The 144,179-nt window shown below is 31.5% G+C and overlaps 4 protein-coding genes across 11 annotated transcripts; 2 read left to right on the forward strand and 2 right to left on the reverse strand.

The window, feature by feature from the left end:
• Positions 1–3,248: 3,248 nt before the first annotated feature.
• On the reverse strand, positions 3,249–29,390 carry LOC142321479 (non-homologous end-joining factor 1-like). Of its 2 annotated transcripts, none has more exons than XM_075359585.1 (6): positions 29,125–29,390; positions 27,263–27,457; positions 24,881–25,019; positions 7,562–7,715; positions 5,225–5,354; positions 3,249–3,726 (listed from the first exon to the last, which is right to left on the reverse strand). In XM_075359585.1, the coding sequence occupies exons 1-6, from the start codon at positions 29,251–29,253 to the stop codon at positions 3,670–3,672; spliced, it is 804 nt and encodes a 267-aa protein (XP_075215700.1). In that variant the 5' UTR covers positions 29,254–29,390; the 3' UTR covers positions 3,249–3,669. The 2 variants fall into 2 exon arrangements, with proteins under 2 accessions (XP_075215700.1, XP_075215699.1); XM_075359584.1 differs by having other exon boundaries at positions 3,251–3,730.
• On the forward strand, positions 29,378–32,785 carry LOC142321480 (abl interactor 2-like). Of its 2 annotated transcripts, none has more exons than XM_075359586.1 (3): positions 29,378–29,466; positions 31,676–31,842; positions 32,506–32,785. In XM_075359586.1, the coding sequence occupies exons 1-3, from the start codon at positions 29,442–29,444 to the stop codon at positions 32,554–32,556; spliced, it is 243 nt and encodes an 80-aa protein (XP_075215701.1). In that variant the 5' UTR covers positions 29,378–29,441; the 3' UTR covers positions 32,557–32,785. The 2 variants fall into 2 exon arrangements, with proteins under 2 accessions (XP_075215701.1, XP_075215702.1); XM_075359587.1 differs by lacking the exon at positions 29,378–29,466 and adding an exon at positions 30,086–30,221.
• Positions 32,786–44,172: 11,387 nt separating this feature from the next.
• Positions 44,173–75,300, forward strand: LOC142320829 (abl interactor 2-like). The gene is made up of 8 exons (XM_075358805.1): positions 44,173–44,389; positions 48,463–48,662; positions 54,935–55,082; positions 55,600–55,651; positions 58,260–58,465; positions 62,928–63,263; positions 65,031–65,250; positions 67,973–75,300. Exons 1-7 carry the CDS (start codon positions 44,173–44,175, stop codon positions 65,192–65,194), a joined length of 1,323 nt encoding a protein of 440 aa, XP_075214920.1. The 3' UTR covers positions 65,195–65,250; positions 67,973–75,300.
• Positions 75,301–116,132: 40,832 nt separating this feature from the next.
• On the reverse strand, positions 116,133–138,957 carry LOC142321484 (nucleolar protein 8-like). Of its 6 annotated transcripts, none has more exons than XM_075359597.1 (7): positions 138,805–138,957; positions 134,571–134,776; positions 133,026–133,183; positions 129,935–130,014; positions 121,977–122,095; positions 119,983–120,096; positions 116,133–116,372 (listed from the first exon to the last, which is right to left on the reverse strand). In XM_075359597.1, the coding sequence occupies exons 2-4, from the start codon at positions 134,764–134,766 to the stop codon at positions 130,003–130,005; spliced, it is 366 nt and encodes a 121-aa protein (XP_075215712.1). In that variant the 5' UTR covers positions 134,767–134,776; positions 138,805–138,957; the 3' UTR covers positions 116,133–116,372; positions 119,983–120,096; positions 121,977–122,095; positions 129,935–130,002. The 6 variants fall into 6 exon arrangements, with proteins under 6 accessions (XP_075215712.1, XP_075215710.1, XP_075215711.1 ...); XM_075359595.1 differs by having other exon boundaries at positions 138,771–138,843; XM_075359596.1 differs by having other exon boundaries at positions 138,767–138,840.
• Positions 138,958–144,179: the final 5,222 nt, after the last annotated feature.

Here is a 144,179-nt window from a genome sequence, read left to right on the forward strand (position 1 = left end):
TATTTTTGTGATCAAGGTTTTTCTACGGTTTCTCTTGAACCAGCCAAATGATGGGAAAGTTTCTTTTTTTATGCGTGAAGTAGCCTACCCATTTCTGAAGTGATCATAATAAAAGAAACCTCTAAAATTTGAAATTGGATCCATTCACCTTGAAAACAGTCTACAATTCAAAATAAAACTGAACTTAAATAACTAGGATAATTCAAAATTATTGTGAAAGTAATAATTGATTATACATAAAAAGCACAAGACCTAAAAGGAAACGTAAAATAATCTTACTCGGTGACAATTGTGTCACACGTAAAAGTAAAATGTATGTGTAAAAAATAGGCTACACCAAATTTTCCACTCGTGTACCAGGAAACAAGAAATTCAAAATAATATACAGAAAAAATAAATAATAAGAAAAATTATTTCTCACTTCTTTGAAGACAGGGAAAACTCAATATTATATATTAAATTGAAGACTGTGCAAACGGTTGACAAGGAACGGACAAATATTATTCCGATATCTACGGTAATTGGTTTTCAAATTATAAGATTATAAAAAAAAATTAAAGAGAAAGCATAGAAAATTGATAACAAAGTGATTGATTGAAGATGACATCGATAAGTAATAATATATTTAGAAAAATTACAAAAGTGATAATATACATTTCAAAGTTTTGTTCAATTTGATGATGAGATTCCCGCTTCTGGATCGATGAAAGGACAGAAGATGGCATAATTAATAACAAAAACACGGAAGACATAAAAAAGTAAAATGCTAAGGAAGGAAAATCAGCAACTCCGACAAAGAAAATCAAAAACTACGTTAAAATGCTACAGACGTTCTAGAAATCCAATGATTGATATTTCTTTCTCTTCATATGTAGAACAAACACAAAACTGGCAAGATTTCGAAAAAAAATTATGACAGTTTTTTAAAACAAGTTTCTCTTCAAAAAAGAAAAACATAAATTTGAGCCAAACAAAATTTATTTTGAGCCACACTAATCTGAAATTTATTTCTTGACTTCGTAATTATAAAAAAAAACTCAAATAAAAATCTCCACGACTGTAAGGAATTTTCTCTTACTTTCAGATTTGAATTAACGAGATTCGACAGGTTATTAAAAAATATATATATAACATGTAATACATTCAATTTTTTGGATAATTAATTAGTTTTCTTAATTTAATTTATAAAATTTTCCCAAGTACTTGTAATTTTGGGACAAAAACTTAATTTTATATAATTCAATAAAAAAGTATTTGTTTATTTAAATATTGAAATGTTAATTTTAATTAGAATAATAATAGAATACAAATTAAAAAGGTACATAAAAATTATATGCGTAATTAAAAAATCAAGATAAAAATAATTTGGATAAACAAAACTATGTAATATAGTTATAATAATAAAGCAGTAAATAGGTCTAATCTATTTCAGCAGAATAACCATAAAAAACAGAATAAACAATATTCAGATCGCTAACTTATTTGGCAGAGGTAATGGATTTGTTATAGGATAAAAGAACAGTTAGTTACTAATAAAAAAAACCAACGAGCCCTTATAATTTATTACGAATGAAAAAATTAAAATTTTCACTAAGAATCTAGATTCTGTAAAAGGGGAGAGGAACGAATGAAATAGATAACAAATTTATTAAAGTATAAAATACACATTGTTGTCAATATTCCTGTACCCGCCAATATTATAATTGGCGGGAAGGCGATTGCCACGAACTGGTCACTTGTTCGGATCTTATCTCCCAACAGGGGGAAAGATCCAGCCTCGCACCAAATAGCTGAGCCAGTAACGCTAAATGTATTGGAGATTCTGGAGCACCGGAACTAAGCTGGTTCCCATGTACTAAGCTGCATTGTAGAATGGACATACTCATTTTAGTTTATGATAAAATTATCTATAATAAATCAATTCTGCATTAGATATTTCAAAATAATAGTCACGTAAAAGCAATAACGAAGCATTAATTAGAAAGTAAGTTCATATGCTGGATAAATTTTCCACATAATAAACATGACAATATTTATGAAAAAATTATTAAAAAAAGTATTTTTAATAATACTGTATTAATTAATTTTTTTAATACAAATAAAACTAATTATTAACTATTACTTAATATTATAAATTCTACTACATAAAAATTCATATTAGGTTATAAACCATTTCATTCTTTACCTTTAACAGTAATTTCAAATTTAAACAAAGGTACAAAAAAATAATGACAGTTCGACAAATAATAGTTTGAACAAAACATAGTAGTCGTCTGTGCAACAGGTAGGGGTTACTTAACCTACTTTGAGACAACGTTTGGAATTCCAATGTATTCCAGACATCCTATTGTCACTGAAATATATAATACAATCGCTGAATTAAATCATCACAACACACAGATGAATTTCTACTGGAAGCCACGTGTGAATCCTGGGTAAAAAAATAAAAATAAATATTACTTCAGACACCGTATTTAGAACTACTGTGGATCTATATATTTATGCTTTATAAACTTTAATGTGTAATAGTTTTAATAATTATGCAATTTTAAGTCAATTTTGAATTTTTACTACTTACATTTTTATTAGTTATTAAACCATATGTTTTATTATATAAAACTTATGTCCACTTATCATAAATATAAATCATTATTTGTGTATACTATATAGTAATATATTTCTGTTTACTAATATCAGGAATGAAATGGTTTTAGGTCATTGAAATACAAGTTTGTTTTCTTTAAAATATCTGTAAATTCTAGGACACTGTTTTAATTTTAGCTTACTTGTTAAATCAATGAATAATAGTGAATACAATGAATGATTTTTAATTGGTGCTGGAAATTGATCATTTTATAAATTAATAACACAAATTAAATTTTTTAACTCCAATTTTATTAAAAAAACTAATAAAAATTACTTTTTTTTAATATATATATAAAAAAAAACAGTGGTTCTAACCAATATCATTAACTGTCATCTCTCATATTCTGTAACAGTAGAAAGTTACTGAATAATAGTTCATTTTTTATCAGTCTTTTAGTGATGCTACATTATGTCGTGCATGGGTTGATAAAGGTTATTCATTTAATTTTATTAAATTAACAAAATTATGTTTTACTTGGATAACTTTTTTTTATTTTACAAGGAAGTTGGTAGTTCTTTTATGTATTGCCGAATAATGAAATTAATAATAACAGTATTGTACTTGTGACTGTGGGCATATTTTTCTTTTAAGTTTAAAATAACGAACAATTCTTGTATGTTTTTCAAATTATAATTTATTGTAATTTCATTTGATAGATTAACAAAAAAATTAAATAAAATTATAGATAAAGGTTAAACCTATTTTTTTATTATATGGAAAAATGTACATAGCAAGCAGTTGTTCCAATCCCATAGTGCATTAATTAATGATATAACTCATTGGCACAATGAGAAAAATTAAACATAACTCATTGGCACAATGAGAAAAATTAAACATAGTACATACTGGTTTTGCTTATGATTAAATTTGTCATGCAATAATATAAATTTATATACTAGCATAATTACAATTAATTTTCCATAATGCTAATAGTATAAAAATTAAATTTATATATATATATATTTAAAGATTTTTTAAACGTCTTTTCTTTTTGAAAGCAAGAGATTTTTTCTCCTCAGTTTTTATAACTGGTTTGACTTCAGTTTTACCAATTGGAAAATAAGTTTCATCATCGCTTTCTTCCTGAAACAAAAGTATTTATTTAAAAGAAATAATAAGACATATTTAGAAAACTATGTAATAAATTATGAGAGCTATTCAGAAATTGAGTTCTAATTGCTTGTTTATAATAAATATATATAATATTTGTAATTCAACAAGGATATTGAGATAGTGCATGAAAGAATTTCTTATAAATACAGTTTATTACTCTTAAATAATAGATACAAAATAGCAATTCAAATTAATCACAAAGTTAATTTAGTAATAATTAAATTATTAATATTATAATACAATTCCAATTTACTAAAAACTTTACATTAAATAATAGAAACTAATATTGAATTAACAGTAAGATAACTATAAAAAAAAATCAACAATTCACTCAATCCAAGAATAATTCATTTTTACTGTTTATAAAACAACTACTGTACACTTTATAAATTAATAGAATACTCACAGATAACTCATCAGTTGTTTTCAACTACTGCCCAAAATGGAATACTTGTAATGCACTCATTCTTACCATTAACAAGGTTCAATTGTCAATGGATTTTGTAGCCATTAGGTACTAAACGTGTGAAAAATAAATCTTGTCATGTGCCTTACTCTTGGTAGAAATGACAGTAATATTCTATTTTACCAGTCTTTGCTTCAACAGCACAAAATAGAATGACAGTAGATAAGCATGTAGAAATTACTGGTGGTTATGCACTGTGTTGTTAGCTACAGATTTATTTCTAACAGTTAATTGGAAGTTCATTTTTGGAATAGTTCTGTAAAGAGAGCTTATGAAAAAATTCAATAATTTATTTGAAAAGTATAAAAAAAATTCTACACTTTTTGACTAACATATTAACGTGTCAGATTTTATAATCAGATGTGATGGCTTTGAAACTGACTGCTGTTTAAAAAATACTGTGATAATAGGATTGGAAGGCTCTAAATGTTGATAATAACAACCTTTCAGTTTTATGATTATCAATGTAGAGGCTACTGAAAATGTCACAGCCCCTCTCAAGAATATTAAACAATCTGTATCAGATGCCCACTAAAGTAAAATTAGGAGTTAAGTGGTTTCATGTTCCCTTTTCTGAGACAAATATACTATTACACATTAGTATTCCAAGTCTATATAAATGCTAGTGATGATGTAAAATTTTACAAGTAAAAACTTTCTCAGTACAGTACATCACAGTTACTGGTTGACTGTATGTGACCATTATTACTCACAGAGAAAGTGACTCCAGTCGGTACCTCTTTTGACATAATCTGACCTCAGTTCAAATAAATATATTACCTTAAATCATTATTCCCTACATATTCACATATGTCGGGTTATGTTATGGTGAATTAATAATCTGTTAAAAATATATACTACTGTCTGTTTTCAATTAACAAATTATGCACGCTGTTTCTAGTAGGTGTAACACAATACATTTTAATCAGTTAAGAGGTTAGAATAGGTGTCTTGATATGTTGTATCAAATATTGAATCCTATTGTAAAAATTACTTACCTCTTCATCATAAATAATTTCATTTGCTTTCTTTGATTTACTTGTATCTGGTTTTACTGTAGTCTTTACATCAGTTAGTTTTTCTTCTTTCATTACCTTCTTTTTTGGTGTTAATGCTTCTTCAAACACTCTTAAACAACAATAAATCAAGTAATATATTATGAATGAAAAAATTTTTTTTGTCTACTTTAAATAATAAAATTCTATTCTTTCAAGTGGTTACCTTACTAGCACTTTGTTTATTATCAATAAATACAAATCAAAGAACATTACAAGTAATGAATCATAATATCCATCTTCAGTTATAGTAGTAAACATATTACTTATACTGTAATAGTAATTACTAATTACATATATATATATATTTTTTATATTAATCTGATCAAAATAACAGAATTAATAAAATAAAATAAGATGACATCTACCTTATTCCATAATCCAAGCAAGAGAGCTTTCACGAGTACCTTGTGTCATCAGTTGCTCTATAATTCTTCAAATCTTTCCTTGATTTTAATTTTTTATTAATGACTTCATATTTTGTATAAATGCAATTTTTAATTTTAATTAACAATTTAAAATTTTGAATATAAAAAAAAAAGTGTAGTTTTATTTCTGTCTTGATTTAATTGGAACAAGATCGTTTAACAATTTTAAATCTCAATTTGAATTTTAATGTGTAATTTGCAACAAAAGATTTGAAAAATTATAAAGCAACTGATGATGCGAGATACTCGCGAAAGCGCTCCTGCTTGGATTATGGAATAAGGTAAGTGTCATCCTATTTTATTTTATTTTATTAATACTCTGTACTTGGGTTGATCGGATTAATATAATTTGTATAGTGCAGAGGAATATGATTCCCTAAAGGATCAATTTTAGAAAAAGAAAAATATATCTAATGTTTAATATAGATTAAATATTTTTTCCTAATAAATTAATAAAAAATAATTAATCTTATATGTAAGTACACAAGTAATGAATTACATAAAAAAAATTATTCTACTTTTAAGTACAATTCTGATTTAGACATTCTGATATATAGGACTGTACCTCTCTACCGCCTTGACCGGTTGTAACCAAAGTTAAGTCACAACAGTGACCCATATTCAGAAGTCATTGTACAAAATTTCATTATAGTTAGTCAGTAGTTATCAAACAAAACAATAACTGATGAAAAAAAGAAAAAAAAAGTATTATCCCCACCCCTGAATGAAAACTCCCCTACTACATAGCTAAAGTGACATACTAATGTAGTAGAATCATCTAATTAGTATAAGAATCTAAGTTTGAGTTCGGAAACTATAAAAAAGGAAAAGTTGTTAACCCCCCACCCAATTTATTGCCCTTTATTGGGCTTTGAATAAGACCAAAAACTATCAAAAAATATCTTGGCTACTTAAGGAACATTAAATTATGTAAAAAAATACATCTATCCTTTGAGCAATATTTTGAAATATGAATCTCCCTGCTCCCTTGATCGATTGTGACCATAATGAATTGGCATCAATGCTCCATATACAGAAATAATCATGCCAAATTTCATTCAAATTTGTTCATGAAGGATGAAGATGTCAAGCAAAAACAGACCAATATACATACTTTTATTCTTCTGGAGTTTTTCAATTGTAAAATTGTTTACTTTTTTCTTAAAGGGGTCATGAAATTTCAAGATTTACGTGTTCCTTCATTAAACTTTTAGCATACTTTACTTTATATAGTATACTGTACACCTGCACAGTATAACTTTATAACTGTGAAAGTTAATATATATTTTTTGAAAAATTAAAATTTTTTTAGTGTAATTTAATGCTTCTATTACAATTTAAGTTTTATTACCTTGCCTTCAACAGCAAAACTGTCATTTGGGTGATGGTCTTATAAAATTATCTGCTAACTACTGCAGACAGTGCTGATAACTGAATCCTAATGAACAAAATCGTACACACTGTTATTACAACCTCACAGTATTATTTCTTCTTTTTTATTTTCTACACACCGGTTTGAAATTTTTCTTTTGGATATTTTCTTTTTCTGAATAGAATTTATTTTTGTTAAAATGCTAAGATGGTTTTTTTGTTCAGAAAAAGGGCCCATTTTCCAGATTGTTCACCTATTAAAACTGAAAGATAAAATAAAATTTAGTTTCCTCTTGAATGGGGAACTTTGTACATAATGGGATTTAATTACCTATAACCACAGCAGATGCTACTGATATAATTTACAAAACAAATCCGATAATATCCTTGAGCTTTTGCAGTGAATAATCTTCTAAAATTAAAAAAAAAAGTAGTAATAATAAATTAACCAATTTAATGATTTAATACATTTAAAACGTACTTTTTTCTTTTGGCACATTCTTCATAAAGTTCTGCACATGACTCTTCAAAATATAAAAATGGAAACTGTAAATTTTTTAATGATCTGCTTTCTCCATTAGTAGAACAATTTTCTAAGAATTTCTGTTCATTGAACGGTTCAGTAATGACACTTTCTGAAAATTAAAGCAATCTTTAGGAAAATTTTAGTTTATTTGCTTATTATTATACAATGAAATAGTGTTAAATCTTTATTTTGATCACATGAATACATTATGAATGGATTGATTATGGTAGACCACTGCTCCAGTAATTTCCTGGGCAGCATCACAAAATATATAATTAATTATAAAATAAAAATTGTTGCGATTCATATATGAAATTAAATTAAATTATGCAGTAATTTACATACTTGTACATGAAGGTAATAAATATAAAAAATAATACAAAATTATTAACAATTTATTTTGTAAAGTATAATGAAAAATATTTGAGTACATATTGTATATATACTTTGAACAGAAGTATAGAAAATTCCGAGCGTCTTTAATTAGCATAATTTTAAAAATTCTTAGAGAAAAAAAACTTTTTATGTATTTTAAATAAACTGAAGAAACATTTTTTAAATACTGTAGTTCGATAATAAATTGATAAAAAATGGCAATGGCAGCATAATAAGGCCTTTTCTCATAAGTGATGTGTTATATTGAGTTATATGAAAACAGCTCTGTTGTGTGATTTGATAGAAGTGGATATTGTTTGTTATTTCTTAATAAGTGGTTATTCTTTTTAGCAAAAATAACACATTCAGTTGTTATTACATGAGTAATTTTTTTTACATAAAGAATCATTAAACAAAACTGTTTTGAATTTGGGTGAGATTCAAAAGCTGTATACATAGTCTAAGTTAGTAAAGTTTCTAAAGAACTCTAACATAAAGCATAACTTTTTCACATTAATATTTTATAATGGATTATAAAAATAATATTCTGCCAAACAGTTTACATAAAATGGCTAATCATTTAGTAATTTTAAATATATTTAAACAAATTTTATTAACAAATATTGATAATAATAATAATTGCCATAATGTGAGAGGCAAAATAATTTAATAGTTGAAAAAAATATGGCCCATTTGTTCGAAAATATGCTATACAGTAATTCAATAAAAGCCACTTAAAATTGATTTATGTGGATTTTTTGCAAGAAAAAAGCATATTACAATATTGTTAGTTCTTAGATTAGGTTTTATTAGGAATAAGAGGCTTAGCTTTAACAACTGAGCAAATTGGCTTTTAGTTAAGACTTTGTACAATCCTCAATAACAAACAAAAGTACTTGGAGTTCAATAGACAGAGTCACTATCCCACTACACCCAAGAAAGCAGTGGAAAGTGGCTACCCTATCAGCTATTAGAATGTAATGTTATTGATGGAATGAAGATGGTAGCTGACCTGATTCCCATTGAAGGGATAAAGGATAAGTAAAGGAGATGGAATATGAAGAGATGAACAACCCACAGAGGAGTGCATTAGACTTGTAGATTAGAGAAGTAGGAGTAATTGGAGGAAACATTGTAGTTATGATAATATTACACATACACATTAATTATAATCAGGAACATAACCAGTTCAAAACGGAAGGGGCAGCTTTCTGAATGTAATCTCCTTCATTGGGTAAGGGTAGTCCATGAGGAGGGGGGTTACTATGCAATAATATATAATAACAAAAGGAAGAATAAAATATTTATTTTAAAAATCTAATTTTGTAACAATAGTTTGCAAGGATTCGATGCAAATTGACTGACTACAGCTTCAACTAATTGCTCCTCATTAGTGAAAACCCATTGTTGGAAAATGCTTAACATAGCTAATCCATTTAACCTGTTTTCACCAGCGGTGCTTCTTAGCCGTGTTTTAATATGATGAAGGGAACTAATTGAAGCTTGATAGTACTTAATGTGCAGGACTGTGAAAGTAATATCAGCACAGCCTTTCTAACAGTCATATAAAACGATTTGCTCTTTTATAACCTCAATTATGTCTGTCACTTCCTGTTGCATCTGAGAAGCAGCAGTGGTATGTTGCTATGAAGTCCAGTGAGTTGACTTTGGATAAAGTTCGAGAAATTGAATAACATGCCAATGTCTTGTGGCAAGTTAGATGGGATGAGACAGAGTGTGGGTATTACATGCATGATCTCTTTCCAAATGTTGTTGGTTTGCGGACGCCTCTTGGGTACACTCTAATAAATATGTGACGCAATTTCTTTCTGGTCATGGTACTTTTAGGAACAGACTGCAGAAATTCGGCCTGGTAGATTCTGAGATGTGTTCTCAGTGTGGACAATTGGATGACACCTACCATGTTTTTTATGAATGTTAGAAGTACGAGTTAATGCGCATGGAGACCATCTGTCAGCTTGATATTATCGGCTCGATGTTGGATCTGCGTGTAAACTGGAGGAGCCAGGCCAAATGGGGCAATAGTGGAGAGTTTTATAGTATACTTAGCAAAAGAAAGGATCACTGAGGAGATGTAGAGCCGTGGTTGGATTTCTCTTGTATTATGTTTTGTTTTATAAATTGTTTTTGTTTTGTTTGTTTTTTGTTTTGTTTCAGTGTTACTGTGATGTTATTGTTCCATGTAGTATTTTTATGTTTCGTGTTGTGTGTTGAACTCACTTTTACCTTTTACGGATAGGTAGTTTAGTTCCTTTGTTTAGTTAAGTTCTTTCAGTCACTTAAGACTCTGTAAAATGTGTTTTGTTTTGAGTTCATTAAATAGTAGTACATCGATGTAAATGTCACTCGTCGCATCGGTGGGATCCTGGCAGAGACGGACTGAAATATGTCAAAAGCCGAGGTTTTGGAGATGACCTCTGGTAAAGCCATAAGGGCTAGGAATGTAGGGGGTGGTGGAGAATGTCTTTCCCCTATGGGGGGTCAGCATGTACCTCATTCCACATTTTGAACCACAATTCCTTTCTCCTTCAACTTCTAAATTGTAGAAAGTTACACAAGATGACTTCATCTTGTGTAATGAATGGAGTGAAAGTACTTACTTTCACTCCATTCATCCAATGAAACACGTCTGATGTTAATTGGATAGAAATTTATCAGTGGAAATGCAGTTAATTTTTCTGCAGAAAATCTTACTTTTAAAGATGATATGGAATCTTTTCTAAAATTTGGATGGATTTTTGGCTGAACGATTGCTTCTATGCTTCTGTTGGTCAGCAATGGGGGTGCTGGTTATATCAACATTCAAATACATTGCAATGTCGCCTGTTTGTTTAAAATGGTAGTTGTGGTGTTCTCCACATTTTCCCGATTAACTCCTAGCATGACAAGAATAGTTTGAATGTGCTAGTTGGCTTTGACTGTGTCAAAAACACAAAGACAAATGTTCTTCAATTGAAGGGCATTTGCTATGGGTTTCATTATAGCGGAATACTTAGCAATTAATGCTAGTGACACAATAAATGAAAATCTGCACACTGCTGCATCTATTTGATAAGCATTTTTTCTTAATGCTGCATTTCCCTCTTCAGCTAAGGTCTCTAATGCATTTACAATACCAACGAAGTGATCCTTAAAAACACAGATGCTCTTGTTTTTCTCTGATCACCTAGTCACAGAATCTAGAAATGCTAACAATAAGCTTGTGTCCTAAACGGACTTGTGCAAAACTGTTATATCTCTTTGATAGTTCTAATGCATTTTCAAATTTCTGGAAATGTTTAAGTCACTCATAACAAGGTTAAGTGTGAGTAGGGCTATGGAATTAGAAGTTTTTTTTGTACTTTTGTCTCAAGATCGCCTGCACACCTTCTTTTCCAGACATGGTGGAACATCTGTTGAAGCCTAACCCCACACGCTTATCACGGTCTAGGTTTAAGTTTGTCACAAAATCTTCAATGGTTTTGGCAGCACTCTTGGTGTTAAGTACAAGCTCTACAAAGTCTAAAAATTCTTCTTTGATTTTGTTGGCCTTTTCATTGAAGAAATGTAATCCAGCTGTTATTTGCCAGGATTATACTTGGTTTTGTCAGCCAAAATGCTATAAACATTTTTTCTTTTTTGTCTTCAGTCATTTGACTGGTTTGATGCAGCTCTCCAAGATTCCCTATCTAGTGCTAGTCGTTTCATTTCAGTATACCCTCTACATCCTACATCCCTAACAATTTGTTTTACATATTCCAAACGTGGCCTGCCTACACAATTTTTTCCTTCTACCTGTCCTTCCAATATTAAAGCGACTATTCCAGGATGCCTTAGTATGTGGCCTATAAGTCTGTCTCTTCTTTTAACTATATTTTTCCAAATGCTTCTTTCTTCATCTATTTGTCGCAATACCTCTTCATTTGTCACTTTATCCACCCATCTGATTTTTAACATTCTCCTATAGCACCACATTTCAAAAGCTTCTAATCTTTTCTTCTCAGATACTCCGATCGTCCAAGTTTCACTTCCATATAAAGCGACACTCCAAACATATGCTCTCAAAAATTTTTTCCTGACATTTAAATTAATTTTTGATGTAAACAAATTATATTTCTTACTGAAGGCTCATTTCACTTGTGCTATTCAGCATTTTATATCGCTCCTGCCTCGTCCATCTTTAGTAATTCTACTTCCCAAATAACAAAATTCTTCTACCTCCATAATCTTTTCTCCTCCTATTTTCACATTCAGTGGTCCATCTTTGTTATTTCTACTACATTTCATTACTTTTGTTTTCTTCTTGTTTATTTTCATGCGACAGTTCTTGAGTAGGACTTCATCTATGTCGTTCATTGTTTCTTCTAAATCCTTTTTATTCTCGGCTAGAATTACTATATCATCAGCAAATCGTAGCATCTTTATCTTTTCACCTTGTACTGTTACTCCGAATCTAAATTGTTCTTTAACATCATTAACTGCTAGTTCCATGTAAAGATTAAAATGTAACGGGGATTAGAAACATCCTTGTCGGACTCCCTTTCTTATTACAGCTTGTTGTTTGGTTCCTGTAAATGTTAGCAATTGTCTTCTATCTCTGTGTTTGAACCCTAATTTTTTTAAAATGCCGAACATTTTATTCCAGTCTACGTTATCGAATGCCTTTTCTAGATCTATAAACGCAAAGTATGTCGGTTTGTTTTACTTTAATCTTCCTTCCACTATTAATCTGAGGCCTAAAATTGCTTCTCTTGTCCATATACTTTTACTTTTTCTGAAACCAAATTGGTCTTCTCCTAACACTTCCTCCACTCTCCTCTCAATTCTTCTGTATAGAATTCTAGTTAAGATTTTTGATGCGTGACTAGTTAAACTAATTGTTCTGTATTCTTCACATTTATCTGCCCCTGCTTTCTTTGGTATCATGACTATAACACTTTTTTTGAAGTCTGACGGAAATTCCCCTTTTTCATAAATATTACACACCAGTTTGTATAATTTATCAATCGTTTCCTCACCTGCACTGCGCAGTAATTATACAGGTATTCCGTCTATTCCAGGAGCCTTTCTGCCATTTAAATCTTTTAATGCTCTCTTAAATTCAGATCTCAGTATTGTTTCTCCCATTTCATCCTCCTCAACTTCCTCTTCTTCCTCTATAACACCATTTTCTAATTCATTTCCTCCGTATAACTCTTCAATATATTCCACCCATCTATCGACTTTACCTTTCGTATTATATATCGGTGTACCATCTTTGTTTAACACATTATTAGATTTTAATTTATGTACCCCAAAATTTTCCTTAACTTTCCTGTATGCTCCGTCTATTTTACCAATGTTCATTTCTCTTTCCACTTCTGAACAGTTTTATTTAATCTACTCTTCATTTGCTAGTTTGCACTTCCTGTTTATAGCATTTCTTAATTGTTGATAGTTCCTTTTACTTTCTTCATCACTAGCATTCTTATATTTTCTACGTTCATCCATCAGCTGCAATATATAGTCTGAAACCCAAGGTTTTCTACTAGTTCTCTTTACTCCGCCTAAGTTTGCTTCTGCTGATTTAAGAATTTCCTTTTTAACATTCTCCCATTCTTCTTCTACATTTTCTACCTTATCTTTTTTACTCAGACCTCTTGCGATGTCCTCCTCAAAAATCTTCTTTACCTCCTCTTCCTCAAGCTTCTCTAAATTCCACCAATTCATCTGACACCTTTTCTTCAGGTTTTTAAACCCCAATCTACATTTCATTATCACCAAATTATGGTCGCTATCAATGTCTGCTCCAGGGTAAGTTTTGCAGTCAACGAGTTGATTTCTAAATCTTTGCTTAACCATGATATAATCTATCTGATACCTTGCAGTATCGCCTGGCTTTTTCCAAGTGTATATTCTTCTATTATGATTTTTAAATTGGGTGTTGTCAATTACTAAATTATACTTCGTGCAAAACTCCATTTTTCGGTCCCCTCTTTCATTCCTTTTGCCCAGCCCGTATTCACCCACTATATTTCCTTCCTTGCCTTTTCCAATGCTTGCATTCCAATCTCCAATTATTATTAAATTTTCATCTCCTTTTACGTGTTTAATTGCTTCATCAATCTCTTCGTATACACACTCTACCTCATCATCATCATGGGCGCTTGTAGGCATATAGACGTTAACAATCGTTGTCGGTTTAGGTTTTAGGCTATAAACATAAGCTTTTTTAACCCTTGTAATGATGTGATCCCTGATTATAGTGTCACATAGATCAGTTATTTAATTTTGGATGATAGGCAATTGGTATGATGTGTTTTTCAGCTCATGCTCAAAATGGTCTTTTAGTTGTGATTCACCTGCTTTAATAAGAAAATTGCATAATTTGATAAGTACGTCTTCACCCAGATTTTTGCCTCTAGGAGGAAATTATGTATGATGGAAAAAATGATGCAGCAAACAGTTGAGAACAGTACTTTTTTTGTGTTTTCTATTTATTTTTGTGAAGACTGGTGAAGTTGGATGTTCACTGGTTCCCGTGAATGCCTCCGTGAATGATTTTGCAGATTCCATTGCTGTCTGATGTCCCTGGGACTGTACATGTGCTTTGTAATAATCATGCATGTCCTTAATGAAAGGTCTGATGAAAAAAGAACCCAAACCACCTCTCATTGTTCTGACTGATAGTGAAAACAACACATAATATTTACAGAAAGCACCTTTGAGTTGCCTTGAGTAAGCTAGCGATGGTGAAAGTGCATCCAGCCATTGGTGACTGAATTTCCTCTTGGGTTGTTTAGCATCTGTCACAAAATTGTAGCTCTTCAAAGGTCCAAGAGATTTTCCAAATGTACCGGCATAGTGCTTGCCAGGCCGAAGAATTTTCCACTGTCATCTTTATGACAACCTTGACTGCAATTTCACTTTCACTATGTTGCACATTGGTTTGAATCATAGAAGAAGGCCCTGTAATCAAAGTGTTTGAACCAAAGGGTGGTTGTACTTACTTGTTCTCATCTGCATTGCTGCTGCTGGTATTTTATTTTGTTTTAAATTCATCGCAAAAAAATAAATAAATTTCATTTGCCCCCACGTGATATGCTGATGATTATAATAGTAGTGCAATCTTTGAATTTCAGCCAATGCTACTCTGTCGTACCAGCCCCACCATATCAGAACATGTTCTTTGATGTATGAATGATTTTCATTCTCTAGAGAAAGGTACCTCCAAGCACTTCTATTAAATTATGGAAACTGTAGCTGCCCAGATCTAAAATGAGGATTATTACAGTTGTGAATTAAACCAAGTGATAATAACAAAAAAAGACCTTGACTTAGACATGAACTTCAAGAGGTAGCATCTGGAAATTTATTAAAAACTTAATTAGTTCAGTAAGATCCAGATGTATCAGCATTTATGGTAAGAGAAATATAATGGTGCTGATTCAAGGAATAAGAAAAAAGAGACAATATTTACTGATCTTAAAACTATTTGAACTTATTAATACAATATTATTGATCATGCACCACAGCAACCCCATCACAAGCTTTTGTCAGCCATCAAGATAGACCTAAAATGGGCTGAAGAGCAGAGCATGTTTATTTATTATACCATATCAGAAGTATTATTTTAAACTAAATTTTAATTAAATCAAAAAAAATTCATTGGAAGGTTTAAATCCAACAGAATGAAGCTGAAAAAATTTACATTAAGGATTAAAACTGTAAGAACATGAAAACAGGTATAATACACAGGTATAATTCACAGTTCACAGGCACTTAAAAAATAGTGTACTAAAAATTAGCGACATCAAGTGCATTTTTAGTTGTCTCAAGCAGTTCCTTCTGTGTACATTTGGCTGGGCAAAGATGCCCTATAATTACATCCAATTACAGGGCATGACTCATTGTAATATGAAAAAAATGCCAGAAACCTTTTTTAATTTTTTTTTTATCAAATATTTCACACACAAAAATATTTTTTTGATGAATTTTGCAGCAACAAAATTAGATCTTATTATAAACCATTGTAGCAATTAATTTAATTAAAAAATCTCAGTTGCTGTCTACCAATAGGTTTATATTCTTTCTTGAATTATCTTTTGCTGGGTATTGACACCCAGGAGTCTGATATTTTTAGTATTTTGGTACTGATACTGATATCTAGCCTCAAGTAGTTCAGACTACCAAGATTATCTATATGATAAATTTTATGTTAAACTAAAATTAATTATTTCCATCTTTTTTTCTTCTTTAATATAACTGTCCAAACACATATATCAACTGGTGTTCCAAACATTTTACGTTTATTATAATATTAATTAAAAAATATTATACCAGTTTAAGCTGGTAGTTTTGTCATGTGGTATTATATTTGTTAAAAATTCTAGGAGCAATAAATTACTAATTATTTTGAATTATTAAATCTATATAAATAATATTTTTAGATATTTTTAGGTAGATTTCTTCTAATATTTATTTATTTATTTTTTTTAAGGGACACCTCTTCAGTGTCAGTTTTTTTTTTATAACAAGTGATAATTTATTACTGAAGTAAAATCTGCATTTTTTATTAGCTTTATCATGCTTAATAAAATAAATATTACAAATAATAAAGTGGGAAGTATTATATAAATTGAACTTTTATCTAATTTATATGTAAACAGTTTAATTGAAATGTTTTCATTTAATTTGATACATTTAAAAATATTAGCTAATCCATTAGTTTAATATTAAACATATATATATGTAAGTATAAAATTAACCTTTTATCTATTAATATTTAAACCATTTTATCATTTAAAATTTAAAACATCATATCTTTAAGAGTACAGTCAGATATGAAATAATTCAATAGAAATCTGTTAGTCATTTACTGTTTAAATTCCCATTACTCAGATTATAAATATTTTATTTGGTGTTCTTTTACATAAATTTCAATGAATCAAGCTAAAGTTATTTTTGATAGATCCTACAGTCTTTTATAACAAGTAAAATGGAAACAGTTTATGAAGAAGATGAAGATTTGGAATTCTTTGAAGAATTTCATAGATTAGCAATGTTATTGTAAGTTATTGTTTTTATTACCGTTTAATTTTAACCTATTAATTAATTATAACGTAAAAATAACTATGAAATCATCCTCACAGAAATGTACTAGTAGAATGAGATTTTACATAACAAGTAAATGAAAATATAATTTTGAGATATTGTTTAATTGTATTATTAAAAAATGATTTAGGTTAAAACAGTCATGTTATATTTCTTACCATCTTATTTCTTATCACACACCTCGTCATCATGTTAGGCCATGGGTGTTGTTTATTGTCCACTAGTCGAATAATATGCACATTAATAATATAAAAATAAATAATAATATTTCTTATCAAATTATGCAGAAGATAGTTGCTATTGGACCAACATATATTTGACTTTTCTCTTTATTTAAGTAAAAATTTTATGGTTGTACTATATGGGTTTTTTATTACCATCAGAATAAATTAAATTTATCTTCAATAAAATTTATGAAACCAGTTTTATGTCCAATGTGATTCACTAATATAAAAGTTTTATTTGACATATAAATATACAGAAAGAATATACATTTTTTGATTAAAAAAAATATCATTAAAAATTATGAAAATGTTTTCAAATTAAAGTAACTATAATTCTATGACCTTTTATGTCAAAGAAGTGTACATAATGCATTGTTACACTACAGAAAGATTAAAGATTAATTTACACAGTAGTCTTTCATACAGTACTGACACATGTAAACTGCCTGAGATACAAAAGACACCAGTCACAGCTGCTTTCTCTGATATTCATTTTACAGCCAGTCCTTGTGGTGAACAGAATGAAAGTACGACTTGCTGAGCTGAAAATCACATGGATTTTGATGGGATTAGCATGCTGTGCAAACATATATTTGGCAGCAGCAACCCACTTCATTCCTCATTTTTCATATTAACCCTGACATGGATTGCTTGTTATTCCTAGGGATAGCTATATCATATTCAGCGACAATCATTATGGTTACAACACTTTAACGTACATTTTAAATTTTAAAGGTATTTTGCAGCCAATTATCTGTAACCTCTTCAAAGGAGTTTCTGGTTGCATTGTTGTTAACAGCACCTGTCTTAAGACGGTTAGAAAACCTTTTAGTATGATAATCAAATAATGCATTTAATCAATATTGTGCTTGTTTCATTGATACATGTTTGTTTAATCATTTGTTTCTGTCAAATTCTATGAGTTTGTAAATTTCATGTAATTAAAATGTTTACATCTTTGTTTTTATATGATATGTCTAAAATTTGCATGTTGTGGAATTAGGAACATAATATAGTGATCTTTTACAGATAATGTTGTTGTGTTTGAGTCTGTAATGGGTGTATGCCCATTCAGTCTCTCTTATTTAATATTTATAATTACTACAGTTTAATTTGCCTACTCCTAGGTTGCTGTATTTTTTAGATTGTGTTTTGTCAGTATTCTGTATGATCTTGTGTATGTTGTATGACTTGCCTGTTTTTGTTAGTGTTATGTATCTTCAGTGCAACTTATTAGTGTCAGATGTTTTATTATATCAGGTTATTCAGTGTAGTTTTTGACAAAAGTGACTAAAATATACCGGACAAAGGTGTATGTACCAGGGTTGTTTGAAAAGTTCTCAGCCTGATACAGAGATTGTATAAATATGAACTTATAACTATGGTATTTTTCAAGGATAATCCTTTAGACGGTAAAGTTTCAGATGCCTGTGTTTAGTTGCTTAAATGCAGTTATTGGGTAAAGCAAACAAGTTTTGACATTTTCTGAAAAATATATAAAATTAAAGTTGACCTATCATAATGTTCTTAAAAACATTATGAAAAAAAGTTTATTCCTGATGTTCATACAAAAAGAGCTAGATTCCACTTTAAAGGATTCTTCCCCCTCATTTTCAATGGTAAAAAATTGGGCTGCAGAATTTAAACATGGTCAAGGATCCATTCAAGATGATGAACTCTCGGGATGTCAAAAACCACTACCACTGATGAAATTATTACAAAAATCTACAATACAGTATTAAATAATCGCCAACTGAAAGTACACAAGCTTCCAGACATCGCAAACATCTTGACAAACCATGTCCACTACATTTTACATGATGTTTTGGGTATGAAAAAGCTTTCTGCTCGGTGAGTGCTGCGTCTGTTAAGTTTTGACCAAAAAAGCATTTGACTGAACACTTCTGTAACAATGTATAGACTTATTTAAATGCAATTCTACTGAATTTATTCAACATTTTATAACAGTAAATGAAACGTGAATTCACCAATACAGGCCAGAAACCAAATAGCAGTCTAAATTGTAAATGGGAACAGGTGAAAGTGTGCCAAAGAAAATGGAAAATTGTTCCATCTGCAGGAAAAGTCATGGCTATGTTTTTTTGGGATTCTTGTGATGTGGTACTCATAGACTACTGGAAAAAGGCAGGCCCATCACCAGGAAGTATTATGCTTTACTACTTTCTTTTTCCTGTTTAGCCTCCGGTAACTACCGTTTAGATAATTCTTCAGAGGATGAATGAGGATGATGATATGTATGAGTGTAAATGAAGTGTAGTCTTGTACATTCTCAGTTCGACCATTCCTGAGATGTGTGGTTAATTGAAACCCAACCACCAAAGAACACCGGTATCCACGAGCAATGCACCGGTATGCTTTACTACTGGAGCAATTGAAGGGTACTATTCAACCTAAACAGCCACATCTGTATAAACAGAAAGTCCTCTTTCATCATGATAATGCTCTTACACACATGTTCCAGGTTGTTGCTGCGAAACTTGATGATGTATGCTTTGAAGTGTTTTCATATGAACTGTATTTGCTTTGAAGTGTTTCCACATGCACCATGTTACTTTCTCTTCCCAAACCTAAAAAATGACTCGCTGGATGAAGATTTACTTCAACTGAGGTAGTCAAAACTGATATTACTGCTTATTAGCTGGATAAATTGCATTATACTGTGGGTATTAAAAAGTTGGAAAGTCATTGGTCTAAATATATTGAATTATAAGGTGAATATGTTTAAAAATTGAAAAAAATCCTGCATTTTCTATATTAGGCTGAGAACTTTCTGAATGATCCTTGAATTACATAATGTAACATGATAAAATATCATGTTTATACTTTACAGAGTGATAAGATATGATGTGTTAGGTGAATTAGTTATAGTAGGCCTTCTACAAACTTTCTTTGTCTTCTCTTTTAAAGATGTGTTAATTACGTATTTTGGATACAGTGCAAGTCAAATAGGATGTGTAAAATGAATGGATTAACCAAAACATTCAAACGTTACATACGGTACATTAAAAACCAAGATCTCAACATTCTTCAGTAACAAAAAATTTTAAATCGAAGCTATTTGATAAAAATAATTTATTAAATGAACAAGAATAACATATATTAATATATCGGATTACATAAATGATTGTTTTAAATCATTGCAAGACAAGTTCCACTAATAACCAACAATACCAGAAAATTTATTGAGAAAGTTATTAAAAGGAACTTTTTATTGAAAAAATAATCTCTGAGTATCCATCAGTAAACCTTCGTCTCCTGTCTGAGAGCTGGTGACCTGATTCATATTGCACTGACAATTTCATGCTATAGCTCATGGTCCTTTGCCATTCAAATCAATATGACAAACGTTTCTCCAGTCGCCTCTTCAATTTGGCCCACCCATCTTTTTGTCAGTCTTCCATGTGACCTGCCGCCCTTGATTCTCCCTGTATTACTAGCTTCTCAAGATTTTTGCCAGACCTACAGATTATATGGCTGAAAAAGTAGAGATTACACTGGAAACATACTGCAGACAACCTCCTTTGCATATCCAATTTGTTTATAATCAAGTTGTTTGTCCTCTTTTCCATCTATGTGACGCCGAGCATTCTTCATAAGCCCACATTTTGAATGCATCAATTCTCCTCCAGTCTTCCACTTACGGTTCAGGTCTCAATGCCATACCTGACTACTGGGAAGACTAATAGTAGTACTTGAAGCAGTCTCAGCTTTGCATTTCTTGTGATTGCCTTATTCTTCCAAATAAATGCCAATTTCAGCCAGTGAGCCTCCATCTTTATCTATTGTGGATCCTAAATATATGAAATGGTCCACCTTTTTGAACTCACACTGCGAATCACTGACTGGAAGATCGTTGGCTGTGTCTACAATTATAACTTTTGTTTTTCCAGTGTTTAACTTCAGCCCTAGCGTTTCATGTTCTTGCTGAACTTGGTTGAGGAACTCCTTCATTTCAACTTCAGAGCCTGCAAACAGGGTCATATCATCAGCAAACCTTAAGTTGGTTATACACTGCTCCTATTTGTATACCACCATGCCATTTTTTCAGGCTCTTCTGGGTGATATCGTCGCTGTAAATGTTGAATAAGACTGGGCAGAATATATCCCTGTGTCTAACCACTGAGCTGTTCTTTACATATAGATTCTGAATGACAGTAACAAGATTATCAGGAATGCCCATCAGTTTCAATACTTGCCACAGATCTTTCCACCTGACCAAGTCAAAGGGATTGCCATAATCTACAAGAGGATTGATGAACTCTCTGGCTTTCTCTATCAACTGTCTAATATTTAGAATTTGCTCATGTGTACTATTTTCTTTGAAAAATCTGGCTTGCTGTGCAGGAATTTCTCTATCTAGATAGTATCGTAGATGTTCATGCAATATATACAACAAAACTTTACTCGCATATGAAATCAGAGAAATGGCTCTATAATTTTCGCAGCGCTGCATGGGGCTTTTTTTATGTAGGAACTCCAAGATTGCCCACTTATCAGGCCATTTGCCGATTAACCATATGAATTTACAAATCTGGTGCATAGCTTTAACACCCAATTAAATGTGATTTGTTTTCATATTTCCTCTAACATAAGGAAATTACAATTTGAAAACAGAAATTGTTTAGATTAATCTTTCTTCATGATATTGTTGTACTAAAATGCATTGAAATAAATAAATTTCATCTAAATAAGTCCATTTCATATTATCACATAAGTTTTGAGGTCATGTAATGAATTTTTCGTTAAACAAAAAAGAAATAATTTTGAATTGGTAGATAATTCAATACATAGATCATATCAGGAATGGATAAATGTACTACTTCACAAACAAAAAAGGAACTATTACAATTTGCCTGGATGGATCAAAAGAAACTATGATAAAATCCTGATCATAACAAAGTAAATAAATGAAGATAATAAACAAACAAAAAAATATACAATAAACAAAACACATTCAGTAAGTGTTAATGAAAATTATTTAAGCACATATTTCTGTATTTGTTGAACAGAAATGCAGAAAATTCTAAGCTTCTTTAATTAGTATTTGAAAAATTCATAGAGAGTAAAAAAAAATCTTTTATTTAAATAAATTGGTGGAGGATTTTTTTAATGGTTTGGTAATTTATTAAAATTGGTAGAATTAGAATAAAGCCCTTCAGTTTTATAGAGGTGGATATTAATATTTTTTAAGAATAAGTTGTAAAACATAACTAAACACACAGTTATTAAATTGAATAAATTTAATTGAAATTTTAATAAATTTATTTAATTGAATAAAATATCATATAATAATCATACAACAGCTGAACCAAATTTAATGAAATTTGCAAATAAACCAAGTTTTAATAAAAACTTGGTTGAGATTTTATTCAGTTTTTGTTAGTAAAATTTTTTGAAACTATGGTTGGGTATTTCTTGGCCTAGTGATACATAAGAATGGAAATTAGATGAATGTTGTGTTTTTGATTAAGTTTTCTGTTCAGCAGTCTTATAAAGTTTACAACAGTTTGAATTAAAATTAAATATCATTCTTCATGATAAATATGAAGAATGGTAAACATTCATTTACAATGTATGCTCTTTAATAGGTTGTCATTAGGAAGGGCTATTGGCAAAAATGTTATCAAATAAAATGTTTCCTGTAAGAAAGTGAAATAATATTATTAATAAAGTTATATCTCATAACATTTATGAAATTTTTTTTATGAGGATACTATCATCTTATTAAAGAATACTTAAGTTAATAACATATAAAAATTATTTATCTGAATAAAATGATAGGAGAAAATGATGCCTGGTTTCTTAAATGAATTATTAGTTTATGAGCTAATATTAAAAAGAAAATCATAATTTATATTATTCAGGTACTGATTTATTAAATGTGCATGCTCAATTTACAGCTTATTTTGCAGTTTTTCAACAATCACCAGTCTTATTATATGCTAACAAAAAAAGTGTATTTATTCATTAAAAAAGGGAATAAAGGCCAACAAAAATGTTTTTATGTTTAAATAAATGTAATGATAATTATTTTTTTTAAATTATTTACATTAGTCTGTCTCCATTATTATGTATAAATATTTATATTCTTACTTTCTAACTGAAGATTGTGCGTGCATATGTTTGTTTGTATTTTTTTAAGATTAATAATTGAATTGCCTAATTTAATTTTTTTTATGAAAAATAAAGATAATAAACTAGATAAATTAATTCTATTATTGATAGTATTTAAGGTAATATTTTTAAGTAATACAATAAAACTTAGATATGATGTGTTAGTTTTAAATTTATAAATATTTTTTTACATTGAATATAATTCTTTTTATTAAAATAATTATTTAAATTAATGTTGAAGCTAAAATTTCTCTCATTTTTTATATTAAAAATAACTTTACTTTGTACATGGAGATATTCTTATACCCACAATATTGCATATAATTTGTACCAATAAGTTAATAACAAAATTGAATGCTGGAAGGGAAAACAAGCCATACTACCTGGGTTGAGATCTGAAAGGAGCCAATCCAACACTTTATCCAGTTTTTACAAAATGTATCAAAAACTAAAAATCTAGTAACAATGAATTTTTTTCTATTTAAACTATTATTATTATTATTTGTGGAAAGAGTGAGAGAAGTTTTTTAATTTTTTTTTTCACTATTTCTAATGGTCTTTGAAAGTTTCTTGATACACTTTCACCAGACTGCATTAGGGTTCTGATAGTACTCATAGGTGACAAAAGGACTGCTCGCTCTATTTATTAGAGACATATTTAATTGATTTATTATTTACTTTTCCTTTTTTAACAATAACATCTACCAATTACAACTGTTTTTAGCAATTGAAACATATAACTATAATAAATTATAATTAATTTGATAATGCTTGTAAACAAAACTACTAGGTTCGTGCTAAAATGTAGGCTTACTATGATAAAATCTAATATACAAATATTTCTTATTATTAAGGTTAAGAATTAATTGCTTGTGAACATTTATAATAGTATATCCTGCATCTGTACATTACATAAATTTGCGTATCACTAAATATCTGTTACAAACAATTATTCATGCTTTATTATTAAATTTTGATTATGATATTGAGAATATATTAGTTATAAATAAAATTATAAAATTAATGCTGTAATCATACTCATAAGCAATTATACTCTACACTATCATAGTTTACTTGCATCATAGTAGATTTTATTGATCATGATATGATTTGAAGAAGTAAGCCAATAATTCCATGTACACAACTGCTAAAAGTAAGAGAAAAATGACATAATTAGCTATATTATAATGAATATATTACAACTTTATGAAAGTCAATAAATTTCTTCTGAGAAATTTTTACGAAGTGAATTTTTTCTTGCCGTTAGTGCAAAAATGAAAGCCAGGTAGACTAGTAAACTACATAGGTTGGTTTCATTAAAATTAAATTTTATTGTAAAGATATTCAAAATTTAATAATCAGCTAAACTAGATTATTCTTTTTCTGTGAATTAAATTAATGAATTAATTTTTTAGTAATTATATACAGATTTAATAAAGGTACTGACGTCGAGATATTTTAGCTCCTTCCATTTTATATTCGTTAATCTCAGCATCTTTTTTTGCCAATAAATTAAATAACATTTTTTCTCTCGCTTGTAGCTCTTCAATCATTTGAATTAATGGAAAAGTTAAATGTTGACAAAGCTGTTAACAGAATAATTATATAAATTAATATATATATATTATATATATATATATATAAATAACATAATCAATCAAGATATTTTAATGAATTTTTTCAACAAAACCCATAAATAAAATCAGCTCACCGTCACAATCAATGTATAAATAAATATTTTATTTAGATCTATGTATAATTATACGTTATAGATCATATCAGGAATGAGTATGTATGCTACTCCATAGATAAAAAAGACCACCCCAGAGCTGCCTGGACGGATCAAGGAAATCTACCTTTGTTAGAGCAGTACCACAAAATATAAACTGGTTATAAAAAAGTCTGATTAGAGTCTTTATTAATACATAAAAATAACAAAAATATTGATTTAAATAAATAACATTCTAGAACGAATTAATGTAAATTATTTGAACACCTTAAACAAAAATTTCAGATTTTATATATTTTTTTGAAATATATCAGCAGAATGTTATTGATAATATAAACAAAAAAAAATTTCATTTTGTATAAATTGGTGGAAAGGTTTTTTAAATGGCTCAATAATTTATCAAATATCATAATGGAGGTATGATTAAGGGCCTTTCTTATATGATGAAAAATAATGTTTACATGTTAGTAGTTTCTTTGTTTGGTTTGCTAAAATAGAATATTGATAATTTTTTAGTTATACAGAAAGATTATTGTGAGAGGTGCTTGTAAAACTGATGCTGATTCAAAACATCAAAATAAACAAAAAAAAAATTCAGGTGTACAACAAATGCCCTCGCTTCATTTTTCTTGTTTCCACCATTTTGAGTTTTTTTCAATAAAAATCTGTATTATAAAAACAGACTGAGTTATTTTAATGAAATTTGATGTATATGTTTCCAAAACATCTACAAAATAATAAGTTCAAAATTTTACTTCTGAAAATTCTGAAATGGTGACCATTTAATTCTTTTAATTACAAATAGTTCCATAAGTATTAGTTTTATTAGATTAATTAGTAAATATTTTAGCTCTGTAAATATTACATTTTTATTAGATAACTTATTAAGCTTTCCATTATAAACAAAATTATACCTCATTTGTTCAAATCAATTGTTAAACAGCTGAGATAGGGCTGAAATTATTTGAATGGATCTTAAAAATTGTGCTGTCTACAATTTTGTGCCTGTTTTCATTTCCTTCACTAACTGAATTAAAATAACAATTTCTATTATTGTTATTATTATAACAATAATAGAATAACAATATACAAGAAGACACCTCCCTTTTATATGCCATCTTTTTTTATTTACTAAAATGATACATACTTTTAAATTATGATTTGACTGTCCTATTTTTTGTATCTTGCAAACATATTTTAATTTTTTTTAATAAGTCCTGAATGATAATATTATATTTCAGATTGTTATATATAAACATAATAAAAATTTAAGAATTATAACCGTAGTGTTTTATCAAGATGCTTCAAAATGGTTTGATTTTGTTGCAGACAAGTTTAATTTAATCATCCGACGAAAATTTATCAAGTCTAGAAATTTCTTGTTATGATTATATTAATAGACTAGTAAGCTTTATACATAAGCCTTATACATTATACATAAGCCTTTTCAGCTTAAGTATAATGTTAGCTTATGCTATAATGTCTCTTTGAAAAGCACAATGAAATAGTTGTGTCTTCTCTTGTTTAAAGTTAAATAGTTATGACCCAACTAGAGAATGATTTTTGATTGCTAATGTGTAATTTTCTAGTCTTTCAAAGTAATTTAAAAGACTTCACTAATTTCAGTGGTGGACAAGCTTTGAGCTTATGTTGTGAATTAATTCATCAAGCAAAAAAAAAAATTCAGGTGTAGTTACATTAATATCATTTGCAAAGAAGATAACAATGAATGATTTGAGATTTTAGGAAATCATTCATTAATAAATAATAAGAACAAGGAAGTTAGGTTATTTTTGTGTACCACATGTTAAAACATTTTATTATTCCTGATTTTCTGATTTTGAGAAAGACTGAAACGTTGGTGTTTTTCTTTAGTTTGAAAATTTTTCAATTTTTTTTTTTTAAATCAATCGGACTAACACTCATAAAAATGTTGTGTACCTGAGTTGGCTATTAAAAGTGATAGAAAAAAAGAAGTTGTTACTAAAAGCAATTTGTTATAACTGTAAAAAAAAAAACAACATTAATTTTGTTTTCAGAATAGTGAATAATGTTTAATAACAGAATTAATAAAATCATGTCTTTTTTTTATTTTTTTACCTTTTCAGGAGTAGTGAGAGTGAGGATGAACTGAAACTTGAAAATGATACCTTTCAAGTACGAGATGAAATTCAGCGTAAGTTGATTTCCAGTTTTTAAAAGTTCTTTCTTAATTTGTAATTGTTTCGGATCTATTAATTCAAATATTCTTTTAATAAGTATAACTGGTTCAGCTTCATAAAGTGGATTCATTTCCTACAAAAAGAAATAATAAATTAAAAACAACTAAAATAACATTTTACAGGAATTATCCCCACTTCATACATTTTTTGGTTGAATGGTTAAAAATTATTATTGTTCTAAATGATGTCTAATGACATTTAAGTAAACATATACATAGAGGGGGAAGTCAGATTTCTGATTACAGTTCACTTGATTTCAAACTACATGCAAGTTTTAAATTTATTTATTGTGGGGAAGAGAGTCTCAAAGTCTTGAATAATTACTAATAATTAAGGAAGAATCGTGATGTCTCATGCTGCAGCTGCATATATTTAGTTGACTATGTGTAGTTCTAAATGTATACTTTTTAAATCGTGCTTAAATGAGATTTCTGCTTATTTCTTTCTTTGTAACTGGTATTTATTCATTCGAAAATCTCAAAAGGCCATGAAATTGAAATTTTTGCCAGTAATCAAACCTGGGAATTTCATTGTAGCAAAAATGGAAACTTGAGAGGATGAGGAATAGTATGAATATGTTGAATCCAATTTGAGTTAGTTGATCTGCAGTAAAAAAAAACAGTATGTAGGAAGCATCTCTATACCAACCAATAGGGCTTACATATAGGCACTGTGGAACTGCCTATATATATATATATATATATATATATATATATATATATATATATATATATATGTGTGTGTGTGTGTGTGTGTGTGTTTGAGTTTGAGTCCTTTTTTCTTTATACTTATACAATATATAATCCTTAAGCTTAATGTAAGTAACCATCTCCCAGTTTATGAAAAAGATACAAAAATCTTTATATGGAACTATGCGCTTCACAGTTCCAGTGGTGTGGTGTTTGGGTGTTGTGCGCATGAGAGAGAGAGAGAGAGAGAGAGATAGATGTAATACAAAAGTATATGAAAGGAGTTGTTTATTTATTATAGGCTATAATGATATGATTTTCTTTGATATGATGTAATTATTTACAAAGATTATTTCTAAATACCACATATGCACCAACAACTAATATTCTTTTGAGCTTTGTAGGCCTACAAAACTACAAAATAAAACCATTAAATTGTACAAAAAAATACATATATGAATAAAGTGTTAAAGAAACTTGAATAAAAGTAATGCAATTATAATCATTATTAAATTTATTATAAAAAAACTATGAATATTACAGAGATATTAAGTTTGTACTATAATAAACATAAAATTAATTAAAATGTTAATTTGTACTGTATTTTATAAATGTAAAACATAAAATGATTTCATACAAGATAATTTATATAGTAGCTCAAATAATAAATTACAGTAGAATAAATAAATAAAAGATGAAATAAACAATAATTAAATGACAAATTTAAATAAATAAATAATAACAAAATTAAATGAATGTGGTAGAATAAACAGCAATAAATACAAGAAATATCATTTGGAGGTATTATTTTTGTAGCAACCAGTAGCAAGTGTTCTGCATACTGGGTTATAAGGGTGGTGTTGGCCAGGCAAGTAGAGGCAGCTTGTAGGGAGATTTGTATACAGTTTAGATTTATGTAAAATAATTATATATTTTAATCGATTTTTTTCTATGATTACATATTTTTAATTTAAATAGATTTACATATCAGTAATCAACATAAAATTGTTACGTTATCTATAAAATGAAAATACAAAATATAATTACTTACCTTACATCTTTCAAGTATTTGCTCCTCTGTTAATATTTCTGACCAAACTTTGCTGAAATCTGACAAAAGTATATCATATTTATTTTCAGTAACTGATGTTCGTATTATGAAATCTTTGTCATCAATCATAATTCTTTTCCCCTTTTTTACTCGACCAATATTATTTAAAACTGCACTCGAAACCGATAGTTCTTATAAATAGCGGTAGATGGTAGTACGACAAATATATTTATACATATATTGAGTGCGGTTATGTTCCGTTATACCAAATATTTTCGGTTAAACGTCCTTCTTTTGGTTAATAAAAATACATCTATATGGTTACTATGTATTATTATCAAGGTATGTAGTTTAAATTGCGAACAGAATTTATGTTTACGTAAAAGCATTCACTAATTGTATTTCTGATAGGAATAATCTGCATAGAAATCTACGAGTATTCGATTGCCTTCACCAATACAAATCGTTCATTATGTACTCTAGTGTTAGTTTGTGTTTTACTGTACGAAAAACTTAAAGCAAGTTTGATTTATTGTGTACTTATTTCATTTAATTAAATGTTTATTCTTGTTAGTGTAACCTAAGTGATTTCAACGTTAACGAGGTTATGTTTTTAAATTTTACACTACTTTGATTCCATACTCCAATCTGTAATTTTTTAATTATGTAAAAAACGTTAAGAAAATATTTTATAAATTATTTATTGTATACGTAAAGTTTTCGCTGAAAATTGGTTTGTTAACCGCATTCAGACACCAGTATCGCGTATTGTACTCAAGTATACGAAGACTACGTTATTCAAAAGAACACGTTTATACGTCATTAAACTTATGAAATAATTACTATTTGAAAAAGGATTGTTTTTGCTATCATCTATAATGGGTGTTGTTATTTTTTAATTAACCCTTTTGAAATTTAATACAATTTTGTTTTTGTATTTTGATTGTATCTAGTCCTTTGATGTGCAATAAAAATCTCTTGGTAGCAGCACATTGCCTTAAGGAATGTGCTTTTATCCCCGTTTCAAAGTAATGTCAGTGTCATAGAAGACAGATAATTGAACGTCCTAATAATGTGGGAAGATAACTTGTCAGCTGGTAAACAGTTTTAATTAATTAGGTTTTAAAACAATCGTAATGAGATGTAGCATTTTTTTACTGTACATAACGGTCTAATATATTATACAGCCGAAATTTAAAAACGAGGGAGTGGCCATGGGGTTAATGAATTAATTCACACCGGAATTTGTAAGATTCTCATATTTTTTAGGTGTAAATCATAAATATTGTTGGTTCACCGCCTGTCAAAACGTGCTGCTTGTATTTATGTAGATTGCCAATCGTTTTTTCTGCAGTTAATAAATTTTAGTGTTTATATGTAGTTTTACAACTTGGAATTTTATTTTGTTGAAAATGTTTGTGTAGTTGAAATATTGAAGCTTTTGTTAATACTGTGTGTGAGCTGCAGATAGTTATTTGAGATGTGGTTTAATATTATATTTATATGATGCAAGTATACATATATTCATTCAGCTCTTGATAAACCCTTGATCTGTAGTCATTTATCTTATGTATACATTTTGTTTGTTATGTCATTCCCTTATGAAACAATTTACCTCTCATTATTTCTGATGTGTTACCTTATTTTTTCCACTAATCTTCATTTGACTTATCTTTATATTTTTACTTTGAGAAACGTGTTTGTTTTTGTTTATTTATATTGCCCTCAATTCTTGTGTCTTAATTTAATTATTTTTTGATATTGTAAATTTTTTGTAATTATGAATAATGTGTTGGTTTACCTATGGTTATAATTATTAAATTCCTATAAAAATTTTATGTATTTATTGATTTTCTCATAACTTTAAAGTGCAATTTATCCTTTTTGTAATTATGCTAACATTAAATTAATTTTTACTGCCCTCTGTAAGTATAATTATTTAATGTATTCTTTCTTTAAATGTAGCCTGGTTACTTTGAGTTAATGTTATTACTTTTTTTTTTGTTGAGTTTTTCGTATGCCGTTTGTTAAGATTTAGTGAATTTGTCAGTTTATCATGTATCAATCTATTTGTTTATTCTATTTATCATGTTCCTTATTAACATTTATTTTGTATATATGAAAACATGATTGTGGTGGTTAATGAAAAAAAGTAGATCTTTAATATAGTAATCCATCCTTAAAAATGAAATATTGCATGCTTTTTTTGTACATACATAGTTAAGAATTATGTAGTAGATTGGTGTTTACATACTATATTGGTGTTTATTAATTATCTTCAATGTGTGCATTTGTATGCTCCTGTCTGTTTTTATTTGTGTGCTCTTGAGTAACATTTGATGCCAGCTTATTGGAGTGAATATTATCTTATTTAGTTAATACATTTTACTTGCTTCTATAAACACAGTTACTATTCTATTATTTTTAGCTGTCATTAACTGAAATTTGTGACTCACTGCTCTGTTTTTTCATTATTTGATTCTTTAGAATAGAATCTTTGTTTTAATACTTTGTGCTATTTTTAATTGGAGTCATTTAAAATATTTTACAGGAACCGTTGATCCCAATAGGGAGTCCGGTTTAGGAAGTGATTCTGACAATATGGCAGAATTGGCAGCGTTGTTAAATACTGAAATACCAGAAGGTCAGAATAGCTTATCGGACAGCCATACAAATTTAGAAAGAGTTGCTGAATATTGCGAAGGAAATTATTTTCAAGTACGTTTTCTAATTAAACTATTAGTTTTATTTATGTTACTTTACTTCATAGTTCAGTTTGTGTAAATTATATTGTGTGTTTGTTAGTTACCTGAGTTATTGTGGTTACTGTTATTAATACTGCTGATTGTTTAAAAGCTCAGCCCACTTAAAACCATATGCTTTTCTTCTCAGGAGCATTTGTTATTGTATAAAGCCAGTTCCAGTGCCTACGCCAGAGAGGGTAATTTCAAACAAAACTATCATGAGCTGAATCATCATGAGCTATTCAGCAAATAAGAAATTGGTCTGTCCATAAAGAATTCAAAATTAAAAAAAGTACCCCTTTTGTGTCATCCTTCTTGTGCTGCATAGTTCTATGAATTCTTTAGCAACTCTTATGACGTATTTTTTTTATCTTGAGTGACATTGTTTTTACTTTTCTTGAGAAGTGTTTTGAAAAACAATATGACAAATCTTTTTTTTCCCAAATTCTGTTTAATACTTTTGCAGAGATCTCTTCTTTCGTAGAAGAGATTTTTTTTATATAAAGATAATTTAAAACTTGAACTATAGATGTTAAGTATTGGTTATCAATATAAAATAAATATCTCTGTTTTTTATTAAAGTAGAGATATAAAAAAATTATGAAATTCATGAACTATTTTACTAATATGATTCCAGGAAGTGTTTCAACAGAAGAAAATTAAAAATTTGCTGGGAGCTTTGTATTAAGATGTATGGTGGAGTGTGTTGAGAAGGATAAGTGCCAGAATAACATGTTAGTATGTATATACTATGTCAGTAAATTAAAATCTCTATTATTTACCATGGCATGATAACATGTCATGCCGTACATAGTCATCGGAAAACAAAAAATATAAAAATAATTATACAGAGTGACTTACGGGAAACGGACAGTTTTCAAATGAGCATTACAAAGTTAATTTACAAAATAATATTATTTTATTGCTACACAAATAAAGGTAAAAACATTCTGTTTTATTAAAAATAATCATTTTATGAAAATTATTACACTCATGTGGTGGTCATCCATTTTAATGCAGATTTCCAGCCTCTTTAGAAAATCATCCTTATCTCGCATCAACATGTCTTGTTCAGTCAACTGCACCTCTTCCATAATTGCATCTTTCAAGTTTATTAAATTACTGGGTTTGTGAGCATAAACACGTTCATTCAAATATCTCCATATGAAATAGTCACAGGAGGACAAATCTAGTGATCTTGGCGGCCATAGTAAGTTACCAAAATGGGAAATCAGCTAGCCATGAAACATGTTTCTCACAACTACCATTGATGTGCAGGCAGTGTGCGCTATGGCACCATCCTGTTGGAAATAAATGTTTCTCATGTTTAATCCTTGCCTCTGTAGTTCTGGTCCAAGAAATGTATTCAATATATGTACAAAGTGTTGTGAGTTCACTGTCAATGTAACGCCATTTTAGTAAAATTTTCCTCACACAATCACGGCTCATGTTGTTCTCGTGCATGTCTGCGTGCAGATCGACTTTGACTCCTGATTAATGCCGCTCTCACTCTGGCAATGTTTTTGGGCATCCTTATGGTTCTTGGAGGGCCTGGTGGCTTTTTCTTTGTTATTGTTCCTGTTGTTCTGAACGCCTCAATCCACCTTAACAACATGTTTTTGCATGGAACTGTGCCATTCCGATGTTGTTGAAGTGATGACAAAAGATCCGCTGTGTTGTGACAATAGACTAATTATTTTGAATATAAGTATCGTACATGAAAACATGATACTGTATCGTTCACTTCTCCATTATGACTGTAACGGTAGGCCATGCTCAATTGAATTACTTAACCTCAATCTCCCCATCACCTGTAACAAAAATGCACTGGCTGTTCAAAAAAAATTCGTTTCCTGTAAGTCACCTTGTACATTGTACATACACGGGGTCTGTTCGAGAAAATAACCAAACTTTATTTTATTAATCTTTGTTATTAATTTTACAGATTATCGGTCTTTGTCCCCTTCAAAGAACTGCTCTCTCCCATTCACACACTTTTCCCAGCAGTGTTTCGATTTGGAGAAGCAGTTCTAGATAGCTTCATTTGAAATAGCCTTTAATCTTCGTGATGAATTTCCTTTGATGTCATCAGTAGTCTCAAAACAGCATCCTTTCTCACTGATTTTAATCGGAAATGAAAAGAAATCGCTAGGAACCAGGTCTGGTGAGTAGGGAGGCTAAGGGAGGACAGTCATCTGATTTTTGGGAAAAAACTGACGAATTGACAAAGCTGAGTGTGCAGGCGCATTGTCATGGTGAAGGAACCATGAGTTGTCTTGCCACAACTGCAGTTTCTTTGAGATTTTTTTCACATAACTGTTGTAAAATACCACGAGAGTATGCACAGTTCACTCGCTGTTTTATCTTGAGGTAAGAATTCAAAATGCACAATTCCATTAAAATTGAAAAAAAAAGAGAGCATCACTTTGACATTGGATTGAGACCGACTTGCTTTTTTGGAGCGTGGAGATCCTTTGCTGATTCATCGTGATGATTGAACTTTTGTCTCAATTTTGTAGCTGTAAACCCGGCTTTTGGTTTCTGTTACGATCTCTTGCATGAATGTTTCATCGTCATCGAGCTTATCCAAGATGTCAACAAATGTCCACTTGATGTTCTTTCTGCTGTTTGGTCATCAAACGAGGAACAAACTTTGCTGCAACTCGATGCACGTTCAATTTTTCAGTCAAAATGTCACGGCATGTCCAACTGAGATGCTATCTCATCTTCAAGTTCTCTGACAATCGATCGGCGATTTGCACGCACCATATCATTGATTTTCTGAACGCGGGTGTCATCAGTTGAAGTCAAAGGCTAACCTAATTGAGGGTCATCTTCAATCGACTGACAACCGTTTTAAATTGTGAAAACATTCGTAACATTGTGTACGACCTAGAGAATCATCTCCATAAGCTTGATTCAAAACTTGAAACATTTCTGTGAAAGTTTTCCCCAGTTTTACGCAAAATTTTACATTGTATCCTTACTCTTTTTTTCTTGAAAATCGAACATTATAAAAATCACTACTAACACTTAAACTTGTTGCATTCAAATAATAATCGCACGAAAACTAAAGTAGATATCAACAATCCAAGAACAGTGGTTACAGAGGAGGTTATGCAAAACAGTGCTGTCAACTGCATGTCGCTAAATATCTCTTGTGTTTATTAAAAATGTTCAGTTATTTTCTAAACAGACCTCGTAGATGCACACGCACGTATGCGTGCTTCTGAGTATTGATTTTATTTGGTTTATAATTATTTTGATGATTATTGTAGTTAAGAAATAAAATTATTTGTTTTTTATTTATTAACTAATTATTTTTCATAAGCCAAGAAATATTAATAGGCTATTGTAGTTACAGATGACCGCTTCTACACGACAGCCAATCAGAGCGCAGCATTCTGATCACATAACTAAGCCACTCGCACTTTATTTTAGAGAACAATTTACATATTATGCAGCCTTGTAGGCAAATTCACATTTTCACACTTCTGCGAGCGTCATTAACGATTCTTTAACGGGATTCCCTAATCTTTTACAACGGTCTGATTCTTGGAATCCCCCATCTTGCGTTTGTAATGTGTTTATTATAGCCTGTCGATGACGTCAGGGAATTCTTATTGTATACAGCTGTTAAGTATTCACTATAAAATTAAAAAAACGCGACCTTGATAATAAATTTATCTGTACGTAGGTCATTCATTATACAGACAGACCGGTCGAACCAAAACCCTTGCCATTACGTTCAGTTTCATCTAGTGTTCGCTTTCCTTCCACGATATGCGTTTGTATTAGAATATTATCATTTGCGCTATTCTCATCCCCTTCTGCCCTGTAAAATCTTTATCGCCCGAGTTAATAAGACCGACTTTAATTTCACCTCGGTAATCAGCATCGACCGTGCCCGGCGAATTCACAATGTAATGCCATAGCTCATCGCCATATCCGACTTAGGTCTTATTTGTGCTTCGTACTTTTTAGGCGACGTATATCGTTGCCTAAATAATCGCAATGCCGGTTGCGATTATTTTTATTTCACCGGTTTTGAAAATCGTTTCGATTGTTGAAATTAAATCTAAACCGGCGCTTTGTTCGGTAGCATATTTAGGAAAATCAACGAAATTATTCAATTTCTTAATTTTAAAAACTTCCATTTCCAAATATTTATACTGAAAAAGAAATAAATACAAAACAAATAATTTATGAGTGTAAAAAAAAAAACAAAAAATAAAAATTTCTACATTTTATTCTTGCGCTTTATCACTTCACCCGTCAGCGGAGAATATGCGATTGCATTATCGTAAATTAATAAACAATACGCTACTGTATTTGGTTTAAAATTCTCTTCCGCTTCAACTTTTAATTTTTAAATCGATTACACCAATTTTTACGGATTCATTTTGATGCGAGCAATCGATCGCATATAAAGGAGATTTGGTTTTGTAATCGGAAAACGTGTACGGTGAATCTATTTTTATAATATGATTTTTGAAAATTAATAAACATTCTATACATCTTCGCTTGATTCCCCTGTAAATCTTCATACGGATATTTGTTTGAATTAATCATTACACAAATATTTTTAACGTTACAAGAATCGAATTCTGACGCGTCCTTCACGGCTTTTTCTTTCCTATCGGTTTGAAAACTTACAATAACAAAGCAAGGTTTATCTATTTGCGACAACGTTGTCACATTCCGTGTAAAATAATTCGTTTGAGGAACCGCTGTATTTTCATGAAGATCCCACGCTCTGAACGCCATACGCACATCTTTATTTTGATTTCTCATTTTAGCTAATTCCAGCTCATATTCGGGTGTGACTTTTAAATATGGGACAACCCACACTGTCTGTTAATTCTATCTTAGATTTGCGGTCGTGAACCGTATCGCTAAAGCGTTTACGTCGCTATCAAAACGTCTCGACACTTATTCCTGTCTATTGTTTATGATTATTTTTTTATAGCCTTCAGCGAAACCCAACAGCATCGATATCGGTATGCGTAAAGTGAAATTACCATTTTCATCTAAATCGACTTTATTTTTTCCACCGACTCATCCCGCTATTTCGGCAGTTGTCAAAAGAGAATTTATCATTGAAAGAGCGTTTTTCATAACCGATGTCACGCCTACATTTTTCACCGAAGCTACTTGTGCGTTAATAAGATATCGTATATCCTGGAATAAAAAGGCCACAGCAAAATTAACTAATTCTGAAGTAGTAGATTTTTTCCGTCTGCTCCGACGAGTTTGCCGGAAACAATCAAATAACTTTCACTCGGAACGGTATACATGTTGATTTATAGGAATTTTAATTTCCTTTTCGATTTTATTCGCTAAGGAATAACGATTGTAAAATTGATTATATGTTAGGGACTCATCTGAACGCGCAACTTTATTAACTGTTAAATAATTCATCACTATATAAAAAAATTGAATTCTTCAATTCAATAACGTATTGAGTTTCCCGTCAACAATCTCAAAACCTAGAGGTTTTAATTTTTCAATGTTTTTCTCCGTCAATTTGAAACGTTTTTTAACATCAATTTCATCATCAAATACCAGCGGCATATCTATAATAAAAATAAAAATTCAAATTACAATATTCTATTTATTATTCAGACATTTGGTAGCTGGAATTCCAGCAACCAAAATATTATGTATAAAGTCGATTCAAAGGGTACAAATCCGTGACTTCTGGTACTTATTTAGCGTGTAAAATTATTTATATTCTTTCAAAATCAACATGTTTACTCTTTCGCCGCGTAGATTTTATAAATTATCATTTTCATCGGTCAACGATATAACTAAATCATAAATTTCTCTCGCATTTACCGATAGAAATTCAATATAAAATGGATATTCTTCAATCGCATCACCAGGATCTACACTCAACGGAAACTCGTATAAAATACGATCTTGATCTTCATTTCTAAAACTGCAGGAAATAATATTACATTTTACACGTATTACATTTACAGGAGCGATATTTATTATTCGATCTGAAAGATGCGTCACATTCGGTTTGAGAATTCTCGTCCCGTAACCCAACAGACTGTCGATACTAGAATCTGTATCCGAAAAATCTCCATACAGTGCTTTTAATTTCACCCTGTAACGTATTGGTGTTTGCTCGCGAGGTTATGGTTTGATTAATGTTTTTCATTTCACTCTATATGTTCACCGATAACTTCAATTTCATAACTACCCGATTGTATAGTTATATAATTTTTCTTTCTAAATACATAATTATTATTTTCATCTTTTTTAACATCCTTATCGAACGCATAACAGAATTTATTATTTTTATTCTCTTCAACGTTTGGAATAGTGTTGGCGGTCATTATCCACTTAAGACCTAATTCTTGTTGACCTTTTGAAAAGTCGATCGGTGGAAAAAATTATTTTTTAATCGTCGAACTGTTACCGTCAATCGATAATAGACACGATATATCTATTTAGAAAAAAAACAAAAAACAAAAATGTATAATTTATTCACATAAAAATGCTTAACAATCGACCGCAAATTACATCGTCATTGGTGTTACATCTACTGTAATTGTACGTTACGTTAGATTTTCTGAAATATTTCATCAATTCTGGTGTGAATGCACATCGTCTATGCTATCAAAATAATTACATTTTTATCGATTTTCCGAAAACAAACCCAATGCGTACCGCGACTGCTCAAACTGTCTAAATTGATTGATTATAGCGCATTCATTTTTCCTAATCTTTTTCGGTAAATCGTCCAACATAAAAATACCTCTAAAATGCGGAATTTTCAAATGTTTTGCGTACACAATCGACTCGTAATCGTATAAAGCGCGATTTAGTATTGAATCGATTATTTTTTTCTCTGCGTTTCTTAGCAATAACGCTGCCACCTTTCTTCAGTCTTAATCGACCACCGCTTTTTAATCTACCACCAAATTTAAATTTAAGTTTCATTGCGTTAGTTACCGCATAGGCGGCCGCTCTTTCAGTCAAATTACTATCCGGTGCAAGCACACGTTCCCAAGCTCGTTCGGCAAGCGCTTTATCGGCTTGAGATCTGGTTTTGCCGACTGAATATTTGGAATAAGCTATATCGTGCAGTTTATACGCTTCGTCTAATTTATTTATGCCTTTATCACCACGTTTCAACCGCTTATCTAACTTCGTACCCGGGTCGCAATAATTGTAACCTGGAATATGAGCTTCAAACGGCAATAAACCAAAAATTTTGTTCAAAACGGAACCGATAATACCACGGCCTTTTTTCGTCTTCGTTATCTTCTTCGTGTCTACATATAAAAAAATTTATCTTAATTCAAATACATCATCGATACAAAAATCTAAATGATTTCTTAACGCGTTTTAAATTAGGTGGTCCGAATTCGGGTCCCCAAAATATTTCTTATAAAATAAAAAATATAATAAATTTCTCAATAAAACAGTTTCTAAACGATCGGTTTTAGTCGGCTCGAATTCGAGCCAAAAAAAGTTTCATATAAAGTAATTTTTATACGATAAAATGTATCTAAGTTTGCTCACTCAGATTTGAGTGACCAAAATGACTTTTCATTTTCACGAATCTTTTCTGCAATGTGTGCCTTGATGTTAGCTTTTACGAGATCTGTAATGGGACCGTTTAATTCATCGTCTATATACTTTGCGATTTTTTCTTTAAGCGATTCGAGGTCATCTTTCATGAACTGTACAGTTTCGTCTGCAAGTTTCACTTTTTCATCTTCTATATATTTTTTGATGCTTACATCACGGTTTATTATTTCGTGATTTAATCGTTCCAAACCTACAAACTTTCACCGAGACCGTTTGTGTATTCGTCAAACATAAGTTTACACCGTTTAAAATTCAACGCGTCCGCATCATCGATATGATCGGATACGTTTCACAATCTGTGATGGTTTATATCAAAATTTCCATCGGATGTGAGGGAAAACCTTACCCCTGGTGGACCACGTTTTCCGTTTCCTCCTCGACGACCATTGTGGCCTAATCTTAATCGTGACATGTCTATATAAAAAAAATTAAAAACCAATAACCTAATAATAAAATTCAATTTCTTTCAATTCTTTTACTACGGATATGATTTCGTTTGAAACTCTCGTGTTTCTGCCATCATATTCGCCCACAAGGGTATACAATCTATGTACCGATTCGTTTGGATCATCCCGATATAAATAGACTGGATTGTAATTAAACTGAGCATGTAACAACCCAGAATCGCTAAAAGAGACGGATGGTGTTTTATACTGGGAAATAGCGTTAACAGGTGTTTTGCAGGGAACAGCTTTCTGATCACTTCGTTCGTTATATTTAAAAGATTTATTGGTTTTTACTGTATCTATCATGTCGCACCATCAAGTGGACACTGGCATGTTTCAACATTCACCCTAAGTTCGCATATCTGCTCTGTGAACCTTTTTCAGGTCTGGATTTTTATAAATTAACGACTTTAAAAGACCTGGTGTGGCTGGATAAATGAAATCTCCCAAATGAATTTTATCATCTATAAATTCAATTTTAATATCGCCCAAAGTGCACGTATCTGTATTTTTATCATACTTTACACCATACACATTTAGAGATATTTTTTGACCTGTTTTTAACATTTCTAAGTATGATTTTATCGTTTCATTTGTAGTTTTGTTGGAAAACTGAGCATCTTCTAATATAGATGTATATTTTGTGTGTATTCTGGGTTCTTTGTCTTGAGTTTCTTCAGAGTGTAGTGGTAATATTTGTTCAGATAACAATGTTGAAGAGGCACCATCATCATCTTGTTCCAAAAAACTCTTCACACATGACAATGAGTTGACAATCTATCTCCCAGTTCCCGTCCTACTCTATCTATATCAATTTCTCCATCGGTTGGAGGTGGTTTTGGCTCTATTTTTTCTTTAATTTCTTTTATAGGATCTATTATCGGTTTGAACGTTTAGTAAATAAAGCTTCCTCTTCGGCTAAACCCAACATGAAAGCCGCGTGTTTACGTTTAAAATCTTTATTCAATTTATCAATTTCAACCGTTTGTTTCTCCTTATACATATCTATATATATAGAAAAGAATTCAAATGAATAGTCATTGCGTTCAGCTTGCGTTCGTTACGTTTAACGTTGCGTTAAACGATGATGAATTTATCGATACCGTTTCTATAGCGACCGTTATTTTTATCGCTTTCTTTATCAATAACTAGAAAACCATACCGGTTCGCGTTCCAAACGTGATCGCACAGCGATTTAAAAGCGTCAACGACATGTCAACGTTTACGTGTTCATCGTAAATGTGTTGTAAATTTAAACCGTCTTGTCTGAATAGAATTAAAAAATTGCAATTGCCCCGCACGAGTTGTTTTGGTATTTTAGAATACGCTTGCGCTAGATAAAAGTAATCTATTTTATTGTGACGACCTCTTGCGAAATAAGCGCCGATATTGTTTTGTTATTCTTTAATTACATCGTAGAAAATCATTATCGAATGGGGCTTAACAGCTTCCGGTTGCGGAACCTGATAGCTTTCACTATATTCATAGTAACCCAATTCTGGGTTTAATATCATCAAATTCGACAACATTCTATATAAAGGTTGGTGAACCGACTTGGAGAAAATGTATAAATTATTAAAGCGTACTCCGTTTGGTTGAACTAAAACATTAAAGACGATATTTGTTTTACCGCAGTTCGATGGCCCGCATACAATTCATCTGATGTGTTTGGTAATAGAACGTTGCTTACTTCGGTTTTTGAATCCGTAACCCATCATCGGGGTCACGATGGGGAACTTGGTTTTCTGTTGTACTTCATTCACATCTCTAATTATTAAAAAAAATATATTTTAAACTAATAAATTATTAAAAAGTTAAACTCATATCGATTCTAGTGGTTATATGAAATTTACAAGCACAAAATTTTGTAAAATAATTTTTGATAAATCAGAGAGAAATTTTTTTCTAAATGACTACATCATCAATATCGTATAAATAATCTTTATCTAAAACAGTGATCCTTTTATGATGATTGTGATAAAGAAAATGTATTTTCAAATTTATTGTTTCGCAACCAATATCGAAATCATTCATAATAGAATAGAACGAATCAATGGCGGATTTAATTTTAGATACTTCCTGCATTGGACTATATTCATCATCACGGTCTAGGAGAGCTTCATGGATATTCAAACTTAGATGTTGAAGGAATATATTCGTATTTATTTCTTAGATAATCTATATAGTCATCATCACCGACAATTTTATTATTAAAAAGCATCATCTTACTAATCTATATATATATATATATATATATATATTACTCAAATAATAAATTCTCAAGAAAACGTAACACCATAATGCAATGGACACATTATGGAATCTATAAAAAGATTAAATATATACAGCAATAAATTATTGCATCATTTAAATCTATCCATGAATTGTATGATTTATCAAAACCAAACCGTTTTACATAGGCCTTGTTGCCTTTTCGTTTGATTGTTTTCTCAATTTGATATACATCCTCCTGTTTTGTTTTTTGTAGTTCGTGTTGATAAAAACGTCCTTTGACGAGTTCGTTTCGTGAATCGATCGATTCATACGTAACAAGACGTGATTCCGAGTGAACAGTGTGTATTTTAAACATTTATTTCGTCCGATTCGGCAAATAACCCTTTTCGAATACTTTTTTATGTTTACTTATGCGAACATGATCGCCAACATTAAATTTTACAGCACCCTTTTTTCTATCGTATTTTTTTGTTTAGATTCGCAAGCGCTTGCGATTTGTTCGTCTTATTTGCATCTTTCGGTTTCAATTTTGTCGCCAAATGTACTGTATCGTACTCGTCGACGAGAGCTTGCAGTATATCGATCCGCTTGTAGCTTCCCCTGTTCTGTAAATTTAGTCCAAATTTTAGTTTTCAACGTTCTATTGAAACGTCAGTAATAGCAGATTTTTTATCTAAATATGTGGAATAATGATTTACGTTGAATCGTTTCAACAGGGCTTTCACTTTTGGATTATAAAATTTCTTTCCCTGATCGGTTTGAAAATGTTTCATCTTATGATTTTCAAATATCGGTTGCAAAGCGGACGCGACCTCTTTAACGGTATGGCGTACGAGAATTTAGTAAAACAATAACAGTCGACAAATATTTTATCCTTTATCGGTTTGGGTATCATTACGACTATATCTGCTTGCACAAGATCGTTTAGACCCTTTAATTCGATCCTTCTAGTAGGATAATTACGTCTAGCCGGATCGTGTAATTCTTTCGCTAATCGGCTTTAATGGACATGCCCGCTGTATAGAAGAAAAAAATAACATAAATAATAACGTATTAAAAAAATAATATCTATTAACTCGACTCGACTTCACGTTCTTCTTTTACTGTTGTCGCGATTTGCAACTTATTAAAAGTTTTTTTACATAACATCTAACTTTTGTATAAAATCATCAAATTCCGTATTTATATTAAAATTATTACGTTTTCTTTTAAATTTAAGATCTTTAAAGCAAGGTTAAATAATCGTACACTATTTGGATCTTTTAATTTTTGATAAACAATTTTAAAATCGGGATAACTTTTTTTTAGTTTATTAACGCTTCATTTAGATTTCTATATCGAACACGAATAGCATAATATTTATACTCTTCGTCATATTTATTTTTATCCAAAATTATAATGCGATTATCACTTTTGCGGTGTGGAAAAAGTGTAGATAAATATGGTGCGGCCACGGTTTTAATTTTTTTACGTTACCGTTTAATTCGTTAATTTGCAACTTACGTTTTAAATTCACATCTACAAGTTTATTTTTTCGATTTGCAATTGTTTTTGCTTATTTTCTATACATTGCAACTTTGAATGCGACTGAGCAATATCATCTTTATACGACTTAAAATCTTTAATAAAATACGTTCTAAAATAACATTTTTCGTAAAACTTTGATATCCACGAAACAATATTACGTTAAAAGTTTTTATAAATACGTACCAGATTTGGAAATTAGTAAATCAATGGATTTTTGTACCCTGTTGATTCACTGTAAATTGAAATATCCTATATAAATAGGATATTTTGTCGGCTCGAATTCGGGCCGACTAATTTTTTGAATAATAATTAATTCTTTAGTTTGTTTATTCTCAAACCGTTTTTTAAATCGTCTCCCACCATGTTGACATAATTTTGTCGCATTAAAAACTATATTTGTATCGATAATTAGTTCAATTTCTTTAATCACCAAAGATACCATACGAATAGTCGTTTAATGTTATTGTAATAATATTAAAAATAGTGAAATGATGCACAATAGGCGATATAGAATTGAAAAAGTGGAGTGTAAAAGACAAAAAAATAGTGATTCAATTATAGCATCGATTGAAGGTTTCGGAAAAATATTTTTACCACAAAGATTTAATGATCTTACACTATCAGATTTGAATGAAATTAATATATATAAGGGTTTGAAAAAACTGCCTAATGGACATAATTATCATGATGTAGAGTTTACATGCGGTATTGACGTTCCATATTAAGTTCCGTGTTTTAGAGATTTAGAACTCCATCACATAATTGTCGTGGTTGAAAAATAAAAGTCGATCTAGTTGTATTTGTAAGGAGACTAAATTAACGCATATTAAAAAAAAACTAAACTAATTAACGAAATCGAACAGTAATAAAATGGATGTAGGCTAATTTTTATTATTTTTTTTCATATAAACGTCTCAATTCTAACGGTATATTGTGAATGACCCCAAGTCAGTGTATTTATGATATCTATGGCCACCCTTTTGTCGTCAGAGTTTAACAGCGCCAATTTATTTGTAACTACAGTATGTAACCGTGTGTTTATTCGTTCTAAACGGTGTCATAGTCTTGTAAGTTTCCAAATCTGAATCGTCAAGACGTGCTTTATAATCGTCAAAGATAATACTTTTTTGCACTTATTTTTTTACACCCTTTGCTTTTTTTGTAATTTTACCGTTTTCCGATTTAAATGTGTACATTTTCGATCTCGATGCGATAAATTCAACGATTTGATTACAGTTCACTTCGTCTTTAAATTTGCCTAGTACTTTTTTATTTTTCACAGAACGATTCGAATAATCTGACGTATCGAAATGTTGAAACAGATCATCGCCTCGCATGTCGGCGTAAAAATCATCGGTTTCAATGTCGTAGATGAAATAATCCGTATCCGTGTAACATAAATTGATTTTATCCCCGTATTTTGGCTTCATAACGTTGTAATGAAAATCGTACATTACGGTTTTACTGTGTTACAATATCGTAAAGTCCACGTAGATCGGCTTATTTAAATGCACCGTATCTTTGGCCATTTGTACGCCGACTAAAGACTCTGAATATTATCCTGTCTGTAAAGGTGGATTTCCCGATTAAATTTCGCATTTTGATTTCATCGACCGAAAGTTTAAAATTCTTTTAATTTCTTACGTTTTCCGTACTTTTTTTTACAAAACACGGAATTCATTAGTTTGAAAAAGTCTTTTTGAAATCGTTTGCTGCTTTCTTGCGGTTATCTGTATTCAAATCTATATAGCTCTTGAGCCACGCTTTCTGATCAAAGGACAGTATATCGTGCACTTGTTTTAACCCGTTCGCTATATCCTGTTTGAGTACTACATAGTGGCAGACGTAGTTTGTTTTGTCGTCGAGAGTGGTCAGTAATTTTCTGCGGTTTTAACCGGGCGGTACTTCCGACACCGGCAGAAACGGCAAATCGTTATGATGATCGTGCAAGCTTGTCGGATACATTATATCGACTTCGAATATATAGCCTATATCTGCATCGTGAGGATGATTCGTTATAGAATTAAAATTCTATTAAAATATTCTTTATTTTCCCATTTAAAGTTGCCGTACGGTAAAGGCTGACTCGTACTGAACCCGTAAAAGTTATTGGCGTCACCGTAAGTTATATATTTACTGGGGGCGTTGGGGTTATAGTTTTCCAGATATTTATTGTTTGCTACGACATGTTTTTGCACGCAAGTTGAAATGCCACCTCTGATACCGGATTCGATAAACATATACATGTCGACGTCTGTGAACAGTTCCGATTCAATGCCGGTTTTATATAGCGTGGCGTCGAAAGCTAAACCGGGTACTGAAATATAATGTGCGGCATCAAGGCGATCTCATAGGCCCGACCTGAAATTCTCAAAAACGTCAGCCGACAACAGTACATCGCATTTTAAATCAATGTCGCTGTATTCTCCTAAATTTTTGCATTTAAAGTGTTCCCAGACTTTTAGCGTGATTATATTCATCGTCAGTAATATATGAATCGGTTACCGAAAAAAGCAGCTGTATTTCATTCAATTTCGACCACGAGTGAGTGTATTCGTAAGGGTACACACCCTTTTTCGTGACCGTTGGAAAATAGTCTACCGTAAAGTGTTGTTTGACGCGATTAAATGATGGTTTTAGTAAATTGGACGCTAATTTTTCCAAACTAGAGCCCATAAATTGAAAAGTGTCTTCGAATTTTACACTTAAAAAATCAGACATCCGTTTCGTAAAAATTGTATATTTTTCGGTGGTTTTAGATATGATGCTTATATCCCCTCTATCGTAATAATCCAGCTGTCGTATAATGAAATGAGAGTCGTAACCGGTTAAATTGTGAATGAATATCGGTATAGTATTTTGTGTTTGGCTTAGTAAATTGCAGCTATTACATAACGCGGCTGGATAACGACCGGTAAAGTGACAATGATCGCAAACTTTTTCGCAATCCAAACTGAATCTGTCATGACATATTTCGCATCGCTTAGCGTTGTCGAATTTTCTTTGTTCGTCGACGGAAAGAGGTGTCATTGCAACCTATATCATTTCATCTGCAACTTCATTCGCGAGATAGGATAGAACATGTATGAAATTTTCAGCCGCTTTTTCGCCTCTATAAACTACAGGTTTTTGCGGGAGGACTTTTTTATTTTATCGAAAACCGATTCGTGACGAAATACAAACAGCAGCTATAATCGGTTCGTGCACACGGGTTGTATAACTATGATTTTTGTATACGTTGGATGATGGGGCGTCGGATTCAATATGCATTCAAAATCGGTGTATGCTACAACAGGCATTGGAAATTGATTTTCATACCTTTTAAATTTCATTATATTTTCACCCGGTTTTTGTGTTTTTATATGTGCCGGTTCATTGTGAATACAACGTTTTAAATGAGCTTTCATTCTATCTTCCCTATTTATATTTTTATTATAGAATGCAAAACAGCGTTTGCTTACATCAATTGCGCGATTGTTTTTCGTCAATTGAGATTTAACCAGTCGTGAAAAATCGTTTATATAGCAATAGTGTGAAATGATGATTCATATAATATAATGGTGTGAATAGTGTGATTCTTTAAATATAATAAATCAAAACGGTTTGGTTTTTCAATTATAAGGTCTAACTTATCATCATAATCTGACAGCGTATATATATTTATAGAAACATTCTTGGCGGACTTAAATTTTTTAATATCTTTTATATCGACTGGAAACGTTAACTTACTAAAGTCATATGTACTTTTTAAATAACGTTTATCTCAGCGTTGCGGATTATTAATGGTTACATGTTTCGATAAAATAACCCGTTTAAAGAAGCAGTATATGTCTTGTTAACATTAATCACAGCCTTTCTTTGTTTTATTTCATCGGGTAAATCTATATATGTAGAACCACGTAACGGCTTTAATTTATTTATACGCAACATTAAACCGTCCATACTGATTAAAGACCAACCTAAAAACCTTAAAATCAAAACCTTAAACCTTAAAGACCTTGAAATTCGGATTCTTCGGCTAATAATTTTTCAAACGCTTCGTCTATAACTCGATCTAAATCATTACAATTATATACGGGTGTATTTTTAATTTTAAAAGCAATGTCTTGACAATCGATTTGGTCGCTCCGATTTTTTTCATATGTACATTTCAATAATAGATTAAATTTTACAGCGTCCGTTGTTACGTACGATTTTAAAATGTTGTAAACGCAATTTCTTTTACCGTTTAAAAAAATAAATAAATATCTTTATGTGTTTCGTCTCTATTTTCGTAATAATATGTGATTACATTTTTTTAAACGCCTTTTCTAAAATTATAAAAGAATTCGCGTCACAGATAGCTAGATCGTTTTTTAGCGGTTGCGCAATCATTTTCTAAACACGCACGTTTAACTGCATCGCTTATTATATAAATTAATAAAGTACTGCATAATATTGTATTTATATTATTAAATATGCTACTGCGAATGCGTGAACAAAACTAATATACATTAAGGTCAACTATTGTTAATATCTAACTTTTACTGAATAAAAAAAAGACAATTATGAGAAGAATTCCCCGACGTCTTCGACAGGCTATAATAAATACATTGCAAACGCAAGATAAGGGGATTCCAAGAATCAGACGATTGTAAAAGATTAGGGAATCCCGTTAAAGAATCATTAATGACGCTCGCAAAAGAGTGTGAAATTTGTTAATTTTACCTGTAAACGGCTGCATAATATGTAAATTTTTCTCTAAAATAGAGTGCGCATGGCTTAAGTCACGTGATCAGAATGCTGCTCTCTGATAGGCTGCTGTGCTAGAAGCGGTCATCTGTATCTACTGGCGATTTTTAAAAATTTTAACACTACCCAGTCATTGGCTAGTGTTGCTTATCAAATTAATACATTGGCGTATAACTTTTTACAATTATTGGATTTACAAACATCTCAGTTGGCAGAAATGGAAAGCCAAATGAACCGTATTGCTCAGGTAAGTTTATTTATAATTTTTAATATTAGTTCATGATAAAATATAAATGTAATTAATAATATAAGCATATAAATATCACTATCGCTATCATCTTTTTAAAATATCCATAAATTATTGTAGATATATTTTTATTTGTGTGCGGTTATAACATATGTGTTTACAATTCAGATATAATATAATATATGATATGAAATAACCAGTTTTATATATGTATAGGTATCATATAATAAAATATGTTTATTACTGATTTTCATAAGCATATGTTAAAAGTATTTTTGCCCGTGACCAACATTTTTTTGAGTATTGTTATTTTTCCTGTCTTATTATTTTGTTAAAAATTGTAAAATCTTGAACTATTCTACACTTCTTTTGACAGTTATTGAACTTCTATTTTGATTGGCTATTGACTGAATTTCTAAATTTCTCACCTTCCTCCTTGGGAGTAAAACCGTCATCCTTTCTCATTGTTTTATTTATGTTGAATGAAATTTTGCAGCTATTCATCTGACGTCTGTTACTACCTGTGTTGATTACTACAGTGGTTAAGCATGTAATATATTGACAGTTTTTGGTCCAGTTATACTAGTTACCCTATTGTGGATTTCTAGCTGAATCATTTACGATCGGTTGGAAGCTTTCATACGGCATTGTTTATGTGATGTTGGAAACCTTAACATTAAATTTCACTGTAGTATAGTGCAAATATAAAATAAATGGGTGATATGATCCTAGGAGTAGGTGTCATATTAATTCTGTAATAAACTTCAGACACTGCGTTTCTATAGTTGGGCTTCTTGAAATTGTTTTTTAGATCATTTTTAATGAATTATTCTTTATTGGACTGTGTTCTTTTGGGAATATTGACCAAAATAACAGTACATGTTTTTGTAAGTGTTTCCTGCGTTTGAGTTTTTAAAATTGAAATGATTATTTATTTTAAATATTTTTAATTACAAGTATATTTTGGGTTCCTTAAAACTATATAAAATTTGTGTAATTTTAATGTTTCATTATATTGTTTATTTGAAAAATAAAGTATACTTACCCTGTCAGAATCTATTTTTTGGCCGTAGTTTTCAAGACCGCTAAACGGTTTTGAGTAAAATTATTGTTTTTGCATATTTTATAAATCCATTTACACTATATATTTTATGATCTTGCATCTGAAATTGTTTGTAGTCTGGAAAATGTAAATTATATTTTAATCAGAAACATATATCTTAAATTATCTTATTATTCCTTTGACAAAGAATTTTTTCAAAGTTCAAGAGGCTGGAAATAGCATATACAAAAAAGACAAAAATAGTATTTCCTGCATTTTTTATGAGAATGTTAACTTTACATTTATTGTTGTTTAAATAAGTTTTCCAGAACAACTAATATTGAAAGGAATAAGATTTGGTTTTGTATATCTTATATATAAAGGTATTCTGAGTGACTGATTCATTCACTCACCAACGTCTAACTTAAACTATTATAGTTAGAGACACAAAACTTTTAGCCTGTGTTTGTTTTATATGATATAGGGGGTACTAAATAAGGATTTTGTGAACTTAACTTCTAAGGGGGTGAAATGATACTTTGTATTATTTTTGATTTTCTCAGTTTTCAAGAGATAGATAATTGACTTGATCTTTGTTTTAAAATGCCCCTTTTACAGATATCTAAAAATCAATTTCTGCCTTATTTTTTTATATTTTGCATCTGAGGGGGTGAGAGAGGGTGGAGTGTGACCAAGCAGAAATTTTTAAGTTACCGATAAGTTCTTTTTAAGAAGTTGAAATTCAACTTCTTCGGGTAAATAGTATAAAACTCAATTTCATCTTTTTTTGAACTTTTGCCGAACAAATTAAGATGTTAGGTTGAATTTTGGTGAACATGTTGTTTATATAAATATCTAAAAACCAATTTTTGTATTTTTTTGATATCTTGCATATGAGAGGGGGGGGGGTGAAATGTGATCAAATGGAAATTTAAAAAATCATTGATATCTTCTAAAATTAATGATTTATTTGTTCAGTTTCATATCGTAAATATAAAACCTGTCTATTATTACCTGTTTTTATTATTAACTTGATGTTATTAATAACACTGGCCAAACATCCTCTCACCACTCCTGTTTTAAAAATGACAATTAATAATAAGTTAGAATGGTAGTCGTGAAAGCTGCAGGAATTGATTTAAGAGAAGGCTATTTTCCCATGGCCAGTTATATGAGGCCTACTCCAAAGTATGTTCTCCATCAAGCTTAGTGATTTTAACACCAAATGGATAAACTACTAACATAGTGTATATAGAGATTCTGACATAATTTTTGCGGGTGAAGCCGCAATGGGTATTGCATATTTTTACAGTGGTTTATTGACAAATGATTGCAGTCTTAAATTCAGGTGCATTCTTTCCTTTGTCAGACTTAAATTAGGTTGAAAAAAGAAATATAATAATATTTTTTAAAAATCATTTTAAAAACCTTGTAAGATACTAAATCCAGGCATTACTTAACTGCTCAGGCTTCAAATTGTTCAGAAAAATTTCCAGCTTCTTAAACATTCAGAGGAAAAGCAATTTATCCCAGAATAGATTTGGATTGGTTGTTACAAAATTATTAATCTGTTATTTACTAATCCTATCCTGGCTAAAAATCCCTGATTTCTCGATGATTTTATGCAAGATTACTGCCTGTTGCCTATAAGAGGAATGTTTGTTTGTCTGTTGGTACATCTCTATATCTACATTTTTCCTTCATCCTTGATTTCTTCTACCCTGGAGGTGACCTACACATTATAGCATTGGAACCATGCTGGTAATATGAGAACGTCGTGATTTCCCCTAATAAATATGTTTAACAACTATACTTTAATATTGCTTGATTTATCTGACCACTACTTTATATTGATTCTCTTTAATAAAGCACGGTGTGATGACCCTTGGATAATGCAGTTGTACGTACAGTCTGTATGTGAACATGAGATCCAGCACCTGTGGTTTTTAAAACAATTTAGATTTTACCACAGATACATTGGAATCTTGATGGTTTATCTTTTAATTTGTTACTGATCTGTTTCTGGTATACATTTTCATAATTCCTTCTCTTAATCTCTCTCTCTCTGTGTGTGCGTGCGCGCTTTCATTCGTGCGTCAGCAGTTGTGATTTTACTTGGGAAAATATCTGTTGATACCACTAATCTAATTGCTAATTGATTAACTAGTGTTAGTGTGTTAAGTATATTTTTTTTATTATGCAATAAAAATGGTTTTTTGATATATTTTTTATCAAGTGATCCAACCAGTTAAGAAAAGACTTAATGTTTATGTGCTTTTTTATGTAGGCTAAATCTGCATAGTTTATTCTTTGACTTTCATAAAATATTAAATATTATTTGTCATATACAAAATTTATTCAGATCAGCAATTTTATATATTGTCAATACATTAATTTTTTACTTCATTTTTTGTTAGTTAATTGTTGTACTATGAAAGAGATTAATTAAGTTTTCTTAGACATGACGTACAATATTATTTTTTAGTGTTGCCAATTAAAATAGATGGTGAGATACATACATATTATTGTATTGATTACATGTAATCTCGTAATTTTTTTTATCTTTCTATGAATGCTCGCTATTTTTAATAATTAAAATTATACATAGAAAATAAAAAAAATACTAAAAACATTATACTTATAATTAAAATTATTACTTATTATAATTATAATTTTTTGTCTACCTGTAACTTAGACATGACTAATATTTTTTAGCCATATCTAAGAAAAATTAGTCTTTCAAGTCTTGGTGGTGAGTACTTCGTAACTTTTTAACTATAAAATTACTATTTGATTGATCTATATGTGATAAATAATATTATCTAATGTTTTATTAAATATGTATTTAAAAGAATATGAAAGTACGCTCTCAAAAATGAGTTTAACCTGCCTCATGTAGTAGAGGTATGTAGTGTAGTATGTCTACTATAGAATCTCATTATATGTTATTTATATTATTCCATATTAAACTTAGAACTTTGGACAGAATTATCCACCCAGCTTTATTCATTAATTTGTTCCCTGTTCATTTTATGCACAAACTTTAATTCACTCTGGTTCTATATACTCTTTCTAACATGTGCCTTTATTTATCTTACTTCCTTATTAGCCATATATGAAATGTCAGAATTATAATTTCGTTATATTATATATATTTATACAGTCTACTATGCGCCGGGTGAGATGAAGAATTGCAAAGCAGCGGGAGAAGATTAGACTTTTATAGAGATCTGGAAACATGCAGGAAGATCAGCAAAAGTTGCCCTTCATCAACAGCTTATCAACATTTGGATCAAAGAACTACCAGAAAACTGGATGACAGCCCTCATCCATCTGTTTCACAAAAAAGGGGACAAAACTGACCCTAACAATTACAGGGAAATCTCCCTTCGAGATACAAAATTCTTTCAAGAATCATTCTTAGAAGGATTGGTTCATAACTCGAGAAAGAACTAAGCGAATAGAGATAGGTTTCAGACCCTGAAGGAACTGTCCAGACCAGATCATGAGTCTCAAGCTAACAATGGATTACAACAGGAAAAGAAACAGACATGGTGATAACATTTGTAGATTTCAAGAAAGTTTATGACTGCATCCACAGAGAATCCCAACTAAAAATTCTAAGATGCCTCGGATTGATACCAAATTAATAAACATGATAGAACTGACCCTCACAAACACTAAGTCAGAAGTAAACTTCAGTCGAGCTCTGGAACCATTTCAGGTCAAAACAGGGTTGTGCCAAGGTGTTGGGCTCTCATCACTATTATTCAACTGCGCTCTAGAAATGGTAAGAGGCAATGGCTTAAAAAATGGCCCTCGAAAGTAAAAGTTGACCAAAAAATCAAAACACACTGTTTTGGTTTTGCCGATGACTTTTGTTACACTGCTGGAAAATGACATCGACAAAGCTAAATCACAGATATTAGAACTTCAAAACATTGCAAATAACATTAACCTCAAGATATCATTTGAAAAGACAGAAATTATGCCTCAAAAACCAACTTTATTAAAAGAAGTAAACATAAACAAAAATAAAATCAAAATAGTAACCCAATTTAAATATCCCAGAGAAATAATAACAAACAAACCAAATGAAAAAAAAAACTTCATCCATATAAGAAGAAGGAAACTAGCTAAAGCTGAAAAATTAACTTGGTACATGTATATCCTGATCTCCTAGAGGAAGACACCCTTCAATCACCCCCTCTGTATTTAGCCCTGGTAGGCTTTACCAGAGGTTGTCTTATAAACCAACCTCGGCATATGACATCTCTCAGTCTCCTTGTCCTGGGATGCCACTGATGTGAATGCCACAAATGACATTTCCATTGATGTAATGAATATTAAAAATAACAAAACACATCTCTAGTCTCAAGCGAGACTGAAAACTATAGTCGTTGAAGGAACTGAATCACCTACCTACCCGAAAGGTAAAGTGAGTTCACATGCGACACATATGCGGAAAAACACAAAAACAGAAGCACGAAAATATAACTTAATAACAAAACCAAAACCGATATAACAAAAACAACACTAATAAGAAATCGTAACAAAACAAAGTACGCAGGAACAAGACCGAGCTGCATCAATAAAAAGTACCAGAAAGACAGGCAGTGGTGGATTGTGCCCAACAAAGTCATGTACAAGTAGTTGGAATCCATCACTGATACCATGTTTAAGAGAAGACTAGGATTCTTTGGACATATCATGAGGATGCAAGATTCAAGATTTAAAGATTAAGAAACAGGTAGGTAGTACAGTACATTCTCGACTTGAAAACACCAAGACTGGATGCAGGTGGATCAGAGAAATAAGAGAGGATCTGAAGGAAATTGGCCTTACACCAGAATATACCACAGATAAGATAAAATTAAACAAGAAAATCAAGAACAAAAACAGTTGCTTCACACTCACCACACAAACATTTTCAACACTAGAGAGGGCACAAAGATGGGAACATATGAAAAAGTACTGGGAGGACTGCAAGGCCCCAAACAGTCCCATCGGACTTGGATAATGGACTCCTATGTGGTCATAAAAGATAATCATAACATATATGTATATTGAATTAATACAACTGTTGCTCTATTGATAATTTTTGTAACTTAAAAAGAGTTATTGCATGAATAATTTACTTTAGTATATGAGAATATTTATTGTAAAAATATGAACATCTTTTTCTTTTTTACTTAATTATTACTTTTTATTGTATAATTTTTATTTACAGACTGTAATGATTCATAAAGAGAAAGTTGCTCGTCGTGAAATTGGTGTGTTAACTGCTAATAAGACTACAAATCGACAGTACAAGATAATTGCTCCAGTTAATCCTGAAAAACCAATAAAATATGTCCGTAAACCAATTGATTATAATGGTATAGTATTTTTTTTTTAATTTTTATTTCATCTATTCTTGATAAAGAAAGTTATGAGCAAATTTTGAATTTGATGCATTATACATTTAATTTTTCTTAGATGAAACAGAATCTATATGTTATTTTAGTTAAGACTTGTTTTTGTTATGATTCATTTGAATTCTTTTATTATACATTTTGTCCTTTTTTCTGTATTAATTCCTTGGCATATGATGTTATAAACTGTGATTTCTCATTAAAATGAATATCTTGCACAGGATTAAAGTCCTTTATATCTGAGTAATCTGTTAAAAATTAAATAAATAAATATTTTAATTTTAAAGTTTGTAACCAAAGTTTGAATAAAGTTCTTGAATTTTTTCTAACTAAAAAAATTCTAAGGCACTGACAGCCAGTGTCACAACTGCAAATAGGGCTCCAAAGTTGTTTTAATTTTGGTGCAGAATGGTTTATTAAATATGGCTTGATTCTTGGGATTTTATAATTATTACACATTAAAGTTTGTGATTCTGTACAGTAAGAGATATAACAAGATTTATCAATCATAAAGCTCCTAGGAATAATAAAATGTTTGAATTTGATTGTGATAAAAGACAAAACTTTGCGTTTTCATTACTATCTATAAATAGGCTTAAAGGTACTAATGGAAGTAATCAACATCACTTAAAATTAAGATGAAGTTAATGGACAAGAAATGCCCAGGAGCTTTAGGCATGAAAACAAATGGATATGCTCAATTATGCATCCTATTCTTCAGAAAGGATATCATTGACAAAATTGACCACATTCAACAAAATCTGATATGGGATTTAAAAAGACTTGGCAGAGGTCTTTGCCAGTTGCTTTACTGATTCAGAACGTATAAAATGCAGATAATATTCAGATGTTTGTTTTTTATTTCATTTCAAGTTATTTGTCTCATGTTTAATAATCGCACTGTGTATGTTAATATTATAATTCATTTTGGATTCATAATTTGAAATTGGTTTTTACTGATTGTTTCAGATTTGGACTTTCTCTCTCTCACACTCTCTCTCTCTCTCTATCTCTCACACTCTCTCTCTCTCTCTCTCTCTCTCACACTCTCTCTCTCTCTCTCTCTCTCTCTCTCTCTCTCTATCTCTCACACTCTCTCTCTCTCTCTCTCTCTCTCTCTCTATCTCTCACACTCTCTCTCTCTCTCTCTCTCTCTCTCTCACACACTCTATCTCTCTCTCACACTCTCTCTCTCTCTCACACTCTCTCTCTCTCTCTCTCACTCTCTCACTCTCACTCTCACTCTCTCTCTCTCTCCTCTTTTTTTTTTTTTTTTGTTTTGTTTGATGTTAAACTACCTATCTGTTGACTATCAGCTGACACCCCCTCTGGGGTGTTTATTCCACTTTGTACATGTATACTACTACTTATTTGTTATAAATATGCTTTTGTTTTTTTAAAATTTATATTGGTTCTATAAATTAAAAAAACTTTTTTTTTGCCGAATTAATCTTTTATACCAATCCTGGTTTTTTCTCGTTTTATTTTTTTTATTTCTTTACTACCTTTTTTTATTACTTTATATATTTGTTTCCATGTTTATTAATGAGTTTTTCTTTTTTGGCACTTTTACAAATTTTGTTTTAGTTTAAATTTTGTTTTGTTGCTGCATTCTGTATTTATGTTCTGACAATCATAATCCTTTTTGATATTTTTGTATTAAAAAAAAGGATTTCTTCATTTAACTGTGTTAAAAATCTTCTAAAAAAATCTTGTTCCTTAAAAAATACTAATCGCATAATACTCCAGCAAAAGGTCAATATTTTTGGTAGAACTTTGGTTGATGAATAATCCAGTTGGTAATTGTTTGTATTGTTTGGTGTAGGTTGTATGATTCAACACAGTATTTTATAATCTTTATTACAGCATTGTTTGCTTTTTACCAAATAATCCAAGAAGTAAGAAAATATTGTTTTACAGCTCCTGTATTTTTTTAATATTTTATGTTTATAGAAATAATAATTACTTTTTTGAAAAAATACACACTGCTATTTTTCAGGCTCTGCGCAAGACTGTAAACTATCCTGGTCTACTGAAATGATGAGGTTATTTCTTCTCACCATCCTTTTCTTTCTTACTTTTGATACATCTTTTCCATTGTTGGTTTTGTGGGTGTTGATCTAAGGCTTTATGTCTGTTTGGGAAGGCTGCTTGTGGTTGGTCTTGGTACAACTGGGATTTAGTCTCATGATGCTAACATAATACTCATGTTGCATCCCTAATAATTGAATACTCCAAAAATTCATATTTTTTTAAACTAGGGAAGATGAATGAGCGAATGCTCCCAACAGCATTTTGTACAGCCATCTGTCAGTCGCCTAGGGATCTATCTGAAAATATGCGAGTTTTGTGTGTTGATTACCACTTAAATCACTTTCAATGCCGGAGCAAGATCTGCTTATATGAATGATACCTCCATTTGTTTATCTGTTAACTCGACTTCTATGAAATTCACAACATGATTGTTTCATTTGCTGCATACTTATAAGATCAAGAACATAAAGAGCTTCAACCTTTTTCATGATCTTTATGTTCTACTCATTTAATTTAATTAGATGTTCTACTTATTTGCCACCAAAACTGCAAAAAACAGATTGCAAATCTTATGTACGGACAGACATAACAGTTACAACTTTTAAACTGCCTAAATCAGAATTAAGCATATTAGGAGTTTAGTCATCCATCAAGTAGACAACATTTAAACTAAGAACTAATCATTATTTGTAATACAGCAAAAATTTAATAAGAGGATTTTCACTCTTTTCTTCAAAATAACCTTCCTGGTTCACTCAAAAACAAAAATTTATTATGGTGTGTTGTTTAAAAATACACTCTAAATGGTATAAATAAGTTATTTTATGAGGAAACTACATTTTTTATTTTAAATTATTTATATTTTATTAGTAAGATATCATGTTGTTTCCAGTTTGTTATATTTCTTAATTTAATCAGCCAGTCAATATTGTGTCTAGATGTTATTTCAATCAGACTGGTAAAGAAGAGTGTTCTGCATAATGTGTTATTATTATTTACAATTATTATCTGTTATATTACTAAAATTTAATATAGAAAATGGTATAATATTTTATTAATTAAAAAAATAAATTATAGTTTGAAATAATTAATGGTTTTTATTTGTAGGTACAGTCATTATGCACCAAATTATCCATTGGGTCATCCGAGACGCACTGGTGTTGGATATAGTACACTGCCAATGGCATCAACAGCTGCACCTGCACCATCCCCGCCACCACAAGTAGGAATGGTTCATCCATTACCACAAACTCCACCACCTCCTCCACCGCCAAATTCGTATAATACATTAGATCATCATGCTTCAATGCCACGTATGTATTTTTAAATTTTATGGTGATTAATTTACCCTAATGAAAGATATTATGTTATACATGGGGAAAAAAAAAGATTAGTGCTTTAATACCCTATATTGTGCAGTTAATGTTAAATCAAGTCTAAATATGTATTTTTGCCTTTTCTGATGCATTCTTACAGAAATATTTTCATATATTCTATATTTGATATTACCACTGATGTTTCTAACTTTATATTTTCATGGAATAAAAATTGTTTTTAAGTTCATAATATTGATTACTGCTAATTTGTTTGTTAATATAATTCTTGTAAAATAATTTTTGTATCAACAATTGAATGCCCTCATTTAATTAAGTATGATCTAATTTTTTGATTAGAGCATATTTTCTGAGCTCCATTGCCAGAATATGATTTGATAAATTAGATTGATTTTATTAAGTTATATGATATCGAATCAAAAGTAAGAGTTAGATACTGAGTAGAGAGACAATATAGCAGAGAACAGTACATAATTGTTAAACATTTGTTTGATCAGTTGTTTGTTATAATTTTTCTGTGACAGATTGAATATTGATCATTTGTGATTGTAAAATATTCCTGCCTGTTAAGAAGTCTAATCTATCTGTATTTTAATTTTAATTTTATTTTATTTTATTTTATTTTGATTTTAATTTTTTTGATATCCAGTGTGACATTGCAGGTCAAAAGTAATGAATAAAGGTATAAACTAAGTCACCGATATTACAAGGGTTAATGGCAGTTGTAAAAATGTTGATAGTTTAGAAAATGAGTAGGAGACTTAGTCTAAAGCCTTTTTTTACATCTCCAGGACCACTGTTAGGTATTGCTTCAGAGGATTAGATGAAACTGCAATTTTTATAGTGTTTGAAAGTGCCATGCCTGACCGATATTTGAACCCAGGACCTCCAAGGAGATGTACGTTAACCTTGTCAAAGAAGTAAATGTAGAAGTTTAAGGTAATTGATGCTTCATGAGTAATGTTCTTGCCGTGGAATTTCCAGAGATTTCTCAAATTGTAGTGTGTGGATTTGTTCCTGAAAAACTACGTTAATGTGAAGCGAGTACAAGTTGGGTGATTAATTTAAATTAATTAAAAATTTCAGATAGAAACTGACAATCTTACATCCCAGATCTTTTAAATTAATATAGACTATGTAAAAAAAATTATAAAGTAGATATGTACAATTATTGAATCTGTACAACAATTCTTAGTTTTGATGTATGCTTAATACTTTAGATATTATTTTAATACTTGTTATATCTTTTTAAAGTAATTTATAATATATTTATACTATTTTTACAATTGATGTTAAGATATCCTGCTTAACACTTGTTGAAAATAGGATTCGAATTTCAAGCTTTGTGTTGTAGGACTTGCTAAGTCTGTTTTATTTAAACTTTTCCACACCTACTAATACATGTTACCCGATATTTTATTAAACTATACATACATATTTAATTATAGCCCATAGAAAGGGTGCACTGATTTGTTGCTTTACACTGTCTCCAATTTTTTTGTTATGGTTGTAAATGAAAATGCATGTAAAGAACAGGAATACCATCAGAATTATTTTTTCTGAAAGCATTAATATTCTTTAATTAGTCCTAGTTCATGTGGTGATCAAGGTGAGAGTGGCAGTAAGTTTTAATATAATCTGTATTTCATTGGATTTGGTATGTTATAAAATACATAATATTTATGAAAAAGGGGAATTTCCGTCAGACTTCAAAAAAAGTCTTATAGTCATGATACCAAAGAAAGCAGGGGCAGATAAATGTGAAGAATACAGAACAATTAGTTTAACTAGTCATGCATCAAAAATCTAAACTAGAATTTTATACAGAAGAATTGAGAGGAGAGTGGAAGAAGTGTTAGGAGAAGACCAATTTGGTTTCAGGAAAAGTATAGGGACAAGGGAAGCAATTTTAGGCCTCAGATTAATAGTAGAAGGAAGATTAAAGAAAAACAAACCGACATACTTGGCGTTTATAGACCTAGAAAAGGCATAACGTAGACTGGAATAAAATGTTCAGCATTTAAAAAAAATTAGGGTTCAAACACAGAGATAGAAGAACAATTGCTAACATGTACAGGAACCAAACAGCAACAGTAACAATTGAAGAACATAAGAAAGAAGCCGTAATAAGAAAGGGAGTCCGACAAGGATGTTCCCTATCTCCGTTACTTTTTAATCTTTACATGGAACTAGCAGTTAATGATGTTAAAGAACAATTTAGATTCGGAGTAACAGTACAAGGTGAAAAGATAAAGATGCTACGATTTGCTGATGATATAGTAATTCTAGCCGAGAGTAAAAAGGATTTAGAAGAAACAATGAACGGCATAGATGAAGTCCTACGCAAGAACTATCGCATGAAAATAAACAAATACAAAACAAAAGTAATGAAATGTATTAGAAATAACAAAGATGGACCGCTGAATGTGAAAATAGGAGGAGAAAAGATTATGGAGGTAGAAGAATTTTGTTATTTGGGAAGTAGAATTACTAAAGATGGACGAAGCAGGAGCGATATAAAGTTCCGAATAGCACAAGCTAAACGAGCCTTCAGTAAGAAATATAATTTGTTTACATCAAAAATTAATTTAAATGTCAGGAAAAGATTTTTGAAAGTGTATGTTTGGAGTGGCGCTTTATATGGAAGTGAAACTTGGACGATCGGAGTATCTGAGAAGAAAAGATTAGAAGCTTTTGAAATGCGGTGCTATAGGAGAATGTTAAAAATCAGATGGGTGGATAAAGTGACAAATGAAGAGGTATTGCGGCAAATAGATGAAGAAAGAAGCATTTGGAAAAATATAGTTAAAAGAAGAGACAGACTTATAGGCCACATACTAAGGCATCCTGGAATAGTCGCTTTAATATTGGAAGGACAGGTAGAAGGGAGAAATTGTGTAGGCAGGCCACGTTTGGAGTATGAAAAACAAATTGTTGGGGATGTAGGATGTAGAGGGTATACTGAAATGAAACGACTGGCACTAGATAGGCAATCTTGGAGAGCTGCATCAAACCAGTCAAATGACTGAAGACAAAAAAAAATAAAATAAAATACATTTAGTACATTCAGTTCTGTGTACAAGGAAAACAGGTTGACTAATTTTTGCTTGTAATCACTCCATAGTATCTCATTTTTATTGAGAATGTCTATACCATTTTTCGATTAATATCTTGTGTCAAGTTGATTACATCTGCCTGATTATGCATAAACCTAGCATAACAAACATATCTTAAGGAAAAAGTTGTTTAGAGAAAGAATGAGATTATCTTTATGGTTTATTGACTAGCTATTGTATAGAGGGTCAGAAGTGTGGATAAAGCTGTTTCCTGCATTGAATGCCTCTGGGCTCCAGTGTAGATGGAAAAATGCCTACAAAATATAATGTAAATAAAACAAGCTCAAAATTTAACTGTAGGTGTAAACATGAGAACATTGATTACATCCAATAAATTCAGTAATTTGTAATATACCAAATCACATATCATCTTTATGGGTTATCTATGACAATTATAAATCATCTAGTTGAAGCAAGTTGTAAAACTGTTTTATCTTCATGATTTGTTTTCTCTAGAATGCTTTATGAAATATTTATTAAGGCTTCTAATCTTTTGTTTGAAAGATAATTTTGATACTTCTTCACAGAGTATACATTACATTCTGGAGTCGATAAGATAAAACTTAAAATAACTTCTCGTGTCGTATCTAAAATATTTTGAGATTTGAAAAATAGATTATATATTGGTAAAGTTTTGTTTTTTGCAAAAAAATTTTATCTACTGTATATTTGTTTTGGTTTGATCGGTCAAACATATTTTATTTATTGTATTTTTTGTTATCTTTGGTGGGTCAAACTCATGCTATAATGTTATCTTTTTCTTGAAAACATTAAGACACAGTGAGGTTATTTTATTTATTTATTTATTATCTATAAGGAGAGATACCCATTGTAGACAGTTGCAGCTGCATTCAAGTGGTCTCCATATATATGGACATCTTTTTTCTGTAGCATTTTTATTCCGTTGAGCCTCATAGGCTGGTTTTAAGTATAACCTTTTTCCTATTACTAGACACAACTAAAATTTATAGCCACAAAACAGAAATAACTGGATTGGATCCATTAAGGATGTCGGTAGAATTTCCAATTGATGGATTTAATGTTATAAATAACACATAAATCCATTGCTTTCGTATAATTATATTGCCTCCATGCTCCTTTTGTATTTAGTATACTAAAGAATTCAACAAAAATCAGTTTGGTTGCCCAAAAATAGTTAAAATATAGTTATAAAATAGTCAGACACACACCTTTTTTCTAGCCATGTTAGTAGTGAAGGAAAGTTAGTGTTGATTTGTGTTCCAATAACTACGTTAATCTTTTGTTTGTTGATTATTGTATAATTCAATTTTTTCTGAATTTAGTGTTTACCATTCATTTTTCAGCACCACCTTCTCCATTGACATTAAGCAATAATTCAGGTGTTCCAGCGAGTACAGTCAGTAGCATCGGCTCTGAAAGTATGGATCATAACCGTCCAATACATAGCACAAGTACATTGCCACATTCCGGTGTTCATCATACTTCCAGTCACCATCATCATCATACGTTGCCTCATCACCATTCTTCACGATCCTCTCCACCGTTGCCACCTCCACCGCTTCCAGAAGAAGATCAGCATCCAAGATTCGGGCAACCGGCATCTAGTTCACGAGGGTTAGCTATTGTTTCTGATGAACCAGATTTACCCGGTTGGGTTCCAAAGAATTATATTGAAAAAGGTACTTCATTTTGTGGTGTATTCTTAACCGGTGTCTTTATTTTTATATTTATGCTTAATTTTTTTATGAATGAGCAGGTGTAGTCATATATAGCCATGAAATGTTTATTTTAAGGTATTAGTAATGAGAAGTAAATTATTAAACTTAAGTGCCATAAATATTTTTTCGAAGAGTAAATATCAAAATAAATTGTTAATAAAAATGAATACGTTAAACTCAACTATTTACAATATGAAAGTGAAAAAAATTATATAATTTTTTTCACATTAATGAGTTTTTTTTAATGCAACAGTGAAACTGATGATTGTTCTGTAGTAATAAAACTTATTAGAAGGACTCTACCCAAATGAATAAAAAAGGATACAATCCAAGATGGCAGATGATTGGCCACTGTAATTCATTGAAGCTGATATGCATAGCCATTGTCTTACATAGGGTTGAATGTGTCAATATAACTTTTCTGATATGTACATTTAAGGTAATTAATATCAGGCATTTTGTATAAATGAACAGTAAGCATTCACACATCTTTAATTTGGGACATTTGGCTGTAAAAATCCTACCAAATGTATCCTACCTAAATTAAAAATTAACTACGTGAAAATGAACATTACAATGTAAAAAAAAAGAATCGTGGTTTAATTTTGAACTTTACATTAAATCTGAGTCAAAAAAAAACAAAGTTATGAAATTATCATCATTTGGTCTAAAAACAAACTAGCTTACAGTAGGACATCTGATCATTGTGTGTAATATTAGTATTAATAGAATTATTATGTGTCATATTTTTGTTAATTAGTTTTACATTTCAATTAATACGACTATTTATTGTCATTTAAATATGTTTTTAAAGTTATATGAATGCTTAACTGAAGGTTTATTTTGTTAACTGCTGCTTCTATTAAAAACTATTACATGACGGTTTGATCAAGCATTACAGAGTAGGATTTTTGAAAATATTACTATTTGAAATCATTCAGTTTTTTAACAAGACTGTGATAAAAGAATTTTATAAATTTGCTTAATTATGTCTTTGCGTGTAGAAGGTTGGTATTGTTATCTAGCAAACCTATTGTACAATAAGTTTTATTGTCATTTCTCACCTCATGAACAAGATTTAACAAAATACCCGTTTTAACAAAATCTCTGCGAGTATCCTGGATACTTTTGGAGGATTTAACTGTTTATTAAACTAGAAGTGGCTGGAAATTTTGCTTGTTCAACTGACCTAGTCTTATCTAATTCATTATTGAGAAGTAATCGGTCTTCTTTTTTGATATGCATTTTATGAGATGAATGAAATAATAGTAAGAAAATACCATATCTTCTTTCTTTGTAGTTGAACCCATTATCAGCGGAAGCTACATTAGAGTAAAATAATTTTAAGAAATATATCTTTTTCAACCTATTGCTAATAAAGTTATTTCATTATACATAAATATGCTACATCTCCTTAATTTATGATTTAAGTTGCTCAACAGTGAAATGATGTAACTGTAAGCAGTTTCTGATGATAATATAAGTTCTCTCTAAACTTTTATGCTATCATTATTTGTATTTTATGATGTGATATGTGTTTAGTTTGTAATGTTACACATTTAATTTCATGATTTTGTGTATAGCCAATTTAACTTTTGTATTTGTTCTTGCTAAAGAATACTTTGCGTAAGCAAGTTTTAGACTGCATGCAAAAATTGTTTAAATACTGTGAAACCTGTAAAGAATAAATCTCCTTATCTTATTAATATTTTTATTTTTTTTTTACAGTGGTGGCAATTTATGATTACTATGCTGATAAAGAAGATGAACTTAGCTTTCAAGAGAGTGCTGTTATATATGTATTAAAGAAAAATGATGATGGGTGGTGGGAAGGTGTTATGGATGGAATTACTGGATTATTTCCTGGAAATTATGTTGAACCTTGCGTTTAAATTTTAATATATAAGTTTGAGCAATTCTTCTTTTCACATGTTAATGAGTATATAGTGTAAGTATACATTTTTTCTTATTTATTATAATTGTTGTTTTAAACATAATTATTTTGTTAAGTCTATTATAAAACTCAAGAATTGTGTGCGTAGCCTGTTTGAATGTTTATTTTACTAGTGTAATTAAAAAAAGTTTTGGGTGTAAATTTATTCATTTAATTATACAGGGTGATTACAAATGATTCATTTGGATTTTAAAAATCTGCATTTAAAAAAGTAGTACACATAAAATTAACAGTAACTGTCCACGTTTCAGTCATGCCGTCATAAATGTTCGATATGGCTTCCATTTGTCACGCGACATACATCTACGTGGTAATCCAGTTCAGCCTACATAGGCATTAACATATCCCTATTGTTGATCGTAAATGCAACTGTAATGCGTGTAGTTAACCAAAGTTGTTAGGTGTGGCGGCACATAAACACAGTCTTTCACATACCCCCCGAAGGAAAAAATCACAAACTATAAGATAAGGAGGCCATTTTAAGAGCACTAAGTCATCATCTGTATATCGCGCAATCCAGTGGTGTGGGAGTTCTTCATTCAGGAAGCCTCGTACTTCAGCATGCCAGTGAGGCGGAGCCCACCTTGTTGGAATACAAAGCTATTGGAATCATCTTTCAATTGAGGAAACAAGCATAACTGCATCATATTGAGGTATGAAATACCCATCACAGTATTCTCTTAGAAAAAAACGGTCCGTACATCTTTGTTTCAAAAATTGCAGCAAACACATTAAGTTTTGGGGAATTACGTTCATGTTCAACAGAATTGGGTTGTTCAGTACTTCATATTGTGATGTTATGGTGATTTACCTTTTCATTCAAGTGAAGTGTCACCTTGTTACTAAATTCCAGATGGTTAACAAAATCGTCATCCTCCATAGTTTCCCACATGTCATTACAAAATTTGTATCATTTGTTGAGGCCTTTTGATTATAACTTTTATAATAACTTTATATGGTACGGTTTTAGTTGTATTAGAGTTCGCAAAATCTTCCAGACAGTTGGCTGTGGAATATCAAGTTTACTACTAATGTGTTGAGTTGACTTCTTTAGACTATGAATGAAACACCCTGACTCTCTCCACTGTTTTATCCAAAATGCTTAGGTGTCCGGTGTTTTTACCTTTGCACAAACAACCAGTGTCTTTAAACTGTCAATACCGTTTTAGAATGTTTTGGTGGTCTGGTGGTTCTGTTTCAAACTGCAGTAACAACGGCTAAACATTTCTCATACTCTAAGAATGAGCATGCTTTCTGTTGCATAGATGCCATTTTAGAAACTGAGCTTGTGCTGCTACATGTTGATATTATATCAACTTTGTTTTACCAAATTTTTATAGGAACTGTTTAAAAAACAAAGTGAACAAAAATTCCTTACTTGATTTTAAATTAAGTAACAACTAGATCAGAAGAACAAATGCTTGTTTTTTTTTTAATAACAGTCACGGTGTTGTTCTTTAATATATGTAACAGGAAAGTGTACAGTGAATGAAGAAAACTGGATTAGGTGTAACTGCATTTTAAAAATGTTAGAAAAAATTTTTAATTGAATTATTGCCATAAATAGTGAAACATACGGTGCTGCTATTTCATCGAGACAGCTAACAAACGTCCCAGAACTTTACTAAAACATCAGATTTTCATTTGTTTTAATTTTGATGTTCTTTATGGCAGATTTCATATTATTTAAAGTTTTTATCTCTATAATTTTGCCAGTTTTACCAAATGCATGTAGCATAGATCTATTTCCCAGGTTTGTTTCTTTGACGATATCACACTCCTGGGAACTTACACTTTCTGAATACTATTTTATTTTTTAATAATTTTACAAACAAATCCCTATCTATCTATCTTTTGTCTTCTACCTTTTCATTTGGTGAAGATTACATTTTGAAATTACTGTAAAATATCAATTTGTGACATTTCTTTACTGAAGACGACAATGTAAATGATATGAAATTAAGATTATTTCATGTCAAGCAGCAACCAAACAAAAGTGACATAACATTTCAGAATGTTTCAGTATACATGTGTGTGATTCATTGAAAATGTAATAACTAGTTATAATTACTTACTAACTAGAAGTTTATCCAAGTGATTCTAAGTTAGACTATTTACTAGTGTGTAGTTTTAGCATCCTTTTATTTACATCATTTTGACTAATTGCTAAAACTACTCAGTAGTAACTAACTTTATTCACTTTACTGGCTGTTTAGTTCATTTTAATTACAGATAATGTATTTATTATGTAAATATTGCTTGCATATTTTTTTCTTATTGAATTACTAGAACTTTTCTTTACAAGAAACTTTGCAACGCATATATTTTTTATATCGAGTGAGAACTTAATTTTGCAAGCGATCTCTCTTATTTTGTAGAGTGTGGGTTTAAATTAAATGAATTCTAACAATAGCAGGATTCTGTACTATATAGAGGTAAATTTGGTTTTAAATTAATGAATTTAACTGTAGTGTTGGTAAGCATTTTATTCAACTGCAGATTACATTGTGAAATTCATTTTGTCTAAATTTTATTATTATTATTCTATTTAAATTTATGATCTACCACTTCCTCTTTGTGATAAGTTACATATCCTGTTACATATGAGGAACTGATTACTTATCTTTCATTTTTTTGTTTATTTACTTTTAAATCTAGAGATATTAAAATGTACAATATTTAATTTTTTATTACTTATATTGGTTTTTTTTTTCAGGAGAGGAAACAAAATGCACAAGTTAGATCTGTAGTTAAGGGAATAGTAAATGAGGATAGAGAGATATAGAAAACATTTTTATAATCTATTTTGAATTTATTTTATATATTTATTTAATTTAGTAATTTAGGCGCGATTAATAATATTGGGTTTAGTTTTTATCCATCTAGCTTTATCAGCATCCCATAATTTATAACTTTGTTGTATTTCACCTATGTTAATGTTTGAAGGACTAAATGCATGATATTGTCAATGTCTTGTCAAATTAGAACTTATAATAAAAGACAAATCTGAAGGTCCTAATCTAGATATAGATCAACAATAAGCAAGTTTGTTGTTTGTGAACATTTTCAAAAAAGTCACATCCGCACATATAAAAAATTCAGCCCTTTGTTGTGTAGTCTTTCTTTGCATTAAGACAGTTGATTTGCAATTACCGGTGGAGATTTTAAAATTTTAATTAATTAATAATTCCTTCATTGTTATAAATAATTATTTGTTCACTGTAATAACATTTAACCCATTCCCATCCAAGTTTAACTAAAATTTCCCAGCCCACAGGACTGGGTTTTTTTCTTTCTAATAACTATAATTTGTAGCACTTAGACTTGTTCCCAAACTACTTTATTTACATTATTTACAAAGTATATTTACAGTTTTAGTAATTTACTTTTGTATGTTATTCTTCAAAACAAGTTTCTAGACCGGTACACTATTCACCTTCCTTGAGAGCATTACACACTTTACACCTTGATGGTCTTGCCTTGCTTGTAGAAGGTATTTTTTGAATAAAGTGACCCCCAATTTTTTGCCTGAAGATGAAGTGGATTATCATGGAATGCTGATGCCAGCCCCCCACTTCATTGCATTCTAGTTACTGAACACTTTGCAAAATCTATTCTCCTAAATTGGTCCTGAATTCACACATTGTCTGTATATTGTTTAGTTGTTCTTTTAGCATCGATACTATGTATTAGTTTGGTGTTGTGTAACACAAGTCTAAAAGATAAAAAAAAGTTTTTTTTTATGTACTTTCACGCCACTTCACATAACAGGAAAAGATTAACTTTTGGTCCTGCTTGTCAACACCTACTAATATTTTTATTATAGTCAACCATTACATTAGGTATTAATACTATTTTAGGGTTAGGCTTCTTTATTTCTGTTTGAGGAAAACCTCCTGGTACTCTACACGAGCATGAAGTGTGGACAACATTGTTACCATCTTCTGGTCATGCCACTTTACACACAACAAATTTTTACTAGAAAATGAAAGTTCACCGTTCTTCAATTTTATTTTCTTCAGATCTTTAGGGGTGTATTTCCTTTATTTTGTAAGGTTCCCACAGCATAAGTACCTTGATCGAGAACCATTCTGTATAATTTCAGTGAAGTGTACCAGTTATCCATGCACAGAACACAGCTTGGTGAAGCAAATTTGAAAATTTGATTTTGTGTGAAGCTAATTTGTCTCATTGCAAATTTTCATTACACAACACAAATTTGCAGCGAGACAAATTTGAATCCAATTGTTCTCCCAAAAATTTATTGATAACATCCAACTCTGCTGAATCCGAAACATCACTTTTTTCACTACTGTTTTCATTTAGAATGTTTTCTACAAAATTGCTAAACTCCTTAGCCTTAACAAAAACATCACTTCAAGACGTCATAATGTAAACAAAACACGAACAAGTTGGGAAATAACAATTGAAATCACGCCAATAACAGTTGATTTTCGATGTGAAAATTGATAGTACAATTACAAGGAGATTTGATAAGGTAGTAATGAGGCACAGTCTCATACTTACTGTTTTGGTGTAAATCATAATATGTTTAATATTCATTTTGCTGCAGTATGTAAGTAAGAAAGACAGAATTTTTTATCAATAGAAAAATAAGGATTTTTGTTATGTATGGCTGTTTTTAATTAATAAAAAGCAGAAAAATTTTTATAAATTTGAGGAGAAAAAACAAACTTAATGTTTCAAGTTGTGGTTTGAATGTGCTTATTAATAAATATTAAAAAAGAAAATCTGTTTGCAAACCAAAACAATACTGTTTACAAACTAAATAAAAATTTACGCAGTTCCGGGATAGAAGAGACTGACTTTTTATTATATTAAATATTTTTTGTAAATTTGTGCTCAAGAAATATACAAAATCATAAATTAAATGGGAGAACTAAAAAGAAGTATAATTTAAAAAAAAAAAATAGTATTAAAATATATTGTTCTAACTTTAGATTCATATTATGTTGGGTTTTCTGGTTTTTACGATTGCCCTGGTCTCCTTCATGTACAGTTGAGAATTTCAATGTGCTTCAAAATGAAATGAGCTTGCTATGCACTGTCAGCTTTTTTGCAATAGCTTTTTTACAAAAGTTAAAAGTGTATACATCTCGCATTTTCAGTTGCAGACATCTGAACCTACCCCTGGTTACACTTTAGGGTGTTGTGGAGCATTATGTGCGAGTAACTAAAACAAAAATAAAAACTCTATTGCCTTTGCTTTAGTTAGAGTGACAGTCTTATAGCAAGATTAATTAGGAGAACCTTTTTTTTTTTAGAAAACCCATAAAAAAGTTCAAACAATACTAAGCCATTACAAACAAAGTTCTGCCATTAACTATCTGTATTTAGGCTATTCAGGGTACCATAAACTACATGTAGTATACCTATCTTATATTTTTAGATAAAAGTTAGGGATTCCATTACATTAGGTGAAATAATTTTGTTAAGTATCTAAACTAAGATATTTAGTAAACTAAGATCAGGTAAAAACCATAAATCCACCAGGTTGGTTTAGTGGTGAACATGTCTTCGTAAATCAGCTGATTTCAAAGTCAAAAATTCTAAGGTTCAAATCCTAGTAAAGGCAGTCACTTTTATACGAAATCGTGGATGTTGGTGTTCTTTGGTGGTTGGGTTTCAATTAACCACACATCTCAGAAATGGTAGATGTGAGACAATACAAGACTACACTTCATTTACACTCATACATATCATCCTCATTCATTCTCTGAAGTAATCCTGACGGTGGTTCTGGAGGCTAAACAAAAAAAGAAAAACTGTAAAAACCATAAAAATTAATATGAGACTTTATGTTTGATTATAATGTTGAAAAAAACCTTAAAACATAGTTGTTAGATCTTACCTTCCAGTTTTGTGGAAAAAGATTTTGTTTCCAAAATCTTTTTCTACTTCTCTGACCTTCAACTGGTCTAAGATTTAGTTCCATCTTCATATTGAGGGAGAGAGAGAATAATGCTAATTACATTCATTAGAGCAAACAATAAACATAACCTCAAAATCATGTTGAATTCCAAATAGCTGATTGGTGGGACAGCAGCTAGCATCAAAACTACATAATCCATTGGATTATCTGACTTTTGTAATTAACTACGACTTTAAAATCCTTTTCTTAACTTTACTTCTTTACTTTTCTTTAATATCCTACTTTTAAAATAGATTTTATTGATTGATTGAGTTTTGATACAAACCAACAGTAAATTTGGATTCCTTGCCTAAAACATTATAAGAAACCACTGCTAACTAAATATTGCAAATTTTGGATTATCTGAGTCTTTTTGATTCTAGCCCCCTCATGTAATAGAAAACAAAATTGAGCTTCTCGTATCTCTTAATACTGACAGCACTATGGATTTCTAATCTTTTCTTCTCAGGTTCTCCGATTGTGCAAGTTTCACTTCCGTATAAAGCTACACTCCAAACATATACTTTCAAAAATATTTTCCTGACGTTTAAATTAATTTTTGATGTAAGGAAATTATGTTTCTGACTGAAAGCTTGTTTCGCCTGTGCTATTCGGCATTTTATATTGCTCCTGCTTTGTCCATCTTTAGTAATTCTACTTTCAAAATTACAAAATTCTTCTACCTCCATAATCTTTTCCCTTCCTATTTTTATACTCAGTGGTCCATCTACATTATTTCTACTATATTTCATTGCTTTCATTTTATTCTTGTTTATTTACATGCGGTAGTTCTTTTGTAGGACTTCATCATAGCATATTCATTGTTTCTTGTAAATACTGTTTTACTCTTTGTAAGAATTTACTCTTTAAACTATATCATCAGCAAATTGTATAATCTTTATCTTTTCATTTTGCACTGTTACTCTTGATCTAAATTGTTCTTTAACATCATTAACTACTAGTTCTTTGTAAAGATTAAAAAGTAACAGGAATAGCGAACATCCTTGTTGGACTCCCTTTTTTATTACGGCTTCTTTCTTATATTCTTTGATTATTACTGTTGCAGTTTGGTTCCTGTAAATGTTAGCAATTGTTCTTTTATCTCTCTACTTGAACCCTAAGTTTTTTAAAATTCTAAATATTTTATTCCAGTTATGTTATCATTGCTATTGGCAGTTGCCTTTTATAAGTCTATAAGTGCCAACTATGTTGGTTTGTTTTCCTTTAGTCTTCTTTCTCTTATTAATCTGAGTGCTAAAATTGCTTCCCTTGTCCCTATACATTCCCTGAAACCAAATTGGTCTTTTCCTAACACTTTTTCCTCTCTTGCCTCAGTTCTTCTGTGCAGAATTCTAGTTAAGATTTTGATGCATCAATAATTAAGCTAATTGTTCTGCATTCTTCACATTTATCTGCTCCTGCTTTCTTTGGTATCATGACAATAACACTTTTTGAAGTCTGAAGAACTTCCCCTTTTTCGTAAATATTACACACCAGTTTGTATAATCTATCTTATCACTTCCCCACTGTACTGCGCAGTAATTCTGCAGGTATCCTGTCTATCCCAGGAGCCTTTCTGCCATTCAGATCTTTTAATGCTCTCTTAAATACAGATCTCAGTATTGTATCTTCCTATTCATCCTCTTCGATCTCCTCTTCTTCCTCTATAACACTAGTTTCTAATTAATTTCCTCCATATAACCCTTTAATATATTCCACCCACCTATCTACCTTTATTTTCGTATTATAAATCTGTACCATCTTTGTTTAACACATTATTAGATTTAATTTATATACCACAAAATTCTCCTTAACTTTCCTGTATGCTCTGTCTATTTTACCAATGATCATTTCTCTTTTCACTTCTGAACGCTTTTCTTTAATCCACTCTTCTTTTGCTAATTGCACTTCCTGTTTATAGTATTTCTTTATTGTCAATAGTTCGTTTTACTTTCTTCATCTTTAGCAATCTTATACTTTCTATGTTCATCCATCAGCTGCAATATATTCTTTGATATCCAAGGTTTCCTGGTAGTTCTCTTTGTTCTGTCTAAATTCTGTACTGCTGATTTAAGAAATCCTTTTTAACATTCTCCCATTCTTCTATATTTTCTACCTTACTTTTTTTACTCAGACCCCTTGTGATGTCCTCCCAAAAATCTTCTTTACCTACTCTTCCTCAAGCTTCTCTAAATTCCACCGATGCATCTGACACCTTTTCTTCAGGTTTTTAAACCCTAATCTACTTAGGGTGCTTATCCTGTCTGTTCCAGGATAAGCATTGCAGTCAACAAGTTGATTTCTAAATCTTTGTTTAACCATGATATAATCTATCTGATACCTTGCATTATTACTTGGCTTTTTCCTTGTGTGTATTCTTCTATTATACTTTTTAAACTGGGTGTTGGGAAATACTAAATTATACATCGTACAAAACTCGGTAAGTCGGTCTCCTCTTTCATTCCTTTTTTCCTAGCCTGTATTCACCCACAGTATTTGCTTCCTTGCCTTTTCCAATGCTTGCATTCCAGTCTCCAACTATGTATATACACTCATATATCACATATTTCCTCGTATGTACACTCTACCTCATCATCTCAAGGGACTTGTAGTCATATAGATGTAACCGATCGTTGTCGGCTTAGGTTTTGACTTTATCCTTACAATGATTCTATCGCTATGCATTTTGAAATACTCTATTCTCTTCCCTATCTTCTTGTTTACTATGAAACCTACCTGCCTGCCCTTTATTTGAAGCAGAGTTAATTATTCTTGGGGAAAAAACAATTCTAGTTTTACATAGCTTTCATCAGAAGATTGAGTGATGTTGATATGGCCATTTAAGTCCTGACCTACACCCATAACAACTACTGAAAAAGTTGCTGCCTTTCAGTAAAATATTAGTTAACTTTTATTGTTAGTTGGACAATTAACAATTTCGAAACTCTTAAAAAAACTCAAGGAAACTACGTAACAATAAACTATTTTTAACAAAATATTTTAATGAATATATATTGATCTTTTAATATGTCATTATTTAAATTTAAAATATATTTATAATTTTTGTGAAATATAATAGCGTGTCGTTGCTGAATAGTAATGTTTTATAGATTCTTTTATATATACCAGGATTTTCAGGAGATGCTTGTGAATCAGCCTTCTAACTACTTATGTGCGCAGTCTTGAATTCTACAAGCTAACTGAATTAGGTATAGACATCATTAAAAGTACTTTGATTTAGATACAAAATATATAGATTGGCAACAGAAGTGTAACAGAGGGGATATTTTAGTTGTCAAATTGCAATTTTGCCTGAGGTTACACTATATTTATTTCTTGTACATTTAAAATGATATTATATACATAAAATTATATTTAAAATATATATTGTATAATTAAAATTTTATCAAGTAACTGGGACAAAATGACAAATTGGCTGGGATGCTGGGACCTCATCATCAAAGCGGGACGACTGGTAAGCCTATAAATATATCATCTCGGGCAATAAAGCTAAATGAAAACAGACTTATGCTGGTAATCAATAAAACTATTGAATTTATAAAATTGTATGGCCTCTTCTATAATCTTATCATGTTTATTTCAAAAATATAATGTATACACGTTATATTTAATTATATTTTAAGCAATAATTAATTATTTATAATATTATCTATTATAACAATATATTATATAATTATATTTTAAGCGATGAATCAAGAAAGAAGAAAAAACTAAACTATTCTAAGGGGAGAAAATTTTTTATAAATTCCTTAGAGATATTTGATAAGAGATAATTAGGTGTTGACAATATTATGTGTTAGTCCTTCAGAAAATTGATTAATTATATTGTATGATTTGATGTGTCACAGAAAGGATTATTTCCAATCTAATATAAAATTTCTTATGCCAATGAAACCTTATTTACATTGATATTGTTTTTTTTTTTTTTAATATATATAATGTATTGTATTTTATTTTAAAAAATTGAGACCTTTGTATTACATATTTTATTATTTTTATTGTTAATATATTAAAAATAACTTATACATTTTATTGATTTTATTGTAACTTATAAGAATTATTCATAGAATTAAAATTATAATTAATTCATATTTATGGTGTTTTTAAGGAATAAAACCTGTTCACAATGAAATTTTTTTAAGTATTAAAAACATTTTCCTAAAATTTCTGTTAAAACAATTTGTTAGTGAATTGTATCCTGGAAAGTAATTATACAGTATTAGTATTATTTATGTACCTCTAAGATTGAGGTTGAACCCACTGGCTTGGTCTAGTGGTGAGCGTGTCTTTGCAGATCAGCTTATTTCAAAGTCGAGAGTTCCAATGTTCAAATCCTAGTAAAGGCAGTTAATTTTACACAGATTTGAATACTAGATCGTGGATATCGGTGTTCCTCTGTGATTGGGTTTTAATTAACCACACATCTCAGAAATGGTCAACCCTTTTTTTTTTTACTTCTCGGCCATCGGCCCCCCTAGTTCAATCCAACTTTCAGGTACAGCTCGAACCAGAGGGGTGTCTATTTCATCGACGAGCCTCCCCACATACCAGCTGTATGTCTGGAATGGCAGGTTAGATCCATTATCATTTGCCTGTTTGACGCCATGGCCAGACACAGCATTGGGTTTTTCAACATTCATTTTAAAACCTAATGCTCCCCTGGAGTTCCCAGCCGATCATTGAAACTTACACACCTAAACATGCCAGCCCTCACAACTGGGGCTATCCACCCTTCCCTATTCTAAAAACTCCTCTGACGCTCCTCGATTTCCTTGGTCCGCAGCATCTCTGAAGCAAATCTGTCAACTTGTTTCCATTTTGCAGCATATAATCAATGATGCTTTTTGGTGTTTGATCAGAAATTCTGGCCTCGTTTCGTTCATTCCTCCATCTGTTATACAGGAAAACTGCATGTTTCACTGTGTCTTCTTGGTTACAGAACATACACTACGATGTTGCACATCTCCCAATTTTATTGAGGTAAACTTTCCTTTCCACTAGTTCATGAATTTATCTCCCTTCTCTCCATCCCGTTACAAATAATCGGTCCTTTCTTCAACCTGCAGGTCAATCAGTGGTGTTGATATGACCATACACAATGCCGCATATGAAGCTGTTCGATAAGCTGATGCAACACCCAGCAATGCCCTATGGTGGACCCTGGTTACTCTTTCCATATTTCGTTTAATTTGTAGCGTAGCACCTCAAAGAGGAGCTGCATACAGGATTGATGAGGCAATAGCCGACACTATTACTTTCCTCTTGGATGCTCTGGGGGCTCTCTGAGTATTCATTAAAATATTTAGGGCTTTAAGCATTCTTTCTGCTTTGTCAACTTTTCATCACATGTTCCGTGAATCTGTTATGTTTATCTATAAAGACTCCCAAGTATTTCAATACATTCACTTCTTGCACCCTTTGTCCATCCATAATCAAGTGTATGGGACATATGTTCCTCCGTCCTGTAACTACTAGATATTTGCACTTCTGTGGTGCATACCACAGAGAGGGAGTTCTCTTATCTGTTCTCTGACATCACTAAACAGTGGTTTCCCCTTTGCTGCATCTCTTCTTTGTCACAACCTCAGGCCATGATGACCTGATCATCGGCATAGGCTGTTAACTCTACCCTTGGATTGTTGTAGCCTCTGGACCTCATCATAAGCCATGAGCCACAACAAAGGCCCCAAAACTGAGCCCTGTGGCACACCTCCAAAGATTCGATATCGAACCTTCTCTTCCTGTGAGTCCAACACACGCATCACCTCATTCACTCTCTAATTTGTCTAATGAGATAGCTGCTAATTCCTCTCTCTCTCATCGCCATAATGATAACACTCCATGGAAGCAACCCAAAAGCGTTCTTGATATCCAAAGAAATCGGGAGCGGAATTCCCCTCATCCTCCATGTCCCTGCCTTCACTTCTGCCGCCCAATTTTTGACCCTCATTACTGCTTGCACTGCAGACCTCCAATTCCAAAAACTAATTGCGGCTAATACCATCTCCAGCTAAAATTTTCTTGACTAATTTCCCAAAATTATTAATAAGGCTTAATGGCTGATACTCAATATTTTCCTCTTGGATTGTAACTTTTGGTAAGAATACCACCCGGCCTCTTTCCAACACATTGGGAATTCTCTGTTCTCTGTGCTATAACTGATCACATCGACCATCTCCCAGGGTGCTTTGTAACGGTATTCCATCTGGGCCAGGACTATGTTTGTTGCCCAATTGGCTGACCGCAGCCTGCACTTCATTGAGTGTAAACCTTCTGGTCTCACTGTCATCTATATCCTCATGTTCTTCTTCAATGCAAGGAAAAAGAATCGTTGCCTGGTTCAGCACTGGCAGACGTCTTCCAAAACACTGTGTGATAATTTTATGTCATATCTTATGGGTCATTATTTAAATCTTCACATAATTTACTCCAGTACTCTTTCTTAGACTTCTTTATTTCGTTATTTAACCTTTCTCTACTGTGTACATAGATTTCAACTGCTTCATTGTATGCATCTCCTCCTGATCTTCTCAGTCTTTGTTTTTCCCGCCTATCAGCTTGAAGTTGTCTTCTCAGCTCGGCGATATTTGACGTCCACCAATAGGTTTTATGTTTGCAATCGTTTCTGTTGATCTGTTTTTCTATTTCCTGCTGAATCATGTTTTGAAGTGCTTCGGGTGTGAGGTTCTTCTCATTAACGATTCTGGCACCTGACTTGTGCCACCTGATCAACAATTAAATCCACTTGATAGGCCATTGGATGCAACAGTTGGGGTCTTGATAACACTCTGAATGTCAGATCATCTTTTTTGAGGTATGTAGCCCTATGATCACTTGCTATATCTTCTGAAAGTACTCTCCACTTCCACTGATGTTGTAGCCATCTGTCTTCAAGTATGGTCAGATCTAAGACAAACAAGTCCCCTTGCAACATATGTTGGAGTGCTGTCATTTATACAGAGACATCCAAAATGTCAGTCAATACTCGTCCTTGCCAATTTGAATAATTAATTCCAGTGGCTACATATTTACTATTAAAATCCCCTAATAGTATTGTTCTTTTATTGTTAGTATATACCACTCTTTGAAGGGCATCTACAAAGTCGTCAAACTCATTGCGACTACAATTGGGTGAGACCATAGGCTCCTAATAACAGTGCTCTATTCATCTCTATTGTGATAAAACCTCTGCCTTTGTTCTTGACTTGCTGTGCAATGTTACCAGTCACATCCAAGATTGCGACGTCACGTTCTGTGTCTGCAGACCACCCTGATCTGACTGCTATGTATTTGTTGGGCTCTGTGACACATTAGCTTATCTACTCCTTTATCTCTGTCAACCTCTCCTACCAGATCATGTGAGAGAGTACTTCGATTAACGTTTGCTAGTACTACTTTAAGCGTTGCCAGGTTGTCCACACACCCAGGTTCCGGTGCAGTGGTGATCTTTCTTACTACTGTTTAAGCATTTTTTTGGCTCTTGACATGTCATTATCTTTTGACCTTTGCCACCATAATTATAACATAATCCGAACAGTCCGCTCCCTTGCACTCAAACCTCCTATGACCCGTTTCCCAACACCTTAAGCATTGTTCTTCCTCCTCTCTTATGTAGGCTCGACAATTCACCCAGCCTACTTTAATACATTGTTTTATGATTTTACATACAGCCATGTAACTGAGACATATTGTGTTTCACCAGCTCTGGTTTTGGTAAAACCAGAGCTGCAGACTTTATGGTCTTCAGTAAATCTGCATAACACTTACCTGCTGCTTTTACTATCACAGTTCTACTGTCTTCAGCAGGTGGTGTTGCTTTCTTTGTAAGCACCTGGCCTGGTCTGTCTGACTGGTCATGTTTGATTCTCCGTTTGCTGAATCAATACCTTTGTATTCTCTATTTTTTCAATATAATCTTTTATCTTCTTAATGGTTTTCCAGCTGGTAATATAAAGGCTACATTTGGATATAACTGCAGCACTTAAATTCTTATTGAACGTATTATTACCATCATCGTAAAATGTACTGTTCCAAAAAGAAGTCAAAAAAGTTGGGGGTCCCAAAATTTTTTTTGGGGGTTCAGAAATGTATGACCCCAAAAAAGCCCTCGAAAACTTTTGAAAAAACTTCTGGGGAGGTCAGGGAATGCGGAAGGACCCGGGACGGATAGATCCCGGGGGGTTTGGGCTGGGATGAAAGGGAAAGGAATTACAGCTGGAAAAAGGTTCCACCTTATAAGTCTATTCAGCACTTAAAAAATTCTCTAAAATGGCTCACTACTATGAAAAATTTTAAGTCCTTGTTTAGTTCTTTTAAATTGATGTCACAGACTAGTATTAGCCTGTGAGTTTAACTTAGGAAATTTTAACTCTTATAATGTTTATACGTATTAGCTCACTTATATAAAAAGTTAAAAAACTACAACTACCTTTGATATAACTCACTACAGAGTATTTAAAACACTTCTTTGTTCAATCTGGTAACACTGACAACATCAGTGTCCTAAAGTTCTTCACAACTCCATACAATTTTAAGTTTTAATTAAACTATAGCTCAAAATCAACTTTTAACAGAAAAACCGCAAAATTTTATAGTCCGCAACCAAAAATCTTAAAACTTTGTATCCGTGCCCATAAGAGTATTATCAACAGTATCCAACGTACGTATCCAATAAAATCAACCAAAAAACCACTCAAAATTAATAAAAACGTGGAGCAACAAACAACATGTGTGGTCACACATGTTGGTCACACTATGAAGCCTTCAACTTTACTAGAAATGGTTGACCTGAGACTGTACAAGACTACACTTACAAGACTATCACTTACACTGATACATATCATCCTCATTCATCTTCTGAAGTAATACCTGACGGTGATTCCTGGAGGAACAGAAAAAAAAGGTTGAGGTCGAGTCCTTGTCACATTGTTTAAAAATAGAATAAAATCACCAATAGAATCACCATATGTAAGGGTGTGTAGAGCCCTTACATTTAAGTAAAACACAAAAATAAACATGACATTTAAACATAAAAACACCCATGGATGCAAAAGGTCCAGACATTTAAATAATATGAAATTTAATTAATATTTTAAAAACACATTAAAATAATACGTGGGGGGGGGTGATTTTTATAGTGTGTGACCAGCGCTTCCTGAGCTCATTCTACTAGTGAAAATAATGGAAAAGTTTCATATAAACATGGGTTTGAAACAATCTGTTAGCAAGTTACGGATAGTAAAAGATTTTACCCTGATTCCTGGGCAGATTGTGAAATAAAACAATTTTGAAATTCTAGGAACCCCAAGTTAAAGGGTAAACTTGATTGTTTCTTATGATTTTTGACATGACAAATTGAATAAAACAGGTTCTAGAACCATATCTCCTCCAGTCTTTGTAACATCCGATGTAAAACAGAAAACCTTTTTGTCTAAAATCATTTTTTTTATGTTTGTAATACAAAAACTTTGTTAAATGACTAATAACTGCATAAAATATATTATCAAAACTTGTAGAGAATTTATTATGTAAAACTGTTAAAGCTGTTTTATGTAAAACAGCTTAATAAAAACAAATATAAGGTCAAGAAATTTGATTTTATTACTAACACTTACCATTTGAAAACTGTTATCAATTACAGAAAATTTGTAAACATCTGTCCAGCTTCAATACATTTTGGATGAATGCTTTAGGATTGCTAGCGTTTCTCTCTGCAATTCTGCAGAACTTTCTGAATTTATGTGGTGCATCTGTCCAAGCAACCAACTCTTCACACGTATAAAATTTTCTGTTGTACACAGCAGATCTTTTCATCCAACCCCACACACAAAAATCTTTAAATGTCAGAATTTAGACATCCTGAGAAAATGAATGGTCCAGTTAACTAATTGTAATCTAGAACACATCCAACATTGATGATAAATTAGTGTTGGAAGTAACATTCTACTGTTACGTGTGAATTGACTTCTGCCCAAGTCTGTTTATTGTGAAAGTTATTGATGCCATCCCTAATAAACTGAACCTTGTCAGTAAATAAAATGAATCTATGCAATTGGCTGTTCATTTTCAGTCAGGTGCAATATTGCAGAAAAAGAGGAGGATTTCTTGGTTGAAGATTTTGTACTTGTTGATTACGTTATGATAAGGTTACAGCTTGTTATAAAGTGTTCTCTACACCATAGATTGGGAAACTCTGAACTGCCAGGAAAGGAATTGTGTACTAATACTTGGACTATGTTGAGTTACCTTGATAATGGTTGTAAAAATATTACCATCGTGATGGGCAGCAGTGAGTACTAATGCTGGGAAGTGTACACATTTCTCATAACATATCGAATGTTCCACTAATTGTTTTAAAGATTTGGAACTATGTGATTAGAAAAACATCTTTGATATTCAGCAACATTTACATTTCCATCACATACCCCGAAGATAAATATACCATGTCAATGTATTTCTCAGTTGTAAATAACAAAGACATTATTGCAGCGTGACATCAATTAAAACAAACACACACACACACACACACAGTTAATTAAGTTTACACTTTACTGGCAACAATTCACAGCAGAAATTGAGAACATGCAGTTCACTGATGACAACATAAAATGCCAGCTGATCTCTGTATTTCTGAAATTATAATTTCTCAGTTTTCAATTTGACAATGAATTCGAAAAAGATACATTAACTTTGTCTGAATAAGTTAGTCCTTTTTTTTTTTAATCCGTCTAGACCATTAAGAATCACATTTACATAGTAGTTTTGAACTTCTTTTGTTTTTCCAATATTTTTTCACTCTGTTGTTTTTCAAATTCAGTCCACTTTCTTCCTGTACTCCTCTTATCCTTCTTCCCTGGAAACTTTGTTTCTTTTTTAATTCTTTGTTTAATTTTTTAAATTGGTTTCTATTTAAACAGGTCTCTTGGAGATTTTTATTATTTTAAGATCGTTTTCTACTTTAAACCAGCTAGTTTTAATAGTTCTACTGTTGTAAAAGATAAGTATTTGTTTTGTTAATCTGTTTTCGCTCTTTCTTTATAAATACCCATTAAATTGTAATTTTCTTCTCTGGATGGTGTCTTATTTTTACTAATTTCTGTTTAACTTTTTAATTTATAAATTCAGTCCTGGTAATCAGGTCCATATATGTATCTGAAAATTCTTTTTACTGTTCTAAAAATGTCTTTTATCAAAAAATTTTACAAACGCCCAGTGCCATAAAACACTTCCAAAAGAATTACTAGTTTTTTATTTTATTAATTTTTTAATTCTACTTTTATCTAATTATTTTTTGTATCATTGCACTTAGTAGGAAAGCAAATATGCTTTGTATGTTTATAGAAAGTATTATTAGTAAAAGAAGATTATTAAACTTTTATTTATTTTTTATTGCATTATATTACATCAGTTTTGTCAGAATTAAATTCTCTAAAAGTTTTGATAATAAATTTTATGCATTTATTTGTCATTTACAGTTTTTATACTACAAACATAAAAAACATGTTTTTAGACAACAGATTTTTCTGTTTTATGTCAGATATTATGAAAACTATTGTAGATATGGTTCTGAAACCTGTTTTATTCAATTTTGTTAGGTCAAAAACCACAAGAAACATTAAGTATACCTGTTAATTTTGGCTCATATAATTTCAAAATTGTTTTCTTTCACTCTTTGCACAGGCTCATGGTGAAATCTTTTATTATTGTTACTTGCTAACAAATTGTTTCCAGACCCATGTTTGTAACTGTTTTCATTATTTTTGCTAGTATAATGAGCTCAGAAAGCGCCAACAACACTACGTGAATCACCTGTGTATAAAAAAATTCTAACTAAAAAATACCATATAAATTATGGAAAGTCCTATGTTCAGGACACCTTCACATAAAGGATCATCATAAGATATAACACAAAACTGATTTTCGTCAAAGGCTTACTACAAACAGGTAAGTAATTAACTATTTCTTTGCCACTTTCTAAATCAGTAGTAATATTCTGTTAGGTGATTTTTGACATCTGCCACTCAAATAGGGATTATGTCTGTATTCTCATAAATCATTGCAATTCTGGAAGCCTCATCTGCGCTCTCATTTCCTGTGGTACCAGCATACTCTGGAGTCCATACGATTATACATCACTGTCTTATTTGGTTTTTCCAAATAGCAGTTAATGCTGTTTAAAGAGTAGCAAGATATAAGCACTCTGTTTTCATAGAAATGAGTTCTGCCGTGTAAACACGGCCATAAATGGCAGTTTCCAAGCATGAGCTTCACTATTAATGTATATACTTGTAGAGCCTTCCAACACTGTTCATTTTTAGCACTCTCAGTATAAATTTTTGTGTATTCCTCATAGCTATTGATGATCAATGAAAATTTCTGTTGGATGATCACTGCTGGTTTTTCTTTTATTTTTCCGTATAACAGATCTAATCTTGTATTTAAATATAATAAAATTATTAAAATATCTTCAATAATATAATTAAATCTTTAATATAAACTTTAAAATATTTTTAATAAATTATTTAAATATAAATATATTTAGTGAAAGCCATGCTTGTATTTCTCTTGTCGAAATTGCTCTGACTCATTCATCATATGAGTTCTTCATCATATGGTCTATGAAATTACCATGTGTATATATTTTCCTCTTTTTTTTAAACATGGTTTTTTGTATTCTTTCTATGTTTTATTTTTACATTCATCTTCTACATCTCATCATCACCAAACTAAATCCAATTTGCTGTTGTTGCATTTACTTCAATCTATTTTAACCCTAGAAAAACTGTTGTATAAAAGGTTGTTGAAATTATAAAATTCCTTGTTTTTATGAATTTATATTATTTATAATAAATTATTTGTATTATTTATAAATTTATGTATTTATAATAATACATAAAGCAAGTTACTAATTTATCTGCCAAACTGCAGTAATACTTGGTAAAAGGACAAGAGGAAGATAATCCTGATGATTTTTAATATTATTTAAGAAGTTGTTATTGTTATTTTGTATCAGTTATTAAATTTGGTTGAAATGTATCTAAGAAGAAAAGAGACACCTTTGTGAACACATGTATGTACATAGTTACTCTTCATTTATTAGTAGTGAGAAAATCTACGAAAACTTGTTTAGCGTAGCTAAACAAGTTTTCGTAGATTTTCTTACTGGAGTAAGTTCCTTACTCCAGTATCTTGTATCCATAATAATAATAATAGTAAAAAGGAAATGAAATAAATCATATTAAAAGCACACAACTTGTACTGAACTATCGCTTACAAACTTAGTGCTACAAGTGTCACAGTAATACCAATATTATAATTTCTGACCAAACCAGTCAAATGACAGAAGACAAAAAAAAAAATAAAATACCTTTAGTACATTCAGTTCTGTGTACAAGGAAAACAGGTTGACTAATTTTTGCTAGTAATCCCTCCATAGTATCTCATTTTTATTGAGAATGTCTATACCATTTTCCGATTAATATCTTGTGTCAAGTTGATTACATCTGCCTGATTATGCATAAACCTAGCATAACAAACATATCTTAAGGAAAAAGTTGTTTAGAGAAAGAATGAGATTATCTTTATGGTTTATTGACTAGCTATTGTATAGAAGGTCAGAAGTGTGGATAAAGCTGTTTCCTGCATTGAATGCCTCTGGGCTCCAGTGTAGATGGAAAAATGCCTACAAAATATAATGTAAATAAAACAAGCTCAAAATTTAACTGTAGGTGTAAACATGAGAACATTGATTACATCCAATAAATTCAGTAATTTGTAATATACCAAATCACATATCATCTTTATGGGTTATCTATGACAATTATAAATCATCTAGTTGAAGCAAGTTGTAAAACTGTTTTATCTTCATGATTTGTTTTCTCTAGAATGCTTTATGAAATATTTATTAAGGCTTCTAATCTTTTGTTTGAAAGATAATTTTGATACTTCTTCACAGAGTATACATTACATTCTGGAGTTGATAAGATAAAACTTAAAATAACTTCTCGTGTCGTATCTAAAATATTTTGAGATTTGAAAAATAGATTATATATTGGTAAAGTTATGTTTTTTGCAAAAAAATTTTATCTACTGTACATTTGTTTTGGTTTGATCGGTCAAACATATTTTATTTATTGTAATTTTCTTATCTTTGGTGGGTCAAACTCATGCTATAATGTTATCTTTTTCTTGAAAACATTAAGACACAGTGAGGTTATTTTATTTATTTATTTATTATCTATAAGGAGAGATACCCATTGTAGACAGTTGCAGCTGCATTCAAGTGGTCTCCATATATATGGACATCTTTTTTCTGTAGCATTTTTATTCCGTTGAGCCTCATAGGCTGGTTTTAAGTATAACCTTTTTCCTATTACTAGACACAACTAAAATTTATAGCCACAAAACAGAAATAACTGGATTGGATCCATTAAGGATGTCAGTAGAATTTCCAATTGATGGATTTAATGTTATAAATAACACATAAATCCATTGCTTTCGAATAGTTATATTGCCTCCATGCTCCTTTTGTATTTAGTACTAAAGAATTCAACAAAAATCAGTTTGATTGCCCAAAAATAGTTAAAATATAGTTATAAAATAGTCAGACGCACACCTTTTTTTCTAGCCACGTTAGTAGTGAAGGAAAGTTAGTGTTGATTTGTGTTCCAATAACTACGTAAATCTTTTGTTTGTTGATTATTGTATAATTCAATTTTTTCTGAATTTAGTGTTTACCATTCATTTTTCAGCACCACGATCTCCATTGACATTAAGCAATAATTCAGGTGTTCCAGCGAGTACAGTCAGTAGCATCGGCTCTGAAATTATGGATCATAACCGTCCAATTTATTTTCAAGGTATTAGTAATGAGAAGTAAATTACTAAACTTAAGTAATAAAACTTATTAGAAGGACTCTACCCAAATGAATAAAAAAGGATACAATCCAAGATGGCAGATGATTGGCCACTGTAATTCATTGAAGCTGATATGCATAGCCATTGTCTTACATAGGGTTGAATGTGTCAATATAACTTTTCTAATATGTACATTTAAGGTAATTAATATCAGGCATTTTGTATAAATGAACAGTAAGCATTCACACATCTTTAATTTGGGACATTTGGCTGTAAAAATCCTACCAAATGTATCCTACCTAAATTAAAAATTAACTACGTGAAAATGAACATTACAATTTAAAAAAAAGAATCATGGTTTAATTTTGAACTTTACATTGAATCTGAGTCAAAAAAAAAACAAAGTTATGAAATTATCATCATTTGGTCTAAAAACAAACTAGCTTACAGTAGGACATCTGATCATTGCGTGTAATATTAGTATTAATAGAATTATTATGTGTTATTATTGTGTATTTCCTTTAATTTGTAAGGTTCCCACAGCATAAGTACATTGATCGAGAACCATTCTGTATAATTTCAGTGATGTGTACCAGTTATCCATGCACAGAACACAGCTTGGTGAAGCAAATTTGAAAATTTGATTTTGTGTGAAGCTAATTTGTCTCATTGCAAATTTTTATTACACAACACAAATTTGCAGCGAGACAAATTTGAATCCAATTGTTCTCCCAAAAATTTATTGATAACATCCAACTCTGCTGAATCCGAAACATCACTTTTTTCACTACTGTTTTCATTTAGAATGTTTTCTACAAAATTGCTAAACTCCTTAGCCTTAACAAAAACATCACTTCAAGACGTCATAATGTAAACAAAACACGAACAAGTTGGGAAATAACAATTGAAGGCGTGATTTTGGTTACTGTTTTGGTGTAAATCATAATATGTTTAATATTCATTTTGCTGCAGTATGTAAGTAAGAAAGACAGAATTTTTTATCAATAGAAAAATAAGGATTTTTTGTTATGTATGGCTGTTTTTAATTAATAAAAAGCAGAAAAATTTTTATAAATTTGAGGAGAAAAACAAACTTAATGTTTCAAGTTGTGGTTTGAATGTGCTTATTAATAAATATTAAAAAAGAAAATCTGTTTGCAAACCAAAACAATACTGTTTACAAACTAAATAAAAATTTACAAAGTTCCGGGCTAGAAGAGACTGACTTTTTATTATTTTAAATATTTTTTGTAAATTTGTGCTCAAGAAATATACAAAATCATTAATTAAATGGGAGAACTAAAAAGAAGTATAATTTAAAAAAAAAAATAGTATTAAAATATATTGTTCTAACTTTAGATTCATATTATGTTGGGTTTTCTGGTTTTTACGATTGCCCTGGTCTCCTTCATTTACAGTTGAGAATTTCAATGTGCTTCAAAATGAAATGAGCTTGCTATGCACTGTCAGCTTTTTTGCAATAGCTATTTTACAAAAGTTAAAAGTGTATACATCTCGCATTTTCAGTTGCAGACATCTGAACCTACCATTAACCTGCCATTAACTATCTGTATTTAGGCTATTCAGGGTACCATAAACTACATGTAGTAGTTATACCTATCTTATATTTTTAGATAAAAGTTAGGGATTCCATTACATTAGGTGAAATAATTTTGTTAAGTATCTAAACTAAGATATTTAGTAAACTAAGATCAGGTAAAAACCATAAATCCACCAGGTTGGTTTAGTGGTGAACATGTCTTCGTAAATCAGCTGATTTCAAAGTCGAAAGTTCTAAGGTTCAAATCGTAGTAAAGGCAGTCACTTTTATACGGATTTGAATACTAAATCGTGGATGTTGGTGTTCTTTGGTGGTTGGGTTTCAATTAACCACACATCTCAGAAATGGTGGATCTGAGACAATACAAGACTACACTTCATTTACACTCATACATATCATCCTCATTCATTCTCTGAAGTAATCCTGACGGTGGTTCTGGAGGCTAAACAAAAAAAGAAAAACTGTAAAAACCATAAAAAATAATATGAGACTTTATGTTTGATTATAATGTTGAAAAAAAACCTTAAAACATAGTTGTTAGATCTTACCTAGCAACTTTTGGCTTATTTTTCTTACAGTTTTGTGGTTTCCAAAATCTTTTTCTACTTCTCTGACCTTCAACTGGTCTAAGATTTAGTTCCATCTTCATATTGTGGGAAAGGGAGAGAGAGAGAGAGAGAGAGAGCGGGAGAGAATAATGCTAATTACATTCAGTAGAGCAAACAATAAACATAACCTCAAAATCATGTTGAATTCCAAATAGCTGATTGGTGGGACAGCAGCTAGCATCAAAACTACATAATCCATTGGATTATCTGACTTTTGTAATTAACTACGACTTTAAAATCCTACTTTTCCTTTAAAATCCTTTTCTTAACTTTACTTCTTTACTTTTCTTTAATATCCTACTTTTAAAATAGATTTTATTGATTGATTTTTGATACAAACCAACAGTAAATTTGGATTCCTTGCCTAAAACATTATAAGAAACCACTGCTAACTAAATATTGCAAATTTTGAATTATCTGAGTCTTTTTGATTCTAGCCCCCTCATGTAATAGAAAACAAAATTGAGCTTCTCGTATCTCTTAATACTGACAGCACTATGGATTTCTAATCTTTTCTTCTCAGGTTCTCCGATTGTGCAAGTTTCACTTCCGTATAAAGCTACACTCCAAACATATACTTTCAAAAATGTTTTCCTGACGTTTAGATGTAAGGAAATTATGTTTCTGACTGAAAGCTTGTTTCGCCTGTGCTATTCGGCATTTTATATTGCTCCTGCTTTGTCCATCTTTAGTAATTCTACTTTCAAAATTACAAAATTCTTCTACCTCCATAATCTTTTCCCTTCCTATTTTTATACTCAGTGGTCCATCTACATTATTTCTACTATATTTCATTGCTTTCATTTTATTCTTGTTTATTTACATGGGGTAGTTCTTGTGTAGGACTTCATCATAGCATATTCATTGTTTCTTGTAAATACTGTTTTACTCTTTGTAAGAATTTACTCTTTAAACTATATCATCAGCAAATTGTATAATCTTTATCTTTTCATTTTGCACTGTTACTCTTGATCTAAATTGTTCTTTAACATCATTAACTACTAGTTCTTTGTAAAGATTAAAAAGTAACAGGAATAGGGAACATCCTTGTTGGACTCCCTTTTTTATTACGGCTTCTTTCTTATATTCTTTGATTATTACTGTTGCAGTTTGGTTCCTGTAAATGTTAGCAATTGTTCTTTTATCTCTCTACTTGAACCCTAAGTTTTTTAAAATTCTAAATTTTTATTCCAGTTATGTTATCATTGCTATTGGCAGTTGCCTTTTCTAAGTCTATAAGTGCCAACTATGTTGGTTTGTTTTCCTTTAGTCTTCTTTCTCTTATTAATCTGAGTGCTAAAATTGCTTCCCTTGTCCCTATACATTTCCTGAAACCAAATTGGTGTTTTCCTAACACTTTTTTCTCTCTTGCCTCAGTTCTTCTGTGCAGAATTCTAGTTAAGATTTTTGATGCATCAATAATTAAGCTAATTGTTCTGCATTCTTCACATTTATCTGCTCCTGCTTTCTTTGGTATCATGACAATAACACTTTTTGAAGTCTGACAGAACTTCCCCTTTTTCGTAAATATTACACACCAGTTTGTATAATCTATCTCTCTTAAATACAGATCTCAGTATTGTATCTTCCTTTTCATCCTCTTCGATCTCCTCTTCTTCCTCTATAACACTAGTTTCTAATTAATTTCCTCCATATAACCCTTTAATATATTCCACCCACCTATCTACCTTTATTTTCGTATTATAAATCTGTACCATCTTTGTTTAACACATTATTAGATTTAATTTATATACCACAAAATTCTCCTTAACTTTCCTGTATGCTCTGTCTATTTTACCAATGATCATTTCTCTTTTCACTTCTGAACACTTTTCTTTAATCCACTCTTCTTTTGCTAATTGCACTTCCTGTTTATAGTATTTCTTTATTGTCAATAGTTCGTTTTACTTTCTTCATCTTTAGCAATCTTATACTTTCTATGTTCATCCATCAGCTGCAATATATTCTTTGATATCCAAGGTTTTCTGGTAGTTCTCTTTGTTCTGTCTAATTTTGGTACTGCTGATTTAAGAAATCCTTTTTAACATTCTCCCATTCTTCTATATTTTCTACCTTACTTTTTTTACTCAGACCTCTTGTGATGTCCTCCCAAAAATCTTCTTTACCTACTCTTCCTCAAGCTTCTCTAAATTCCACCGATGCATCTGACACCTTTTCTTCAGGTTTTTAAACCCAAATCTACTTAGGGTGCTTATCCTGTCTGTTCCAGGATAAGCATTGCAGTCAACAAGTTGATTTCTAAATCTTTGTTTAACCATGATATAATCTATCTGATACCTTGCATTATTACTTGGCTTTTTCCTTGTGTGTATTCTTCTATTATGCTTTTTAAACTGGGTGTTGGGAAATACTAAATTATACATCGTACAAAACTCGGTAAGTCGGTCACCTCTTTCATTCCTTTTTCTTAGCCTGTATTCACCCACAGTATTTGCTTCCTTGCCTTTTCCAATGCTTGCATTCCAGTCTCCAACTATGTATATACACTCATATATCACATATTTCCTCGTATGTACACTCTACCTCATCATCTCAAGGGACTTGTAGTCATATAGATATAACCGATCGTTGTCGGCTTAGGTTTTGACTTTATCCTTACAATGATTCTATCGCTATGCATTTTGAAATACTCTATTCTCTTCCCTATCTTCTTGTTTACTATGAAACCTACCTGCCTGCCCTTTATTTGAAGCCGAGTTAATTATTCTTGGGGAAAAAACAATTCTAGTTTTCCATAGCTTTCATCAGAAGATTGAGTCATGTTGATATGGCCATTTAAGTCCTGACTTACACCCATAACAACTACTGAAAAAGTTGCTGCCTTCTTTCAGGAGTCAGTAAAATATTAGTTAACTTTTATTGTTAGTTGGACAATTAACAATTTCGAAACTCTTAAAAAAACTCAAGGAAACTACGTAACAATAAACTATTTTTAACAAAATATTTTAATGAATATATATTGATCTTTTAATATGTCATTATTTAAATTTAAAATATATTTATAATTTTTGTGAAATATAATAGCGTGTCGTTGCTGAATAGTAATGTTTTATAGATTCTTTTATATATACCAGGATTTTCAGGAGATGCTTGTGAATCAGCCTTCTAACCACTTATGTGCGCAGTCTTGAATTCTACAAGCTAACTGAATTAGGTATAGACATCATTAAAAGTACTTTGATTTAGATAGAAAATATTTAGATTGGCAACAGAAGTGTAACAGAGGGGATATTTTAGTTGTCAAATTGCAATTTTGCCTGAGGTTACACTATATTTATTTCTTGTACATTTAAAATGATATTATATACATAAAATTGTATTTAAAATATATATTGTATAATTAAAATTTTATCAAGTAACTTGGACAAAATGACAAATTGGCTGGGATGCTGGGACCTCATCATCAAAGCGGGACGACTGGTAAGCCTATAAATATATCATCTCGGGCAATAAAGCTAAATGAAAACAGACTTATGCTGGTAATCAATAAAACTATTGAATTTATGAACTGTATAAATAATTATAAATAATTATACAGTTTATAATTTATAAACTGTACAATTTATAAAATTGTATGGCCTCTTCTATAATCTTATCATGTTTATTTCAAAAATATGATGTATACACGTTATATTTAATTATATTTTAAGCAATAATTAATTATTTATAATATTATTTATTATAACCATATATTATATAATTATATTTTAAGCGATGAATCAAGAAAGAAGAAAAAACTAAACTATTCTAAGGGGAGAAAATTTTTTATAAATTCCTTAGAGATATTTGATAAGAGATAATTAGGTGTTGACAATATTATGTGTTAGTCCTTCAGAAAATTGATTAATTATATTGTATGATTTGATGTGTCACAGAAAGGATTATTTCCAATCTAATATAAAATTTCTTATGCCAATGAAACCTTATTTACATTGATATTGTTTTTTTTTTTTAATATATATAATGTATTGTATTTTATTTTAAAAAATTGAGACCTTTGTATTACATATTTTATTATTTTTATTGTTAATATATTAAAAATAACTTATACATTTTATTGATTTTATTGTAACTTATAAGAATTATTCATAGAATTAAAATTATAATTAATTCATATTTATGGTGTTTTTAAGGAATAAAACCTGTTCACAATGAAATTTTTTTAAGTATTAAAAACATTTTCCTAAAATTTCTGTTACATTTTACTTTCGTTATTGCGGTTGAGTTAATGACATTTACTAAGCTTGAGTACTAACAAGTAAATATTGCTGCTGAAGTTAGGAATACGTTATAAAATGAGGAGAGAAATTAAATTAAAAAGTAAACAAGATTAAAACAATTTGTTAGTGAATTGTATCCTGGAAATTGAATGGTATGATTGAAGTATAATAAAATGCCTGCAGCTAATGCTGGATTCAGTTCACTACATGCTATTAGCATTTTTGTTATTAATGAATACTAGAGTTGCAGTTAAAAAAATGGGTAAACAAAGGACAATTTAGTTTACAAAGGGGTAATTTTATGAGTTTGCAAAATCTAGTTTACCAGCTAAGGATTAAGGTTGTAAAGCTCCCCAAAATATCAGAAATAAAGAAGTTGGAAAGTAAAGTAATTATACAGTATTAGTATTATTTATGTACCTCTAAGATTGAGGTTGAACCCACTGGCTTGGTCTAGTGGTGAGCGTGTCTTTGCAGATCAGCTTATTTCAAAGTCGAGAGTTCCAATGTTCAAATCCTAGTAAAGGCAGTTAATTTTACACAGATTTGAATACTAGATCGTGGATATCGGTGTTCCTCTGTGATTGGGTTTTAATTAACCACACATCTCAGAAATGGTCAACCCTTTTTTTTTTTACTTCTCGGCCATCGGCCGTTCAATCCTAGTGGATTGAACGGCTAGGGTCCTAGCCCCTAGGCTAGGGTCCTAGCCCGACCCTAGTTCAATCCAACTTTCAGGTACAGCTCGAACCAGAGGGGTGTCTATTTCATCGACGAGCCTCCCCACATACCAGCTGTATGTCTGGAATGGCAGGTTAGATCCATTATCATTTGCCTGTTTGACGCCATGGCCAGACACAGCATTGGGTTTTCAACATTCATTTTAAAACCTAAAGCTCCCCTGGAGTTCCCAGCCGATCATTGAAACTTACACACCTAAACATGCCAGCCCTCACAACTGAGGCTATCCACCCTTCCCTATTCTAAAAACTCCTCTGACGCTCCTCGATTTCCTTGGTCCGCAGCATCTCTGAAGCAAATCTGTCAACTTGTTTCCATTTTGCAGCATATAATCAATGATGCTTTTTGGTGTTTGATCAGAAATTCTGGCCTCGTTTCGTTCATTCCTCCATCTGTTATACAGGAAAACTGCATGTTTCACTGTGTCTTCTTGGTTACAGAACATACACTACGATGTTGCACATCTCCCAATTTTATTGAGGTAACCTTTCCTTTCCACTAGTTCATGAATTTATCTCCCTTCTCTCCATCCCGTTACAAATATCGGTCCTTTCTTCAACCTGCAGGTCAATCAGTGGTGTTGATATGACCATACACAATGCCGCATATGAAGCTGTTCGATAAGCTGATGCAACCCCCAGCAATGCCCTATGGTGGACCCTGGTTACTCTTTCCATATTTCGTTTAATTTGTAGCGTAGCACCTCAAAGAGGAGCTGCATACAGGATTGATGAGGCAATAGCCAACACTATTACTTTCCTCTTGGATGCTCTGGGGGCTCTCTGAGTATTCATTAAAATATTTAGGGCTTTAAGCATTCTTTCTGCTTTGTCAACTTTTCATCACATGTTCCGTGAATCTGTTATGTTTATCTAAAAAGACTCCCAAGTATTTCAATACATTCACTTCTTGCACCCTTTGTCCATCCATAATCAAGTGTATGGGACATATGTTCCTCCGTCCTGTAACTACTAGATATTTGCACTTCTGTGGTGCATACCACAGAAAGGGAGTTCTCTTATCTGTTCTCTGACATCACTAAACAGTGGTTTCCCCTTTGCTGCATCTCTTCTTTGTCACAACCTCAGGCCATGATGACCTGATCATCGGCATAGGCTGTTAACTCTACCCTTGGATTGTTGTAGCCTCTGGACCTCATCATAAGCCATGAGCCACAACAAAGGCCCCAAAACTGAGCCCTGTGGCACACCTCCAAAGATTCGATATCGAACCTTCTCTTCCTGTGAGTCCAACACACGCATCACCTCATTCACTCTCTAATTTGTCTAATGAGATAGCTGCTAATTCCTCTCTCTCTCATCGCCATAATGATAACACTCCATGGAAGCAACCCAAAAGCGTTCTTGATATCCAAAGAAATCGGGAGCGGAATTCCCCTCATCCTCCATGTCCCTGCCTTCACTTCTGCCGCCCAATTTTTGACCCTCATTACTGCTTGCACTGCAGACCTCCAATTCCAAAAACTAATTGCGGCTAATACCATCTCCAGCTAAAATTTTCTTGACTAATTTCCCAAAATTATTAATAAGGCTTAATGGCTGATACTCAATATTTTCCTCTTGGATTGTAACTTTTGGTAAGAATACCACCCGGCCTCTTTCCAACACATTGGGAATTCTCTGTTCTCTGTGCTATAACTGATCACATCGACCATCTCCCAGGGTGCTTTGTAACGGTATTCCATCTGGGCCAGGACTATGTTTGTTGCCCAATTGGCTGACCGCAGCCTGCACTTCATTGAGTGTAAACCTTCTGGTCTCACTGTCATCTATATCCTCATGTTCTTCTTCAATGCAAGGAAAAAGAATCGTTGCCTGGTTCAGCACTGGCAGACGTCTTCCAAAACACCGTGTGATAATTTTATGTCATATCTTATGGGTCATTATTTAAATCTTCACATAATTTACTCCAGTACTCTTTCTTAGACTTCTTTATTTCGTTATTTAACCTTTCTCTACTGTGTACATAGATTTCAACTGCTTCATTGTATGCATCTCCTCCTGATCTTCTCAGTCTTTGTTTTTCCCGCCAATCAGCTTGAAGTTGTCTTCTCAGCTCGGCGATATTTGACGTCCACCAATAGGCTTTATGTTTGCAATCGTTTCTGTTGATCTTTTTTTCTATTTCCTGCTGAATCATGTTTTGAAGTGCTTCAGGTGTGAGGTTCTTCTCATTAACGATTCTGGCACCTGACTTGTGCCACCTGATCAACAATTAAATCCACTTGATGGGCCATTGGATGCAACAGTTGGGGTCTTGATAACACTCTGAATGTCAGATCATCTTTTTTGAGGTATGTATCCCTATGATCACTTGCTATATCTTCTGAAAGTACTCTCCACTTCTACTGATGTTGTAGCCATCTGTCTTCAAGTATGGTCAGATCTAAGACAAACAAGTCCCCTTGCAACATATGTTGGAGTGCTGTCATTTATACAGAGACATCCAAAATGTCAGTCAATACTCGTCCTTGCCAATTTGAATAATTAATTCCAGTGGCTACATATTTACTATTAAAATCCCCTAATAGTATTGTTCTTTTATTGTTAGTATATACCACTCTTTGAAGGGCATCTACAAAGTCGTCAAACTCATTGCGACTACAATTGGGTGAGACCATAGGCTCCTAATAACAGTGCTCTATTCATCTCTATTGTGATAAAACCTCTGCCTTTGTTCTTGACTTGCTGTGCAATGTTACCAGTCACATCCAAGATTGCGACGTCACGTTCTGTGTCTGCAGACCACCCTGATCTGACTGCTATGTATTTGTTGGGCTCTGTGACACATTAGCTTATCTACTCCTTTATCTCTGTCAACCTCTCCTACCAGATCATGTGAGAGAGTACTTCGATTAACGTTTGCTAGTACTACTTTAAGCGTTGCCAGGTTGTCCACACACCCAGGTTCCGGTGCAGTGGTGATCTTTCTTACCACTGTTTAAGCATTTTTTTGGCTCTTGACATGTCATTATCTTTTGACCTTTGCCACCATAATTATAACATAATCCGAACAGTCCGCTCCCTTGCACTCAAACCTCCTATGACCCGTTTCCCAACACCTTAAGCATTGTTCTTCCTCCTCTCTTATGTAGGCTCGACAATTCACCCAGCCTACTTTAATACATTGTTTTATGATTTTACATACAGCCATGTAACTGAGACATATTGTGTTTCACCAGCTCTGGTTTTGGTAAAACCAGAGCTGCAGACTTTATGGTCTTCAGTAAATCTGCATAACACTTACCTGCTGCTTTTACTATCACAGTTCTACTGTCTTCAGCAGGTGGTGTTGCTTTCTTTGTAAGCACCTGGCCTGGTCTGTCTGACTGGTCATGTTTGATTCTCCGTTTGCTGAATCAATACCTTTGTATTCTCTATTTTTTCAATATATAATGTCTTCTTAATGGTTTTCCAGCTGGTAATATAAAGGCTACATTTGGATATAACTGCAGCACTTAAATTCTTATTGAACGTATTATTACCATCATCGTAAAATGTACTGTTCCAAAAAGAAGTCAAAAAAGTTGGGGGTCCCAAAATTTTTTTTGGGGGTTCAGAAATGTATGACCCCAAAAAAGCCCTCGAAAACTTTTGAAAAAACTTCTGGGGGGGTCAGGGAATGCGGAAGGACCCGGGACGGATAGATCCCGGGGGGTTTGGGCTGGGATGAAAGGGAAAGGAATTACAGCTGGAAAAAGGTTCCACCTTATAAGTCTATTCAGCACTTAAAAAATTCTCTAAAATGGCTCACTACTATGAAAAATTTTAAGTCCTTGTTTAGTTCTTTTAAATTGATGTCACAGACTAGTATTAGCCTGTGAGTTTAACTTAGGAAATTTTAACTCTTATAATGTTTATACGTATTAGCTCACTTATATAAAAAGTTAAAAAACTACAACTACCTTTGATATAACTCACTACAGAGTATTTAAAACACTTCTTTGTTCAATCTGGTAACACTGACAACATCAGTGTCCTAAAGTTCTTCACAACTCCATACAATTTTAAGTTTTAATTAAACTATAGCTCAAAATCAACTTTTAACAGAAAAACCGCAAAATTTTATAGTCCGCAACCAAAAATCTTAAAACTTTGTATCCGTGCCCATAAGAGTATTATCAACAGTATCCAACGTACGTATCCAATAAAATCAACCAAAAAACCACTCAAAATTAATAAAAACGTGGAGCAACAAACAACATGTGTGACCACTATGAAGCCTTCAACTTTACTAGAAATGGTTGACCTGAGACTGTACAAGACTACACTTACAAGACTATCACTTACACTGATACATATCATCCTCATTCATCTTCTGAAGTAATACCTGACGGTGATTCCTGGAGGAACAGAAAAAAAAGGTTGAGGTCGAGTCCTTGTCACATTGTTTAAAAATAGAATAAAATCACCAATAGAATCACCATATGTAAGGGTGTGTAGAGCCCTTACATTTAAGTAAAACACAAAAATAAACATGACATTTAAACATAAAAACACCCATGGATGCAAAAGGTCCAGACATTTAAATAATATGAAATTTAATTAATATTTTAAAAACACATTAAAATAATACGTGGGGGGGGGGTGATTTTTATAGTGTGTGACCAGCGCTTCCTGAGCTCATTCTACTAGTGAAAATAATGGAAAAGTTTCATATAAACATGGGTTTGAAACAATCTGTTAGCAAGTTACGGATAGTAAAAGATTTTACCCTGATTCCTGGGCAGATTGTGAAATAAAACAATTTTGAAATTCTAGGAACCCCAAGTTAAAGGGTAAACTTGATTGTTTCTTATGATTTTTGACATGACAAATTGAATAAAACAGGTTCTAGAACCATATCTCCTCCAGTCTTTGTAACATCCGATGTAAAACAGAAAACCTTTTTGTCTAAAATCATTTTTTTTATGTTTGTAATACAAAAACTTTGTTAAATGACTAATAACTGCATAAAATATATTATCAAAACTTGTAGAGAATTTATTATGTAAAACTGTTAAAGCTGTTTTATGTAAAACAGCTTAATAAAAACAAATATAAGGTCAAGAAATTTGATTTTATTACTAACACTTACCATTTGAAAACTGTTATCAATTACAGAAAATTTGTAAACATCTGTCCAGCTTCAATACATTTTGGATGAATGCTTTAGGATTGCTAGCGTTTCTCTCTGCAATTCTGCAGAACTTTCTGAATTTATGTGGTGCATCTGTCCAAGCAACCAACTCTTCACACGTATAAAATTTTCTGTTGTACACAGCAGATCTTTTCATCCAACCCCACACACAAAAATCTTTAAATGTCAGAATTTAGACATCCTGAGAAAATGAATGGTCCAGTTAACTAATTGTAATCTAGAACACATCCAACATTGATGATAAATTAGTGTTGGAAGTAACATTCTACTGTTACGTGTGAATTGACTTCTGCCCAAGTCTGTTTATTGTGAAAGTTATTGATGCCATCCCTAATAAACTGAACCTTGTCAGTAAATAAAATGAATCTATGCAATTGGCTGTTCATTTTCAGTCAGGTGCAATATTGCAGAAAAAGAGGAGGATTTCTTGGTTGAAGATTTTGTACTTGTTGATTACGTTATGATAAGGTTACAGCTTGTTATAAAGTGTTCTCTACACCATAGATTGGGAAACTCTGAACTGCCAGGAAAGGAATTGTGTACTAATACTTGGACTATGTTGAGTTACCTTGATAATGGTTGTAAAAATATTACCATCGTGATGGGCAGCAGTGAGTACTAATGCTGGGAAGTGTACACATTTCTCATAACATATCGAATGTTCCACTAATTGTTTTAAAGATTTGGAACTATGTGATTAGAAAAACATCTTTGATATTCAGCAACATTTACATTTCCATCACATACCCCGAAGATAAATATACCATGTCAATGTATTTCTCAGTTGTAAATAACAAAGACATTATTGCAGCGTGACATCAATTAAAACAAACACACACACACACACACACAGTTAATTAAGTTTACACTTTACTGGCAACAATTCACAGCAGAAATTGAGAACATGCAGTTCACTGATGACAACATAAAATGCCAGCTGATCTCTGTATTTCTGAAATTATAATTTCTCAGTTTTCAATTTGACAATGAATTCGAAAAAGATACATTAACTTTGTCTGAATAAGTTAGTCCTTTTTTTTTTTAATCCGTCTAGACCATTAAGAATCACATTTACATAGTAGTTTTGAACTTCTTTTGTTTTTCCAATATTTTTTCACTCTGTTGTTTTTCAAATTCAGTCCACTTTCTTCCTGTACTCCTCTTATCCTTCTTCCCTGGAAACTTTGTTTCTTTTTTAATTCTTTGTTTAATTTTTTAAATTGGTTTCTATTTAAACAGGTCTCTTGGAGATTTTTATTATTTTAAGATCGTTTTCTACTTTAAACCAGCTAGTTTTAATAGTTCTACTGTTGTAAAAGATAAGTATTTGTTTTGTTAATCTGTTTTCGCTCTTTCTTTATAAATACCCATTAAATTGTAATTTTCTTCTCTGGATGGTGTCTTATTTTTACTAATTTCTGTTTAACTTTTTAATTTATAAATTCAGTCCTGGTAATCAGGTCCATATATGTATCTGAAAATTCTTTTTACTGTTCTAAAAATGTCTTTTATCAAAAAATTTTACAAACGCCCAGTGCCATAAAACACTTCCAAAAGAATTACTAGTTTTTTATTTTATTAATTTTTTAATTCTACTTTTATCTAATTATTTTTTGTATCATTGCACTTAGTAGGAAAGCAAATATGCTTTGTATGTTTATAGAAAGTATTATTAGTAAAAGAAGATTATTAAACTTTTATTTATTTTTTATTGCATTATATTACATCAGTTTTGTCAGAATTAAATTCTCTAAAAGTTTTGATAATAAATTTTATGCATTTATTTGTCATTTACAGTTTTTATACTACAAACATAAAAAACATGTTTTTAGACAACAGATTTTTCTGTTTTATGTCAGATATTATGAAAACTATTGTAGATATGGTTCTGAAACCTGTTTTATTCAATTTTGTTAGGTCAAAAACCACAAGAAACATTAAGTATACCTGTTAATTTTGGCTCATATAATTTCAAAATTGTTTTCTTTCACTCTTTGCACAGGCTCATGGTGAAATCTTTTATTATTGTTACTTGCTAACAAATTGTTTCCAGACCCATGTTTGTAACTGTTTTCATTATTTTTGCTAGTATAATGAGCTCAGAAAGCGCCAACAACACTACGTGAATCACCTGTGTATAAAAAAATTCTAACTAAAAAATACCATATAAATTATGGAAAGTCCTATGTTCAGGACACCTTCACATAAAGGATCATCATAAGATATAACACAAAACTGATTTTCGTCAAAGGCTTACTACAAACAGGTAAGTAATTAACTATTTCTTTGCCACTTTCTAAATCAGTAGTAATATTCTGTTAGGTGATTTTTGACATCTGCCACTCAAATAGGGATTATGTCTGTATTCTCATAAATCATTGCAATTCTGGAAGCCTCATCTGCGCTCTCATTTCCTGTGGTACCAGCATACTCTGGAGTCCATACGATTATACATCACTGTCTTATTTGGTTTTTCCAAATAGCAGTTAATGCTGTTTAAAGAGTAGCAAGATATAAGCACTCTGTTTTCATAGAAATGAGTTCTGCCGTGTAAACACGGCCATAAATGGCAGTTTCCAAGCATGAGCTTCACTATTAATGTATATACTTGTAGAGCCTTCCAACACTGTTCATTTTTAGCACTCTCAGTATAAATTTTTGTGTATTCCTCATAGCTATTGATGATCAATGAAAATTTCTGTTGGATGATCACTGCTGGTTTTTCTTTTATTTTTCCGTATAACAGATCTAATCTTGTATTTAAATATAATAAAATTATTAAAATATCTTCAATAATATAATTAAATCTTTAATATAAACTTTAAAATATTTTTAATAAATTATTTAAATATAAATATATTTAGTGAAAGCCATGCTTGTATTTCTCTTGTCGAAATTGCTCTGACTCATTCATCATATGAGTTCTTCATCATATGGTCTATGAAATTACCATGTGTATATATTTTCCTCTTTTTTTTAAACATGGTTTTTTGTATTCTTTCTATGTTTTATTTTTACATTCATCTTCTACATCTCATCATCACCAAACTAAATCCAATTTGCTGTTGTTGCATTTACTTCAATCTATTTTAACCCTAGAAAAACTGTTGTATAAAAGGTTGTTGAAATTATAAAATTCCTTGTTTTTATGAATTTATATTATTTATAATAAATTATTTGTATTATTTATAAATTTATGTATTTATAATAATACATAAAGCAAGTTACTAATTTATCTGCCAAACTGCAGTAATACTTGGTAAAAGGACAAGAGGAAGATAATCCTGATGATTTTTAATATTATTTAAGAAGTTGTTATTGTTATTTTGTATCAGTTATTAAATTTGGTTGAAATGTATCTAAGAAGAAAAGAGACACCTTTGTGAACACATGTATGTACATAGTTACTCTTCATTTATTAGTAGTGAGAAAATCTACGAAAACTTGTTTAGCGTAGCTAAACAAGTTTTCGTAGATTTTCTTACTGGAGTAAGTTCCTTACTCCAGTATCTTGTATCCATAATAATAATAATAGTAAAAAGGAAATGAAATAAATCATATTAAAAGCACACAACTTGTACTGAACTATCGCTTACAAACTTAGTGCTACAAGTGTCACGGTAATACCAATATTATAATTTCTGACCAAACCAGTCAAATGACTGAAGACAAAAAAAATAAAAAATAAAATACATTTAGTACATTCAGTTCTGTGTACAAGGAAAACAGGTTGACTAATTTTTGCTAGTAATCCCTCCATAGTATCTCATTTTTATTGAGAATGTCTATACCATTTTTCGATTAATATCTTGTGTCAAATTGATTACATCTGCCTGATTATGCATAAACCTAGCATAACAAACATATCTTAAGAAAAAAGTTGTTTAGAGAAAGAATGAGATTATCTTTATGGTTTATTGACTAGCTATTGTATAGAGGGTCAGAAGTGTGGATAAAGCTGTTTCCTGCATTGAATGCCTCTGGGCTCCAGTGTAGATGGAAAAATGCCTACAAAATATAATGTAAATAAAACAAGCTCAAAATTTAACTGTAGGTGTAAACATGAGAACATTGATTACATCCAATAAATTCAGTAATTTGTAATATACCAAATCACATATCATCTTTATGGGTTATCTATGACAATTATAAATCATCTAGTTGAAGCAAGTTGTAAAACTGTTTTATCTTCATGATTTGTTTTCTCTAGAATGCTTTATGAAATATTTATTAAGGCTTCTAATCTTTTGTTTGAAAGATAATTTTGATACTTCTTCACAGAGTATACATTACATTCTGGAGTCGATAAGATAAAACTTAAAATAACTTCTCATGTGTCGTATATAAAATATTTTGAGATTTGAAAAATAGATTATATATTGGTAAAGTTTTGTTTTTTGCAAAAAAATTGTTATCTACTGTATATTTGTTTTGGTTTGATCGGTCAAACATATTTTATTTATTGTAATTTTCTTATCTTTGGTGGGTCAAACTCATGCTATAATGTTATCTTTTTCTTGAAAACATTAAGACACAGTGAGGTTATTTTATTTATTTATTTATTATCTATAAGGAGAGATACCCATTGTAGACAGTTGCAGCTGCATTCAAGTGGTCTCCATATATATGGACATCTTTTTTCTGTAGCATTTTTATTCCGTTGAGCCTCATAGGCTGGTTTTAAGTATAACCTTTTTCCTATTACTAGACACAACTAAAATTTATAGCCACAAAACAGAAATAACTGGATTGGATCCATTAAGGATGTCAGTAGAATTTCCAATTGATGGATTTAATGTTATAAATAACACATAAATCCATTGCTTTCGTATAATTATATTGCCTCCATGCTCCTTTTGTATTTAGTATACTAAAGAATTCAACAAAAATCAGTTTGGTTGCCCAAAAATAGTTAAAATATAGTTATAAAATAGTCAGACGCACACCTTTTTTTCTAGCCATGTTAGTAGTGAAGGAAAGTTAGTGTTGATTTGTGTTCCAATAACTACGTAAATCTTTTGTTTGTTGATTATTGTATAATTCAATTTTTTCTGAATTTAGTGTTTACCATTCATTTTTCAGCACCACCATCTCCATTGACATTAAGCAATAATTCAGGTGTTCCAGCGAGTACAGTCAGTAGCATCGGCTCTGAAATTATGGATCATAACCGTCCAATACATAGCACAAGTACATTGCCACATTCCGGTGTTCATCATACTTCCAGTCACCATCATCATCATACGTTGCCTCATCACCATTCTTCACGATCCTCTCCACCGTTGCCACCTCCACCGCTTCCAGAAGAAGATCAGCATCCAAGATTCGGGCAACCGGCATCTAGTTCACAAGGGTTAGCTATTGTTTCTGATGAACCAGATTTACCTGGTTGGGTTCCAAAGAATTATATTGAAAAAGGTACTTCATTTTGTGATGAATTCTTAACCGGTGTCTTTATTTTTATATTTATGCTTAATTTTTATGAATGAGCAGGTGTAGTCATATATAGCCATGAAATATTTATTTTAAGGTATTAGTAATGAGAAGTAAATTATTAAACTTAAGTGCCATAAATATTTTTTCGAAGAGTAAATATCAAAATAAATTGTTAATAAAAATGAATACGTTAAACTCAACTATTTACAATATGAAAGTGAAAAAAATTATATAATTTTTTTCACATTAATGAGTTTTTTTTAATGCAACAGTGAAACTGATGATTGTTCTGTAGTAATAAAACTTATTAGAAGGACTCTACCCAAATGAATAAAAAAGGATACAATCCAAGATGGCAGATGATTGGCCACTGTAATTCATTGAAGCTGATATGCATAGCCATTGTCTTACATAGGGTTGAATGTGTCAATATAACTTTTCTAATATGTACATTTAAGGTAATTAATATCAGGCATTTTGTATAAATGAACAGTAAGCATTCACACATCTTTAATTTGGGACATTTGGCTGTAAAAATCCTACCAAATGTATCCTACCTAAATTAAAAATTAACTACGTGAAAATGAACATACAATTTAAAAAAAAGAATCGTGGTTTAATTTTGAACTTTACATTAAATCTGAGTAAAAAAAAAAAACAAAGTTATGAAATTATCATCATTTGGTCTAAAAACAAACTAGCTTACAGTAGGACATCTGATTATTGTGTGTAATATTAGTATTAATAGAATTATTATGTGTCATATTTTTGTTAATTAGTTTTACATTTCAATTAATACGACTATTTATTGTCATTTAAATTTGTTTTTAAAGTTATATGAATGCTTAACTGAAGGTTTATTTTGTTAACTGCTGCTTCTATTAAAAACTATTACATGACGGTTTGATCAAGCAGGACAGAGTAGGATTTTTGAAAATATTACTATTTGAAATCATTCAGTTTTTTAACAAGACTGTGATAAAAGAATTTTATAAATTTGCTTAATTATGTCTTTGCGTGTAGAAGGTTGGTATTGTTATCTAGCAAACCTATTGTACAATAAGTTTTATTGTCATTTCTCACCTCATGAACAAGATTTAACAAAATACCCGTTTTAACAAAATCTCTGCGAGTATCCTGGATACTTTTGGAGGATTACCTTATTATTCAGTAACTGTTTATTAAACTAGAAGTGGCTGGAAATTTTGCTTGTTCAACTGACCTAGTCTTATCTAATTCATTATTGAGAAGTAATCGGTCTTCTTTTTTGATATGCATTTTATGAGATGAGATGAATGAAATAATAGTAAGAAAATACCATATCTTCTTTCTTTGTAGTTGAACCCATTATCAGCGGAAGCTACATTAGAGTAAAATAATTTTAAGAAATATATCTTTTTCAACCTATTGCTAATAAAGTTATTTCATTATACATAAATATGCTACATCTCCTTAATTTATGATTTAAGTTGCTCAACAGTGAAATGATGTAACTGTAAGCAGTTTCTGATGATAATATAAGTTCTCTCTAAACTTTTATGCTATCATTATTTGTATTTAATTCAACTCAACAAATAAAAATTCTACAAAATCAATGCCTGGTATTAATGGAAATTTATTTTTTTTATACCTAATGTTAACCGAAATGTGCTGTTTTTATCTGAAAACAACCTGTATGCTTAAATAGTAGTAGTTTTGGGCTAAATCTTAATTACTATTATTGAGAAACAATTGTTTAATCTAATTTTAAAAATAGAAGCTTTTTATGTATTGATTTGAATTTTATAGCAATTTAATGTTTATGTTTTAAAAAAAAAAAAAGTGCAAGAAATTCACTTTTCATGGCCCTAATTTTCGAACAAATGACTGTAACTAAAATCGGGTGAATCCAGTTAGTGCAAAAATAATTGGAGTTTCTGATACCTTCATTTTTATTGTGTGATATTTTTTTTTTTAACTAAGATGCAATAGTTTAAACACAAGCACCATCTTTCATAGTGACCACTGTAAAACATAGCTGCAACTCTTCAGCAAAGATTTCTATATCATGATCAATATAAAATTCCGGTGAGGCACAACATGTTTCATACGCTATAAAATTCCATTTCCATATTCAACACACAAGCTTGTAGCTTATATGACAACATAAAAAATAAATAGATATTTAGGGTCAAACTATCATTCATTAAATGTTGAATCTTACAAAATTTATATTTTTATAATCTGGTATGTATTCATTAGATATAAGATTAGAATTTAAAATCTTAGGTAGCATTATTTCTAAAGGTAAATTATATTTGTCACAGAAATTTCACCATAAAAATAATATTAACACTAATGTTTGTAAGATTATAAAAACCGAATCGTTAGAATTACTGCAACAGTTAAAAAATTATTTGATTGTAAAAGATTACAATATGTAGAAAAAATCTGTAAGGTGAGTGCATTTTTAACGTTTGAATTTGGATGATTAAATTTGGCCTAACAAACATTTTCTAGGTTTTCTCATACACCGCCTGGCCCATTAAAGTCACCAAATAATAATAATAATTTGACTGTGGCTATATAGTTAATGTGTGTGTGGGTGGGGGATGGGGGAGTGAATTAGAGGTATAGATTATTTTTATTTTATAAATTATACAAAAAATAATAAACATTTACTTTGTAGCATTCATTTTTTTGTTCTGTGTTGCAGCAAGTAGATTTAGTACAACTGAAAGAGGAACCGGTTGATACGATTAATGGTGATATTCCAAAAGATCCTTTAGCAATTGAAGAGACCAACTCGGTTAAATCAAAAACTGTAAAAGTTGAAAATGAAGTTGTAAAGGTGTTAGATTTTGCATACATTGGAACACCAATTATCTAGATGAACCTTTGCAAGGCCAGATCTGGATAACTGGAAAAGGTAATTTAAAAAATTTAATATATATATATATATATAGTAAAATTAAAAACAAATTTTTAACATATGTACAATGTAAGAAATTTAATAAACAGTGTTCCACAGAAAACAGGTTGATTTTTATTTAAAACGTACACCATTCTTTTTGTAAAAACTAATTGTGATTTTATTTTAGTGTGATCAGATGAAAATTTATTGTTTATTTTGTACTAGTTATGATGAATAAAACCAAATTAAAGCTCCCCACTTTGTCCAACCTACATGGTGGGAATGGTAGATATGTGTCTACATTCAGGTTTTAAGTTTGAATCGTGGTTTTGAATCTTTTAACACATTAAATAAATAAAATATGATTTATCACTATCTTTTTGTGTTGTAAAAAGTTTTTTGAACAATGTGTTTTAAAAATGATGTGTAATCTTATCCTTTTCATTTAAAAATTTTAGTGTGTCAACCGTGGGGATTTGAGTACAGCAGCCTCATATCAAAAATAGATAGTTTTGAGGTTATCATTTTTTAAAATGTAATTTTTCTATGTTTAATGGTCAAAAGATAATTTGTATCAGCATTTTTTTTTTTTATGTTTTGACTCATTTTCTTTCTTTTCTCCAGTCCATTTCTTTCCACAACCATCTTATTTTTCTATTTCTTAACTCATAATTGAAAATTAATTTTCTAAGGACATCCTGATTTCTCATTGTTCCTACAGGCAAGAAAAGCCAGGAAATACAAATTTAGTAAGGAAATTTTAGAAAAAATTGGATTTTCATTACCAAATATTATATTAGTATATTAAATCAGTATTTTTTAAGTAATACCAAATTATATTTGATATACTTTCCCTTTATATATTTGATATACATGTCCTGTTCTCATTTACATTACTCAATTATTCTTTTATAATAAAGTGAGGAATATTCCAAATTGCAGTTAATTTTTTCACTGGTGAAATTTAAAAAAAAAATTTGCCATTGAAAAATTAAAAGTTGTTAACTGTTCTTGGGATTTATTTCAAACTACCGTGATTTTTTTTGTTGTATTCTAGATAATTACTTTTAAATGGTGTATAAAAAGACTTTAATGACAAGCGGTTAGATATAAACTTACACCCAGAATTCAGTCAGTCGAGAAGAGGTTCCTACCTCTTCTCATGCTGTTATCATACTTTTGTTATTTGTGTAAAATAATTTTGCACCAAGCAATATGGATCGAAAGAAAATGATTTCACATAGTTTACTTTGTGAAGTTTGCTGCTTTTCTTGATTAAGATAGCAACCATTGAAAAATCTTTATCTGCCAGCAGTACTTCAACTCAGAAGACTAAAACTTTGATCTACAGTTGTGAGAACAGTGGTTGTGATATATATGTGTATTCTTTGCCCGGATCCTCCCCCCCACCTTCTAGTCAGAGAATAGCATTTCAGCAGCAAATGATACATTTGAATCCTGCAAAATGACAATACAATTACTTCTTTTTGTTGTAATGATTATGTTTCTAAGGAGGAGATTATGTGAGTTCTCAATGTACAAAATACCTTGTACTTACTTAAGTTTATTTGAAAATGTGGTGCAACTTTTAAAATTACTTTTCCTGATAGTTTTATAGCATCAAAATTACAGCTTGGAGCTACTAAATGCTCTGATGTCATCAATCGTGGCCTTTTGCACTGTACTTTGATGGCATTCTGCAAATAACACTGGACTAAAATGACTAAATATTTTTCAAGTAAAGTTTTGTATTTTTTTTCCTGTTCAAAATAGGTGTTCTGTTCTAGTATTCTTATCTGTATTACTTTAAGTTTTGATCATACATATTTTCTTTATTAAATTTGAGCATTTTATGCAAACCAAGTTATTAAATACAGTTTTCTTTTTACTTGGCAAAATAATTTAGGCTAGTTTTTGTGACAAAGTTCAGCAATTCTTTGTGTGTGCCAATTATTTAAAAATTGCTTTAATTAGCTTTTATTTCTTATCTGTTACTTTTAGTTACCATGTTGTTCATCAGCAAAAAACTTATTATATTTTTGTTATTTTTTGTTTTGTACTTTACAGTGTAAATTACTGAAACAATTTATCACAAAAATTAGCCCAATTTTAAATGTATATTGAAAAAATCATTAAAAAATGAATTTAATAATAGAAAAAAAAGTGTGAGTGTGCTTTGCGGAGTAAACGGCAATAGCATATCATTATGAGAGTTAGGAAATTTTAATGAATTGGTCAGTAAAGTCAGGAAAAACGAACCTTAAAATTCAGTGGAAATCCTGTTTATAAAAATTTCTTCAATTCATACTTATTGGAGATCCTTTGTAATTGTTTCAATCTAATTTATTTTGATTTTTATTTCAGCAGAAATCTGTTAATTTTTAAAGCCCAAAATAATAATATTTAAAAGTTGTTGCTATCAGTTTCATAGGTATATAATTTACAATACTAGGTACTATTGTTAACGAAAGGGAGGGCGGTGCACTCTATTTTTATTTGTGGATTTTCGCTTCTTTCTGCTAAAAAGTAAATAGCTGGTTTAACCGAGATTTAATTGATTTTAGTTAGGTTAGGTGAGGAAATATAGACGATTCAGAGTATTGAAGTTTGTATTGTATTACCATAACTTTTTTCACCTAAGCATACTGGCACTCACAGATGGGGCTGTCCACGGCATCTCCCTTCAGCGCCTTTACTGTATAACACCTTCATAGCATACGTGTCAAAGGCCCTTCAGTTCTCTTCTGAGGACAGCATGAAGGACACCAGGTTTTCAGGTCTTAATCTGTCAATGTCCGCCAAAGGTGCCATTGTGCACACAAATATGGTGTGCTCCGCTGTATCCTCTCTGTTGCAAAACATGCAGCACGGAGTGTCCCGTCTGCCAAATTGATTGAGGTAATGTTGAAACATTCCTTAGCCGGAGAGCAATTGTGACGTATAAAAATCTATATTGCCATGTTTCCTTTTCGTCCATATGTCTAAGTCTGTGATTAATCTCCTTGTCCAGGCTGCTTCATTTCCAGTCATCTATCTTTCATGCCATGTCTCCATTACATTAGCCTTGTCCTCACGCTTCCCCATACCATCGTAGCAAAGCTCTTGCACTCTAACTTGAAGGTCAATTGGCAAAGCTGATGCCAACACGCTCACCGCACTGTATGACGTAGTTGTATAACACGCCGTAACACCCAACAATGTTCACCTGTGGACTGTGTAAATGTGCCCAGTTCCTCATGACTCTCATTGTTCCACCCCAAACCGAGGCAGCATACAATAACACTGAAATTATCATTGACATGATTAATCGGCGTTTGGAAGCCCTTGGAGCCGACTGAGTAGTGATCAACACATTCAGTGATTTCAAGATTTTTTAGGTCCTTGTACAACTGTCTACTATGTTGACTAAATTTACATGATTTGTTGATCTGTACCCCCAGGTACATTATCATGTCTCTCGTAGCAACAGTCCACCTAGCATGAGGTTTATTCTACCCATCATTCTTCTGCCTGTTAGTGTAATGTAATTTATAATACGTATTAAATTTTATTACATATAATTATTATTTTTTTTTTTAATGTTCATGTGTTACCAGTTTAATTGACTTTGTAGATGTGTTTCACTTAAATAAAAATACATCTTCATTAATAAAAAAATATATTCATGAATAATAATGTTTACTATACAGACAAGTTTCAATTATAGGCAAAATAAAGGCTTTTTTATTTTTGGATGTACTTTTTTCAATAAAGAATGCTGCTCTAAGTTTTTTAGCGAATAAAACATGTAACGACATAAGATATTTATTGAATAAGTTATTAAATTTATATTTGCATTTGTTAATATTGTTTAATGCAGGGAATCTACATTGGATCGCATTAATGTTTAATAAACAAAATTATTTTTACAGCACCTTTTAAAACAATAAAAAAGTAATTATATTTGACTTATCTGTTTTACTGATGTGATTATGTGTTTTACTGAGTCTCATAAATCTTCATGTTTAATCAACTAAGAACAAACACAAGTTTTTAAGTGTGCTTTTAACATGTTTGGTTCTATAAAATATTGAAATAGTATTACGCAAGATTATCATTATTATTAAGATTATTGCCCTGAGAAATTGCAATAGAATTTGAAAGATCATATATTATAATGCTATAATTTACATTCCTTCAGAACATCAAGCATTCGTATCTAATTCAAAGAATTAGGGCTTGATACAGCTACCCTTTTTACTGGATTTCCATCACAGTCCTATGTCAAAGAACAATTACCATAAGAGCTTGAGCATTACAAATAAGCCAGTCTACAATAATTACATTAACATTATTAAAAATATCAGCTATTAAAAAACACAAACACCTTACATTACAGTCATATTCAGCTTCTCCCATTCAGTTTATGAGAACCTATTTATTAAATGTCTCTGCCATTACCATTTCGTCCTTACTTCATGACCTATCGGCTCCCCAGTTGGTGTTAGTAAGGACTCGCATCATATCTAGTAGTTTGGAACATTTTCAATTCTTTTAAATGTTTGGCCCAAGTAAGACGGCTATCAAAAAATAAACCTAAAAACTTGACGCAAGTAGATAGTAATAGTCTCTCCGTTCAGAAAAATTTGCGTAATAGAAGGTTTCATAGCCGAGAAAAACTACACATTTTGTTTTTTCGGATGAAAATGTGAAACCAGTAATCCTGGACCAAGCTTCAAGGTGAGAAATAGTGTTCTGCAGTAGTCTCTCTGCTGTAGGTGTTGAACGGCTTGCAATATAGATAGCAAAATCATCAGCAAGTAGAGAACATGAAACAGGAGCCTGCACACATTTGGTAATAGCGTTTATGGCTAAAGAAAATAAGATGGCACTCAATACACTACCTTGGGGCACTCCATTCTCCAAGATGACACTATCTGAGAGCGAATCATACACACGAACACGAGCCGTTCGGTTATTTAAAAATCCCCGGATAAAAGCAAGCATATTGCCCTTGATTCCCCATTCTTTGAGAGTGTTAAGAATACCACGTCGCCAGGCTGTGTCATACGCCTTTTTTATATCGAAGAAGATAGCGACGAGGTGCTGCCGATTTAGGAAAGCGTTTTGTATGGCTGTTTCTAGTGACACTAAATGGTCAATGGAAGATCGTCCTTGTCGAAAACCACACTGTTCTGGAGATAGAAAGCCATGTTTCTCCAAGTACCATGTAAGTCTGCGGTTTACCATTCTATCCATTATTTTACACAAAACGCTTGTTAATGAAATAGGGCAGTAGCTTGAGGGGTTGGTTTGGTCTTTACCAGGTTTTAGTACTGGTATAATAAATGCTTCTGACCAGCCGGGTGGGAAGACTTGTTCGGAGAATAAACCGTTGAAAATACTCAAAAGTTGTTGTAGTGCCGAATTAGGAAGGTTTGAAAGCATGGAAAGGCGAATGTTGTCCGGTCCAGGGGAAGTGTCCCGTGAGTTTTTAAGTGCATGTAACAATTCTTTAAATACGAACGGAGTGCTTAATTCACCAACTGAATCACCAATGTTTAAAGATAATACTTCTATTTGTATCTTGTACCGTTGAAAATCGTTATTATATGATGAGGTGAGAGACACCTAGCGGAAATATTTTGCTAGACTATTTGCCACTTCTGAGGGTGATGAAAGTAGTTCTCCTTCATCAATAAAACTGAGAATAGATTGTTTCGGTGATCCGAAAATTGGACGAATTTTCTTCCATACAGTAGATGTGGGAGTAGTGCGTGAGATAGTGCTCACGTATTTCGTCCATGAATTCCTCTTAGTGTCCAAGAATACTCGACGGCACACCGCTCTAGCCCTGCGGTATAAATTTAGATGTTCTGTTGTAGGCCTACGATTAAATTTGCGTAGTTGCCTGCCGTCGATTCCTAATAGCATATTTGCAATCATCGTTCCACCATGGAACGAAAGGACGTCTAGGATTACCCCATGTTTGGCATTCTCAAGTATCATGGACGTAAAAGAAGAATATTGGTCGAGGATGTTCGCTCCATCGTCATACTGAGATTGGAATGCTTTATGGTATCCGTTCCAATCTGCCTTTTCAACAATCCATCTCCGTGGCCTTCTTTTAATCTCGCAGTCTACACCGAAACCAATAATAATTGGTTTTGGTGTAGACTGCCGTGAAAGTCATCACAAACAGACCAATTAAAATGAGGGAGCACATTCGGTGAGCATATGGAAAGATGAAGGTTAGATACAGTACCAGTTGATAAGGACATGAATGTGTGTGATCCATTATTCAGTAGGCAAAGGTCAAAGTCTTGTCTCAATCTGTTTATCATATTTCCTGGAGTGGAGCAGAAGGTTGAGCCCCAGGAAATATGATGGGCATTGAAGTCTCCTACTATTAACGATGGAGATGGTATTTGCGTGAGGATTTTTTGTGACATCTAAAGCACTGAACTCAGTGTTCGGTGAGAGATACAGATTGCAGATATGCAATTTGAAGGGAATAGAGACCTTTACTGCAATAGCAGGAATGACAGTGGTTAGTTGAATTCTTGTAGCTGACACCCTATTCTTCATGAAAATCGCTACTCCACCACACTCCCTACTGTCTACTAGGCAGTCGTATCTCTCACAGAAGTATCCTCCGAGTGTAATTGGGTCATGTTGTAGAAGGTGAGTCTCTTGGAAACACATGATTAGTGGATCATGTGTGTGCGCTAGTACTCTAATATCTTCAATGCGGGACCGAATACCTATAACTTTCCACTGAATAATGTTCATAAGTGTAAAAAAAATAAATAAAAAAATTTCAGAAATTATATAAAAATTAGTTGTACGTGATTCGGTTTTTCTTTTTTGTATTTTTTATTTTAAAGAACTCCGATGCCCTAGGGTCGGGTGGTTCTTCAACCATATCCTCCAGTATATGAGGTGATGGTGGAGGAGATTTATTTGAATGGGATGCTGCAGTTAACATCCCAGGGGGGGTGGTTATGTGGGTTCCCTTTACGGGGAGCTTATTAGGTGGCTTACTGCCAGCTGTGATAGTCGCTACTTGTGCCGGTACGACTTTGGGAGCAGGGACTTTCGTGTGTATCACACTGTTGGATTCACTAACTGCGACGAAAGACATTTTATTCATCTTTGTCAGCTCTGAGATAGTGGCTGTAAGTGAAGCTACTTGATCAGAAAGCATCTGAACAAGTTTTTTAAGTTCATTGCAGGATCCGCACTGCTGATTTGACCGTATATGACAGCGTAGCACTCTTTGGGTAAAAAGAAAATAGAAAATTATGGTTATGATGAGAATACTCAGACAGCTCAGTTTCTTGTAATTGTTTTATAAAAAAAAGTTATAAAAAAAAGTTATAAAAAAAAAGTTATGAAAAATTGTTATATAAAAAAAAATCACAAAAAATGTAAAAACGTTTTGTTATACGCAAAAGTAAACAAAAGAAAAAAAAATCAAAAAATTGACTGATATAGTCCCAAACATTTTTTTAAATGTTGGAATATAATATACACAAATTTTAACAGAGGATTAGCAATGAAAAACAAATAATTTTATTGCTCCCTATGATTAAAATTCTATACATGTGTTTAAATTATGCGGTTGTAATATGTAGTATTTAATAAATTCTATAATTCAAGCTTTGAGCCCTCTACTCTACCTAATCCTCCCAAACAGTATTTGAATGCGGGAGGTAATAGAGAGAGAACTAGTACAAACATTTCTGCAAGACCTACCTTAAAACTCTCAAAATTGTTGGCCAGATCAGTTGTAATCTAGATATTTTGCAGCCACCCAGCTGTTTGCACAAATGGAGAACCGACTGGAAAAATTATACCGCGAGTTAAACTTTAGCAGAATTTAATAGATTCAAGTTATGACTGAGGGGTGGAACTCGGTTTCTTTAGAGATTGATGGGACTTCTGAATGTTGTGTTGCTACCACTGGTTGCAATGTAGGTGTTCAAATCGCGTTTTGAAAGGTAATATTTATTTACAACAAGTACGAACAGCATGCATGATTTTAATTGTTTGCGTTCATTTAATTAAGCAAAGATCTTTTAAAACCTAATTCGAACACTAGTGCCTTGTCTAGAAGCATAGCTGGAACAATCCAGTGGCAGTCTCTGAATTAGCTTAATATAGAGCAAAAGCTAGATAAGACAAAGCTAAAATTTTTAACAATTTTTCCTGTACAAAAAGCGTGCAGTTCTAAAACCGTTTTCATTTATTAAATTCAAAGATTTTCTTATAATACCCAAAAGCCATAAAACAATTCCAAATATATCGACAGTAACCCATGATGGTGGGGCAAAAACTTTGATATTTCGAATTTGCAAAAGCTCTTAGCACGAAAGTCATAGAAATCCTTTTGGACCTTAAAATTTTTAGTAAATCTGATAAAATTTTATCGGACTTTATCAGAGTGCTTAGTAGACTCCATAATATCATATTTCTGCAAGAGTGATCTCAGAAAAGCATTGCACCATTGTATTTTACTCCAACGTTAAATATATATATATTTCTAGCCAAATCTCCTTCCTTTGGAGAATATAAGCCTGAAGTATCTGAAGTTTTATGCAAAAGTGGATTGCCAACAAAAAATTAAATAAATAATTTTTTTTGTTCTTCATCTCCTTCTACTGGTGCAGGTGTCCAGGACATCCTTGTCCACATAGAGGTATTAAACAAAAGGTGCAGTAGGGATGTTTTTTTTTCTTATCTATAAAGATTCAGTAATGCAGAATCACATATAAGTCAAAAGAGAACAAAGCCACTGACTGGTAAATAACCCTAAAAAACTTTCACATTTTGGTAGGAAATCTGATGAGATGATAATGACCCTTTCCAGATGAATCGCACAAATGAAATTAATGCGCATCAATTTTTAAGCCCTGAAATCAGGACCGCTAAAAAATCTATTCTTTATATCTATCGGTACACAAAAGTATTGCTATATAATCCCGCCTTAATTTTCTGTTGTAACACAATATATTTAATTGAGAAATATCTTGAAAATCTTTGTACAGCTTTCTAGGTAAAGTAAAAGTGCAGGCGACGGTCCTAGTTCTTGCATCGAACAAATGTAACTTTAAAAATATTTTTATCAGGTTAGTTTCGATAATTATAATAAAGATTAAGCGAACATAATTTACTATACAACATAAATGCGATATACATTACAAGCATTATGTAAATTTCCGTAGAAGAAAATGAATCGTACATAGATAACATTTACCGCTTAATAACTTTATCATTATCATAACCTCTACAATATGTCACTGAAATAGTTTAAGATAAATATGAATTATAACTTAAGATTGTATACATATTCTTTTCTGACAGAATCACTTCTACTTAAAAATATTAAATGTTTCAAATATATAAGTGTATGTGTGTGTGTTATATTTAAAAAATATAGACAAAATCATTTAAAAAATTATATAATTGTATTCAGACACCATCATGTATAATTACATTCAAAATTGTTTTACACTTTCTATCGCTTAATGCATTATTCGAATTTACAATAAAAACCTTTGAACAACTAAGTTTCATTAAAAATATCTATAATTATTGACGTTTGGTGGTGCTAATACAGGTACTGTAGGTAAAGTTGAATTCTCCAGCAGATTAGTGGTTAACAATAATGGCATGCTTGATATTCCTGTAAATAAAACCGTTAAGTTAAAGCTAATTCATGAACACAACATAAGTTATAATAAAAGTAGATACAGAACAATAGATATATAAGTAAATAAAATAATTATACTGAATCGTACTAAATACTACATTATACTAAAAAATAAATAATTGTGTAAGAAACAACACACAATCACACACACACACACACACTCACACACACACACACTCTCACACACACACACACACACACACACACACACACACACACACACACACACACACACACACACACACACACACACACACACACACACACACACACACACACACACACACACACACACACACACACACACACACACACACACACACACACACACACACACACACACACACACACACACACACACACACACACACACACACACACACACACACACACACACACACACACACACACACACACACACACACACACACACACACACACACACATAAAATTTATAACAAACCAATTATGTTTATCAAACTGATATTTCAATAACGGTACTTCTAGAACTAAAGTAAATAACTGTTTTCCAATTAGTTTCCTTCAAATTTCTTGAAAAGTTATATTAAAATTTGTTAATATATTTTAACAGCAACATATTTTTTTCCGTCATTATATTTCAGAAAAGTTTTAATGACTGAAGATTTAAGTTCTCCATTTATTTATTTACAGCAGCCACCTAAAATTAAGAATAGTTTACGACGGTCAACTTAGGTTAAGAGATGGCTCTAAGAAGATACATGCATGTATATAGAGCTATTTTTTCTGTTTTATGTTGGATATTATGAAAACTGCAAGAGTTGCAGTTCTGTGATCAATTTTATTTTATTTTTGAGGTTAAAAGTCATACAAAACCATCTGGTTTAACACCAGAAAGTTTCAGTATGAACTCATTTCACCAGGAAAACTGAAATACAGGAAAAATCCTTCACTAGCTGTAACTCAATAACAAAATGTTTTTTAGATATATGTTTGTATCAACGATCTCAAGTAGAGCTTATTTCAAACTACAGTATATATATTTTTTTGAAAGATAGAATATGACATGTCTCCGGTATGCTTGCACCAGTAAGACAAATACATAAAATCTGTATTCGAGAAAATAGGCCATAAAGGAACATCTAATGTAAGTGCTCTGGTTAAATCCATCAATGTAAATCGCTTCACCTTATAAAGAAGTATCTTTATTGCAGAAATTCTATAATAATACTACACGCTTATTGTCTGTTTTTCTTATAACTAATCACCTAAGTAAATATACTAATGAACAGTAAATGTAGCATGTAGTTTTTCAAACTAAGGAAAGATAAAACAAACATTCCCTGAGCTTGAATAATCGTAAAACTAAATTAAATGGGAATCTGTGGATTAAAATAAAAACAAAATCACACAGAAGATGCTAAGATTGTCCCTTTATGATGCATGTAAATTATTATTGGTCAGACTCAACCAGAGAGGGAAAGGCTCACCATTCTTCATTAAAGTGCTTACTATTTGACTAGACAGGAATGATCCGGTAGCAAATCAAATAAAATTTTACGAATGGTGATCCAACATTCCAAGAATTGTACACTCCGAGGAGTAAACTACTAATCGAATTTAGACATTACCAAGATTCAGTAAAATTTAAGTACACATTTCATCTGCACCCCAAAAGCTGTTACTGTAAATATTATGCTGTTACTTGTTAACCTATCAAAATGTTTTAAACACTGAATTTTGAGTTCTCTTACACGTTTAATTCAGGCAATGCATTCATAAAGTAGACCTAAATTTATGTAGAGTGATACTGAGATTTTTTTGTTAATTTAGATAATTTCACCTTATGACTCGTTCATAAATGAAGTTTTGAAGCAAACGTTTTGCAGCTGCCGATGGATGTAGGCTGTTAAATCATTTACATATAATGAACACATGAAGGTGGTTTTTAATAAATTTTATAGTGTTGTTTACAGCCAAAGAAAATAAAATTATAGAACATCAGTACTTTAAGGCACATTTTCCAGTGTAAATGGTTCTGAAGTTAAAAACATTGTTCTCAAGGAATCTTACTATGAAGCCCAGAAAATTGCATCTACATCCCATTCTTTAAAGATTCGCAGCATATCTATTCAGCAAGTCAATTTGTAAGCCTTTTCAGAATTTAAGAAGACAGCAAACGTGGCACTGGGATTCAAAGTATCCAATAAAACAGTCTGCTTCAAGAGTAATTCAGAGATCCAAGGGAGATCTAGCACTTCAAAATCTGCGCTCCTCCTATGCAGTAAAAAAGTGCTCATCTTCTCAAAATATCATATCAGAATGTATATTTCACCATTAGCCGGAAAGAATTTCTGGTTTCTTGTTTAAGCAATATCAATATTGAATCTCAACATCTTTATTTTCTTTCTTGTTGGTATCTTAATTTTTCTATTTCTTTCCTTTGATTGTTATCAAATTTCTCCTTCAATTGTTTCTTTTAAACATAAAAAGAATAGGAAAGGTGATAAGACTAACATGTCTGAGAAAAGGTTTTCTGGCCTTCCTAAATTTCAGCTTACCTTTCTAGATCTCTAATCTTATCACAGCTACCGAATTCTTATACATATTCTAAACAAATTTTCTTTCTCTGTATTTCAATCCTAATATCCTAACACATTTATTCGGTTAGACAACAATATGTAAAAAATTAATTAAATTAAGAGCTTTCTCAACTAAAACAATTTGAAAGCAATCTGACGCGATGAAATTTTTAGATGGTTAATTGAGTATTTAGGTGGTCTTTATTTTAATAAGTTATCCCAGAGTATGCCGACTGAGTATTTTAAACTCAATATCAGTCCCTCAGTTATAAAAAAATAGTTTTCAATTTCTTTTACTCATTTTTTAAGCGAACAATTTTCTGGGAATTCAATTAAAGCATTTATTAAATATGGAATTTCACCCTGTGGTTTTACATTTCATTAATCCATTCAAAAATTAAAGAATAGAATACCAAATTTACTTCAAGTTTGGTTTCATGTACATTTTTCCACAATCTATTTCATATAAAAATTTTTTACTTTTGAATAGTGAGTTTACATCCATCGACTGACCATTAACCTACTGATATCACATCCATAGGAATGATAAGTTGATCGTACTTTAGCAGCCAATCTCAATCTTTTCATGACTATTAAGCTACAGTGACAGGCTTACTAGATAAATTGGGGAGTGAAAATAGGATTCTCAGCGCCTTCACTGAGCAAAACTACATATCAGCATGACATTCAAATACAGTATGAGCCATAAAATCATTTTTTCACTCTGCTCACGAACCACAGATCAGCAGAGCAGTAAAAATTAATACTTTTAGAGAAAGCAATGGTGACTGGTTCCTTTTGACATCAATGTTCTACATTTACCACAACCAAAAAAAAAACTGGTAAGAAATTGATTAATCCTTTTAATGCACTCTTCTTCTTTGTACATATTTCAAATCTATGTAGAAAAGCTTAATTTTTAGGTAGTCTTTCTTCTAAATATAAATTTGAAGTAATTTTTTTCATTTTTTTTTTGTTTTTCATAGCCTGAAAACCGATAGTCAGTTTAATTTTTCACTTACCAAATGATCACTTTTATCTGCATGCATATATTTATCCATAAAATCAATTATTGTCAGCCAGAGTGCAGTAAACATTGACAGTGTTTGAAGAGGAGTAAGATGATGCAGAAATACCTAAAAATAAAAATCAAACAATAATTCATTATACCGTTTAATCTATACAATGTACTGTCTTTTCATATCCCAAGACTTGTCTTTAGACTAAAATTTATCAAATATTTTTCCTGTCAGCATCAATTATCAACGAGAACGTTTCATTCTGAAATCCTGTTTACAGCCAGACCCCGTAACACAACATGCTACTAGCTTTCCCGTTGAAGAACATTACCTCACAAACATTACCTTTTCTGACATTTTAATCCAAAAAGTAGCATTTCTTTTTCTCTTTCATATTGTCCTACATGTAGGAAAATAGAATCTTTGATTACTAATTAGATTATAGAATATTAACATAGATCTAAATAACTTCTCCAAATAAATAGATGTATGAAGAAATTGATGATATAGTCAATAGATAAAATGCGATAAAAATCTAATAACAATGAAGGAGGGGCTGGAATGCCATAATAGTAAAGTGAGGCAAACAAATTAACGATCACTGACTAGACCAAAGGCTGAAAGAGTAACTAAGTTTGCAGAAATTTGTATGTAAATGAGTAATTGTAAAAACTCAAAAAAAAAATAAAAAAAAATAAATAAATAAAAATATGTTAAATTATAGTAGGTGAGGTATATTAGATAAAATTAAAATGGGTGAGATCAAGAGATGTTTAGAGACATCAGATGAATTGCATAAGGTTATGCAGGGATTCCAAAATTATTGTTATTATGGACCAACAAGAGACATTGTGCTGACTACAAATTAGTAAAGATGGATACATGATGAATTGAAAAAAAATGAAGATAGAAAAAAAAATTATTACATGAATTAAAACCTGACCAAACCATATTAACAGTTGATGGAAACTCCAGAAATCAAAATCACATCTATAAATAATGAATTATTAATAGAAAATAGTTTTAAAAAAAAAACTGTAATAAAATGTGATATGATAGGTCTAAAAAGAAGCGCAAGAGTTGGGGAGAGAAAAGAATACAGATATGTGGTTGCAGGAGTACATAGTATCAATTCACAGAGGGAAAAAATTATGTAATCTGGTGCTAGAAAAAGAAAAGCAAAATGAAACCGATTTCAGAAGAGAATACAGAAAATAATTCAGATAAATATCTGATTTCAAAGAATAAGAAACTGATGATGAATCATCACAATTACTATGCATAGAATAGGTTATATATATTAATATGCAAAATTTGTAAGAATTTTAATAAGTAATAACCTAGATTTTGGCAAAATCAGAAACCTGTAGATTAGGTAATAAGTTAGCAGCGACATCAAAGTTTAAGTCAAAATTATGAAATTCTAAAGCTGTCCAAATGAAGCTAACAGCTTTCTAGATGGTAAACGGTGAGCTTTTTATAGCTACAGAGATGATTCAGAACTTGAAAAATATTTCCAGGGGTTCTAATGGTGTTTGATCATTTACTAGCAATGCTATCTCCTTCTTCATCTATAAGTGCTTGTTATAGGTCTACAAAGCAAGAGTTATATTAGTATTTTATTTTGGAAGTGTATTTTCCCATTTTCAGCATAAACTACGTCTATTCTAAATTGCAGAATAGCACAAGTATAAAAAACCTTTATCATGCAGTATTATGTATTCAAATTACTTCGCCAATGGCTCTAAAGCCAAGAAGGCTGGCTGAAACTGAAAGAGAGTTCCTTGTTTGGCAGAATCAAGTGATAAATTCAGACATGAAAGTTTGAATAAAGTAACTAAATTTCAAAAAGTACAAAAAATTAATAAATAATTAATAATAATAATAATTAATAAATTACAAAAAGTAAGATTGGATAAATTATAATCAAAAACAACTTCAAACTTCTTGGTGAATCTGTTATATAAAAAAGTAAAAAAAAAAACTATAGTACTTACAATTTAACATAATTTTTTTCCGTCATATGTTATACAAAAATAATAATGCTTGATGATTGTGACCAAGTAATCACAAATGGCTGACTCATATTTACTGATAAATTAAGGATGTGTAAATACTGAAACAAAGTAATAAAAACATCATTCTAATTAAATACATTATAATTTTTAAAAAAAGAATTTGATACTTTGTGGTAAATAAAAAAAAAAAATTAATTGCAAAAGTCTATTTGGTTGTTATCTTTGAAATATTTTGATGAAAAATATTCTTAGTGGTTTTTCTAATAAAAACCTTTCTATTAAAAGGATTTTGGAGTCTACATTGAAAACTTTAAATTTAAATTGATATTATACTATTGGCTTTATTTTTAAGGAGAAGGATATTTCCACACAAATAATTAAAAATTAAAACACAGTTAAGAGTTTAATCAGGGTTATGATAAGTTTATTCTGAAACTTTTATTAAATTCTTTTCAGTTTGGTCATTCTTGTGTCGACTACAAAATGATGACAAAGGAATTTACATAAGACTACAGTAATTGAATGTGCTCTACTCTTGCATATGACAACATCCAGTTACATTAAGGACAAAATATTCATAGTACGGGTGGAAGATAACTTGTCAATACTGTGGACTTCCAACATGTAAACATCTCTTCATATTTTGAAATCAAGTGACGTACAGTGAATGAACCCCACAGCTACTTCTACTTTCTCTTACAGGTCAGCTGGGTAGACTTTTTGAAACAAAACTGGAATATGAAAACAAGTATCAATAAATAATTTTACTTGTGAAAACATCATATTCCTAAAATATTTGGTCCACACAATTTTTTGATTGAACTGGATTCTTTCACAACTTGAGTTAAAGATTGGGTACTAAATACTGCGCGAGGTCAGAGTAAATAAAAGCAGCATTTTTCTGATTTCACAATATGATTTGAAATCTGGTTTTGGATTTAACAGGTAGTTGTAAACCAGAATATATATTACTGTACTCAACAAATTGAGTACAGTACCGTATTGATATATTGACAGCATGTTAAAGATTTTAAATAATATAACGTTCTAAATTTAAAAAAAACAGTTTTTATTGACTGAACAAATATTTGTTCTAAAAATTTTAAGTATCATTACTTTAATAGGTAAATGTAAAAAAGAAAAAAAAATTAAATTACTGAAGATGGGCTTAGGCCCAAAAGCGCTTTGAAAATGAAAAAAAAGTAAGGTAAGGTGTTCTTTAATTCTGTACTTTGCGGATTGGCTGAGCAAGTTTATATTAAGAAGAAAGGTTCATATACACATATGTCAGAAACATTTAACTTGGTTTTCTGCACCCTTTGTGAAATATAACTGTACTAGATTTCTTGGGGTACAAATTGAGGGGTAAATTTGGAGCTTCCTTATGGATTTAATCAAAGAAATTGAATAAACAAGTTCCCAGATCTCTATCTTACTTAGGTTTTAAGAAAAAAGGTGTAAAACACAAAAACGTTTTGTCAGAAAACACATTTAAAGCTTTGGAATAAAATAACTTTATTAATTTACCAATAAACAAATAAAAATTTCTAGTTAACTTTGTAGAGAATTTAATTCTGAGAAAATTGATATAAATAACATCTATTAAAATTAAACACAAATTTGAGAAGTTCAACTTTAATTAGAAACCAAACATAAAAACTGGATCGGAAAAGTGAAACAATTTTAAACAGAACAATTTACATACAAATGCTAAAAATGATAAAAATAAATTTGAAAGATGTCCTTCTAAAACATTAAAAATTTGTATTTTTTCATAGGTCGGCAATAAAGCTGATCAACAATTAAGTTTAGCATCTAGCATTTGAATATTCATTTGAGCAGTGTTTGTGCTTTTATTGTTCGGTCTGTCATTCAGGATATATGATACCAAAATCTGTATTCATTTGGAGTTGAAAGACATGTTAATTTAAGATAATGTAAATAAAAATGGATTGGCTAATGTGTGTGAATATTGGGAAATTTATCCACATCAAAGAGTACAGGAGAGGTAAAACATTTGAGGCTCTGGAGAAATTGAGAAACAGGTATGCTTAAATCACAAAAATTCATGCTGGTCAGGAATGTTTTGTGAGAAATGCCAATGCCGAAGAAGCAATATTGAATAAGAATTAAAATTATCAACCACCTCAAGCACCAGAAGATTTTCACATCACTTTCATGTTTTGCAATCAAGTATGTGGCAAACGTTACAGAAGTAACAATTATACCCATTTAATAAACATGTGAACAAGAATTACTGCCACCAGATTTAAATGGATGAAATTATGTCAGTGGTTAATTAGAAAAGTACCAAATTCTTCAGAATCAGGATGATGTGAACATCATCAGTCATTTTCAAAGCACTTTTTTGCTAATGTGTGGTGTGGTCTTCTAGGTGATCTTGTAGGGCCTTTTTTCTTACCGTCAAGCCTTAATGGAGACCAGTACTTGGATTTTTTGCAAATAAATCTGATGAAACTCTTGGGATGTTCCAGTTACAGATAGAGTGTGGGTGTGGTTTTTCAATGATGGTGCACATGCTCATTACTGTAGTGATGTGATGAATCATTTAAATAACGCATTTGGTATGCAATGGATGAAACAGACCAGTAAAATGACCACTTCAATCTCCCAATCTCACATCAGTGGATTTTTTCCTTTGGGGTTGGATGAAGTCATTAGTTTATTCCACTTGTTTTTTTTTTGGGTGAAAATGATTTTGTTATCATTGGCCAGGTCAAAATAAGAAAAGAGTCCTTCTTGGATATTAAAATATTAATAAAATAAGTTCAAAACTACAGTGATAAGACAATAATAGGAATAAAAACTGAAATAGTAAAAGAAACTTAACAAAGGATAATATATGTAATATATTTGGCACACAAGAAGAATTGAGAAATTGTATAATATAAGTTTGTTCTATTATTAGGAATAATGATGCTGTTAGGCGTGCCCAACTAGCATGGATTAGCTGAGTTGAACTATGCACTGAACAGAGTGGTGGCCATTGAGAAACTGCTTAGAAGGAATGTTTGTAGCTTTGTCAAGTAACAATTCTGATATTTAATAATTTATAGAAAAAAAAATAAAAAGGTGATTTTTATTTTTTTAAATTTATTTTTTATCAATTTTTTCTGTTATTGAGAAGTTTTTGATCTCTTTTTACTCAAATAATGTTGTTCAAACATTGATGAAAACTGTTCTGTTTAAAATCATATCACTTTTCCGATCCAGTTTGTATGTTTTGTTTCTAAATTAAAGTTGAAATTCTCAAATTTGTGTTCAATTTTAATAGATGTTATTTACATCAATTTTCTCAGAAGTAAATTCTCTACAAAGATAACTTGAAATTTCTATTTGTTTATTGGTAAATTAACAAAGTTATTTTATATTAAACCCCTATAAAAGTGTATTTTCTGACAAAAATTTTCACGTTTCATTGCTCTTTTCTTAAAATCTAAGTGAGATAGAGGTCTGGGATCACTTTCATTCCATTTCTTAGATCAAAAACCATAAGGAAGCACGAAATTTACACCTAAATTTGTACCCCAAGAATTTTAGTATGGTTTAATATCACAAAGGGAACGAAAGCAGGGCTAAATGTTTCTAGAGCCACACTAACGAACTGTTTTCTGACCTACATTTACATCAACTTCTCTTCTTATTTTTTGACTATAGAATCATCTTCAGAGAGATTGCCGTGGAATTTGGAATCAGCATGTAAATAAATAAATATTTATAGGTTGTATTACAATGTTCTGCTGGGACTTTCATGACCTATTCTACTCATGAAAATAATGTAAATACTTCTGATAAATATATGTCCTAAATGCTTTGTTTGCGAGTTATGCTAGTGAAAAATTTTGCTCGGATTTCAGCTATAATGGTGAAATGAGATTGAACTGAAGTAACTGAAGCCAAATCAGTAATTTCTTATAGTTTTTGACATGGAAAATCAAATAAAATAGATCCTAGTACCTTATATGCAGTTGATTTTGAGAAATCTGGGGTGAAAACCAATAAATTATAGTAAAAACTCCTGTTTTTTTTCTGTTTGACATACAGTAACTTTTTTAAATGGGTAATACTTGTAAACAAAATTTTTTGACAATTTAATTCTAAACAAAATGGTTTAAGAAATGTTGGATGAAACAAAGAAAAGTTAGAAAAATTAAAATTTTATTTAGAAACAGTCAACTAAACCAAACTGCATTATACATACCAGTTAATAATAAAAGTTGAAAGATGAGACCGCCATTTTCACAAATTTCTTGGCCTGCTTCTGTACTGTTTTTGTTGCTGTTTTTAGTTCTTCCAAATGTGCATCCGTAATGTAGACAACTAATTCCTCACGAGAATAAATTTTTGTTTTATGTATAATATTTTTCATCCATAATTGGTGGCTGGGCATGTGGACCTCCATGATCGATCCATTTCTCAGGGAAATGATTTTAGAGAGTGGAAATGGCACAACAGAAGAGCGGAGACTAGAGGAACATCTTCAAGCAGCTGCAGCAATTCTTCTTGAAGAAAGTACAAGTAGACCTCAGCATTTAATTGACCAGGTAATGTGAACAGTACAAACAGCTAATTGTGAAGAAGGCTGCACACCATTCATTGACACTAAATCGCTGTTGAAAATTGTCTTCCACTCTTTCATGAGAATTTCTGCCCATGTATGTTCACTGCTAACTTGTTGATATAATCTTGAAATTTGCCTCGTCGGTAAACAAAACGTGATTGTAGAGTTGTCGATTTGTATTCCACCAGTTGCAGAACTCCAAGCGAAGTGACGAACCGTCTCCTGGGTGTAGATGTTGAATTAGCTGTTTATGATAAGAATAGAACTTGTATTGTTTAAGTGTCTTCCAAACCTTCGAATGGAAAATAAATATTTAGAAAGACGTCATGTAATGACACCTGGATTGCGCTGAACTGAATCGCTAATAATTTCATCAATAACAGCATCGTGTTGGACAGATCATTGTAACTGGTACAATTGCTAGTTAGTGAACCTGTTTCCTGAAGATTCAAAGTTGCACTAACTGTTTTGGGATCTGAAATCCTGTGATCTGGAAACCATATTTCATATTCTACTGCAGCACCTGTAGCATTACTATTACACACAACCAAAATGAATACCATATCAGCGTACTCCTCTGTTTTAAATAGGAATGTCATTACTTCAATGGCAAACCAATCAAATTCTAACTAAAATTCATAGAAAACTTTTGCTAACAAAGCACGTTCACAGTACCCGATATACTTAATATACCTTACAGAATGATTTAAACTAATACAGTATTGCGCATTGTTGATCAGCTGTTGTTATTTTATTGTCAATTTAGAAATAATAATTTTTCAAAGAATTTATTGTATTTCTGTCATTAATTAAAATATTATATTCTAAGTAATCTTTATTTATTTATTTATATTTTACAATTGTGTAATTTCCAGTTCTTTTTTATTTTTTTAACAGCAAATTCTGTTTTACAAATTTTTTCACATCACCAAAAAAGAATTTGGTTTTTGTTTACATTAAATAAGTACTTTTCTGACAAATGTAGTAAATAAAATTTGAATTTTTCTAACTTTTCTTTATTTATCTTACACCCTTGTAGAGCAATTTGGGGTTTTTTATCCCAATTTCTCAAAAACTACTACAGATTGAAATAATATTCATAATTTTTATATACTCATAGATTTCATCGCTATAAACATTCTGATAAGATAAAACAAATTTAAATGCATATGTAAATAATCACTCGGTTGATGCAGATAATGGTCTGGACAAAACAGTCTATTATCTTTAATGTTATTCAATCCTAACAATTATAAATTTTGAAGCATACATCTATTTTTGTAACAATAGACGCAGCACTAATTAATAAAGTAATGTGTTTACATTATGAAAACATAAATACTGTTTTATAAAAATGAAATCATAAATACACCATGACCAATTAATTTTCAATTTGTTACAAATAGCAACAAATAAAAATACTCCCGACCAACTTATAAATAATTAATCTGGCAATGAATTCAAAAAAAGGAAAATCTAAAGAGAATTCAAAGATATTATTTTTTAGTCTGGTTTTTCAGCAATTTCAGAATGAATAAAAGGTATTTAAAAGAAAGTGGTGAGAAACTTCGATCGTGATAAAAATAAGAAAACGACAGCCAAGAAATAATGTAAAAAGAACTACTACCATGCACGTACCTCTCTGAGATGTTAGAATGGGTAGTATTTTTTTAACGGTCTTAAAAAATAAGGAAAAAGATTACAAAGTAGAAACTAAAACTTTTAGGAATGAGAAAATGTATTATCTTTAATTTTTATAAAACGTTTTCACTTTTTAATCAGTTTTCTAACTACTTTTCTTCAATTCAATGGGATTAGGCTCATATTTACGGCACAATATCCAATCCTAAGGAAGAATGATTTAAAAACTTTAAATATATACTCAAATCGTCCATGAAAAAAAATTTTTTCATTTAATTATTTGGACAAAATACCTAAGATGGCACCACTAAAGGAACTTAACCAAAAAAACAATCAAAAGAATTATGGAAGTCAATCTACTTAGTGAAGAATGATGCTTGAACATAAAAATAATAATAAAAAAATATATAGGTAAATTTTTTTGAAGTATAATTGATCTTGAATACATAACTGAAAAGAAGTGAAAAAATAAATTAAATAGTAAAAAATATTTCTGTTTTTTGGATGCAAAAAACTTAATTTTAACAAATGTATAAATCTAGACTGTTTGCATCAGTCTCAGTTTAAGATATTTTATAATAATCATAGATAATAAAGAAAACATTAACCGAAATACGTCTCATACCTAAAAAGTTGCACAAAAAAATTTCTAATTTTAATTATAACATTTTGCAATACTGTGTCAAGTTTTACACTAATTTATTTACAGACTGAAAATAATAAGACTTTTATCACATTCTCCACCTGTTTTTAAATTTGTTTATACAATACATTCAAAGTAAAATAGATATAGTTTAATCGTCTTAATAATTAGAGCTTTGGATTTCTAAATAGTACAAAAACGTACATGCTGTATATTTAAATATTTACAAATACATATTAACATTTAATATAAGTATCGTGTAACATTTTACTTGCATTTAACTTATTACACATTTTCCTTTGTAGTTTATGCATAGTGAGCAATATTATACTATGAATGTATTCATATACACTGAAAATCATATAATTAATGCTTCAGTATCTGCTATCCTATAAATCAGAATGATCACTGGCACTTTTTTACAGAGTATTTTTTTTATACCCAAGAAATTTCAGGAAAAAGAAGAAACATAATTTTCAGCAGATACGTATAAAGTGATTGATTATTTCAGTAATTAAATTTATAAAACAAAAGAAATGAATCATAGGCAATTCAAAAATCTTGTAAACATTAAAATTCATTCCTATAAAGGTGAGATGTTATATGCAATAAATTCAACCGGTACAAATTTTGAAACGAGTAGAGAGAACAAACATCTAGTTCATTTTTATTATAATGATGAAAACACACTTGCAATGTGATATAACCAAGATCACTGCAAGAAGCAGTGAAAAATGGACAGTATTCAAGTATTTGAAAAAAATGTAATATTTTATCGGGAAAGAAATAATTGTTCCTGATTTACTGAATCACTACTGATTTTTTATCGATTTATAATTATAATTCACTGAATTTTTACTCATAAACATTAAGAACTCGTTACAGTACAAAAAATTGTAACCATTATTTAATATTTTTCTATACTAATGGAATATCTTATTTGTGTAAATAATTCAAACAATTCTCAGAGGCCAAAGAAAAAAGGAAATTAAAAAACGGGTAATACCCACATACTATGTAGTTTTAGTAACAAAAAAAAGTCAAATAACTAAAATAAATCAACACACTTACCTATTGATTCACCATCATCCCAATACAGAATTCCATTAGCTTCACCTTTTTCATCACCTGCCACTATTTTATTTTTTTGACTGTAAAAAGAAACAAAAAATTAATCAGTTTTTATATTTAATTTTAGAATCAATACGTAAGTAGTTTTTTCAAATAGATAAAACTGAATAATTAAATTTAAAGCTGATTATTAATATCAAGCAACGTTAATTGGTCTGAGAAAAAGAAGAAGGGCATTTTATAAATAATGCACAATGTGTTGTTAAAGTTTTGAAGAATCAGGAAGTGTGTTCATCACTCCACAAGTATGCATCATCATTTTTCCAAATTTTAAAAATGGCCTTGGGAATTTTTCAAACATAGCTGCAACTTTTTTTACTTTTAAACAAATTGAATATCTTCACAAATTTTTACCATTTTTAAAACATTGATTTTAAAAAGCACAGCTTAAAAGTATTTGTAAAGATGCTTCTTTAAAAAAAACACATATAAATGATTAAATTTTAAAGTATCTAGAGACTTTATTTCAGGCTCTAGACAATTTGGAAAAATCACATTTTATTTAAACCTGGATTGCTAAATTATTGTGCAAAAAATGTAACACCAATTTTGTTGAAATTTGGTGTGTTCCTTTATTATAACAAAAAGTTCTTCGAGGCAAAATCTGAAGGTCTTACGTATAAGTACTCAAAGAAAAAGTGTCTTTTTTCATTATTTTGATAGTTATTGCTATTTTTACATCAATAATAATGTATTTTTTGATTTGCAACTGACGATATTGTGTGTGTTAAAAGTTGGCGCTGATTTCTTTAATAATTTAAGTCTTGATTTCTTATTATAAATATTTTATTGCGATTGAAATATTATTTATATACATAAAACATTAATTGATGGAATATTATTGAAATATAACATTAATTATAACTGTTTCATTGTAATTGTAAATATTTCTGTAAGTGAAATAACTGAATTTTTGAACTGGAAATGAACTAGTGTCGAACTGGACACTGTTGTAGTGAAGAGCTTGTTTATATAATGTCAGTGGAGCTGTTGATTTGTCAGGAGCCGAGTGAAGTGTAAAGAACTAAGTGAATTTGGTCAAAGTCAAAGATTTTTAAATTTACAAGTCCTATATTTTCCTATATATAAATTAATATTTGTAAGTTTGTTTGTCTGTCCCGTATGATGCATTCCTATACCATTCATCTGTGATGAAACTTTGGCGAGTTGTTGTGTGCACGCTCGCAAACGTTTCCAAATTAGTTGGAACCTACTAGGTGGCACTGGGGTTAAGATATTTAGGAAAATTGTATTTATGGACTGATATGGCTCATATTCAGAATATATTACTTACGTGAAAAGAAAAATTGGCACCAGTGTCGAGATATTTATGAAACAAGCAAACAAATATACAAACAGACTTTCTTCTTTTCTATATATATATATATATATAAAAGGCAATGTTCATATCTATGTCCACTATTCACTAAAAAACTACTGGATAAAGTTACGCACAGGAAAAAAAAGGATAAATTGAAAGGTTAAATTTTGTGAATTCCGTAATGCTCAGTTTTTTGTTTTATCAAACTTTTAATTGCGTTCATTTAATCTATATATACACTCAAATCTAGCAATAGTGAAGCATTGCCAGGTCTGCAAGTATATATATAAAAATAAATGTTTGTTTGTCCCATATTTGTTCTTATATTATTCATCTGATTGCGATTAAACTTTGCGATCAAACAGACTTTCTTATTCTATATATATATAAAAGGCAATGTTTGTATGTGTGTCCACTGTAAACTAAAAAACTACTGGACTGATTTATGTGCAGGAAAAATGTGAAGAGGGTATAATGGAAAAAGGGAAAAGGAAAAAAGGGATAAAGGTAAAATGGGGAAAAATAAAAAAACAGAAACAGGAAAGGGTGAATGGGGATGGGGGAAATGGGAAAAGGATAAATTTTGTGAAGTTCCATAATTTTCGGTTTTTTAATATTTTATCAAATTTTCAATTGTGTTCATTTAATCTACATATATATATATTACATATATATTACTCAAATCTAGTAATAGCGAAGCATTGCTGGAACTGCTAGTATTAAATAAAAATTAAAGTTCAACAATTAAACAGGAGTAACAAAAAGTGAATATGAGTATTTAAAAATTAAATGAGTAATTTAAATAACCCTAAGTCTTAACAGTGTGTAAAATTTATTAAAAAAATTTTTTCTCTCGAATTTTTCTTTAAAATGAAAATTTAATTATCAAAGGAAATAGGAGAAAAAATGGATATTTCTGCGATTGTGCAAATAAATCCTTTCAGTAAATATTTTTGTAAGGTAATGTGACAGGAGCCAACCTGTAAATAAAACCACCAGTAAATTCAAATGAAAAGAACAGGATGTGAATACACCAAGTATGAGAGCGTACCAGTTATGGTAACATAATTACTGTAACAAAAAATTATTAATGTTCTCGAAAACCATCACAAACAAACTTGACAGTTATCTGAAAATTATCATAACCAAATTATGCAATTAACTCATTCACTATTGATTAAGTTCTAGAATACTATCTTGAATTCATTCTATGCATTTCCACAAGATATACTATAATAAATTTTCTGGAAATGCACGTACAAGAAGTGCTATAACATTTGTACAACGGGTTTATAAAGTAACTATATGCCCGTACAAACACAATTATATGTTCAGGAATTATATTCTGTGTGCCGAGTGTAATTTCTACTGCAAAGGTTGTTTGTCGATACTGTGTTGTGTGCAGCACACAACTTCGGTTCTGCAAATCACTCAGGCTCATGACCTTGAGTTACAGTGCAAATACGCATACGCCTCAGCATTCTATGAAGTTACTGCAAGAAATTTTTGTTTTGGAGATTAAATCCCTTCTAAGAACTTGCGGTCACCTCATTCTCTGGACTTAAGCCCACCAGATTTTTACTTCTGGGTTTATACAAAAAGTAATGTTTATCAAGGAAACCCTCAGACTCCCAGGAATTTTAAACTGTTATTCATGACTTCACCAAGAACATACCGCATGAACTTTTGACAACAAGAAAACACACATACCAATATTTCTGGATGATCATGGGAACTTATTATTTTTCCAGAAATGTTATCCTTAGCAGCTCTTCTTTCATTTTCTAATTTATTCAATATACTCTCTTTTGCAAATTCTACGGTCATTTCTTTTCCAAGCCACTTTTTTCTAGGTAATTTTTTTAGACCTGAAACAAAAATGACACACATCAGATTTTGGTCTTCTCATGTACTTTTAAGACACAGATAATTTTTTCTTTCAGAAACAAAATCTATTAAAATATTACCACACAAATAACTTATATCACATATTAAAAAACCAATTAACACATTAATTGAAAAACTATATTTCATTAACTACAATTTTTAATTTTGCTAGAAATGTACTTAACTTTCATACAGATCTTCAATAACCAGAAAATACACAGAAAATCGAATGAAATGATATGAAAATTAAAAAAAAAAGATAAAACTTTAATTTCTCTTTAAACAATGACATATGACAGCAATAATACCAAATCATTAATTGCTAGTTTCAAAAGGATCTTTGTTCACTGAAACAAGCAGTTTCAAAAATATTTTATTAAATATAATATGCTACGCTGAGAGAAAAAATAACCATCCTTCAAAACCTGATTAAAAATAGGCAGGTAAATTGTGGGCTAAAAAAAATTCATATGATAATTGTAGATAATTCACATTATTTTACTTAAAAGGATATAAAATAATCAAGATTGTTATTAACTACAATTTAATATTATTAATTACAATATAATTAGGATATTTAATTTTTCTAAACAAAGATTTAAAACTGCTGCCGAGAACTGTTTGATCTTAATTCTTTTATAAAGAAAAATAATTATCGAATGATTTTTGGAATATTCTCAGAGATTTTAGATTATAAAACAGAAGTAAAAAAGCAAAATATGCTGTTATCGCATTTTATTTCTCTGAATTCATTTCAGTAAAAATAAATATTTATAGAGAAATATAACTAAAATAACTATAAATGACTACTTTTAACTACTTCATTTCAATATCTAAGGAACTAGCAAAGAGAAGGCTAATATCATTATTTAGCTTAAGAAATCATAAACAAAATTATGTTAGCTCATAATAACATCAGTAAGATCAAGCAAAGTCTGTTCTGTGAAACCTGAAATACTAATTTTCAGATTTCCATTTTTCCAATATTTTTTATATAGAGATTAGATTAATGACACTCTTGAAGAGCTATCTATAAGAAACTGGACAAGAACAATGCCAAAACTCTAAAAACCAATGATACAATCTTGATTAGATTGGTTTTATATAATGGTATTCAGAAAAGGATTGTGTATGGTTAAATATAATATTTACACTTGCCAATTAACAGAGCTGTTCATAAATAGATTATGGCTGATGGTTGGTTCATGATTGCATAAGATAACTTCTCAACTAAGTATGCTTGTTGCCAATTATTATGCAGAATAATTTTAAGTAAAAACAGGATGATCACAATATTGGCACTTGATTTATAAAAATTATTAATAATGTGTTTTAATGTCAATAATATTAAATTTATAACATACATACATGCTGAAAGTGACTCTTGAGAACCTTGCAGATTTACAAAAGCAAACGTAGAAATTATCTCATTTTGATCCAAACCACTATAACGAAATTTAAGTTCAACGGATAATACTTCACCATATTTAGAAAAGCGACTTCTTATAACATCTTCATCAATTTCATGTGGCAGATTGCCAACAAAAAACCGTTTCTTTTCCATGCTAATCTATCTGTGAGTAACAAAGAAAAAAATATTCTGATAAGCAATATACATATACCGGGTGATACTACAGTGATAAGTATGGAAACAGTTTTATACTGTATACTGAGAAGTATCTGGAGTCAGAAAGAAATGGGTTTCTACATAGGTAAAAAAAATCTGCGTTATGGTGTGTTTTTAATTTTTATTTACTATATTGAATCAAACTTAACTTTTTTAAATAGGAATGTAGACATATGACACATCATTCTGATTTAAAATTTTACAAGAAAAACAATGGTGAAACCTGTTTTTCTGTTATGCCTTTGTTATTGGGTTATAAGCATTCAAAGTTGAATGCTTATGTTTTTCTTATTATTTTTGTTTGTCTTATAGTGTTAACAAAAAAACGAGGTAAAACGCACTGCAAGAACAATTTTATTGCATTTTACATTCATCATGCATACAATAATGAACTTTAAACAGTGCTATAATATTGATAATAATAAACAATAACTAATAATTAACAACAAAACAACAATTTAAGTGGCTATATAAACTGATATTATTTACTTTACATATTACAATATTTATTTTACAATTTTAAATAAATGTTTTCGAAAATTACTGATGAAATAAATTTTGAAAGCATACCATTCAACAATAAACGTTCAAAATGCTTCACCTCTACAGCTTGGCAATGAGCTAAGCTCAAATAATATCAGTTTATAAATTGTTGTATCATGTCTGGTGGTAGACAAGCAAATTTGTCAATTATTCTTTTCAATTCATCAATGTCTGCAGGATTTTTTTGTAAACATTATGTTTCAGGCATCCCTAAAAAAGTAATCCATAGAAGACAGGTTTGATGACCTGGCAGGCCATTCTATGGCTCCTCTACGACCCATCCAGAGATTTGAAAATTGTTTGTTTAAAATTTCCCATGCCCTGACATAATAATGAGGTGGTTTCCCATCTTTCTGAAACTATTAGTATTATTTAATAATTCTTGTCCAACATTTTCCCGGATGTTTGGTAACATCCTATCAGCTTACAAGTTGCAGTAAACATCTCCTGCAGGATTGTCATCTAAAATAAAAGATCCTACAATACAATGACCAAAGATTCCCGCCCAAACATTCGCTTTTTGAAGGTACTAAGTATGAGATATTCATCTGGGATTATGATTGCTCCAATATCAACAGTTTTGCTTATTCACATGGCCATCTATTTAACTTAAAAAACACTTCATCAGTAAATATTAATGAATTACAAAAATTTGCGTCTTTATCTCATTTTTGCATTATAATATTACAATACTCAACTCAGCGATCTGAAAGTACTCGCACCAGATGTAGCTTTAAGGGTGAAATTTATTTGTTTTAAGAATTTTTAGAACTGACAAATAAGTTATGTCATGTTAGACAGCAGCTTTCTGAACTGATGAATGACGGTCTTCAACAAAGATCTGCATGCAATACATCTAATGACTTGGCATCAGTTGTGAAAGTTCTTGGTCTAGCAGTGCGAGGACAATTATTTACAGTATCAGCTTGAAACCCCTGTACTGTCTTGATCACAGTCAATTTACTTATTGGTTCTCTGTTTGGAAATCTATTATTAAATAAATAAATCCTCTTGTAAAGGCCAAACTCTGTCACCATACTCATACATCAACAGATTTGTTCTTTCAGTTTAACTTAAAAAAGATATTGTTGTTTGAAGATTTAATACAACTAAATAAATGAATGAGGAAACTAATAATAAAACTTTCACCAAAAACAATAATAAAAAATTTGAACCACTAGGCCTACAACTTAATTTTTACTAGCACTCTCAAATTTTAGCATTACAAGTATGTTGAGGTAAAAAGGAGAAATGAGGGGTTAATAAAGTTGCATTATTTCAACGTAATACAAACTTTCTTTTTTCTGTTTAGCCTCCAGAACCACTGTAATATATTATTTCAGAGGATGAGTGAGGATGATATTTATGAATGTAAATGAAATGTAGTCTACTCCTGACCACTCCAGAGATATGTGGTTAATTGTAATCCAACAAAGATCACTGCATTGTTGTAAATTAACACATGCTTTACTCAAATAAATTTGTAAAACATTTTTTAAGTAAGTATTTCCAGCTGATTAGTTTCATTTATGATAAGTAACAAATATCAGCTTATATTAACACTGGATGTTAATTTTTATTTAACAAATAATATCGGTTGATATAGCTAGCTGTGTTTTAATTATTAGTTATTGTTTATTATAATTAATATTATAGCACAGTTTAAAGTCAGTTATTGTATGTATTATGAATGTAAAATACAATAAAATTGTTCATGCAGAATGTTTTACCCTCTTTTATTGTGAACATGATTTTTTCTGTCATTGCAACTTTAAATGCTTATAACTCGATAATGAACGCATTAGCAGAATGCGTTCACATTTAATCTTCATATTTAAATTAATTAAATTTGATTCAATATGGCAGACAAATACTAAAAACCCTCCATAATGCAGATGTTTTTTTAACAATGTAGAACTCCATTCCTTTCTGCCTCCCAAATACCTCTTAGATATGCAGTATAAAGCTGTTTCCATACTTAAATATCACCATGTATATATATATATATATATATATATATATATATATATACATATATATATATACATATATATATATACATATATATATGTATCAAATATATATATATATTTGATACATAAGGGCATATATACACACATACATTTTATATATATCAAGAACCATTCAATAATAAAATTTTAACTTGTCCATATACATATTTCATTACCCTTAATTATTTTGATCAGAAAAAACACTAAGAATACTAAACATTAACTCACTTCAGCAACCATAAAAAAAAAGGAATGATATGCAGCTAGTATGAGATTTGCAACAAAAACCAGCAAAGCATATTGCCTCTGAGCACATAGCATTACATCACTATATTGAGGTTCTATTTTAAAAGTTAGATTTCTTTATGGCAGACCTATTTGAGTTAATAATATAATCAGTATAGACTGTAGAATCCAGTTTATAGAGCATGAACATCTTTTAATGATATATTCCTTTCTAAGATTGGCAGTTCATTTTTTAAAAATCTTTGTATAATGGTATCAAAACTTGAATTTTATCAGTAACTGTTCTGCTTTGTGTAAAGGAATACAATTACATACTGCATTAAGCTCTTTTTCGCTTTGTAGACAAAGGACCTCATAATATCTAACAGGTCTTTTTATTTAGTAGTTACAGAAAACTTGAATATGGATAGTCTTCAAATACACTAAAATCAGCTTCTATACCAATAAGTTTAAGCAGCTTTGATTTAATATAAAAAAGAACAATCAATATTAAAGATTGTAATATTGTTTTTAAAAAAGTATATTTTGTTTTCCTGATACAATGAAAAATTTGGAAGTTGTCTGTAAAGGTAAATCTAAAACTGGACAGTAAGTAATTGACTTAAAATGTATGTAGTGAACAGTCTAATTATTAAAAAAGAATTAATTTGCCTACTGTAAAATAATAAAATTCTGTATGAAAAAAAACTTAAAACTAAGTAAATACTGCCAGTTTATGACATAAGCTAAATATTTGAGGTTTTATTATTTAAAAGATACTGACTTAATGTTTTTAACAAATATATACCTTTAAAGTAACTTAACCAGCAAAGGTACGGTATGTTGTGGTGCAAGCTGAACTTAAACACTAGGTTAGGAACCAAATTATTTGGCAACTTCAACATCGAAATTATATTTTTTATACTAGAAAATAACACTGGTAAATTATTAAATAAAGCACATATACTGTACCCTTAATTCAATATCATACCATATTATTTATAATTCGAGCAATCTACCACGTGCAAGTAAACCACATTCATAGTACGTAACAAATATGTATTTCAAATTCATTCAATGTAACAACTTAGTAAAATGTTTACTGTAACAGTAATGAATAGACAACACTCACTTTAACTTCTAAAATAAATACTAACCTACATAATCATAATATTTTCAGTGCATTTAAACTAACCTAAGCGCATTCTTAGTGTTGCACACAGTCTATCTGAACTACTCTCAATGTACATTTTGAAAAAGTAATCTAAAAGTCGTACGGTTAATTTTTAAGACTGATTTTTAACTAAAAATATACGTTTATCAGATGCCCTTTTAACATTTAATACATTATACTTTAGAAGACCACTTTGGGTAACATAATTTATTTAAAATTGTAAAGTTTTGAAACGACTGCTTTTTCAAAAATATATGTTTTATTACCGAGCATCGCTGTCAAAGAAATAGGAAAAATATCGTAGTTGATCCTCATTTGCTAATAACTCAAGACTAAATAGCATTGATGGTTACGAATATAATGTGAGCCCTTAAGGGTTCTGCGAGCTCTGTCAAACCACGTGCCGTATTTCCATCCTCTCACACAAGGTGATCATAAGCAACGACTGATCACTTTCATTCCTTGTTTATGACGACAAATCTGAAGAGTTCATCACAGTTGTCACCATGGTAGACTAAAGACGATTCTCCTGCCCTTCTCACATCGCCATTGTTTGTGAAATAAGATTTAATAGCGTTCATCACCTATGTCTTTTGCAGCTGCTGATCAAGATTTAACACGAATTCTGTACTCCAGTTCAACAGAGCACAAATCAACATTCTTTGTTTCTAATGCGGGTGTGGAGTTGATTCCTTTCAGAGTATTTTCAACTTGAGGAACAACCAGATTCAAAAAGAATAATGTCGGTCAAGATAAATAGCACCAGTTTAATTATCTATCTTGTATGCAGCTTCAATGTGGGGTGCTTCGCTGCAAATAAGAAGAAATTAGAAAGAGTTACTATAGTTCATCGTAGGGCCTTGCTGGAAGTTGCCTCGGCTTATTGTAGAGCCTCATATGCTGCATTGTGCGTGATTACATCAACATCGCCAATAGAATTAGGAATGCAAAGTTGACGGGAGTTTACTTCTCCCTACTTATCCCAGAACCTGGACAGAGTCCCTTGCTGCTGGATCATTCTAATCGGGCTTGTTTTTTTTAAAAGGGTTACTTTATATAGCGGTTCTAATTTTCTCAAGTTTTGGTTATTTTTATTTAGTTAATTTAAGACGGATTTAATTGCATTCCAATCCGTTGTTGAACCAGCGTTATCGAACCCATTTTATGGGCCGACCGCGGAAGGCTAGGCTTATGAAGCCTGTCCTCACGACGCAATTCCCCTTCAGACCGTCTACTGAAGTCCTTTCGGTGCTAACGCTTAATAGGCTAGCAGGAATACGCCACAACGGGGCACTAACTGTAAGGAGGGAGCAATGCGATCCCTACTCCGGAGGAGTCGCAATTTCTGGTTTATTTTATCTAACTTGTAAGTTTTGAAAAGGAGAGGTGTAGAAGCTCTTCATCCGCTTCTGGTATAGCTGCCCTTCAGGACGCATCTCTGCTGGGCTCTGTTCCGGACTCCAGTCCGTGATGTTGAGACGAGTGGTTGGTCTTCCTTCTTCTTCTTCCGAAGACCTCATCGTTCTTCTTTGGCCTGCACTTTCCAAGAATTGGTAGTAAACGAAGTTACATACCATTAACCTTGAAATTCCCGAGGCCCCGAAGGGCTGAACGGGGGAAAGTGCAGGTTTCTTCGTTCTTCCGTGCTGTCAGTGGCTGCTGGGCAGGTACCGCTGCTGGGCTTGTGACTGCTGGGCTGATGGCTGCTGGGCTCGTTTCCTCTTTCTCCTTTCTTGAAAGGAAAGGAAGGTAATAGGGAACTTACAAAATGGTGATACCTATTCGCGATTACGGTTTTGGGGCGGCGATTTTCTTAGAAGAAGTAAATAGAAATTATTCACTCCACGTAATTATTAACCTTCAGACACACGTGTGTCTGAGAAGGGGTTGGTGGGACCGCGTGGCCACAGTGAAGAAACCATTTGTTTTTGTGGTGGCTGTTGGTATCTGCAACAAAAGAAGCAGAACACACACACACGAAGAAAAAAAATAATAAAAAAAATAAATAAATAAATAAAAATTTGATTTTTACTTTTCTTTGGACTGGCAGGATGAGAGGAAGGAAAGGCCGTTTCCCAAGACGGCACGACGAGTCGTTCCACATCCACGTTTCTCCCGTTTCTGAAACAAGAGAAACAGAACAAAACACCAGCGGAAAAAAAAAATTAAAAATTTTGACCGCGTTTTTGTTTTATGCGCGACTTACTGTATTTTGCTGTATTTTCTTCAGACTGTATACCTCGCGAAAACTATTCACTCGCAACCCCGAAAACACGTCTGACGCGCTATTCCGTTTATGGCTCATGCGATATGGAGGCCCCTAAGCCTGGTTTGTCGATTCTCGGCTCCCGCACCGCACCATCACGGTGGTTCGTCCAGTACGGCGTGAGGCCGCTTCCTTACAACTGTCGGGGTTGGGTCCTCTCGGCAGATGTCCCGAAGATGACTGTGTTCGGACACAGCCGCTCTCCCGAACAGTCTGCGCGCCTGCGCCACCCCCACCTCGGACACGGATTGAAATCGGATCATCAGATCGGAGAGTGGCGTTCCTGACGAACCACGGAGCTCCAAAGATCGTCCGCAACGCGATGTTTTGGACGGCCTCGATCTTCTTTTGAAGCGAGGAGCTCAACACTGCCCCCCATGCCGGGTAAGCATATGTTAGAATCGGCAGTACGTACAGCCGAAAAATGAGAAGCTTAGTTGCCAGTGGGTATGGGCTGGCACTGTTAAGCACTGCGTATAGCGAGGTCTGGCGGCCTTACCCCTCCGGGTCGCATAATTTACATGTTCGCCGAAGGTAAGCCGCCTGTCCAACACCACCCCCAGGTACTTAACTGTTTTCTCAAATGGGATTTTCTCCCCTGAGATTTCCAGTTGTCTGGCCGGTTTTCGTGTCTTGCATGTGAACATCACGGCCACCGATTTTTCACCGTTGACCCTGATTCTCCACATGTCGAGCCACGGTTCCACTAAGTCCAGCTGCCTTTGGAGCCTCCGGACCGCGTAATCCACATTTGCGGATTCGTAGAAATATGCCGTGTCGTCTTCGTAAAGGGCCGTTTTGACCCCTTCCGACAGCGGCATATCGTTCACGTACAAAGTGTACAAGAACGGGGAGAGCACTGCTCCTTGGGGAACCCCAGCGGCTATTTCTCTGGTAGAGGAACTCGTTTCCCCTACGCGCACGACAAAATGTCGGTCTAGGAGATATGACCGCATCAGTCTGACATAGCGGTAAGGGATCGCCGATCGCGCTAGCTTATAAAGCAGCCCGCTATGCCAAACTTTGTCAAAGGCCTTGGCCACATCCAGAAAAAACGGCTGCAGTCACCGCTTTCCTGTTCAGGCCTCCGACAAGGTCATCTATTATTTTTACCAGTTGGAGGGTAGTTGAGTGACCCTCCCTGAACCCAAATTGCTCGGGCCGCACTTCTCCCTCCATGTATCGCCTCAGTTTTTCGAGGAAAATTCTCTCGAACAACTTAGACAATACCGGTAACAGGGAGATTGGCCTATAATTCCGTGGGAAAAGTGAACTTTTCCCCGGTTTGGGTAAACATACGACTTTGGCCGTTTTCCAACAATTCGGGAAATATCCAACGTACAAAATGGACGTGAATATAACCGAAATTGTTGTAATCTCGGAGGCCGGTATGTTCCGGAATGCACGGGCGCTGATCCCGTCGACACCCGGGGCCTTGTCGGGGCTTGTGGCCTTAATGGCTGCGGAAACGTCCGCTTCAGTGACTTGGTCAATCTCTAGAGGGGCGTCCTCCACCTGTGAGAAATAATCTACAAGAAAGGATTCCACTTCGGTTGTGTGCTCGTCGTTCGGGGCGGGAGGGGGGTTTCGAGTGAATTGTTCCTCCAAGGTATCGGCGAAAACCTCGGCCCTCTCCGCCTCCGAGTAGGCAAGAAAACCTCGCTGTCCCACAACCGGATGGCGAGGCTTCTTCCCTTCTCGCAGTCTCCTGTTCAACCTGAACACCGAGGAGATGTCGTCAGAGACCGAGGCAAGGTATTCGTTCCACGAATCCTCTCGATGGCTTGTCAGCAGTTGTTTTACCCTGTCCGTTTGATTATAAAAGGCCCGCTTATCAGCGGGGGACAGGGTGATTTGATATCTCCTCCTCAGTCGTCGTTTCTCCGTTATGGCTTCGGAGATATGAGGAGGGAGGTCGTTTCGAACAACTGCTCGAGTTTTGGCCGATGAGCTGCCTGCCAGGGCCTCGGTCATTGACGACGTGACGCGCCCGACAGTGTCGTCGATTTCCTCCGGGGTGTTCAGGAGCTCAGGATTTACCGGCCTGTACTCCCGCTGGAGGGTCTCGTAGAACCTTTTCTAGTTAACTGACCTTCGGGGTATAGGCGGGGGATCTCGGCCACCCCCTGCCTGACCTAGTTTCAACAGGACAGGGGTATGGTCCGAGCTGAGGTCTTCTATCGTTTCAATCATGAATGGGAGGGCACCCCCTTCATGAGTGCGATATCCAGCACGTCAGGCCTACATCTGCCTGTGCGATGAACGAACGTGGGCACCTCAGGGCCTACGACGACCAAGCGGCGGGCTCTCGCCCTTTCGTACAGCAATCTGCCATTCGGATTTGTCAGATTGCTGTTCCATGACACGTGTTTGGCATTGAGGTCGCCCATGAGTAGCATGGGCCCATCCCAATTTTCCAGCACGGCATCCAGATCTGCGCCGGTTACCGCATCGTTCGGCTTGCTATAAGCCGAAACCAGCCGATACACCGTGCCCAGATGCTCCACATGCACACACGTTTGCTCCATCACGTTTGTATGAAGAACAACGCGCGTATGCATGTGGCGTCTGTGGACTAAAACCGCAGTTCCACCAGAGGTGCGGTTTCCGGGTCGAACTGGCCTATCCGTCCTATATGTAAAATAGTTCCGAAGGATCAGTTGCCTGTTTGGGTTCAAGCACGTCACAGACAACAGTATCACGTCTATCAGTAGATCCTCGGCCAGACGGCTTAGTTCCTCCGTCCGGCCTACTACTGAGTTGGCGTTCCACTGCAACAGTCTGAGGGTGGGCCTAACCATACCTAGACAGTACAGCCATGAGGCACTCTATTAAGGACTGGATACAGTCCTTTAGAGATTTTGCCTGGAGTAGGCGTGGCAAAACCATCATTATATCTGGCAGGATATCCCTCACTGTCATCTGTGACAGGAAGTCCATGCCAGTGGTCTCCAACGGGGTAGCCGGTTTCGGATTGCCGCTGGAGGTGCCTTTTGGCGCGGCCGCCCTTTTGGTGGGGCGCGGGGCCACAGGGGCCGCGGTGTTTTTAACAGCCTGCTTGGCCTTCCCAGCCGGAGCAGGCTTTGCCTTTCCAGTTGAGAAAGGCTTGGCCTTCTTCGCCGGGGCCGGC

The sequence above is a fragment of the Lycorma delicatula genome, chromosome 3, assembly GCF_047948215.1.
Source record: "Lycorma delicatula isolate Av1 chromosome 3, ASM4794821v1, whole genome shotgun sequence".
NCBI classification, from domain to species: domain Eukaryota; kingdom Metazoa; phylum Arthropoda; class Insecta; order Hemiptera; family Fulgoridae; genus Lycorma; species Lycorma delicatula.

Excerpts from the sequence above, each read along its gene's own strand:
- LOC142321479 (XM_075359584.1), bottom strand. The coding sequence starts at position 29,253 with ATGATTGATGACAAAGATTTCATAATACGAACATCAGTTACTGAAAAT. Across the intron at positions 27,458-29,124 it reads AAATACTTGAAAGATGTAAG|GAAATGAATCCACTTTATGA; the intron begins GTAAGTAATTAT and ends TTCTTTTTGTAG. Across the intron at positions 5,355-7,561 it reads GAATGTGCCAAAAGAAAAAA|AGTGTTTGAAGAAGCATTAA; the intron begins GTACGTTTTAAA and ends TTGTTGTTTAAG.
- LOC142321480 (XM_075359586.1), top strand. The coding sequence starts at position 29,442 with ATGGTTACTATGTATTATTATCAAG. Across the intron at positions 29,467-31,675 it reads TACTATGTATTATTATCAAG|GAACCGTTGATCCCAATAGG; the intron begins GTATGTAGTTTA and ends AATATTTTACAG. Across the intron at positions 31,843-32,505 it reads GCGAAGGAAATTATTTTCAA|GAAGTGTTTCAACAGAAGAA; the intron begins GTACGTTTTCTA and ends ATATGATTCCAG.
- LOC142320829 (XM_075358805.1), top strand. The coding sequence starts at position 44,173 with ATGATGCACAATAGGCGATATAGAATTGAAAAAGTGGAGTGTAAAAGA. Across the intron at positions 48,663-54,934 it reads AAATGAACCGTATTGCTCAG|ACTGTAATGATTCATAAAGA; the intron begins GTAAGTTTATTT and ends TTTTATTTACAG. Across the intron at positions 55,083-55,599 it reads TAAACCAATTGATTATAATG|TAAGAGATATAACAAGATTT; the intron begins GTATAGTATTTT and ends GATTCTGTACAG.
- LOC142321484 (XM_075359597.1), bottom strand. The coding sequence starts at position 134,766 with ATGGAAAAGAAACGGTTTTTTGTTGGCAATCTGCCACATGAAATTGAT. Across the intron at positions 133,184-134,570 it reads TCAAGAGTCACTTTCAGCAT|GTCTAAAAAAATTACCTAGA; the intron begins GTATGTATGTTA and ends TTTTTGTTTCAG.